Source organism: Talpa europaea (genome assembly GCF_964194135.1).
Source record: "Talpa europaea genome assembly, chromosome: 8".
Lineage (NCBI taxonomy): Eukaryota > Metazoa > Chordata > Mammalia > Eulipotyphla > Talpidae > Talpa > Talpa europaea.
In genome coordinates this window covers 45789355-45895268 of record NC_140075.1, presented here as the reverse complement: position 1 = coordinate 45895268, position 105914 = coordinate 45789355, and the positions used below count along the sequence as shown (strand labels likewise).

The following is a 105914-nucleotide window of genomic DNA, read 5'->3' as shown; positions in this document are numbered from 1 at the left end:
AATAAACGGCTGAGGGGAGCAGCAGTCCACACAGGAGAGTCTGCTGCGCATTGTGGGTGAGCTCCCTGGTAGGGGATCGAACTCGTGCTGCAGTCGCTGTTGCTAACTTCATGGTGCTGCAACTTAACCCCTTGAGCCACTAGGGAGACCCCGGATTTGGGTCTTATTCGGACCTATCCCGACAAGGGCTCCGCTTCCCTCTCTGTCCAGCCCTCTTTTTTCTTCAACACTTTCTAGACCCTGGCTCTAGCCTTATAAATACTTGATACACAGGAATGTTATCTTTTTGTATCTCTTGGTTAGGGAAGGTGGTCAAAATTACAAAGTAGACCAAATTTACAAAGTACCCATTTAACACATTGGAACAAATGCACATTGCTGAATGCTGTGCTTGGCACTAGGGATGCCCTGGTGAATACGGAAAGGGCTTATTCATATCTTCATGAGAGTTATTGCCTGCCTTTTTTTTCCTTGTTGCTATATTTTTAATACTTGCTTGGAAAGTAAGTTTTCCTGAGAATGCAGTAGAGCTCGTTCTAACCTCTCTACACTGACACAATATAGTGACATTCAACTTTTGGAAAAGAGGAAAATTACAAAAGACAATGGAAAGCTTTTTTAGAATGTGGAATTTAGGAGTTTTGTGTATTTTTGGCCTCCATGTCAATCTATAAACAATAAATGCTCTTGTTCAAATTAGAATTCTTCCCTGAAGAAAGAATTGCAGTGATTAAGCATTTTATTGTATCTAAGGTCAAATGAGTGGACATGAGAATATTACAGATTTCATGAAATTCAGAATCTAGCATGATGTCCCAAATTTAAAACTGTGTATTACATGGGGCCTCCCTGGTGGTGCAAGGGGTTAAACACAGCAATGTAAAGCTATCTGTGACTTCTACAGCACAAGTTCGATCCCCTGCCTTCCAGGGAGCTACCCATGGTGCAGCAGACCCTCTCCTGTCTTGCCCGCTGCTCCCCTCAGCTGTGTTTTTCAGTCAGTTTGCTTGTTCTGTTCCCCTCTCTGTCTCTGGTGAATCCTCTCAACCGCTGCCCCCCCCCCACCTCTGGCCTGTGCTCCAGTTCTTGTATGCATAAATAAATAAATCTTTTTTAAAAAAACTAAAAACCCTGTGTATTATATGAATAAATTGAATTAATGAATCATTTACAGACAAAAACCACAGTAGAACCAAAAATCATGAACTGTGCACTTCATATAATGATCTTTCACCATTAAAAAATAAAAAAGCAAACCCTACTTCAATAAACCTATACTTACTCTGGCAGTTTTATAGATATGTTTCAAAGGATCATCTGCATAATTTAATAATTTATAACAGAAATAAATCAAGTTTTATTTTCATGTTTGTCAGCAATTATGTAAGCCAAGATAAACAGCTGTGGGAATGTGGGTGCTTATTTAAATTTGTGAAAATGTACATAGTTATTTTTCAAAGGGAGAAGGAGAGTGAGTGGCATCTAAGGAAAAATGCCAGAAAATAATAAACTGAAAAATGTCTCCTTATTTTGCTGATATGCATATTTAGTTAAACATGAAGTTACACACATGGCGCAACCCATGGTGCAGCAGACCCTCTCCTGTCTTGCCCGCTGCTCCCCTCAGCAGTGTATTTCAGTAGATCTGCCTGTTCTGCTCCCCACTCTGTCTCGGGTGAATCCTCTCATCCCTTGCATCTCTGGACTGTACCCCAGTTCTTGAATGCATAACTAAATCTTTAAAAAAATAAATATTTCATTTTAAAGTAAAATGGTTACTTTTATTTTTCAAAGTTACAGATACAATAGTCTTAAATGTCAAAGTTTACATGAAAACAAAGTAGTACCCTACTCAACATATTTGAGTTCTGTTCTTTAGAAGCAGTCCCATTTAACTCCTAGATATTATTTCTTCCTTATCCTTGTATTTATAAGTAATTTTATTATACTCTGATTTCTTTGAAATTGATTTATTTATGATCAATCAAAAGATTGATTTATTTATGCATACAAGAACTGGGGTACAGTCCAGAGATGTGGGGGGTGAGAGGATTCACCAGAGACAAGAGTGGGGAGCAGAACAGGTAGATTGACTGAAATACACTGCTGAGGGGAGCACCAGGTGAGACAGGAGAGGTCTGCTGTGCCATGTGGATCGCCTCCCTGGCTGGGGATCAAACTTGTGCTGCGGGTAGCTTCATAGTGCTGTGTCTTAACCCCTTGCGCCACCAGGGATACTCTGATTTCTTAATATAAATCATTAAATTATTCAAAAATTGGTCCTCCCTGGCGCAAGGGGTTAAGACGCAGCCTATGAAGCTGTCTGCAGCCTTTGCAGTACGAGTTCGATTCCTGGCAGGCCAAGGAACAACCCACATGGCACAGCAGACCTCTCCTGTCTCGCCTGCTGCTGCTCCCCTCAGCAGTGTATTTCGTCAGTCTGCCTGTTCTGTTCCCCACTCTGTCTCTGGTGAATCCTCTCACCCCCACACTTCTGGCCTGTATCCCAGCTCTTGTATGCATAAATAAATAAATCTTTAAAAAAATAAATTATTCGAAAATTATATTTATTGATTTGCTCCCATGAAAGATGAGGGTTTAGTTATTTTCTCTCATAATATTCTTCCTCCTTTTACTCCAACCTCCCAATTATTTCAATTTTTTTGATTAAATAAAGTACTCTAAAGTGTTAGGGTTATATAAATATCATTCACCACTAAGTCAGGGATTTTCCTGTGACTGTGATTACATTTCTTGTTAAACTTTTTGTTCTTTCTGGAATTAACTATTGCCTCATCACTTTGTTTACATAACTCTTCACCTACCTCTAAATCAGCCTCACACTTACCAATACAGTCAACCATATCAAGTTACCTCTCAAACCTCTCTTAATTTCTTGCTCTAACCTGAACTTGTTTTACAGGCCACTTACACAGCTACCATACTGGGATTTCTCTTTGCTGTTTTCTCAGGAATTCCTTCCTCCTTTTTTCCATGTTGATTGCTTTCATTCTTGAATCCCCTGTTTTCCTCTTTCTTTGATTTGGTGGAACATATTCTTACTAGCTTTCTGAGAAAGAGTACGTGGGAAGCACATTTCTGTGGAACTTGTCTGTCTGCCAAAAGATAGCCCTTTAGTCTACCTTTCCATTTTATAGTTTGACTGAATATAAGATTCAAGACTGGAAATATTTTCCCTTCATTTTTAAGTCTCATTAAGTTATCTAGATAACAGGTGACTGTAGTCTGATACAATTATACTACAGAACCTTTGTGTGTAACCTGTTTCTTCACCCTGAAATTTCTTTTTGGTTTTACACTTTTGTGTTTGGTACTGCCTTTAGTATATGGTTCTTCTTGGTCTTCTTCTTAGTGTTTTGCATTTAGTTTTGGACATACTTTTGGATGGTTCTGGCTTAATTCATTGGGCTAGGCACATTCAACATAGAACTTACATTCTTTATTTTTGGGAAATTTTCTTTTTAAATTTCTTTTGTATTCTTATCCATTCCCTAATTATATTTGGGTTTTTTTTTTGTTGTTGTTGTTGTTCTCTATTCAAAGAGATTTCCTCAACTTTATCTTTTGAATTTTTTTTATTGTTTATGAGTACAATTTGTTTGATTTCTGAGTGTTCTTTATAGTTCCTTTTTACTGTTGAATGGCATCCCAACCTTTCATCTCTTAGTCTATTGATCATAACTTTTAATGTATATCTTTTAAAAATATATTTATTTATTTATGCATAGAAGAACTGGGGTGTAGGCCAAAGATACAGGGGGTAAGAGTATTCACCAGAGACAGAGTAGGGAGCAGAACAGGCAGATTGACTGAAATACACCGCTCACTGGAGCAATGGGTGAGACAAGAGAGGTCTGCTGTGCCATGTGGGTTAGCTCCCTGGCCAGGCATTGAAGTTAGGCTATAGGGATGACAGCGTGATAGTGCTGAGACTTAATCCCTACACCACCAGGGATGCCCTTAATATATATCTTATGTTTTTCAAAGGACATCTGAACCATATGCTATGAAAAAGTGGATTTATTGATGTTGCCAGAAAGTGAGATATATGAGATACAAGTGTAAAACCCAGAATACAAAATCTGTTTTGGTAAATAAGACAGTCACAGGAAATGATCATTGAGAATATGAGTCAGTTAATAACTAACACTAAATAAGTGGTACAAGCAATAACTATTATAAAAATTCAAAGAAGAAAAAATCTTGTAGTGTGAGATAATTATGAGGAATTAAGCTATAGTTTCCTAAGTAAAATCATAGGCTTATTATTACCTCAGACTTAATAAATCCAAAAAGTATTTATTTCACTCTCAAAACTATTCTTCTTTTAAAATTCTCTGTTGTACTCAGTTGGAGCATAACTTTTTAACTACCACTACAGAAAAATTGGTCCTAACTTTGACAATTATCTCACCTATCAACTTTTCCTGATATTATACATTCCTTTATTCATCTGCAGCCACTCCTTAGCTGAGTCCTTGTCATCTTACTACTAGAGTATAGTATTATTCTAATTGCTCCCCAGTCTAAGGCTTTCTGTTCCTCAGATTATCCTTCATAACCTTATAAAAGCTATAATTCAAAAATTTTGCTTATATTGATGGTTTTACTAAGCATAATTTGATGGTTATTTATTTTCAGATGAATCAGAATTGTCTGTGACCAGAAGTTTGTTTTATTCCTCTTAGCTTTCCACTCAAGATAGGGTGATCAAATTCTGAGTTAATATCAAGGGTTTCCATGTTATTCAAATTGCCCTGGCTCTGGCCCTCAACTGCTTATGCAGAAACTCCAGCCTCCTGCAATGTACATTCCCGGTTTAATTATTTCTGAGAGCCCCCATGAGGAGTACCACACCTGTTCAAAAACAGATCCAATCTCATGATATTCTACCAGGTGCTGCTTCTACTCCATGCTGCTTTACCAGATGCTAGTTGGTTCTGATGGTGGTAAAAAGGATGATGGTAAATTCAGGGAAATGACCTTCTTTTCCCTTTTATTGTTGCATTAATAGACTACAGTATTAGTGAAATTTTACTTATTAAGCCTTTTTAAAAATGGGACCTAAGTATGATTCAGATAGGCTAGACAAGGAATGAATTCTAGGGATATTTCCATCACCTTCAATTAAGACTTTTTATTCCCCATTAGGACAATGGTTAAGGTTTGTTATTAGATCAAGTACATCATGCCTCTTTTCTTCTTTCCTTAGAACTTCTCTCCAGTACACTTCTGCATTGCCAACTCGCCAGTTCTCCAGTTATCTTTCAACTCTAGTAATGTTCTCAAAGTGTGGTTTTGGATTAGCAGTATCAACATCACCTGGCAACTTGTTAAAAGTAAAAATTTCTCTACTCCCACTCCATCTACGGACTCAGGAACTCGGTGTAAAACCCAGCAGCACAGAGGACTGTGTTTTAACAAGAGCTCTAGGTGATTGTATACATGATAAAATTTGAGTATTATTACTCTGGTACTAGGGGAAGTTTATTTTAGGAACATTATAAAATATAGATTAGCAAAAAAGAAAATGAAAACACCTTTCATCATGCTATTTAATATGAAGGATTAGTGATAGCACTAATACTTCCCTGTATGCATATCCATCCTAAACTTTCTGAACACATCTGAATACATACATATTTTTTAAAAGGTTTATTTATTTATTTATGCATACAAGAACTGGGTGTATGCCAGAGATATGGGAAAGGTGAGAGGATTTGTCAGAGACAGAGTTGGGGAGCAGAACAGGCAGATCTACTGAAATACACTGCTGAGGGGAGCAGTGGGTGAGACAGGAGAAGTCTGCTGTGCCATGTGGGTTAGCTCGCTGGCCAGGGATCTAACTGGTGCTGCAGTGGCTGACGATAGTGCTGTTTTTAACCCCTGTGCCAACAGGGAGGCCCCTGAATACATACATATTTTGTAAACAAAACACTGAACCATTATGAAAACATTTTTTTCTGTTATATAATGAATATTTTTATGCATTAATATTCATTAACCTGTAACATTTCTAGAGAATTATCTACATTCCATTCTATGGCTGAACCAATCCCTGCTTCTTAGATATTTATGTTGTTTCCATTGTTTAACTATTATGAACTTCACTGCAACCAATATCCTTGTAACTGAAACAATTTATGTAATTATAGTTGTATTCCTTGATTAATTTGCAGAAGTTCAAGTCAAATCAGGATTTGACTCTTCAACATTTTATCTACAGCTTGCTTTCCAGTCTCTCTGATGCTGCATTAGGTCAGTGAGTGTGTTAGAGTAAACCTGCTAACTGAATTCTCTATAGTTTCTTTTCCTTCAGGTAGTACATTGTGTATATTCCCTAATAAGCAGTGATTTCATTCTTTTCAACTACTGCTGAAAACCTTAAAGACACTAAATATCATGAACTGGGCCTGGTATTCAAAGCTTTTCTTAATCTGTCTTTATTCTATTTAGCTAGCCTTGACAACTACTAAAATAACCCCTCTTTCCAAAAGATTTAGTTTGCATGCATCTGCCTTTTCTTTTTTTTTTTTTAAATAGAGGCATTTTTAAAATTTATTTATTTGTTTTTGTTTATACATGCACTGGGTACAGTCAGAAGCGTGGGAGGGTGAGAGAATTCACCAGAGCCAGAGCGGGGAGCAGAGCAGGCAGAAGGACCGAAGTACACTGCTGAGGGGAGCAGCGGGCGGCAGGAGAGGTCTGCGCGCCATGTGGGACCCTCCTCTGGTGGCCGGGGAGCAGCCGGGGATGGAACCGGTGCTGCAGAGGCTGCGGGCAGCTTCGCAACCCAGCGCTCAACCGCTGAGCCACCGGGGAGGCCCGCATCTGCCTTTTCTGCTCCCCATACCTGTCTGTCTCTGGTGAATCCTAGCACCCTCCCATACCTCTGGCCTATGCCTCAGCTCTTGTATGCATAAATAAATAACTCTTTAACAAACAAACAAACAAAAATGATTTAGTTTGCTCACTTGAACTAATTATACCTGTCCAAATTACTGGCTTATTTTGTTTCCCTAATTTGAAATGTCCTTTCTTTTAATTCCATTTGGCTTTCAAAATTTACTCAGATTTTAGGTCTTCCTGGTGGTGCAAGGGGTTAGGCATCAGCACTATGAAGCAATCCACAGCGACTGCACCACTGCACCAGGAGTTCTATCCTGGCCAGGGAGGTGACCCACATGGTACAGCAGTCCTTTCCTGTCTCGCCCGCTGCTCCCCTCAGCAGTGTATTTCAGTCAATCCACCGTTTCTGCTTCCCACTCTGTCTCTGGCGAATCTTCTCACCCACCTACCGCACACCTCTGGCCTGTACTTCGGTTCTTGTATGCATAAATAAATAAATCTTTTTAAAAAATCTGCTCAGATTAGGCCCAACACCTCTGAATACCTCTGTTTTCACTATATCATTTGAAAAATAATTACTGGATTTTCTTAGGTCCATAGTTCACTTTTTTAATATTTAATTTTTCCTAGATTCAGATTTAAACATTTTTTGAACACTTACTGCTCTTTTGTTCAAAAGCTGGTATTAAACAAGGGCCTCCCTGGTGGCACAAGGGGTTAAGTCTCAGCATTAGGAAGCTATCCACAGCCACTGCAGCACCAGTTAGATCCCTGGCCAGGGAGCAGCCCACATGGCATAGCAGACCTCTCCTGTCTCACCCACTGCTTCCCTCAGCAGTGTATTTCAGTTAATCTGCCTGTTCTGTTCTCCTCTGTCTCTCGTGAATCCTCTAACCCACCTACCCCGCACCTCTGGCCTGCACCCCAGTTCTTGTATGCATAAATAAATAACTCATTTTTTTAAAAGCTAGTATTCAACCAATGGTGTATCATATAGCTGAAGGTATCTTAGAATCAAGGAAATATATCCTCTTTTCCAGCATTTTCAAAATAAATTGACATTGACTTTCTAAGAGAACTTAGGTCTTTTATTTTCACTCTACCCCTCATTATGCTTATTTAGGACAGATATTGTCAAACTCTGGCATGTTAACTCTTTGGGAAGCCTGTTAAAAATGCATGTTTCTGGGCTCCATCCCCAGGAATTCTGGTTCACCAGAATTGGAGAAAATCCCAGGAATCTGCAGTTTTGACAAACATCCTTAGTAACTTTGATGCAGGTACTCCAATGGTTACACATTGAGAAACACTCCACTAGAACAATATCAGAAAATAACTACTTATATTGTTGAGAAGGATAGTTGCTAATTGTTGACATGTATATATTAGGAATTATGACTCAGTTGACTCATAATTATAATAACGAATCTCTGTAATTATTTATTAAATATGTACAACGTGGTGCTTGAAGCACAGGAAAGAATATTGAACAAGATCACGTGGAAGCAGCCTAGTATAGCAGAAAATGTGATGAATGGAGACCACAGACCTGGGACCAGAAACTGGTTCTGTTATTGACTTATTTTACAAGCTTGGGTAAGTCAATTCACTTCTCTTAATTTTGGTTTTCACCTTTTGGAAAAGAAAAGAAAAGAAAAAAAAAAAAAAGGACAGGGCCTCCCTGGTGACCAAGGGGTTAAGTCTCAGTGCTATCATCTCTATGGCCAGAGTTCTATCCTTAGCCAGGGAGCTAACCCACTTGGCATAGCAGACCTCTCCTGTCTCACCTGCTGCTCCACTCAGCAGTGTATTTCACTCAATCCGTCTGTTCTGCTACCCACTCTGCCTCTGGTGAATCCTCTTACCCCCACCCCTGTACTTCTGGCTTGTACCCCATTCCTTGTATGCATAAAAATAAATACATCTTTAAAAATAAATAAATAGGGGCCTCCCTGGTGGCACAGCACTGTGAAGCTGTCCACGGCCACTGCAGCAAGATTTTGATCTCCGGCCGGGGAGCTGACCCACATGGCACAGTAGACCTCTCCTCTCTCGCCTGCTGCTCCCCTTAGCAGTGTATTTCAGTCAGTCTGCCTGTTCTGTTTCCCACTCTCTCTCTGGTGGATCCTCTCAATCTCACACCTCTGGCCTGTACCCCAGTTCTTGTATGCATAGATAGATAAATCTTCAAAAATCTAAATAAATAAATAAATAAATAAATAAAAAGGTAGGGGAAAATATTGGCATGAATGACTTTGCTAAGTGGCTTCATGAATGAAATGGGGATAGCAAAGCTTTTCAAATATATTATCACACCATTAGATTGGCTACAATTTTATTGGGAAGATAAAATAAGCATTTATGAAATAAAAATATGACATGTGAGGCAGTGCATTAGGGCTACTACAAAGTGTTTTCCAGAAAGATGAGAGTTAAATAACCAAATCAGTATAAATCAGATTAGTTATTTGCAATAATTTCCTTAGAAAGCAGAATTCTTTTGGGGGCCTCCCTGGTGGTGCAGAGATTAAAGTATCAGCACTATCAAGCTATCTCCAGGCACTGCAGCATGAGTTCCATCCCAAACCAGGGAGCTAAACAACATGGCACAGCAGACCTCTCCTGTATTGCTCTCTGCTCCACTCAGGAGTATATTTCAGTAGATCTACCTGTTCTGCTCCCCACTCTGTCTCTGGTGAATCTTCTCACACGTACCCACCCCCACCCCCACATCTCTGGCCTACACCCCAGTTTGTGTATGCATAAATAAATAAATTTTTTTAAAAAGCTGAATTTTTTCAAATAAGTAAACATAAGGCCTAGAAACTGAATTAAAATGCAATAAATGCAAGAAAGTTATACATAATCAATAATTCCTAAAGAAAGAAAATAAATGGTGGTATGTATGCAGTTTAGAGAGGAACTGAAAACATAATGGTTTATCACAATGTGCTTCTCTCACCAAGTAAGATTGATGTCACCTGAAAAGGTGGATGGTCTGGTACTGACTGGTCCCCTAATAGATTCTAATGTGTCATAGTAAATTGGACAGTGAGATGAACTAGCCATTAAAACCATTCACTTTCTTTTTCTGATGCTTTCCTTATTAAGCAGTTTGTTATTATGATTTAACTTCTCAAGCATTGAAGATAAAAAAGAGAATGTATTTACTTGTTAACATGAATCTCTAACTTGCAAAATGAGGTGACATTTTGATCAAGATGTAATTTCCTAGAGGGTTTAACTCCTGTGAATTAGTCCTTGTTGGTTGACACAGGTTGTATTGACAAAATAAGTCTCTGTATCTTCAAAGCTAAGATTCAGATTCTGAATCACGGCAGAGATAAAGAATGAATTCAGGGGGCCTCCCTGGTGGCGGAGCGGTTGAGCGCTGGGTTGCAAAGCTGCCCGCGGCCTCTGCGGCGCCGGTTCGATCCCCGGCTGCTCCCCAGCCACCAGAGGAGGGTCCCACATGGTGCTCAGACCTCTCCTGCTGCCCGCTGCTCCCCTCAGCAGTGTACTTCAGTCCTTCTGCCTGCTCTGCTGCCCGCTCTGGCTCTGGTGAATTCTCTCACCCTCCCACGCTTCTGACTGTACCCAGTGCATGTATAAACAAACAAACACACAAATAAATAAATAAATAAAACATGCCTCTATTAAAAAAAAAAATGAATTCAGGGCCTCCCTGTGGCACAAGGCTTTAAGTTGCAGCACTCTGAAGCTATTCACAGCCACTGGAGCACAAGTTTGATCCCCGGCCAGGGAGATAACCCACATGGCACAGCAGACCTCTCGTCTCACCTGCTGCTCCCCTCAACAGTGTATTTCAGTCAATCCGCCTGTTCTGTTCCCCATCCTGGCTCTGGTGAATCCTCTCATCCCTCATACCTCTGGCCCCAGTTCTTGTATACATAAATAAATAAATCTTTAAAAAAAAGAATGGGGCCTCCCTGGTGGCACAAAGGGTTGAGCACAGCACTGTGAAGCTGTCCTCAGCCTCTGCAGCACGAGTTTGATCCCCGTCTGGCCAGAGAGCTGCCCACATGTCGCAGCAGACCTCTCCTGTCTTGCCTGCTGTTCCCCTCAGCAGTGTATTTCGGTAGATCCACCTGTTCTACTCCCCGCTCTGTCTCTGGTGAATCCTCTTACCACCTACGCCTCTGGCCTGTACCCCAGTTCTTGTATGCGTAAATAAATAAATCTTTTAAAAAAAAATGAATGAGTTTAGCCAGTAATCCAAGAGACTAGACTACCAGATATGGAGTCAAGGAAACTTGGGTTAGAGGTCTGGTCAGCATCCACTTCCTTTTCTGTAAAGTGGGATATGCCTACTTCATTGCATTAGTGCAAAGAATAATTGAGATCACAAATGTAAACTGCTTATCAAGGTGCCTGGCATCATATCAGGAATAATGCCACACTGTAAGGTCTTTTGGGTCTCTTTCACCTCAAAATTGCCCTATCTCTGCTCTCTGTAGTGTCAGGATAAAACAATAGTTTCCATAAAGCATTGCATGATTAATTGCAGATGAGGGATTAAGATGTGGTTAGTAGGGCCCCACGGGTCTCGGAAAACACAGCAAGGTTATTTGGAAATCGATCTCCTCAAAACACCAACGATAAGTTCAAATACTGACAGTACAGTCTAGGGTGAGATTCAACCAGCACTATCCAAGAACAGCATCCTTTATTCAATATCAGCCAACTGATATCTTACAAGAATTTAGGTCTGCTTAATCTTACAGTTTTCACAGGAAATCTGGAATCTAGGTTTTCACATGAAGATACTCATTATTGAATACTCACATATAATTAAGAAAAAAATTTAATTACAAGTTAAGTCAAACATGCCTGTTAGTTTAATTTGGCTTATGACCAAGTTGTGAGCAGCACTTTTGTAATGCAATACTTAAAACTTTTGCATTTATTTGAACAAAAACTGATTCAAATTAGACAGTATCCAATCTAGCAAATAGAAAGAGGTTTGAGGAACTTTACAAAATAAAAGAAGAAAGCAGAAATAGGAAGTGATACTTGGCAAAAAGGCAGGTTGGCTATTCCCAGTTTACTTTAGAAACTATCAGACAGATTACCTAACAAGTGCTGATCATGCATGTCCTGATTGACTGGTTTCAAATTCCATTTCTAGGAAAGCCAAAACTGTAATTAAATTAAATCTTAGTTTGGTGCTGTGGGGCTTAATGTAACTGATTCTATTTTGAGCTTGTGGTCTTTTATGCATTATTTTGTTTGAATATCAATTTGATCACACATGGTCCAGGAACACTCAAATAATAAGCCAAATATAATCAGATGTTTAAGACTGGTCTTCAAACGTTATAGTCAATGGATGCCACACTTGCCTAAGATTTTTTTTTTAGAAGATTTATTTATTTATGCCTACAAGAACTGGGGTACAGCCCAGAGGGGTGTGTGTGTGGGGGGGGGGTGAGAGGATTCATCAGAGATAGAGTGGGGAACAGAACAGGCTGACTGAAATGCACTGCTGAGGGGAGCAGCAGGCAAGATAGGAAATGTCTGCCACACCATGTGGGATGCTCTGCAGCCGGCGGGTATCAAACCGACACTGCAGAGGCTGCAGACAGCTTCACAGTGCTGTCCTCAACCGCCTGCGCCATCAGGGAGGCCTTTGTCTCGAGCTGGGGTACAGGCCAGAGGTAATGGGGAGGGGGAAGTGAGAGGATTCACAAGAGACAGACTGGGGAACAGAACAGGCAGACCGACTGAAATACACTGCTGAGGGGAGCAGCGGGTAAGACAGGAGAAGTCCGCCACGCCATGTGGGTAGCTCCCTGGCTGGCTGGGGATCAAACTCGTGCTGCAGAGGCTGCGATTGCTTCATAGTGCTGTGTTTAACCCCCTGCACCTCCAGGAAGGCCCCAAACCAACAGAACTTTGATGGTCCCGGTGGAGTAGTTGCTTGAGAATGATGAAATAAAAGAAAATTGCTTCGGATTGAAATGACCAGGAGTGAAAGAGACTGGAGTGAAATGGGTTAGAAGTACTGCAGCAATGTAACCAGGAGAAAGTAATTGTGTAATTTGAAGTGACAATAGGAGAAAGGGAAGGTAAGAGGCACATGAGAGATGTTTTTATGCAAGAATCAATATAGGTATGTGTAAAGCAACCAACCCATTCTGAGCAGGTTTATGAACGGTTCTAGCAGCCACATGCTCTTCGCCATTGTTTGTAGTCGCCGCACTCCTCCGTACACTCCACTCCTCCACCCTTAACACCGCACTACCACCACACCGCACTCTGCTGCACCACCCTTATAAATCAGTCTCTTAGCGCAGGTGTACCCACTCCAGGTGCCCGCCATCAGGCATGTACCCAGGATCACAGGGCTCCCTCATCTATCCTGATGGCGGAAGGGCAGAAAAGCCTGATACCTTTTACCTTACCCTACAGTATGTGACTGGTTATCAGCAGACAAGGGAAGAAGAGTCTGAGATGATGCCACTCTCCAGTCCAGGTAACTGGGAGAATGGTGGTATGATTATCAGACATAAAATATACGTATCACATCTTTACCCATCCATCGGTAGATTAACAACTGGGTTGTTTCCATGACCTGGCTGTTGTGAATAATGCTACAATGAACATGAGAGTGCAGTTATAATTTCCTGATCCTGATTTCATTTTCTTTGGATATATGCTCAGAAGTGGAATGGCTGGATCATATGGTAGTCCTATTTTTTTTTTTTAAAGATTTATTTATTTATGCATACAAGAACTGGGGTACAGGCCAGAGGCATGGTGGGGGGGGGAGGTGAGAGGATCCACCAGAGACAGAGTGGGTAACAGAACAGGCAGATTGAAATACACTGCTGAGGGGAGCAGCAGGCGGTCAGGAGAGGTCTGCTGCGCCATGTGGGTCGCTCGCTGGCTGGGGATAGAACTTGTGCTGCAGTGGCTGGGGAGAGCTTTATAGGTTGCATCTTAACCCCCTGTGCCACCAGGGAGGCCCTGGTAGTCCTATTTTAACCTTCATACTGTTTGCCATAGTATCTGTACCAGTTTACATTCCTACCAAGAGTGCACAATGGTTCTGTTTTTGCCACATACTTGCTAATATTATGTCTTTTCTTTGTGATGACAACAGGTGAAGTGATACTCGTTGTGATTTTGATTTATATTTCCCTGATGATTGGCGATGCTGAGCATCTTTGCATATACCTGTTGCCCATTTGATGTTTTCTATGGAAAAAACCGTCTCTTTAGTTCTTCTGTCCATTTTTCAAATAGTTGGCTATTTTGCTATTGTGGGTATTAACCCCTGCCCTGCAAATATTTTTACTCATTCCAGATGTTTGCCATTTCATTTTGTTGCTTACTTCTTTTTTTCTGTGCAGAAGCTCTTTAGTTTGATGTGCACCCCACTTACTTTTGCTTTTGGTGTCACATGCAAAAAAATAATCAAGATGCAGGTCAAGGCGCTTTCTGCTCAGTTTTCTTCTAGTTTTAGGATTTCAGGTCTTTGGTTTAAGTCTTAACTCCATGAAACACGTGTTTAAATAACCGCAGGGAGGGGCCTCCCCGGTGGCGCAGCGGTTGAGCGCTGGGCTGCGAACCTGCCCGCAGCCTCTGCACCGCCGGTTCGATCCCCAGCCCCCGGCGAAGGTCCCACATGGTGCGCAGACCTCTCCTGCCGCCTGCTGCTCCCCTCAGCAGTGTACTTCGTCAGTCTGCCTGCTCTGCTCTCCGCTCTGGCTCACCCTCCCGCGCTTCAAGACTGTACACAGTGCTTGTATGAATAAATAAATTAAAAAAAAAAAAAAAAGTGGAAAGCGGTCCCTCCACAGCCCTCACAATCCCACTCCAGCCCAAGAATCAGTTCTTAAATTGGGGAGGAGCGAGAGGAAACCCCGCCTCCCCGGCCTACAGGAAGCGGCCGGGGAAGACTGCCTGCGCGCATGCGCGCGCCCCTGAGCTCCTGGGGGAGGGGGCGGGACCGGGGGAAGGGGTGTGGCTCGGCTTCCTGTTGGGCCGCCCGGATCACGTGATGAGGAAGGAGGCGGAGGCAGCGCGGCTCGTTGGGGCGGGGGAAGCGCTAAGCCTGGGAAGCTGAGCCGCACGAGCGAGGGGGGGCAGGTCCTGTTTTGAAGGAGCAGGGAACCTTACCGGCCCTCGAAGTGAAGCGAGAGGGAGGCGCTTCGCCGTTTCTCCTGCCGGGGGAGGTCCGGCTCCCCGCGAAGACTCCGGACCTTGCGCCCCTTCGGCTCGATGTGCTGCTGTTAACCCCCGAGCGGGCGGCGTCGGCGGAAGATGGTGCTGCCGCGAGTGTTAATTCTGCTCCTCTCCTGGGCGGCGGGGCTGGGAGGTGAGGCACGACCCCGAGCGCCGGAGGCGCCGTGATCCCGGCGGACCGCGCGGCGGCAGCGGCGCCCGGGCCGAGGGAGCCCAGTTCCTGCGCGCGGCGGGCGCGGCGGCTCCTCAGCCGGCCGGCGGCGCTACAGCGCTGGCTGCCATTGTCCGAGGCGGGCCGAGGCGGCTCGGGGCCCCCGGCTTGGCCTTGCCCCCCCCGCGGCTCCCCGGCGGCTGGGGAGGAGGCGGTCGCCCCCCGAGAGGCGAAGTCGGGGGCGCCGGGCGGCAGCCGGGGCGCCCAGGCCGGCGGCCGCATCCTCGCCGGGCAGGGCCGGGCTGTGCTCTTCTCCACACGCCCTCAGCCTGCTGCCCCTGCCCGGCGGCGGAACGGGGGTGCGCGCGGAGGTGAGCCGCCGCGCAGGCTCGTGGGAAGTTGGGGTGCCTGCGGGGGGCTGCCGGGGTGCTCTGGACTCGCGCGGTCCCGGCCCGCCGCGGTCAGCGGAGGAGCAGCGTGGCGGGGGCTCGCGGCGTCCCGGGGCTCGCAGCCCCGCGGCTTTGTCCACCTCCCGAGGCTTTTCAGGAGGGTGTGTTTATATTCCGGGGACGCTTTCTGGTGCCCTGGGCAAAGGGCTTTCGGGGTGTTCTTTGGTTTGTGGGGGACTGGGTCTCTTGGAGGGAAGGTCCCGAGGTGACCCCGATGGAAGAGTTGCTTGGTGGACTTTTATGCTCTAGCCACAAAGTATGGGACTCCCCCCAGCCGCCCCCATCGAAGTTAAATTTACTGGAAGCTTATATGAATTCTTGGTTATTCAAAACCGAATTCTTGGTTTTTCGAAACGCGAATTGGAAGACGAATTTTATTTTCACTATGTGCTAGGACTGGCTGCATTGTTTTGTTATAAAGTCTCGATTTTAAAGTTTTGACTTTAAAAAGTATATACTTTGCCCCAAAGTATACTGAAAAGCTGCAGTGTTTTTGATAGCACTGGGGTTAAAAAAAAAAAAAAAAGCATCGGGTTGAAATTTTGACGGAATGCTTTGAATGAGTGTAGTTTCACTTGATGAAGTTGGAAAATACCCGATTAGTGGTTTTTTTCTGCTCGCTTTGACTTAGGACTGCAGAGCCAAGCATATTTTTGTCTTGCATTCAGTATACATTTGTAACTTTTTAACACATTTGTATTAACTTCCCAAATATGACTTTTGACAAATCACTTTCTTTCACTTTTTGTGATTACAGTCAGGAGTTAGAGACTGATTGCTCTAATGTGGTAAAAGGGAAGGCAGAGACGCATAAGGAACTTTAAACTACTGATGAGTAGTGTATAAAATATTCTTTGTTTTTAAAGAATGAAGGAGTAAGAATAAAAACTGGTATAATCTAATGGTAGAAGAAAAAGTGAACCAACAGTTAACTATCTTTTGTGGAGTAAGACAGGTTATAGAAAATTTCTAAATTCAGAGAACTCTGGAGTCATTTACAAAGTATCACTTTGCATTATTTTTTTCTCTTTTATTACTAAAAGAGTAATATTTTTATATTACTTTTGTTATTATCTTTTGTTGTTATTATCACTTTGCCGGGCCTCCCCTGGTTGCGCAGCAGTTGAGCGCTGGGCTTCGAAGCTGCCTGCAGTCTACGCAGCGCCAGTTCGATCCCCGGCCTCTGGTGAGGGTCCCACATGGCGCGAAAGGCCGCGCCCTCTGCTCCCCTCAGCAGTGTATTTCGTCAGTCTGCCTGTTCTGTTCCCTGCTCTGGCTCTGGTGAATTCTCTCACCCTCCCGTGCTTCTGACTGTACCCAGTGCTTGCATGCATGCATAAATAAATAGATCTTTAAAAAAAAAAAAAGTATCACTTTGCATTAAACATTACCTAAAAGTCTTTTTGATGTTGGTTTTACACAGAACTTAAAAGACACAAAAAGCTTCCATTTAAAATTAACACCAATATTGTAATTTTTGGGTACATGGAGATATAAGTAACTTTATTGTAATGTATGCTATTTTCTTCTACTTTTTTTGATCTGTTTATGGTCAAGTTTGTAAGAAGTTTGTGTGATGATTTGTGGAATAGAATACATTCACATTGAATATTTGTTTTAGCGCATGACATAGAAGACAGTGAAAATATGGGTTTAACTTAGATGCAGAAATCATTTTTAAGTACTTTTGCTTCCTCCCCTTTGCAATTTGTCAATCACTGTTTTCTATTAGTTTTTCTTGTTCTTCATCTGAAAGGTGTGAAGTGCTTAGAATAAAAAAAATTAAACATTGCTTATGCTGTCCATTTCTACCTTATATTGTATTTGTAGGAAGATACCATAGCTTTTTTAGAGTTCAGCAAGTGCGTATGTAAATATGTACTCACATACATACATTAAAATGCTTTTCTTCATAATTTATAACTATATTAGAAATCGATGAACTGTTTTGATTAAATGTAGCCCAGAGAATTATGTATGTCAGTACTATTTTTTAATACAAGTATGTTGGAGAGTTAATATCTTCTGTTCTCTTTAAATTAGTTCATGTGTTTGAAAGTCCAAAAGATATTTTAGCTATGGCAGTCAATTCAGTCCCATCATATCTTGGTTTGGTGAAACCATGCTAAAGGAACTTTTGAGTGTGCCATGTTTTTTATATTAAAAAGTCTAGTGTAAATGCTTTGTTTAGAACCTTGCATTCTATAGAAATACTTTTTTCTGGAACTTTGGCTCAAAGTGATAAAATATTAAATCTTAAACTGTTTCTTTCACTGCTACTGGCAAATAAGGGTCTATGAAGTTAATAAAAGAGACAGACTTTTTGTCTTAATAAACTCTGAATTTCATCTTTTTAACTTGAGATTTAGAATCCACTTAGCTCTTTCATCTTCAGAAGACCCATTTTAGGCCATCCCCTACATTAACAGTATCTTTTGTGTGTATATATGAGGCCGCTCTGAGTAGCAGGAATTGAAGGCAATAGGCATGACAGATAACTCTGTTTTATGATGTTCTTTAATGTTTATAACTTGTTTAAGTTCTTCAGTGGTGTTATTATCTTATTATTTTAGACTTTGAAGTTGTATGGTTGACTGAGGAAGGGTAGGGCCACTTTTATGATGTCTGTTGTATAGCTGATAATTTTGTTAGGAGTTTCACTTTTTATTTTATTGTTTTTTAAAGATTTTATTTATTTATGCATGCAAGAACTGGGGTATAGGCCAGAGGTGTAGGGGGTGAAAGGATTCACCAGAGACAGGGTGGGGAGCAGAACAGGTGGATTGACTGAAATACATTGCTGAGGGGAGCAGCAGGCGAGTCAGGAGAGATCTGCTGCGCCATGTGGGTTGCTCCCTGGCCAGTTGGGGGAGCGATCGAACTAGTGCTGCAGAGGCTGTGGACAGCTTCATAGGTTGTGTCTTAACCCCTTGCGCCACCAGGGAGGCCCTATTTTATTAATTTTAAAATATTTTATTTATTTATGCATACAAGAGCTGGAGTGAAGGCCAGAGGTGGGGGAGATTGGTGGGGGGGGTGAGAGGATTCACCAGCGATAGAGTGGGGAGCAGAACAGGTGGATCTACTGAAATACACTGCTGAGGGGAGCAGTGGGCGAGACTGGAGAGGTCTGCTGTGCCATGTGGGTCAGCTCTCTGGCTGGGGATTGAACTCATGTTGCAGTGGCTGGTGATAGTTTGATAGTGCTGTGTCTTTAACCCCTACGCTACCAGGGAGGCCTTGGAATGGCATATCTTAAAATGTAGTCTGTGTGGCACTAAAAATTAGGTTTGTGTGTGTGCGCAGAGATTTGGGGGCAGGGCAAGGGCAGTCATTGGTCAAGCTGCTAACATGGTTTCAATGAGAGACTTATGAAACAGTGGGGGAGACAAATCAGAGATGTGGAAGACTGTGGATAGAGAAACATCAGAATTTCATATTTGAGTCCCAAGTCACTCCAAATAATAGGAAATTATTTGCATCTGGTCTGTTTTCATATGGCAACTTTATGTGATAAGTTTGGGTCAAGAGTCTCAGGTTATGTTTTTTTATCCCCCAGGGGGGAATTGATTAGTTTATGATTGTTAATGATTCTTCCAAGCAATTCTGAAAAGTCTGCATGTTCTGAATAAGAATCTAGTAGTGTTAATTCTAACTTTTAGCTGTCATTTTTTTCACCTAGGCATAGGAAGAGTACATGGGAAAACTCATGATCCTACCAGTTAGATTAGATTCCTGTGAGGGCAGTAACATAGTGTGAAGGTTTTTCCTAGGATGGGGCAGTCCTATCCTGGGTAGATTGCAGGAAAATTGCAGTACTGAGAACAGTTCTCAGGGAATGTGGTAGTGTTGATACTGGATACTGGATGAATGCAGAGGTTACTACAATTGATACTGGATAAATGCAGAGGTTACTACAATTTCAGCTAAACAATTGTACTGTGAAGACATGCTGTTTAGTTACCAGAGTTGGTTGTGAATCTGTGGCTGTTTGGAATGATGAGGCCATAATCTTGAGTGAGGAGAGAAATGAAAAATACTGAGCTTGTCTCTGTAGATAGAAATGCCAAGATTTAAAAATATATTTCCAATTATGCATTTCGGTTGCAGTTGAAATGAGGATTCACTAAATAAGAAGGAATGTGAACTGGGCCATGATAACCAGGACTCTCACAATTCATATTCTAGGTTGTGCTGACTGTGAGGTAGAGTGTTGTGGATTATAGGTTGATGTCGATGTTAAAGAGCTGGGATGTGATACATTAGTAATAAATTCTATGCTTGATGAATTGGGTGACTGAGTCCTGGATTAGGGTAGTGGTTGTAGAAATAAATAAGAATAGGATGAGAAATGACGTGGGAAAAACTGGTAAAATTTGGCAGATGTTTAATGGGCAGCTAGCAAAGTTTATTGAGTGTCCACTCTTGCATTTAGATCTTAGAAGCTATTGCAGTGGAAAATGTGTGGTTTTATAAAACTTTGAGAACCTCAGATTTTGAAATTGAAAATGTCTTAAGATTTTTAATCTAGAGAGGTGTGTGTCTCAGTTTGGAATTTTATCCTACTTGCTAGTTCTTTCATTTGGGATTGGTTAACATTTTGCAAAGATCTTCAGTAATATATGACTAGTCATTTGGGAAGCATTGCTCTAGGTAATTGGGAGATGGAAGTTTGATGAATTTGAAGTAGAGGGGGAGAAGTTAAATTTAGAGATATACTAACAAGTATATTTTTACTTTACAAGTATATTTTTACTCTAAGTTGAAATCAGGCTTAGCTCTTCTGTTTAAGAGTATGCTTGATACTCTTCATTATGAATGAATTGTAAACTTTGTATTTCAGAAACAAATTGGAGAAAAGAATCATCTTTGCATTTAAAGCAATTGAGCTTATATGATTTGGGGAGCAGATTTCCCTTTATCCATCTTTAGCATGACGGCAAGGGAGACATTCATACATGTATTTGAACTTTGGATTTAGCTTTGAAAAGAATATGGATAGAACCTATACTTATGAGTTGAGGGGGATATTAATTTGTTATCTCATTTCCTAAGAAATGAATGGGAGAGTCTGTAAAAATACCAAAGAGACTGTAAACTGCTATGCAGATCTTATTAGATGTTGTTTCCGGGCCTACTTGCATTTGGAATCTATTAGTCACAAAATATAGATGGATAAAATATATTTTTACTAGCCGAACCACTAGAATATCATTATTAAATATTAGAAAATAGAATTTAAGGAAATTCATAACTTATTCTCCAACAGTTTTTCACTTTTATATACTATTAAGTCTTTAGAAATGTCTGTATTATAAATTTCCATCATATTATTTATGTAGCTTTGTGCCCTTTAAAAGATTGACACATAATTAAAATGTATAGGTAAAGCAGACACAGAACTGTTTGTAAGTAATCTAGATATATTTTATAATTAGTGTAGAAGCAACTGGAGGAATGCTACTGGCATCTAGTGGGTAAAAAGGCCTTCATTGCACTGGACAAACCCCCCTCCACAAAGCACTATCTGGCTGAAATGTCAGTAGTACTTAGATTGAGAAACTGCTCTAGAGTAATTTTGAGTCTTCTCACATTTTTTTAGTGATTGTTTCTGGCATCTTACTGTCTTAATTACCCAAGTTCATTCTTTGTGTTCCACCTAAAGTTCCGAAATTCCTATCCTGGTCAAGTCTTCCTCCCCCATGGCTCTGTGCACTGCAGTTTTGAAAAACTGTTTCCATGTATGTCCTGGATATTCCATTCTTTTCTTGATCTTTCGGCTGTGATCGGGACGAGTCAGATTTTGTTAATTTTTAGTAGTGAAATGAATGAATGAATGACTGGTAGTCCATGAGGATTATTTAAAAACCAAACCATACCAGTTGCTTGTTAACCCAGAAGAGCCATGGATTAGTAGGATTTTAGTTTCTGTGGGAAAAGGTATTTTGAAGGAATCTGTCTCTTACTCTGTCAATCTAACTTCAGGATTAGTTCTGCTCAACTTCAACATTCTTCAAAAATTTAACTCATTAAGTCTCAAAAAGCTTCAAGTCTTTTAAATAGACCCCCCACTCCCCATTATTAACATCATTAACATTCTTAGCAGAGATGTTTTATTTGCACCTTCAAATTTCCTGGAAGGAGGCAGAGGCAGATGGTTTGGGGTGATGTGGAAGAAGGTTCAGGTAACAAGAGTGGGTTTAGGATGAAATGCAGGGGCATAGCTGGAGCCATTTTGTATGTGTGTGTGAGTATTACTTAGGTTGAAAGCCACAGTCCCCTATATGTGTTACTGTCTCTACTTGTGTCTGTACTTTTTGAACTGGTATTAAGACATTTCCAGTCAGCGTAGAAATGAAATTACGTATGTTTCCCTTTTTTTTTTTTTTAAAAGATTTATTTATTTATGCATACAAGAGCTGGGGTACAGGTCAGAGATGCAGGGTGGGGGGGTAAGAGGATCCACCAGAGACAGAGTGGGGAACAGAACAGGCAGACTGACTGAAATACACTGCTGAGGGGAGCAGCGGGCAAAACAGGAGAGGTCTGCTGTGCCATGTGGGTTGCTCACTGGCTGGCCAGGGATCGAACTCATGCTGCAGAGGCTGCGCTAGAAAATGTCTCTCTCCCTTTTTCTCTCTCCATCCACCTCCTCTTCCTAAAGTCACTAATCCCATTGTGAGGACCCCACCCGCATGACCCCATCCAATTCTACTTACCTCCCAGAGACCCCATTTCCACATACCATCACATTGAGGGTTAGGATGTCATCATTTGCATGGGGCAGGGGAACCCCACAAAAATTCAGTCCATAGCAAATGCGCAGGAACAAGAGGAAAAATATTATAAGATTCCTGTCATTCAGCAGCACAGAGCCACCAAACATTCGCTGGATATAAGAAAATAATTGTTGGGCCTCCCTGGTGGCGCAAGGAGTTAAGTCTCAGCACTATGAAGCTATGGGTAGTCAAGATCCCTGGCAGGGAAGTGACCCACATGGTGCAGCAGACCTCTCCTGTCTCCCACTGCTCTCCTCAGCAGTGCTTTCCAGTAGATCTGCCTGTTCTGTTCCTCACTCTCTCTGGTGAATCTTCTCAACGCTGCACCTCTGGCCTGCACCCCAGCTCTTGTATGCATAAATAAATAAATATTAAAAAAAATGCTACCTTATCCATGGAATATGGAAAATAATCATAATGGCTAGCATTTATTGGATACTTATTATATACTAGCACTGTTTTTAAGCCATTGTGGATGGGGGAACAGGATCAGGGAGAGTAATATCCAATTTCAGAAAAGTCTATTAGCTGGGGAGGCCAGGGTTTGAATATAGTCAGTCTGGCTCTAGAGTTCATGCTCTTAAACACTATATTGTCTAGTACGAGAAACATACCCCATAGTTTAAAATGTATGGTGGGGTTGGTTGTTAAATTTGCCTTTGTATATAAATCAGGTCATTTTACCACCAGAGTATTATTTAAGTTTTTTGTATTTATAGTATTTGAACCATTTGAGTTTTGGTCAGTCAAGTTTTTTCAGAAGGTGCTTTTTTTAAACTTTAGAAAATGTTTATAATTAAGGGTGGGGGAAGCACCTTGTAGAACGTTTGTGCACAGTACCAGTACAGTTTTGTCATAGATAAATTTATATGTATATTAATTTTTTAAAGCATTTGAGGATACGTGGAATCTGAGTGGTGAGATATATATAGATGGTTGTGTTTCAACAATAATCACTTTTGTAATCAGGAAAAAAATGTTTTTTTTTTTCTTTTTTAGGGCAGATTATCTTTAGTAAATACCAGTATCCCAATGACTTTGAAAGAAGTTGCAGGAAATAAAAATTAAATTATAAAAAGGAGAGATCTCCTAAATTCTCCAGGGTCAAAGAAACCAAATTGGTCCTTTTCTATCTCTTAGAATTGATTGCACATGGATGACATTTTTGTATTTATTTCCCCCCAGTTTTTTTAATATTGAAAATTAGTTGTCTGTTTTCTTCATCTTATAGGTCCAGTCCACTTATTCCTCTACGAATTTTACATAGGCATTTTACATAGGCATTTTACATAGGCATTTGCTTGACACACTGTATTTATTTTTTCCTAATGTTTTACCTTAAAAGTTTTTGCTTCTAGGGGCCTCCCCGGTGGCGCAGCGGTTGAGCGCTGGGTTGCAAGGCTGCCGGCGACCGCTGCGGCGCCGGTTCGATCCCCGGCTGCTCCCCGGCCACCGGAGGAGGGTCCCACATGGCGTGCAGACCTCTCCTGCCGCCCGCTGCTCCCCTCAGCAGTGCACTTCCGTCCTTCTGCCTGCTCTGCTCCCCGCTCTGGCTCTGGTGAATTCTCTCACCCTCCCGCGCTTCTGACTGTACCCAGGGCATGTATAAACAAAACAAACAAACAAACAAACAAATACATAAATAAATAAACATGCCTCTATAAAAAAAAAAAGTTTTTGCTTCTAAAAGGTTGAAAGTATGTATATAGTGCAACTAACACTTGTATACTGTTCACCTACATTTATTAATGATTGTCTTTTGCCATATTTGCTTTATCTGGTATGTATACTTTTTTTCCTTAAACATTTGAGAGTAAGTTGTATCCCTAAATATTTCACTATGTATCTCTTAAGAGTAAGAGCATTGCCCTATGTAACCAAGGAGGTTTTTTTCTCTTAAGTGTGGGGATGTTCAGGTTTCCCATGGAGTGAGTTTGTAAATTCTAGGCAACATGTGAATTCATTTTGTTTTGTGAAGGCCAGAATCCTGGCAACTACAAGTAAGGACCAGAAAGTAAAATGCTATTGCTGTGCAATTATTTGTAGGTAAAACAAAGTAACAGTGGAGAAAAGAGATGTTGACAGAGTAACTACGCTACTACGTGGAGCTATTTTATGTATGGACAGTGCAATAATGTAATGGCCTAGAGGTTATCAGATCGCTATGACCTTTTAGGAAAAAGATGTTGTTAAGGATGAGCCTGGCTAAGAGGCTGTTAAAGTAGAGGAGAAAAAAAATCAATAATGACTCAAGTGGAAAGATATTTGGCACATAGATAAACTTATCTAGAAATTTTCCTCAGTGGAAGCTGTCATTTCCCAGTGATGTCAGATTACTAACATCTTAACTTTACTATAGGTTAAATGTCTTTTATTTTCCTCATTATCAGGTAACAAGTTTGTTTCTCCATTGAAGACATTAAGAATACCTTCAGTGAGTATTCTGTTCTTTATTAGAACAGATAGAAGGAGTTATAAGGTCTGTACTTTGGGCAGTTCATTTTGACCTCCATAGATGGTATATCTCAGAGTGACAAAAGGAACTCCAGGTCCAAATTAGAGAGGACCAGAATAATAGTTTGTTGCTGTTTTGTTTCTAACTCCTGAGTTTATAGGCTATATTTCCTTCTAAACAAATCTATTTCATCTAGTGAAGGATTTAAGTTAGAGGAAGAAAATCATTTATTATGGAGCACCAATCACATGTTAAATGGCAACAGACCTTTGGAAGAAGTAGTTTTGTGAATGCACTTACTAGTTGCTTGAAATAACCTCTAGTGTGGTGATGACCCCATATTTATATCTTTGATCCAGATCTTTCCCTGGAATTTCAGACTGCTGTGTCATAACTGCCTTTTTGACATTATCTGTTAGATGTCTAGTGGGGGCCTACCTGGTGGTGTAAGGGGTTAAGCCACAGTGCTATCACTGCCACACCCAGAGTTCCATTCCCTCCCAGCATTCCATTCTTGGCCAGAGTTCCATTCCTGGCCAGGGAGCCAACCCATGTAAGCCGCCGCAGACTCTCTTGTCTCGCCCGCTGCTCCCCATAGCAGTGTGTTTCAGTCAATCTGCCTGTTCAGGGGTGTTTTTCTATGTATAAATAAATAAATCCTAAAAAAACAAAAAATAGATGTCTAGTGGGCATCTCAAACTTAACATGTCCAAAACCAAACCTTTGATTCCTCTCATGCCTTTTCTCCTATAGTCTTTCCCATCTCAGTATGTAGGAGGTCTGTTGCTCAGACCAAGAACTTTTTGAGTTATCCTTCATTTCTCTCTCTTTCTCACACCCTGCATGCAGCCTACAAGCAAATCCTGGAGCGTTGGTGGTATAGTGGTTAGCATAGCTGACTTCCAAAAGCAAATCCTATCACTTCCTCTTTCAAAGAATACTATGTAGATTTTGACTATTTACTAGTTCCACTAATGATACCCTGATTGATACATACTAATATCCATCTCACTTTAATTACTATGAAATCTGCTAACTGTTCTCTATGCTTTTCTTGTCTCCTTTCAGTCTTTTCTTGATATGTTAGTCAGTGTGATCCTGTTCAGAAACAGGCCCAAACCATCCACTGCCAAATTGTATACCTTAGAAGGCTTAAAAAATGAGTTTTGGGCCTCTCCTGGTGGCGCAGCGGTTGAGCGCTGGGGTGTGAGACTGCCTGCAGAGATCCCCGGCCTGCTGGCGAGGATCCCACATGGTGCGCAGACCTCTCCTGCCGTGCCCGCTGCTCCCCTCAGCAGTGTATTTTGTTGGTCTGCCTATTCTGTTCCCCGCTTTGGCTCTGGTGAATTCTCTCACCCTCCCGCGCTTCTGACTGTACCCAGTGCTTGTATAAATAGATAAATAAATCTTAAAAAAAAAAAAAAATTCCAAGTTTCTAAGACTCTGGTAAAAAGTCTCTAAAAACTTCTAATTAGTCTTTTTACTTTAATTAACTTTAAAATGGATGAAACCATTTTTATATTACTGTATTGGTTTTTGCTTTTTTTTTTTTTGATTTATTTATTTATACAAGCACTGGGTACAGTCAGAAGCATGGGAGGGTGAGAGGATTCACCAGAGTCTGAGAGGGGAACAGAACAGACAGACTGACGAAATACACTGCTGAGGGGAGCAGCGGGCAGGGCAGGAGAGGTCTGTCGTGCCACATGGGACCCTCGCTGGCAGCTGGGTATTGAACCAGCGCTGCAGAGGCTGCGGGCAGCTTTGCAGCCCAGCGCTCAACCGCTGCACCACCAGGGGAGGCCCATTGAGTATTTTTTTTTTTTTAAGATTTACTCATGCATACAAGAGCTGGGGTACAGGCCAGATGTGCGGGAGCATGGGAGGAATTACCAGAGACAGAGTGGGGAACAGAACGGGCAGACTGACCAAAATACACTGCTGAGGGGAGCAGCGGGCGAGACAGCAGAGGTCTGCCGTGCCATGTGGGTATCTCCCTGGCCCGTGGGATCTAACCCATGCTGCAGAGGCTGCAGACAGCTTCACAGTGTTGGACTCAAGTGCCTGCACCACTAGAGAGGCCCTTATTGGGTATTTTTTTGTAGGAGAAGTATTCTTTAGTTTTTTGAAGTTTTAATTTTGGGGGTTACTTTTTGCTCTTCTGTATATGCATATGTTTGCTCTTCTGTATATGCATAAACATATATTTATATGCATAGGTTTTACCGTCTACCAAATCATTTTTATTATGCCCTGCTAATTGAAAAATTAAGCCGGTTAAATGAGTTAGGATTTCATATAAAAACTAAGTTTTCTAATCTATTGATGCTAAGTAGATCTCTGTTTCTCAACTGTGTGTCCCTATTTAAAAAAAAAAAGTTATTTTAAAGCACTTAGCTGTTCACTCACTGCCAAAATTGGACTAAAAAGGAAAATGTAGTGAGTCTTCATAGTTATCTGATTATACACAATAAAAATGTGAAACTTTGTTACTAAGATGAAACATTTAAAAACATTTTCATTTCAGGGTAAATTTAGAATTATGGAATATTAGAGATAGAAGGAAGTCTTGGGTAGGTCACTTAAATTGCTCTGTGCCTCATTTTAAGATTAATTATATTTCTTCCAGTATGGTTGTTATGAACAATAATTGAACTATTAATTTAGCTATAATTTGCTGCATTCTTACCTGTTATATACTATATACTAATCTAAATCTTTGTATATATTAGCTCATTAAATCCCCATAACAATATTATTAGGTACAAGTATTGCAGTTTACCAGTGGGGATGTTGAGTCACAGAGAGGTAACTTGTCCAAAATCACTCAGCTATTAAGTGGCAAAGCTGGGATTTTAACCCATGAAGTTTAGTTCTTATAAAGCTTGCTAGACTGTTGGATTGTAAAGTAAGATCTGTTGGCCATGGTCTTCCTTGACTATTGAAAAACTTAGTTGCAACAAAAATTTGAGAGTTATAACTTCAGAAAGTCATGTAAGATGAGAGCTGCATGGGTAATTGCAGAGACAAATATCTGAACTACACTTGTAGCATGAGTAGATTAAAAAAACTTATCTGATGAATAGATCTATAGTAATTTTATTTTTAATAACTTGCATTCCTGTTACAAATTCTGATATTTCTTGGATGAGTATCACAAGATCATATATTTTTTGGTGGTTGATTTATGTCTCTATCAGCAAGGTATAGGCTGCTTTCTTCATAAATACAAAGGGAGGAAATTTCCATGAAACATTGAGTAGAGTCATTCATTCTTACATCACACATTTAGAGAATATCTATTTTCACTCTGAGGTACGGAGGGTACATCAGTGAACAAAACAAAGTCCTTGTTCTCAGAAACTTGTGTTCTAGAGGAGGAGGGATATTTACCAATAAAAAACTGATATGAAGAAAAATAGAGCAGAATGTTGGAATGAGAATTACTGGCACATATGTTTTTATACAGCATATCAGGGAAAGCTTTTGAAGGAATCGCATGGATATCTAAATGTCCCTGCTTTGGAGCAAGATGTTCCAGGGAGAGGTACAATAGGGAGACTAATGTGGCTGTAACAGTGTAAGCGAAGAGTATTAGAAGATAAGATGAGAGAAATACAGGAGTGGGGGAAAGGGGTTATGCAACTTCTTGTGAAGATCACACGAAGCCTTGTTTATAACTCGTAGTTATGTTATAGGGCGGCCCCGATACAAAACGGGATGCCTGACTGTGGGTCCTCACCCGCACGCTTCAAAGGACTTATCAATGCTCTACTGCAGGCACACGCGAAAGGTTCATAAAAGGTTTATTTACAAGGGAAGGGGAAATGAGGAAATGTACAACTCAGGGAGAAAAGTGGGAGAAAAAGTTTTAAATGAGTCCTACCCGATCCACCGATCTGGAATCCCAAATGGCACTCTGAGAGCTGGCTGCAAGCCAGGAGCCATGAAGCCAGGAGGCGAGTGACAGTGAGCCCCCCCAAGTCCCACGTGTCTGGTTTTAAACCAAACCTGGCTGCTTGACTCCACCCTCAGGTCCCAGCCACCTTCCCTTTGGTGGTGACGGGATTTGTCTTTCCCAATGTCCTGATGGCTTTAGTCTGGAGTGGGGGTGGAGTCCACAAAGCCTATATGGGATTAGCACAGGACATCCTTTCCCCCTAACAGTTAGGACTGTGAGGCAGTTGGGAAATCTTCAGAAGGTTTTTAGCAGAGATGTTCCATGACTTGACTTGAACAACATTATACTTGCTGTGTGAAAAACCAGGGGAGGGGTGGGGAGTAAGAGGGTAAGCAAAAAGCCTGGACGGACCACGTTTGTATGGTTTTTGACTGTCTAGAACTTTTTTTTTTTTTTTTATTTTAACATTGGCTCTTTTTTTTTTTTTTATATATAGAGGCATGTTTTATTTATTTATTTGTTTGTTTGTTTGTTTTGTTTATACATGCACTGGGTACAGTCAGAAGCGCGGGAGGGTGAGAGAATTCACCAGAGCCAGAGCGGGGAGCAGAGCAGGCAGAAGGACCGAAGTACACTGCTGAGGGGAGCAGCGGGCGGCAGGAGAGGTCTGCGCGCCATGTGGGACCCTCCTCCGGTGACCGGGGAGCAGCTGGGGATCAAACCAGGCCGCAGAGGTCGCCGGCAGCTTCTCAACCCAGCGCTCAACCGCTGCGCCACCGGGGAGGCCCTGTCTAGAACTTTTTGAACTTTGCTGTTTTTGACACATTTTCATTGTTATGAATTCTGTCTCATTCAGATTCCCAGCCTTTCATTTGCAAATAGGACACAGGCTTGTAAAATAGTATTCTGAACTAGGCTCCTTTAATTAGAAGCATCACTAGAGATCTGGATTCTGAACTGAGCAGTTACGTTTGTTTGCCTAAGTTTTGTTAATAGTGTACATCTTTCAGAGTTTTGACACATTTTTACTAATAGTTGTAAGGTTGTGTTTCTGGTGCAGGCTGTGTTTCTGGAGAGACAGGGCAGTGTTGGTATTTTTCACATGTTTTTTTGGTATTTTTCATGTTTTTCACATGTTTTCACATGTTGTATTCCCCTGGCTTTTGGTGATATCTGGATAATCTTGAGGAAGATAAGACTGGTGAGGGTTTTAGTAGTATTGTCAAGTAATAGACTTATTTCAAGTGGCAGACTATTGTGTGAATTGAATAAAATCACAATAGATAATACCCTAATGTTTATGGAAAAGCCTATAGGTTCTAGGGTAAGTTTCCTATTGTATAGTGCTTGCATGCTGAGTCTCAAGGAACACAAAATCTAGGATTTCTGTGTGTTCAGTATTACTTTACCTGATTCATGGCTTCTCTTGGTTTAGGCATTGTATTTTAGAAGCAGTGATTTTTTTTTTTTTTTTTTCGGTGGGACCCTCGCCGGAGGCCAGGGAACGAACCGGGGAACAAACCAGCACTGCAAAGGCTGTGGGCAGCCTCGCAGCCCAGCGCTCAACTGCTGCACCACCAGGGGAGGCCCAAAAGCAGTGATATTTTTAGTACTAGGGCATATATAGATTATAGATTGAATTTGGGAGAATCTAGCAAGTAACAAGGATTAGGAATAGAGTAGCTGATTAGGAATTGGGGTAGACAGAGAAGCTTGGGCTAGGGAATCTGGACAATCTGTAATCAATATAAAGGTGAATAGGTCAGAGACCCAGCTCTGTTGAGATAGAGTTGAGGAGATGGGAGAATTTTTATTTTTTAACTGCTCCAGTGATATTTGGATATAGAACTGCATTCTGTCCCTACATTTTGAGCTTTTGACTGGTTGCTAAACTATAGGAACAAATCTCAGTTGAGTAGGTCCATACTCTGCATGTGGGAACAGGCAATTTTGTGGTGTCTGACTGAGGTAAGTAGTGCAAGGGTCGGAGATTGGCATGGATTCCTGTGGAGTAAACTGTGCTAGTTCAATCACTAACTGTGGAAATCAAGGGTATACATATATATTTTTTGGTCTATAAAAAATACATTCTTTTTTAGTATTTTATTACATGTTTTTCCACGTCTTTGAGATAAATGTCAGTTTAGTTTTTTAAAGGTTCTTGCCATGTACTGTAGATTGGTAAGTTTTTCTTTTTAGGTTTTTGTAGTTACATCAGAAATATGAATGGTGACTTGCCTTGTTTCTGGTGATAATGCTAGAAACATTAAAGATAGTAATGCAGTCATAGAAACCAAAATTATCTCTTATTTGCTGCTTTCTACTTGCTTTGTAACCTTGAGGTTGTTACATAGCCCTTAAATCTTAAGTTTCTTTAAAAAGGGCTAGTAGGGCCTCCCTGGTGGCACAAGGGGTTAAGGCGCAACCTAGGAAGCTATTTGTAGCTACTGCAGCACGTTTGATCCCTGGCCAGGGAGCTACCCATATGGTGCAGCAGACCTCTCCTGACTCTCCTGCTGCTCCCCTCAGCAGTGTATTTCAGTCATTCCACCTGTTCTGTTCCCCACTCTGTCTCTGGTGAATCCTCTCACCCCCCCCTCCCGACGCCCCTGGCCTGTACCCCAGTTCTTGTATGCATAAATAAATAAATCTTTTAGAAAAAAAAGGGCTAATAGTTACCACTTTATAGCTTTGTTGGATGGATTAAATGAAAAAGTATAGAATGCTATAGAGTTTGACAGCAACTGCTCAATAAATTTTAGCTATCATAATAATTTATAGATATTGTTTCAACAAGCAGTAAGGGGTCTCCCTGGTGGTGCAGGGGTTAAAGACAGTGCTATCAAGCTATAGCAGCCACTGCAGCATGAGTTCAATTCCCTTGCCTGCTAGGGAGGTGACCCACATGGTGCAGCAGACTTCTTCCATCTTGCCCACTGCTCCCCTCAGCAGTGTATTTCAGTAGATCTGCCTGTTCTGCTCCCCACTCTCACGTTGGTGAATGCTCTCATTCCCCACACCTCTGGCTTATACCCCAGTCCATTTTTTTTTTTTTAAAGATTTATTTATTTATGCATACAAGAGCTGGGGTATAGGCCACCTCCCTGGCCAGGATTGAAGTCCCGCAGTAGCTTCATAGTGCTGATGCTTAACCCCTTGTGCCACTAGGGAGGTCCATACACCCCAGTTCTTGTATGCATAAATAAATAATATCTTAAAAAAATAAGATACTAGACTTCTAAAATAGGAATTGGAAGAAACAAACTTAGTGTAACATTAGGAATATATTATGATGAAAATATAAAGGTATTATTAAAGCCAAGAACAAAATAAAAATGTTCTCACTGTTATTCAGCAGGTTTTACTAGTCCTAGTTAGTATAGTAAGTTCTTAAAAATACTCTTATAAATAGATGAATAAAAGTTGTAAATATGGAAAGCAGAATTAACTAAGTAGCATTAAAGATAATTTCAGAATTTTGCATGCAGAATCAAGGCGTTCATAAATCCCCTGCAGAGGCACATGGATCTTAGGTTAGAAGATTCCTTGTAGAGGCCAAAAAAAATAAAGATGGGTTATAAGCAGTCAACACTAATGAAACTAAAATGACTTCCTACAGATTTGGCATCTATTTTGTAATGCTTTGCCTATTCAATTTTGCCATTATAGTATTAAAGTAATGATGGAAAAATACCATATTCCCATATATCTACCCCCTTGACTCAGCACTTGTCTTTAAAAAAATTTTTAACTTTTAAATTGTAATTTCCATGCAATAAAATTCAACAGTTAATTTTGAGAAATGTATGTATTTGTATTACCACTTACCATAATTATACTAAAACATTTATATCAAGCCATAATGTTCCTTTGTGCGCTTTAAAGTTTATTAAAAATACATTCTGATTTTCCTTTTGATTTCTTCTTTTATTCATTGGCTACTTATAAATATATTAAGTTCCTACTATGTGGGGCTATCTCCAAATATTTGTCACTGATTTTTTTGTACTACAGTCAGAAAACAATCTCACTTCAGCCTTTTAAAATTTATGGAAGCATGCTTCATGGCCTAGATTTAAGTAACATTTTGGTGACTATTCCATGTGTTCTTGAAAAGAATATTCTGTTGGGTGGAATGCTTTGCAGATGTTAATTGGGTCAGATATTTGGTTGTGTTTCTATATCCTTATTTTTGTCTGCTTGTTTAATGAGAACCATTAGGCTATCCAATCATAACTGTACATTTGTTTACTTATAGTTCTTATAGTTCTCTGAACTTTTACTTCAAGTACTTGAAGCTCTGTGATGTCAATACTATATTTAGGATTAGGTTAGGATTGTTATATCCTTTTATTTATAAAATGCCCTTTTTTGATGAAATTAAAAAATTTTCTCTATTGATTAAACTTTTTAATTTTCTTATATCATTGTTCATTTTTGTACAATATTTGATTTCTCCCCTCAAGTGTAGTCTCCGTAAATCTCCCACCACCACATCACCCATGAACTGTCATCTTGTATTCTTCCCTCCCTTGTTTTGACCCCTTTCTTTCCCTGCTGTATGCCTCAGAGCTATAATTCGCCTGCTGAAATGTCCTTCTTTATCCCTCACAATTTTTTTCTTGAAATTTACTTTGGCTGATATTACTATAGTCACTCCATCTTTTATTTTATTTTTTTTGAAGTTCAGATTTTTATTAATCAGTGTAAACCCCACCACTAATACACAAATATGGTTTCATACATTTAGATGGGAAATATTTCCTGATTAAAATTGAGTGGATGGCTTCTGGAAGATGTTCATTTTAAGTTGCTTTATACTGAAATATTTCATTTAGAAGTCTGGACTTTGTTTCTTCGGTTTGCTATAACCTACATTCACTGAGTAGAACTTATATTGATCATTGGTACCCAGTTTGTTGTAAAGTTCTGGGCTATTCTTTCTATCCCAACTGACATTCCAACTAACAAAGCTAGATGCATGACATACAGTTCTGCTCCTGTACCTCTGGTTCCAATACATACAAAGAGGCTAATCGAGTTCTAGGATGCTCCTTTGTTTCATTAAGGGAGAGAAATTTTGTCACACAGTTTCAGTATATTATTTTAACTTCAATGATTACATTGCTGAGATCACATTATAAATTCTGATATTTAAGCATTGCTAACACAGAAACAGATTTTATGTAGAAGATGATAATGAAGTGGACTTGATAATCTCTGGGTGTCCTTGGGTAGCACTTATAACTTTCCCAATTAAACCCCATGAATCTTTTTCTCTCTCAATTATAAAGATTCAGAAAATCATTACTTAGGTCCTTTGCCAGTAAAAATAAACATTATATTGCTTTTTAAAATTTGTGTAAGGAACTAAGAAAAGATGACTGTTTAATAACTCTCCCAGTAGTGTTTCATCAGTGCAAATAATTGAACATTTATCATATTATGCATCATTCACTAGAACAGCATTAATTGTTTTAAGTTATCAGAAGTAGCATAATACTTCATCTGAACTGTGTGATTTAAAAGTTGACTTTTTTAGGAATGGAAGAGTAACTTTGCAATACCAGGTTTGTGCTGTGATTGCTCAGTTCACTTTAATAGAAATTTTATATTTGATTTTTTAATGAAAGAAACTACCCCTAAATTCTCATGCTACAATTTCCCCATTCTTCTTGACATTTTTTTCTTATAAGGGATATTGTTTTAAATCCAAGTATAAACCTGAAAATATTTTAAGGAGTATGGGAAAATGCATTAGAATATTTGATTCCATTATTTAGTATTGATTTTTAAAAGTGCCATACTACCGGACGTTTTTTTGTCTGTCATACTTTGGCTTCACAGTATTTTCTTTGGTTGCAAAGATTGTTTTGAGTTCTTGTTTAGGACTCTGTTCCTATCATGTCTTGAGAGTAGTGCATTCAAAAGAGTATGGTGAAGTGACACAGTAATAGTTTAAATTAAATGTTTCTTTCATGGCAGCCTTTTAATGGTTTAAATGCATTTAAAAAAAAAGATTTATTTATTTATGCAAACAAGAACCGGAGTACAAGCCAGAGGTGTGTGTGTGTTGGGGTGGGGGGAGTGAGAGGATTTACCACAGATGGAGTAGGGAGCCCAACAGGCGGATCTACTGAAATACACTGCTAAGGGGAGCAGTGGGTGAGACAGGAGAGGTCTGCTGCTTCGTGTGGATCACCTCCCTGGCTGGGGGATCGAACTCGTGCTGCCTTGTCTGGGGATTGCTTCATCGTGCTGTGACTTAACCCCTTGCGCCATGAGGGAGGCCCTTAAATGCATTTTAAAATAGTCATTGATATTTCCATCTTTTTTTTTTTAATTCTTTTTTTAAAATATATTTCTTACATCATTTTTCATTTTTGCACAATGTATGCATTTTGATCTTGGTTCTATTCCCCACACAATTGCACCCCCCTTATTTTGACCTCAATCCTCCTCTCCTCCCCATCCCCGTAGTGTGTCTCTGGTTTATAGTTGCTTGTTGATTTTGATTTTTTCTTTATTTTAGTTATTCTTTTTTCCTGGTACCTTATTTAGGTTTTCTAAACTCCTGCTGTGAGTGAGACCATCCGGTACTTTAATTTTTCTTTCTGGCTTATTTCGCTGAGAATGATCCCTTCCAGCTCCATCCATGTTGCTGCAAATTGCATGAGTTTATCTTTTTTTGATTGCTGAGTAATATTCCATTGTGTGTATATAACACATCTTTTCTTGATCCATTCATCTATTTTTGGGCGTTTGGGTTGTTTCCAAAGCTTGGCTATTGTAAATAGTGCTGCTATAAACATAGGGGCGCAGGTGCCCTTTTGAATTAATGTTTCTCTGTCATTTGGGTAAATACCTAGGAGTGGAATTGCTGAATCATGTGGAAGCTCTATCTTTAGTAGGTTGAGGAATTTCCACACAGCTCTCCATAGTGGTTGGACCAGTTTGCACTCCCACCAGCAATGCAGGAGAGTTCCTTTTTCTCCACATCCTCACCAACATTTGTTGCTGCTAGTTTTTTTAATCTGTGCCATTCTCACTGGTGTAAGATGGTATCTCATTGTAGTTTTGATATGCATTTCCCTGATTACAAGTGATGTTGAACATTTTTTCATATGCCTGTTGGACATTTGCATTTCCTCTTTGGAGAAGTTTCTTTTTAACTCTTCTGCCCATTTTTTGACTGGATTATTTTCTTTGTTTAAAAATATATAGCGCTTCACGAATTTGCATGTCATCCTTGTGCAGGGGCCATGCTAATCTTCTCTGTATCTTTCCAATTTTAGTATATGTGCTGCTGAAGCGAGCACTGATATCTTCATCTTATAGATGAAAAATCCTAAGATTTTAAAAAAGTTAAGGAATTTCCAGTTCATGTGGGAATGACTAGAAATATTGGAGTTCAAATTCAATTCTGTCTTTATTCCTAAGTTTATGGCCTAAATTTGTGTATATAGGGGCCTCCCTGGTGGCACAAGGGGTTAAGATACAACCTATGAACCTATCTGCAGCCACTGTAGCACAAGTTTGATCCCTGGCCAGGGAGCTACCCACATGGCACAGCAGACCTCTCTTGTCTCTCCCACTGCTCCCCTCAGCAGTGTATTTCAGTCAGTCTGCCTGTTCTGCTCTCTACTCTGTCTCTGGTGAATCCTCTCACCCCCCACACCTCTGTCCTGTACCCCAGTTCTTGTTTGCGTAAATAAATAAATCTTTAAAAAAAATAAATTTGTGTATATAGATTTCAAAGGCATTTATGGGAGGAGGAGGAAAATGAGGAGGCGGGGTGGGGAAGAGATGATGATGATGATGATAATAAGGAATATTTTATTGAGCTTTTACTATTTGGTAGGTTCTTTGCAAATTGCCACACGTGGTTTAAATAATTCGCTATGGGTAATATCCTCAAAAGAGAATTATTCTACTTCTATGCGTTTTATGGAGGAGAAACTGAAGCTGGGTTTTCCATTTGACCAGGGAAACAAACTGATACAATTTTCATTGTGGTAAAAAAATTAAAAAAACCCATGAAATTTATTATCTTAACCATTTCTATTCAGTTCACTAGTCTTAGCAATCTCTAGAACTTAAGCTCACATGATTTAAGACTTTTTACCCTTCGCCATATAGTGACAAGTTACTTACTACAAAACAGAAAATTTTGTGATGGAACACTTCGACTTTATGCTGTACACTAGGCAAATTGTTACTGCTTTTTGGTTTAGACTTGGTGTTTTGTTTTATTAAAGCACAGTTTTCTCTTGGAAGAAATTTACTTAATTTGTTAAGGCATTACTGTTTTTTATTTTGGCTCATGGTAAAGATAGGGAAATCATGAACAGATTTATTCTCTTGTTAAAACATTCCAAGAAAACTAGAAAAAAGAGAAACCATGGTTTTTAAGACACTAATCATCAACAGATAAGTGGCTAAAAATGTACATATACACAATGGAATACTACTTAGCTATTTAAAACAAGGTGAAATCTTGTCATTTGTGACAACTTGGATGGACCTGGAGGCATTATGCTTAACAAATTAATTTATTAGGAGAAAGACACATATTGGATCATCTCACTGATATGTGGAATATAAAGAAACAAGGGAACAAAACTAAAACAAAGCAAACCCTAGAAAGTTGACTGCAAGTTTGAGGCTACTGGGGGAGGGGAGGGTAGGACGGAGAGCAGAGATAGAGGCTCCAGTACACTATGGTGGAGGTTATTGGTGCTTTAGTGGTGGGTGTGTTATAGTAACATATATGTGAAGCAACGTGAACCTGTACCCCTAAATCATAGACATCGTCGAAAACCAACATTATTTCAAGAGATAATATAATTTAAAATGAATGAAAATAGAATATAGAAAAATATAAAAAAGACACTAGTCTAGGCAGTGAAGGTTAATCATCCTGAGAGAGAGGAAACAGATGAGGTAAGTAAGACCTCTAATTGTTGCAGCTCTCTGCATTGAGAGAATTTAATTGCAGTGCTATGTGAGGGATGCTAGGTGGAGGACAACAGAGTCTCTGAGTTGAAGAGATGGACCTGAGGATCAAGATGGACCAAACTAACTAGTGTTCACAGAAAGAATATCATTGATAAACACTGCAGAGTAGAGAATCCCTGAGATCTGAAAGGTGTTTCCCCGGTGTGTTCAGCAGAATATTTATCAGTGATACACATGAGAAAACTAGCTCAGACTAGGGAAAAGTACCATACCCCGTGTTCACATTGGGATGGAAATAGTTCCTGTTTTCACTGGTCAGGCAGGAAAAACTCATAATTTGTGGAGCAGTGGGTAGAGTTTTGCTTACTGGTCTTATCTCAATAATGGGAAATAATTTGCCTTACATTGAGCACTGCTCCAGACTGGCCTAACATCATGAAAGCAAGACCCAAAGGGATCAGACTGTTTCTAAATAATTTACTTTGTCCTGTTACAAAGCCTGAGAATATTGAGTAAATTCAAAAGATTGTCACAATGTATGTTATCCATTCCCTGAAAGAGCAAGGCATGCAATGAAGCAGTAAAACATAACTCACGTGAGAAGAATAAGAAACCAATTGGGGGCCTCCCCGGTGGCGCAGCGGTTGAGCGCTGGGTTGCGAAGCTGCCCGTGGCCTCTGCGGCGCCGGTTCGATCCCCGGCTGCTTCCCGGCCACCAGAGGAGGGTCCCACATGGCGCGCAGAGGGTCTCTCCTGCCGCCCGCTGCTCCCCTCAGCAGTGTACTTCGGTCCTTCTGCCTGTTCTGCTCCCCGCTCTGGTTCTGGTGAATTCTCTCACCCTCCCGCGCTTCTGACTGTACCCAGTGCATGTATAAAAACAAAACAAACAAATAAAGAAAGAAAGAAAACATGCCTCTATTAAAAAATATATATATAAAAAAAAACAAAAAACAAAAAAAAAACAAAACAAAACAAAAAGAAACCAATTGGAACCAACTTAGAACTGACAGATGTACTAGAAGATAAAACATTAATAGAATTACTGTAACTATTTCCTATGTTTAAGTAGAGATGAGATGTAAAATAGAAACAAATCTACCTTCTAGATGTGAAAATTATGTTTTCAGTAGAAAGTACACTGAAGGGCATTGGCAGAATTAGATATTGCAGAATATTTGTGAAGTTGAAGACAATGCAATAAAAACTATTTAAAATGAAACAGAAAAAGAATTTTAAATAAATATGAAATGACCATCAGTGGACTGTGGAAAAAGTTTGAGTGACTTGGTTTTTTTAATTGGAATTCTTGAGCAGTGTTGGGCAGAGTGAAAATATATTTATTTTTGAGAAATAATGGTTGAAACATTATAAACCCACAGATCCAAGAAGTTCACTGAAACTAAAGCTAAAGAAATATATGGAAACCAGAGCACATCACAATCAAGTTGTGCTAAGCTAATGATAACAAGGGAAATCTTAAAAGCAACCAGGGAATTAAAAAATAGTTAAATTCATGGACACAAAGAAAAATGACAGCTGATTTCTTGTCAGAGGAATACAAATGAAAGCATGGTGGAACAGCAATATTTTTAAAGTATTTAAAGAAAAAATACAATCCTGTTAGCCTTGAATTCGATGCCCAATTAAAATATTTTTCAACTAGAAGACAAAGACTTTCAGACATACAAAAAAGCTGGAAGAGTTCTTAACCAGCAGAAGAAATGTTAAAGGAAGTCATCCAGAGAGAAGGAGTATTATAGCAGTTGGAAATTTGGATCCATGAAAAGGAATGAAGAACCCTGGAAATATTTTTTTTCGTGTTATTTAAATCTCTTTGAAAGATACACTTTTTAAAAAAAGATTTATTTTCATTTATGCATACAAGAACTGGGGTGTAAGAGTTGGGAGGGGGTGTGGGGAGAGGGATGAGAAGTTTCACCAGAGACAGAATGAGGACTGAACTCAACCTGTGTTATCTGATGCTATCTTCTGGTAGATTAGAATTGAGTCACATTCTAGGACAGCAGCTTGTTTCTGGACAGTCACTCAGTGTGGACTGAGAAGTGAAGTGTTCTGTGTAAAATGGAATGCAACACACAGAAAAAAAGTAGGGAAAAACTGGATTTTTCTCAGTATAGGAAGGAAAAACTGGAAGTTTTCTCTTTACAACCATTAACAAAGTTGGCCTGGTTGATATTTATAGACTTCACAACTCAATAAGAGGAGAGATTGACATTTATAGAACACTCATCCATTGATAACAAAATACACATTCAAGTGTTCATGAAACATTTGTAAAGATAGACTTTATTCTTGGTCATATGTTTAAAAGATTTGATGTTATTCAAACTATGTTCTTTGGTGATAGTGGAGTTAAATAAGAAGTATTTTTAACAGGTAACTGAAAATTCTCAGTATTTGTAAACTAAATGGACTTCTGAATAGCATGTGGATCATAGAACAAATCAAGATGGAAATGAGAAAGTACACTGAATGCCATGAAATCTGTGGGATGCGCATAAAAGCAGTGTTAAGACACTTGTAGCACTAAACCACTGGATTAGAAAAGAAGGTCTTCAGTGACTTCACTTATACAGCTTAAAAAATGTAAACTCTAAGCAGAATAGAAGAAATAATAAAAATCAAAGTAAAAGTCAGTAAAGAGAAAACAAAACCAATAAAGGATAATAAAAGGGAAGACAAGTTGTTTCTTAAGGTTATACTTTCAGTGATCATTATTATTATAATTTTTACTAGGGAGCTTCTGCTGAACTTGAACACTGGAAATCACAAAGAGGAGGCACATTGTTCTTGCCTGACTGTGACATGATTCTAGGTGTTCCTTCCATAACCACCTTTTATCATTAATGTTTCTTAATGATCTCCAATAATTCTTTGCTCTCTTTGAGAGAGTAAGAGGTAGAGAACACAGAGGAAAAAAGTTGGTTCTTTGAGAAGATAAATGGATAAATCTCTAGTTATCCTGATCAAGAACCAAAAAGAAAAGATATAGATTACCATTATCAGGAATTAGGTAATATCACTACAGACTCAAAAGATAAAACACATAAATAAGGGACTATATGATGACTTTATCTCCTAGTTGGGTGAAATGGATAAATTCCTACCAAAGTTCACTCAAGAAGTAGATAATACGAATAGTTCTTTGTATGAAACTGAAATTGTAGTTAGCCTTTCCCAGTTACCTGTGAGGAAATAATATAAACGCTACATAGATTTGTCCATAAAATTGAGGAGGTAATAACTTCCCTTACAAAAGTATGGATGACATTCCCATTATAAAACTTTTTTTAAAAAGTGCAAAAATAAAGCTTTGATTAGGGAGCTAATTGTTTCATACGTATTTGTAGATATTTGATTAATCATGAATCATCTTAGAACTAAAGTGGGCGTTAAAGATAATACTAATTTAAACTGTTTATATTTTATAGGTCAATATGGAAATCCTTTAAATAAATACATTAGACATTATGAAGGCTTGTCATATGATGTGAGTTCATTACACCAAAAACACCAGCGTGCCAAAAGAGCAATTTCCCATGAGGACCAGTTTTTACGTCTAGATTTCCATGCCCATGGAAGGTAAGTAAATTTATTGCTGACTGTGTCTGACGTTCACCTGTGTTCAATCTAAGTTAAAAGAAATTTATACCTTTAATTTTCCTTGTCTAGTGGACAAGAATCTTCCCATTTGAATCTTCCCATTCTTCATCAGAATTTGGTGTATACATTTAAATATTTCTTTTTAAAATGAATTGCCTTTTTACATTAAGGAACGGTCATGTTTAAATGTTTTTAAGTTTATGAGTCAGATCCTCTATTGCATTATTGGAAGATATGTCTTTAAAGAAGATTCTATGTTGATAATTGCCTACTATCCCTATGTGCTTTTATGGTCAATATATTTGTGTTCTGTCACAGTGAAAGTCATACTCGTATGTCATTTAATAAATCATTTAATTTCTCATTAGCTCAGTTTAGTCAGCTCAAAATGACAACTTTATAGACAGATTACCTGCTGTAATTCTCAAAAATTGTTAGACAGGAATAAAGGGAAAAAAGTAAAGAAAAGGGGAGTTAAGAGAGAGCTGAAAATTACTTTCATTTGGTCCTTGTTATGGTCCAGGTGCATAGATACTTTATCTGCATTTTCTTATTTAATCTTCTCAATACCCAAAGAAGGTAAATATCTTTTTATATCGGATGAAAATAAGGCTCAGAGAAGTTAACTAACATCTTTAAAGTTACACAGCACAGATTTGACCTAGACCTGGCTGATTCAAACTCCATATTTTTTTCTGTCTATTAAGGGTAATTAGGTATAAAATCTTTGAATATTCTTTATTAGACCTTCTCTCTTGATGGCTGTTAATTAGGAAATCTGTTCCTTTTGTACTCTTTCTGGTGGTGTAATCTTGATTTATTATTCACCACCTATGTTTTCCAGCTTCCACTTTATCATTAAAGCTATCCTATGTACTGCTACAATATGACTCTTCTTTAAATGCTCCTTTTTTCAGGTCAGCGTATTGCTCTTCAATTAAAGATTGTTGGCTAGATTTCTTAATTTGGCTATTAAGATTCTCTGTAAATTAATTCTAACATACTATTCTAAACTTATTTTGTTCCACTTTAAAACATTGTTTCACCCTGTGGGATCTTCTGATTGCTGAATATATCATGTACAGTTTATTCCCTCTGTCATTTATCTTAAATAAGCGCTGATTATCTTTTAATGTATAATTCAAGTTCTGCTTCCTTGAAGGTTTATCTACTACACCCTCCTCTGGACTTTTAAATTACTCATCTGTATCATTTGCATTTGATTTGTTCCCTCTTCCTTTTTATGTGTGAAGTTTGTAAGAGATAAAAAATTAAGGAGTTTAATATTAACATGTGTACTTCCTGTATGACTCCTAGCATGACTGAGTCACTCACGTGGTTTCAGATTCCATCTTAAATGACTTAGCTGAGACTGGGAGGTTGGGGAAAAACGGTAAAGATTATTTAGAGAGTTTATCATTAGACAGAGGTATGCAGATTTAACTTCTGCCTTCTCTAGGGAAGAGATTAAGTGTTTTCAGGAGAGATATCTACATATAAATATCAAAAGCAACTTCCATCCAGCTTTCAGAGTGCCTCGGCTTATGAAACTAAACTTTGCCAAAAAGACATACTTTGTGGGGGCAGATTTTTGTTCCCCTAGAGCCCTGCCTTTGGAACTTCTCAAGAAGTCCCAAAATTCAGAAATTAAGTTCTTCAATTATTTCATAGAACTAATCCCATTCCTGAGAATAGCTAAATTCAATTAAACAGTTGTATTCTAAGTTCTGTTGGCAGTCCTGTGGCCGGGGGTGGTGGTGTTTCAAAGTCAACTACATTGTGCAAAGATTGAGGCATTTCTATGGAAACAAAAGAAAAAGAGGTTAGAAGTGTTGTAGAGCAACCCCGATACAAAACGGGGTGCGTGACTGTGGGTCCTCACCCGCGTGCTTAAAAGGACTTATCAATGCTCTACTGCAGGCACACGTGAAAGGTTAATAAAAGGTTTATTTACAAGGGAAGGGGAAATGAGGAAATGTACAACTCAGGGAGAAAAGTGGGAGACAAAGTTTTAAATGAGTCCTACCCGATCCACCGATCAGGAATCCCAAAATGGCGCTCTCAGAGTTGGCCGCCAGCCAGGAGTGGTGAAGCCAGGAGGGGAGCAATCGTGAGCCAGAGAGAGAGCAAGGCCCACGTGTTTGGTTTTTATATCCAACCTGGCTGCCCAACTCCACCCTCAGGTCCCAGCCACCCTCCCCTTGGTGGTGATGGGATTTGTCTTTCCCAATGTCCTGATGGCTTTAGTCTGGAGTGGGGGTGGAGTCCACAAAGCTTGTATGAGATTATCTCAGGACATCCTTTCCCCCTAACAGAAGCAAATCTCAAGTCCAGTTAGGAGTCTTTTATTTTCTTTTAAGATTTATTTATTCATTTACACAAAAACCGGGGTATAGGCCAGATGTGCAGGAGGGTCAGAGGATTCACCAGAGACAGAGTGGGGAGCAGAACAGGCAAACTGACAGAATACAGTGCTGAGGGGAGCAGTGGGCCAGACAGGAGAGGTCTGCCTTGCCATGTGGGACCCTCATCTGCTGGCTGGGATTGAATTCGGGATTGAATTCGCACTGCAGAGGCTGCGGACACCTTCAAAGCACCGTGCTTAACCGCATGCTCCACCAGGGGAGGCCCCAGTTAGGAGTCTTGAGGGAAAATTTGTAGATGTCAGGGCTGAAGTATCTTCAGAAGGGGTGAAGGCAGGCAGTGGTTTCCCTGTTTGCAGATTGATGTAGTCCACAAACAACAATATTCATTTGAATATTAAAACATTTTGATAATAGATGCTAAGGTAAAAGACACCTTTCCTGAGAAATTAAGAATCTGTTTTCTGGAGTTCAGAAATTGCTTTACTTGCATGAGTTCTGATAAATTGGATGCCTGAATGATAGGCCTCCAGAGAGAGCATTGTTGCTACTTCTAAGTTTATTTAGTAATATATCTTTATTAACTATAGCACTTGTCACATTTTATTATAATGACTTGGCATACATGTATCTGTTCTTTGTGCCCTTTAACCCTGAAGAACAAAGTCTGAGTCATATTCACCTTTTTTTTGCTTAGATGGTGGTGATTTAAATTTTATTGAATGCATGAATGAATGAAGCATTCTGAAGGTATTTCTAAGCTGTTCTATGTTTCTAAACTTAAAGTGCTGACCGGGGAAGCATGTAACTAATATTCTTGTTCAGGTTTGATCCTCACAGTTAGAAAAAGTAAATTACCAATTGTTAATGCATAGTTAATATGATATATGAAAAAGTAAATGAAAAATTAGGAAATAGATTTTTACCTTAAATATTATATAGTCTAGAACATTCTGTTCACTTTAGCAGTAGTTCTTAATCAGTAAGTAATAGGCAGATTTAATGTATTATGGGATAGAGGACTTTTAAAATAATTGTAGAAAAGTTGTTCTTTCTTAATCCTCATGTTCATGTGCAAGTTTGTGATGAACCAGGGGCTCTTTGTTTCTTTTCTTTGATACAAGTAAATAACATCATATTCTATGATTCCTGGTTTAACTGTCAGGTATTTTAGACTTGTATAATACCGGTGTACTTCAATTTCATTAGGAAATTTGCTTATGTGATATTAATAAAATGCAGTTTTTCTATTTAATTCTTGGTTCTGTATAATATGGAATATCATCATCATTGTCCTGTATTTCTCTAGATTAAAATTTAGAATCCATTGTCTTGGATTTATCCAATAGTATTTTTGTATAGTATGAGAAAAATTTCACTGCAAGATTGTATAGTAGTGACCTTTAGTACAGTTTATGGTGAGGTTCTAATGTATATATATTTTAATTTGTACCTTTTGTTGACAGTTGTCATTGAATAGAACTATAGAGGATCATTCCACTATTTCTTCTTAACGTCATGTCTATCAGTAGAAATTTTCTGAAATACTGCTTCATAGTGGTATTAAAAAAATAAGTAGAAATCGTATCTGAGAACCCTGATAAAGTGTAGTTACATTGTTTTATGCATATACTACTATATTATGTACATTTTTCTTGTGTATGAGTATTTTTAACCTTTCATCTTTTATTGTCCAAGTTATGTACTTTAAGCAGTTATATTTAATTAGTTATTTTATGCTTTTTTCAACACTTAGCTAACCTTACTGCCTTTCATAGATTTGGTGGGTCAAATCTGCCACCTTTGAATTTGAGTGGGAAGCCAGTTAGTAAAAAATTTGATTTTATAGAAAGAATAATATATGTATTGAAGTAGTCATAAACTGAAAAGAGAAAGGGGTACTGTGGTAATTTTGAAACTAGCTGGAGTTCTCTTCTGTCTTGACATGAGTTACCTAGAGATTTCTTCTGAGCTTAAGTTTCTTCATTAGTAAAAGCTTAAAGTTTGGATAAGATGTTTTAAGACAGACATACCTTGTTTTAAAATTCTATACAATGATTAGCACTGAAATAAAAATCAAATTATCAAATATCATCTGTGCAGCAATATTTCTGCTACTGTGTTTAATCATTTGTGTAAATAATAAATCAAAAATTGTTGAATGTGTGATTTGATTTGTATACAGTATAGGTGACCCTATGTTATAGTATAGGCACAGTATAGTGTTTAGGAGAACTTGGAATTGTTTTCTGTTTTTTTTTTTTTTAAAGATAATTTGTTCTATAGCCTTACCTCAATAAATTTACTAATTGTTTAAGAAAAATGGTCAGGCATTTGATTGAAAACTTTCATTGTGGCTTGGGGCTCATATTCTCTCTATTCTGACATATGAAGTTATCAAGAATATGGCCTAGATAACATGATAAAGGCATAAATACTCCCTTTGGGTCCTGATGGAGCTGAGTTAGTCTGAAGAATCTTGGGCTTTATCTTTGTCTTAAGTGGAGGATAACTCTGTCATCCACAAACCAGCACACTTTGAGAAACAGTTAAAAATCCAGGGAGACGGGAGGAAGATAAATTTGAATCGTGTAAAAATGTTCTTGTTTCGGATGTGGATAAACAAAAATTTGAAAAATGCTGATTTGACACTTAAATCTTGCTCACTAAAATTTGAGCAAGTTTGAGTAAAAATTCCTGGACGAAAATGTTACTTTTTTTAGTATCTACTTTACTTATATCATGTACAGTGCCCTTTAGAATATATTATTAGTTTATTTATTTATTTTTTAAACCTTTTTTTTTTTTTATAGAGGCATGTTTTATTTGTTTGTTTGTTTTGTTTATGCATGCACTGGGTACAGTCAGAAGCGCGGGAGGGTGAGAGAATTCACCAGAGCCAGAGCGGGGAGCAGAGCAGGCAGAAGGACTGAAGTACACTGCTGAGGGGAGCAGCGGGCGGCAGGAGAGGTCTGCGCGCCATGTGGGACCCTCCTCCAGTGGCCGGGGAGCAGCCGGGGATCGAACGGGCACCGCAGAGGCCAAGGGCAGCTTCGCAACCCAGCGCTCAACCGCTGCGCCACCGGGGAGGCCCTAGAATATATTATTAGTTTAAAGTGCTCTTTAAGCAGTGGATTTTCAAGAATGTGATAATTTTTTGTTGCTTGATTCTGCTTTACACAGAAATTAAAAGCCTAACAAACAAAAGAAGCCTGAAGGAACATTGGCTAATTGAATTACTGAATTATAAGAAAAACCAAGAGCTAAGTTGTGTTCATGTTAATTTTATATTTAAGAAACTAAATTGAGAGCCGATGTTTGCTTTCAGTTTAACTTCTTAGATATGATTTTAATGTGAGCTATTTTATTTTACATATCTTTAAGTAGTAACTAGGGTTTATGTGGAAGAGAGGGCATGAAGGGTTGGAGGGAGCTACTTCCTATATTGAAAAGGAATGGAAGTCAGAGTGTAAAAGTGTTCTATTTTTAATTTTGGATACACGGTTTCCTTTAAAAGTTGATCTAAAACAAGCTTTAATCTGATAGTGCATTTAATGTCAGTTTCTAGAGTTGGTAGCCTAGACAATAAATGTTAGAAATCTATTACTTTCCTCAATGGTAAATTATATTTCCAACTAAAATGTTACATGTGCACTTGGGTCTTTGGTGAGATAAGCTCCCTAGCTCAGATATAATTCAGATTCGTAGTCAACCTATTTTGTTCTGTTCTTCACGTGATAAAGCTCCATGTAAGTGGTTATACTGCTTCTTAAAGCATATCATTTTATATGACTAAAGGTTATTTAAAAGTTTATCCTGTTTGATTATATCTGAAAAATCTTTGTGTAATGCTATTGAATGGATATGTATAGCTTTTGATTTTATAATTTGATGCTTGTTTGGATTGTTTCATTAAGCATCATTGAAATTTTCCTATACAGTAATGTGGTATTTTAAAATTGATATATGTTTAAAAATTTTTGGCAATCACATATCCACTGGCTTTTTGAAATAGCTTCTGAAAACAGATTCCTCATTTAGTTGCATTATAACCTCTTTAATTTCTTAAAGCCTTACTCTACTTCTCTGGGTTGAGAGTTATTTTTGACACTTGTGCACAGTGATAAAACTGAGTTGTATGCATCTCAGAAATCTTAAATTGTAATCACTTGGCACTATTTAGGCTTTGAAACATTATACTCTGAATTAAGAGTATAATGCTGAATCAACTAAATAAAATATAAACAAAAGTCTAGCATGTGAAGGTTCTTAGATACAATAGTATCAGACAAATAGTTTTGTTATATAGCACTATTTTTTTTTTTTAGAAACTCCAAGCCACAAATCCAGTTAAATGGAATTTTGATCTCTGGATTGAATATATTGTGTATTTCCTTTTGTTCAAGTTTGAGCTTCAAGAGATGTTTCTGTAGTTTTAATATACCGTACTTTATTGTTTACTTTCATATTTTAACCCTTTCATTTTCTATATTTATCAGATATCTAATGTATTTCAGGTATGTTAGTAGTCATTAGGAATAGATGATAGGAGCTTTTTGTTGCAGAGCTGATGGACTAATGCAAAAAACAGGTATTGGATAGGAATGACAGCTGTGATAAATGTTAAGAAAGGAATGTTCAGAAGGCTGCTGTGAGAACATAAAGAGGGGATGCCATCTTATCGGAAAGTTAGGGAAAACCAATCTTAGGAAATGGAATGAAAACTGATCCAGTATGGAAGACTTAAAGAAGGAGTTTATTAGGCAGAAAGGGGAGGAAATACATTCTACATAGAGGAAATAACATGTGCAAAGATATTGAAATGAGAAATGTCATGTTCATGGAATTGAAGGTGCTTAAAATGTGAAGGAGAATTAGACTTTTTCCTGGTCCCTTATTTAGGTTTTCTAAATTCCTGCTATGAGTGAGACCATCCATTATTTCTCTTTTTCTTTCTGGCTTATTTCGCTGAGCATGATCCTTTCCAGCTCCATCCATGTTGCTGCAAATTGCATGAGTTTATCTTTTTTGATTGCTGAGTAACCAGAGACACATGGTGGGGGGCAAGGGGAGGACGGAGTAGGATCAAAACAAGGGGGGCTGGGAATTGTATGGGGACTATAACCAAGATGAAAATGCATACATTGTGCAAAAATGAAAAATGATGTGAAAAATGTATAAAATAAAAATAAAAAGATAATAAAAATGTGAAGGAGAATAGTTTCATTGAGACTGTAGATGTCAACAAGAGCCAGATCTTTGAGAGTTTATGTAAATTATGATTTACATAATTTACTTCCAGTTTTGTAGCCATGGAGGGTTTCTAATGGGAAGTAAGTTATGAGGTTTAAAAAGTCTAGTTTGGCAAATGAAGAATAGTTTGGAAGGTAGAAAGACTGAATGCATTGAGTGTAGTTAGGAAGCTATTATATTAATCCTCATGGGAAGTAGTGGTGGGGGTTAAGGTGATGTTAGAGGTGATGAAGAGTGACTACATATGAGAGAAAATTTGAAGATAAAATTTACTAGACTTGTTTGATATGTAGTGAAGTATAAAGAAAATCAAGGATGACTGTTTTCTGGTTTGAGAAACTGATTGACTACTGGATCCTTTTACTGAAATAGAACATACTGGAATAGCTGTATATTTAAGGAGAATTTAGCAGTTCAGTTTTGAACATGTTATGTGAAATTCATGGAGAGAACTTAGTAGAGAATCCTACTAAATGTCAACATTTCAAGGATTAGGCAAAGAAGCAACAACTGAAGAGTGGTAAGGAAAGTAGAAGAAAATTGGGAACATGGGGAAAAGTATTTCAAGGAGGGGAGTGCTGAGTTGCTGGTTTTTGATATTGTCATGCCGAAGATTACCAACATTCTTAGTCCAAGTTACTTATTCTTTTTTGAATTCCTCTGGTTTTGTCTGATTTTACTGTATCTAACTACACAGAATAGCTCAGATTTGGATAAACCGTGATCATACATAAGGTTCAGGAAATAAAATTTTTTGCTTATATTTCTAATGATACATCATAATAACCAGTATATCTTTTAAAAAAATACTAAATTATTTTTTATAGAGGTAATGTTAGTTTGCAACACTGTAGATGACTTAGGGATGTAGGGTCAGACCTCTTCAGATATATGTTAACCACACCATGCTCACCACCAAAGCACCAATAACCCTCCACTGTAGTCCTTGATCCTGTACCCCTCTTGGTCCGTGCTTTCTACTGGCCACTCCACCCCTACCCCCCCCTTCCATTCTACAGTCAAATTTTAGGATTTATTTTGATTTAGTTTTGTCTCTTTCTTTGCTTTATTTCTTTATTCCACATGTAAGTGAAATAATCTGGTATTTGTCCTTTTCCTTCTGACTTATTTTGCATAACATACTCCCCTTCAATTCTATCCTTGTTGCTGCAATTAAGATTTCATTTTTTTTCAAATAGATGTGTAGTATTCCATTGTGTTTACATATCATATATTCTTTATGCACTCATTGTTATTGGGCTCTTAAATTGTTTTCATAGCTTGGCTGTTGTAAATAGTGCTACAGTGAACTTAAGAGTGCATATATCCCTTCAAATTACTGTTTTGTATTCCATGTAGGAGTGGAATTGCAAGAGTATATCGTCAATTCACTTCCATTGACACATTCTTTTTTTAGATATAAGAATACCATGGTATATGCTTTTTTAGTCTTTGATTTTCATTTTTCACTAGGATGATGTCCTGTATTTTGCTATCCTGGTGCTCTGTTACTTGGTGTGGTGAAATATCATTGCTTTGCTGTTGAAGATTTTGGTTCAGATTCAAGCTCTGATTTTATTTGTATGATCTTGCTTAAGTCACACTTCTTTGATTGGTGAGATTAGCAATTTAGGAGATCCTGTACATTTGATTTACATTAACTTGCCAAGTATTTATAATTGAAGTCTCACTTTACTCTTAAATCTTACTGTTTTAGTGTTTTATATTGAATAGCTTTGCTTGCTACTTGTTAAGTTATATAGTGTATAAGGCCAGTCATATATACACAAACCTTTTCCTCTCTCCAATAGATATATTTACTTATTTTATAAACATGTGTAATATGGGGTAATCATGTACTTGTTATCATGCTTCTATGACAGACTATACCTCTTGGTTGATCTGTTTGTCTCCTTATTTAATTAAGATAAGAAAAAAAGGACTTTTCTGTTTCAAAAGTATACTAGCAGAAAATAGGTATTTGACTCATAGTAATAAATGCTAATATTGGCAAGCTGTCTTAAAAATAATTTGGATGGATATTCTCGAGCATCTTTATTAAGAAGAAAGTGAATGTTGAGAACATGTGGAGACTCAAGGGTGTCCTATTAAATATAGTTTTATTTCTAGTAATCACTAATTCAGGCTCACCATTGACTTAAACCACCTAGACATGATAGGCCTCTATTAGTGGAGATAGTCCCTATTTGATCCCTGGCACTTTTGGATTACACTGACATACTTTGAAACAAGGATTTTGCTCTCAGTTGTGAAGTACCTAGGTACTTACTGGTTGAGCCTTTTTGTCCTAATATGACTTCAGTTCAAGGGATGTACCCTTTATCTGTTGATACTTTCTTTTGAGAATCACAGTTATACTATCTTTAGCTAAAATAGTAATCCCATGGGAAAAGGCAACTTCTTTTTACTCTATATTCTTACCGTTCTAATCTATAGAAAGATACCTCTTCATGTAAAAGTAAGAAGGTTCATGGATTGTTTTTCAGAAACTTAAGAGTTATATCCTAACATAATTAATTTTATTAATCTGCACCAGTGATGGTTCTGGTACCTCAATTATTTGTTTGGTTTAGAGGTAGTGTATTTTTCTAAAGCCTAAGAAAGGAAAATCAACATGGTGCTGCTGTATCTTCAAGCCACTGAGGTCAGAGAGAATTGAAATCTAGTGTATTTTTTTCCCTGTTTGCTGTCATTTGTTAACTGATTTTGTCCTCCTGTAATTTTATTCCATTCTTTTTTTTAAAAAAAAGATTTATTTTATTTATACAAGAACTGGGTTACAGGCCAGATGTTCAGGAGGGTGAGAAAATTCACCAGAGACAGAGCGGGGAACATAACAGGCAGACTGATGAAATACGCTGCTGAGGGGAGCAGCAGGCCAGACAGGAGAGGTCTGCCTTGCTGTGTGGGACCCTCGCTGGTTGGCTGGGATCAAACTGGTGCTGCAGAGGCTGTGAACAGCTTCACAGCGCCGTGCTCAACTGCCTGCACCACCAGGGGAGGCCCCAGTTTTATTCCATTCTTTATAATAATGTCACTGAGGAAAGCCGATTTATAATAGAACTACTGTAATCAAGATGGGGACAAAATACTAATGATCCATAGAATCAATGTAATGGTTAAATAGAAGTTAATAAATAGTGGTTAAATAAAAATATTCCTAGTTCAAATGTTCTTTATACAGAGTATCATATCACCTCAAAGGAAATCTAAAGTTTGTCTTTGATGACAGTGTATTTCAGTACAACAAAAAAAAGAAAACTAAGCTTGCTGAAAGAAACATAGTAAAAGGGGGACAGAATTTTTAGCCTTAACTGTCAAAATGACTCAATATTAATAAAGAGAATTTCTTTTTTTTTAAATAAACAGAAGGATTTATTTATTTATGCATATAAGAACTGGGGTACAGGCCAGAGGTGTGGGGGGGGGGGGCGGTGAGAGGAGTCACCAGAGACAGAGTGGGGACCAGAACAGACAGATCCACTGAAGTACACTGCTGAAGGGAGCAGCCTGTGTGACAGCAGTGTTCTGCTGTACCATGTGGGTTGCTCCATGGCTGGCCGGAGATGAAACTTGTACTGCAGAGGCTGCAAATTGCTTCACAGTGAGGTGCTTAATCCCTTGTGCCACCAGAGAGGTCCCCCATAAAAATATTCTTAAAATTGAAAACCTATATAAATTTAAGACGACAGTTTTCCTGTCATCATTATCATAATGTCACTATCAACCAGTTTTGGGAGGCTTTTATCACTGAGGTATTTGGTCACACAATTTTATTTTTTACTCTAGCTTTTGGGAATACAATGATTTAAGAACTTATTACTTTTTATTATGGAAAGTAGCACATAACTTACATTTTTAGCCACTTGTAAATGTCCAATTCACTGCTTCAAGTTATGGTACTATCACTACTGTCCATTTTGTGAACTTTTGATCACCTCAAGCAGAAACAATGCAGGTTAAACAATAACTCCCACCAGTCACTAGTAATCCCTATTCTACTTTCTATCTCTGAATCTGCCTATTCTGGTCACCTTGTAATATATGTCTTTTGTGTCTAACTGATTTCATGTAACATAATGTTTTCAAGGTTCATCCATGTTGTGGTATGTATTCATAGTTTCATTCCTTTTTTTTTTAAGATTTATTTATTTATTTATACAAGCACTGGGTACAGTCAGAAGTGCGGGAGGGTGAGTGAGAGAATTCACCAGAGCCAGAGCGGGGAGCAGAGCAGGCAGAAGGATCGAAGTACATTGCTGAGGGGAGCAGCGGGCGGCAGGAGAGGTCTGCGCGCCATGTGGGATCCTCCTCCAGTGGCTGGGGAGCAGCCGGGGATCGAACCGGCGCTGCAGAAGCTGCTGGCAGCTTTGCAACCCAGCGCTCAACCACTGCGCCACCGGGGAGGCCCAGTTTCATTCCTTTTTAAGGCTGATAACCCATTGTAGGAATATACCACTCAGACATACATGTTTCTTTAATCCATCTTTTGATGAACATGAGTTGCTTTGATCTTTTGGCTATCATGAAAACTATAGCCATATATACTAGTTAACAGAGCGTCTGAATTCCTGATTTAGTTTCTTAGGACATGTATCTAGAACTAGAATTGCTGGATCATTGGTAATTCTGTGTTTAACTTCTTGAGTAACCACCAAACTGTTGTCCCAGAATATAGAATGATTTTTTACAAGATAGGTTCACCTAGTTTTTTTGACCTTTGGGCTAAAAATTTAAACAAAGAATCAAGTTGTGTTTTCACATTTTTTTTTCAGGTCTTGTTGAGACAGACATTGGGAAGGGGAAATATGGTTAGCCAATTTTTATTATTTTATCCAACAGGAATAATAATATATGAGCTATCAAAAGGTGGAAGTGGAGTTAAAATTGGGAAATTAGAATCTATAGTTCAATTAATGGAGTAAATCATATCCAGCTTCTGAATATTCATAGTTTGTAATATCTTTAATTCAATCTGGCTTTATTCTGTTTACCTGCTGTATGGGCTGACTCATTTTGTTTTTTTTTCTGCAATATGTTTTAGATGCAAATTAATTTTAGCATTAATAAAGCAGTGTATTTTGGGGGTGTGATCTAAAATAGATATTTTGTTTTATTATCTATACTTCTACTTGACTCTTATGTGTGAGAAATAACTTTATTGGTATTAATCTAGTTTAAATCATTACTGAGAATTTTTTTATATGAGATAATTTTGTTATGAAATCAGTATTAGGATTAGAAAGGGGCCTACTTTGAATGTCCTTAAATTCTCCCTAACATCCTTCTCAGGTTACTGTCTTCTTGGACTCTTTAAAGTGATATAAAAATATTTTTTGGGGAAAGGAGTGTAGTATAGATTGTTCTTGAACTTATAGGCCTTTCTGAAATTTTGCCGTAGAGAATATTAATGCTCTCACTTACAATGTATCATGTAGGATACAATTTTTCTGAGTATGATATCCTGAAATATAAACACATTAAGTTCTTAGACTTTCAGTGTTTAGTTTAACAAAGGTGCTCTTTTAGAGGTAGTATTAAAATATATATAATGCTAAATTAGTGATTTTTCACAATAATTTGATCCTTTAATTATTTCCACTTACACATATAATCAGGACTTTCCTCTTAGTTGGCAAAAGTAATTTTATGAAAATATAGGATTGCAATAAGAATTGACAGATTTCCTATTTCTTCATGACAGTCTAACTTTGATGGTGGTGTTCCTTCCCAATTAGAGGAAGTGTTTGACTGTGCTGATTACTTGCTGTAGTAGCTTGGAACCTTAGGACTCTAAGCATGTCTTTCCCACTCTATAGTTGTAATTTTTGGGTGAGAGTTTTGGCAAGTAGAAAATGAGTACAACCTCAAAAGAAAAGGGTGCCAAGGTTGACATGAAATTAAGGAAAAGACAGAAATGATAATGTTTAAAAAAGGCTATACTTTCTGAAAGTCTTGACTGTACCTTGTTGACCTGTATTCACTTGAAAAGAGCTTTTTTCTTTAAAATCAACTTTTCTGAAGTATAATTTACATAAAATAAAATATGCACTGTGACCTCTAAAAACATCTTTTCATTTAATGTCATTTTCATTAAAATGTTGATGAGCAAACAAAAAATGATTTCCTGCCCTGCACCATTGCCTCCTGTGCACATTTTCTTGTATCTCTTTTTTTCTGGTTACACTGATATCTTTCCACATTTATATGTTGCGTGTTAGTTTCATTTGTGTGTCTAAATTGTCTCAGTCTGTATGAATGTGGGTATGTGTGCAAGTGTGCCCTGCAATGGAAGGGCCTCCTGTCCAGACTTGGTGCCTGCCTTGTGATGGGCTCCAGGTGCTCGAAACCTAGAACCGGTATAAGTGGGCAGGTAAATGAATCACTGCAAATGATTGCTGATTATTAGGAGTGTTTTAGGTCTTTATTTAGAAGTTTGGTGATAGTTTTGTGCTATATGAACAAAATATGTCTTCAGAACCTAGACTTTTGTTTGCATCATTGAGCCTGTGGTAAAATTGGTTTCACGATATGTCCTTTCATTTAAAGTCTACTGTACTCATTTCTAATGTAAGTTTTGACAAAAACATACACTTGTGTAACCACCATTCAAATCAAGATACTAGAATGTTTCCATCAGAGCAAACCAAGTTCCGCCATTCCTTTTTTTGCTTGTAGTCTCTTTCCATGCAGACAGCCACTGATCTACTTTCCGTCACTATAGTAGGCTTTTGCCTATTCTAGAATTATATATATGGGGTTATACTATATGTATTCTTTTGTGTCTCTGCAAAATCATAAAAGTGCATGTTTTTAAGTAGTTTGATCTTTTTTATTTATTGCTGATGCTTTGCCATTATATGAATAAGCCACACCTTTATTTCTTTCCTTGTTGGCAGACTTTTAGGGTCTTCCAGTTTTTTGCTATTATTGATAAAGCTGCTGTGGACATTTGTGTTTAGTTGTTTGTGTGGTTAGATGTTTCATGTTTCTTTTGAAGTGGAATTGTAAATCATAGGGTTTTTGTATGTTTAGCTTTATAAAAAACAAATGCTAGTTTCCCAAAGTGACTGTAGCATTTTGTGCAGTGCAGTGTGTGAGAGTTTAGTTGCTCCACATACTACTAATTGAAGACTATTTTAGATTCACTGAGTAGAAATTGTGTTATGTACAGGCTCCTATTACAAGACTCCATGTATCTTTTTTTTTTTTAAAGATTTATTTTTTTATTTATTTATACAAGCGCTGGGTACAGTCAGAAGCACGGGAGGGCGAGAGAATTCACCAGAGCCAGAGCGGGGAGCAGAGCAGGCAGAAGGACCGAAGTACACTGCTGAGGGGAGCAGCGGGCGGCAGGAGAGTCTGTGCGCCATGCGGGACCCTCCTCCGGTGGCCAGGGAGCAGCCGGGGATGGAACCGGTGCTGTAGAGGCTGCGGGCAGCTTCGCAACCCAGTGCTCAACCGCTGCGCCACCGGGGAGGCCCTCCATGTATCGTTTAATAGTTTAGTAGTGATAACTGATTTGTTGCCATGTATTTTACATCTCCTTTGTGCCAAGTACTGTGTTAATGACTTTACCTACCTTATACTCTCTAATTCTTAAAACAGTTTTGCAAAATAGAATGTATTATCTTCATTTCACTGACAGGTATCTTGGGCTAATGCATTCTAGGCTTAAGATTTGTTTCCAAGTTTGATTTTTAAACTCTTGATTCTATATTTGATTTTACTTCAATATTTTCATCTTTTTCTCTCCTTTATTGGTGACAGTTAAAATGAGTATCACTCATTTAATATGCTTCCCCCACCTTTTTTTTTTGAATTCCCAAATTGAACTGAGGACATTTATGGACAATTAGAAGGATTATAAGCCCCCGGGAAAAAAATGAAGAAATTGAAAGGTCGGGTGTGTGTGTACATATGTGTGTGTAAAAGAAAGAGCATATATACTTACTTTTCTGAGAACAGACGTTAGTATCTAATAGATGTCACTTTCTTATGTAATGCCTTATTTGAGTTGTGAAAAATAGGGTTAAATGGCAAAGCTGCAGAAGTAATAGACTGAGAAGGCAGGTAGTGTTGAAAAATAGTGTAAGTCAGAAAGTTTGTTTTTATCTCCAGATCATTTAGTTGCTGTTGAAATGATTTTGTTTTATCACGTAGGAATCTGCCTATTTGCTTTTATTTAAAAATATATCCTAGACTGTTACTGTTTAATTGTATGTAATTTAGAATTGTATCATAGCCACTGGGTTGAATTTTATAGCAAAATTTTTATAAGAAGAGACTAGTCATTATATTTCCCAAATAGATAGTATACAAAGTCACTATTTTACAGACTTTTAATTTAGAACAAATAATCTTTTAAAGTTTGGATCTTTTAAATTTCTTTTCCATTTCCATTCCTGTTTTGCAGACATTTCAACCTGCGCATGAAGAGGGACACTTCCCTTTTCAGTGATGAATTTAAAGTAGAAACATCAAATAAAGTACTTGATTATGATACCTCTCATATTTACACTGGACATATTTATGGTAAGTTGAATCTTAAAAGATTTTTTTCCTATACAAGGAAATATAATCTTGATTATGATACTTCTTATATATATACTGGACATATTTATAATAAGTTGAACCTTAAAAGGAGCCCCTTTTTTTTTTCTATACAAGGAAATATATTATTTCAGAAAAGGTGAGATAAATTCTCAGGGAATTTGAATATATCATGAATGAAAGTGGTTTTTGAAGAATGAAGTAACGTTGGACCTATATTTAAATGTATGTTTAAATTTGAATTATGCAGTGTCTGACTTCAAAAAAGTATTAATTTTTACTTTCTCACTACCTCCAAACTGTTAGATTTAAAAAAATTATTAATGACTTCTATAATTTTCTGATCTTCCAAGGAAGAAATTAGCAGTAACTTCACTATATTTAATTTATAAATAAAAGGAAACTGAAAAGATCATCTTAACAGCCAAGAAATTATGTGAGAAAATCATTCATGGGAAAATCCTCCCAGGGCCTGCCTTTCTCAGAAGTGATTTGTTTATGTTCATAATTCTAACTAATTTCTCTTACTACACCAGTTTAAGAAGGTATTGTGGGGATGTGGGGCACACTTGACAGTTTAGTAGTATGGGAAGTATAGAACAATTATAGAACTAACGAGAAAGCTAAAATGTCAAAGTCTTCTGGAGGTATTAGAAAGGGACAATTTTGTACATTAATACATGAACTGATTCTCAGTTACTAAGATAAAATTAAATCATTTGAAGTTTCATTTTTACATATTAAATTTCACTCCATCATGACATTATGAAAAATTATGAGCTAAAGAAATGATTATTTTCTTATTGTACAAGATAAATGGTATATTTCTATACCTAAAATTTATTGCTTATAAATTAAACATACTTGATAAATTAGAAGATTTCTTTGTGTGTTCATAATCCTGTAACAAAAAAAGTTTTTTGTCAGTCTAGTTTTTTTATGTTAAGACTCTAGTTTTCTGTTATTTTCTTGATCTGTCTTGCTGGACAAATAATTTAGTAGTGTCTACCCTTCTTTGCTACATGATGGTCTAGAGAAGTACAAGACTGAATGAGTTTGCATATAAAGATTATGTCATTTAAAATACTGGTGTCACAGGCCCTTAGCTTTAGTCCATGATTAATTCAAAGTCAGGTAGTTAATCTACAACTTAGAGATTGTGGAAAAGCCAATTTTTTTTTTTTTAACTAGATGAGTGTAATTGCACAGTATTACAAATCTTCATCTAATATCTTATAAAGGATTGACGGTATACTTTCGTTTTAATTGCTTACTTATTTTAAAAATGTATTTATAAAACTTAAATTTGGTAAGGAAACTGGAACACTCAAGCAGAATATATGAGGTGGGAAACAAACCTTTTTCTTATGGTAATTAAAGCAAAATTTCAAAAGATACTTTTTATGTCTTTATTTTGAAAGTGTATGTTTTATCAGTGGATCTACTTGCCTTGTTCTATGATTAAATTAACTTAATATTAATTAATGACTGCATGCATGTCAGACACTGTGCTAGACTCTAGGAATGTGATTGTCAATAAGACAGATGTTCTATTTTTCATTGTTCCTGGCCATTGAATATGCTTTAACTAATACTAGTTGTGTCCACATCTCCAGTTCAGCTTGATATATTTTATCTGAAAATTAATTTCCCCAATAAATATGTCTTCAGGTTTTTAAAAAATACATAAAAATAACTTTTAAAAGAAGAATGAATTTAAGATTCATGTGTAAATTACATTTTCAAGAATTTGCTGCTTTCGTTAATAGGTGAAGAAGGAAGTTTTAGCCATGGATCAGTTATTGATGGAATATTTGAAGGATTCATACAAACTCGTGGTGGGACATTTTATGTTGAGCCAGCAGAGAGATATATTAAAGACCGAACTCTGCCGTTTCATTCTGTCATTTATCATGAAGATGATATTAGTAAGTATTTAAATGTTATCGAGTAAATTTTTGCAGAAAGGCAAGTAAATAGTTAAAATCATGTGGAGACAAACTAAATCTAAGCTGCTTTCTCTCTTATGCTATTAATCAGAATGGAAAATAGTTTCAAAAACAAAGTCTCAATTTAATGAATAATAAATCTATATAATGAGGCAATTTTCATGTCCATCCATGCCAGCCCTACTTTGTTGATATGATTTAACCAATTCGATTTGAAGTATGAGTCAAACAATTCTGATTGAACCAGAAATCCTATATTCCAATATTAACTAATTCTTTAATGCTAAAATGCCTTTGTGTGTATGGCCTACTGAAGCATCACTGTCGTCTTATTTAAATTTCAGTGTGGCTATTTCTAGAAATGAAGGGATATTTAGGAATTTTTATAATTTCTGAATTCTTTTAGTATTTTTTTTGTAATCTTAAAATAATGATTTTAGCTTTGTAGGATGTCAGACTTACCATTATGGATTTTGTCCTCTATTATGGTCTTTATGTTTGAAGAGTAGAAAGTGTATTTAGACTTCATCTTTTAATTCTTCCATAGTTTAATCACAAGAATGCTTTAATGAAATACCAAAGAAATACATTTCTCTAATTTATATGCTGCTTTTGAATACTTGTATGTTATTTTTGATTGTAATTAGACCAGTCTCTCAGTTTTTGCCTATTTTCTAGTGTTGGCAACTGCCTCTTGGATTCAGTTTTCTTTCTGTGACCAGAGATTTATTTTTGATGATTTCATTTTCTTCCCAAGTAAATATACTGAAAACCTTAATCATTTTTACTCTTTTATCAGTTCTGACAATTTATGTCAGTCTGTCCAACTAAAGTACTGCATAATTGCTTAGATTACTCTGTACATGTTTGAGTGAATTTTTTGTGTCTGTATTTTCAACAACAACAAATGCCAGGGGAGTCACACCAAGTTGAGGTAGGATTTGATGAAAATTTGGCTACCGTCTTCTTAATACTGTTTCTGCAGATGTAGCCCTAAATGTCTGAAACCGTGGAAAATGATATTGCTGTTTTGGAGAATCTTCGGAAATGGTTTCTGAGGCTATATGAGAAATAGTTTTGGGGAAAAATATTTAATAACTTTTTTAGGTGTTTTGACACCCAGTTAAATGTGATGTAGTTATCAGCTTAAAATTCATGCTTGTTCAATACTGTATTTAGGTAGTTAAAAGCATTCTCCCCTGGGACATAGATGTGTGAACAATTATGACCAAGTAAGAATACCACTTAGTCCTCTGCCCCTTGGCACAGTATAAAGAAACTTGGAAAATCATTGTCTCATAAACTATAGTGTTAATCTTACTAATATGCAATAACAATATTCATGATTATATGATTACTTGGGCTCACTAGTTGCAAATAGTGTATGTACCTATGTACCCTTTTGTGTACTACTTCTTTGAGAGGCAAAGACCTAAGTAAATTTTCCATGGTGTACTTACATAGAGATATTTCATTTCTGAATTAAAAAAAAATATTTAAATATTTATTTTTATTTATTTATGCATACAAGAAACTGGGGTATAGGCCAGAGGGGATGAGAGAATTCGCCAGAGACAGAATGGGGAGCAGAACAGGCAGATCTACTGAAATACACTGCTGAGGGGAGCAGTGGGCAGCTGTGCCATGTGGGTTAGCTCCCTGGCCTAGGATTGAACTCATGCTGCAGTGGCTGGTGATAACTTGGTAGAGCTGACTTTAACCCCTGTGCCACCAGGGAGGCCCTGAATTGAAAAAATATATGAAACTGCAGAATAAGAGTGTTGGTTTAATTCTTTTCTTTTCAAATGTGTTTATTTTCCTGAGTGTGGTATAGCAAAGTCCATATGAGACTTAACTTTGCCATGGTTCAGTGGTAGGGCTACTTTCAGTACATATTTTAACCATAACTATACTTGTTGCTTCTTTCTGTGGTGCTTCAATGGGAAGAACCCTTATTTCTTTTTCTAAAAAATTTAGATGGCTAAACTGTATTTAACCATTTCAAGGTAAAGTTCTCATTCATGTAGAAATCTCCTCATTTGTGGAAACTTTCATGATACTGCTGCTAAAACCTTTAAAAAAATCAGTTCATTCCATAATGTGTTTTTGAAAGAGGGCAGAGAGAATTTAATTCCAAAATGTTAATAATAGCTAAATTGTTAAGTAATATACTTGGAAAAAGAAAAACCAAACAAGTAAAACAAAGAAACATCGTGAGAAAGCATGTAGTTAAACAAACCTGATAACGTCATTTCACAAATAACAGGAAATTCTAAAGACTGTCACAAAAAATGTTCTAGTTTATATAAGGACCGGAGCATTGATGTTTGCTTTTATATATTGAGTTGTAAAAACAACAGACAGGTAGGCAATTGGAAGGACTGAGGAATGGCGTGTTCTGATTGTTAGGCAATTATTTCAGTAACAGTGGTTTAAGACGATTGAAAACATGCTTGAATTTAGAACTCCCCGAACAATACAAATTATTGATTCATCTCTCCACTGTTTTAATTCATATGCTTTATACTTAGTATCGATCTTGAATACTGAATTTTCATAAGCATAATGACAGTATTTGAAAGAAATATAAAAATTTAAATGTGTAGTGGATGCTGTCTTTACTTTTCTCCCTAGTTACTCGCTAGGAAAATACAAATTTGTTGCTCAAAACAATTCATAGGCAGAAATGCAGAAAACTGGAAAGGGCCATGAAAAATGGTAGCTATTTTAAAGATAATATGTAATTATCAGTAGAAGTGTAAGATACTAAATAGGGAACACAGTTTTAGAAATCAGATAAGAGACGTGAGGGGTTTAATTCTTTTTGGGCAGAATTTAGAGAAATACAAAACTTATAGCAGAACTGCCTCTTATAGGTAAACCAATAAATAATTTAAAAGGGGAAGAAAAAACATGCGAAATGGTGGAGTATCTGCATACTGAGCACAGGGAAAGATTGTTCCTCTTTGCAGTGGAGAATCAAGAGTGTTTGTCAGTTTTTGTAAGAAGACTGGTGCCTTCTTTCCAAACACCCCAAATTCAGATGTTTGCTGAGGGTGATATAAATGACTGTAAGTTCAATGTATAAGTTCTACTCTAATAATGGCTTTCTGACTTTAATTTGGCCATTCCTTTTATTAGTTTCATGATTCTTAGTCATCTATACAATGTTAGTGACCTTATGAATCACGATGCCTGAGGATATTAGTATAGGTCTTGAGCCCCTCAAAATGCTGCTTCTGGGCCTCCCCGGTGGCGCAGCGGTTGAGCGCTGGGTTGCGAAGCTGCCCGCGGCCTCTGTGGCGCCGGTTCGATCCCTGGCTGTTCCCCGGCCACCGGAGGAGGGTCCCACATGGCGCGCAGACCTCCCCTGCCGCCCGCTGCTCCCCTCAGCAGTGTACTTTGGTCCTTCTGCCGGCTCTGCTCCCCGCTCTGGCTCTGGTGAATTCTCTCACCCTCCCGCGCTTCTGACTGTACGCAGTGCATGTATAAACAAAAAACAAACAAACAAATAAATAAATAAATAAATGAAACATGCCTCTATTTAAAAAAAATAAAAAAAATATAAAAAAATGCTGCTTCTGAAGAGGCATTGTCCTCTCCGAATTATTACAGAAAATGTTAAATTCATGCTTTAAATGATAAATTGTTTATCATTTGTAAATTTGGAGATTAGATAAATAAACTCCACAAATAATCTTGCTATTTAATTTTCAAATATTACTCTAGGAATTAATGTGGATTTTACTGGTTTCAGCAACCAGAGGGTTTCATGGTTTTAAAGGTGACCTTGTAGATTAACTACTTCCATCTTTTTCAGGGTTTAATCCATGTGTGTAGGTTCATAGAAATTGGCATACATAGTTGGGACAATGCACAAGACGTAATATTTGTTAGAGAACTGAGGCATCACATAAGTATAAGTAAAAAGTGAGAAGGGAAATCAGAATTTTGCACTGTAATTAGAACTTTGTGATCTTATGCTAGTAGCTTACTTTTTCTGGGTCTCATTTTCTTAGTGTAAATTTCATTTATAACATATCTTAGTTTTGTGTCAATGCTGGTAAACATAACTACATTCTTTTAAATGCTTGCTATTTTTTGTGCTTTTTTTCATTGGTAAATGTATTATTTACCAACATATCAACTAAATGCACACTTACATTGTTTCCTTTTTTTTTACTGTTAAAAATAGCTTAATTATACATTACTGTGCATAATTTTCCCCTTCAGCATTTGCATAATTGTTTGCTTAATATTAACTCCTGAAAGTAGTGTTGTCAGACATTTAAATTTTGGTTTATATTATCAGATGACTCTATTAGGAGGTTGTACAAATTTATACTCATATACCTAGAAATTTTATATTGATTTAATAATATCTTAATATATAGTCTGTAGACATATTTCTTCCAACTGCTCCTCCAAAAAATGTCCCATTAAAAAAAATACAGAAGGGGCCTCCCCTGGTGGTGCAGCGCTTGAGCGCTGGGCTGTGAAGTTGCCCGCAGTCCCACATGGCGCTCAGACCTCTCCTGCCACCCACTGCTCCCCTCAGCAGTGTATATCCTCAGTCTGCCTGTTCTGTTCCCCGCCGTGGCTCTGGTGAATTCTCTCACCCTCCCGCGCTTCTTGACCGTACCCAGTGCTTGTATAAATCAATCAATCAATCAATCAATCAATCAATCAATCAATCAATCAATAAATCTTTAAAAAAAATATAGGAGTCAGTCAAGGTTCACCATTGCAGTGATTGTTAAATCTCCTTATTTTGCATTGATTGAATTTGGTGATTCATAGCATGTTATTGGAAGGATTACACCACGTTTTAACATGAGTCATCTGATAGCCAAGGCAAATCTAATCTGCAGTTATACAGAGGGAGAGAGATGCCTTACTGGGAATAGTGAGGATGGGTCTACTCCAATTACTATGTAGTGAGAAGTGGGTGGTTTTTACATGGCTCTGTGGGACAGAGAATACGAACTGCAAATATTCCCCTTTTCTGGAGTGGATGATTGAGAGTTAACTAGAGCTTTTTCCTACTTGAGGTGGTATCACAATATATATAATTTGTATTTGTGCCTTTCCAACAAAAGTAATGGATTGGCATTCAGAAGAACTGGAAGAAAGGCAGTAGATTTAAAACTGCTCTTTGTTTTAAATAGGCTGAATATTCCACACTAATGATTCATTCTTTGTGAAAGAATATGCTGTTTGGCCTTTTCAGGGTAACTACAGTGCATCCTATGATTTAGCATCTCAATGAGGGCTTATTCATTAGTTGAACAAAGACTTTTTCTAGAAATGGGGATTATATTGTCAGTAATTTTAGAGGAAAAATGTCATAGTCCATTTGCATAGTTAATATGGTTAACCTGGGACAGTAGGCACTATTAGGAATTTTGAAAGTATATAAGAAAAATTTTATACTTGATCACTTTTTTTCCTTTCAGGAGAGTTTTGTGCTGACTGAATTTGAAGAATATAAAAATACTTTTTCATTGCTTTGGAAATATATTTTTATCCTAAATATCAAGCTTTTAAAAAAGGATGTATAATTAATTTATGATAAATAAAATAGAATTTACAAAGAAAAAGATTCCTTTAAAATATTGTAATTTTTGAGGTTTCTAATGCTGTAAATTATAATGTACTAAATAAATAGTTTTATTTTTAAATTCTGTACATTTATAAATAGGAGTTTTAGTATTTTGACAACATTTTTTAAAAGACATTAAAGAACTATAATTTCTCCCATTGATTATTAAGATCACTTTGCATGGTTTCAGCTTGCGTGCCAGTTTTATTACCCTTGTAACTAGGCAGTGTGAGCCTGCTGTTAGTTAACTGGGTGAATAGGTTTGGAAATATAGTATCATTGCCAGGCAGTATAAAGAACTGTTTAAGGATACAGATTTTGATTTTTGAGTGAGAATAGTCAGAGCTATCATTTTCTCTCCACCTTCATTCAGCTTCAGGCTGAGTGATAGTGAGTTCAGTTAAATACGATTTGGTTGAGAGTTGGGAGTGGCAAGAGTCTAAGGCAAAGACAATGGAGAAATTATAGTATTAGTTGACTGTGGGATTTAAGGTGAATTAGGAGGAGAAAGAATATTCAGTGGTAGTGAGCACTATAGTGACCTTGGTGGAATCAAGGGTGTTACTGGTATTGAAGGATTGTTGGAGTTTAGAGATAATGTTCTGAAAAGATGAGTGGTAGAAAGTAGGATGTAGAAGTTTACATTATAAAGAGATTTTAGTTATCAGTAGTGATAAGTTCAAAAGTATGACCATAAAAGTGAGAAGTTGAGGTAGGAGAAAATCATTGGAGAATAGGTGATATGAACGTATTGGAATGATCATCGGCTTGAATGTTGGAATCACTGAGTTATTGAGGGATGGTGTTGTGAGTTAGGAGCTAGTAAGGTAGTAGACGGTAGTAGTGACGTGGGGGACAGAAAATATCTACAATAAATTGGAGTAGTTAGTGGTATATAGACTCATGACTGTAAAGGCCAGGTTATGATGAAAATAATCCTGATGGTCCCAAGGCAGAAAGTGGTAAATAGCTGTGTGTGTTTAGTGAAGTGATGGACAGGGGAATGTCTTCCTAGGAATAGGAAGGGTTACTAAAGTCCCCTTGATTCCTGCAGGAATCATCCTGATGAGGGAGGAATGCTGCAGAAAGATGCTTTTGCTTGCTAGGTGATGAACCAGGGAGGTGGTTTTCTGAAGTGTAAGTACACTCTTTTGGGGGGTGGGATAGGAACATGGCAATCTTGCTGCAGAATCTAGGCCATCATTTCACTCTTGGGAGGTCTGTTAGATGGTGATTTTTTTCCCTTAAGTTTCTGCTGGCTTTTTTCCTACTGCTGATTAGTGGCATATAGGTGGTGTACTTTTGTTTCAGGGCAGGAAGAGGGGCAGCCCAAACCCCGCAAACCTGCCTATTCTATATAGGGTTCTGCCATCCGCCGCATTAGCACAAAACATGAGTCTTTAATGGGAAGGAACTTTAATACAATTAGGAAACAATACAGGAAAGGCAAAGAATCTAGTTTCTAAATCAAGCACCCAAAGTTACCCGTCCCCTCGTGGGTAAAACTCCATCCAAATGGGATTGGCCCAGAGCAAGGCCCCAAAGCCTGCTACAAGTCTAAAGCATCTTTCAGTGGGGACCCACAAAATAGGGTCAGAAACAACAAGACAAGCCCGGAAGGAAAAGGGCAAAATCAACATCAAGATAAAAGCTGCCATTATCTCCTCCCCATGGGTCTCACCCACATCTGTGTCACCTAGTCCACGACCAAAAGACAAGCGCAGTTTCTTCACGTGTCTCTAGGCTCCATGGCCTCCTCCAGGTCTCCTTCTGGCTCTCCATCCTGCTTCCTTCCTCAGTTTCCTCTGCAGCTTCTTCTCTCCCTGCTCAGCTCCACCCTCCATTTGGGTGGGGAAGGGAACCTGGAACCTCCCCCTTTCCTGGAGATCACCCTGTTACACTTTTACAGTGGTACTTGTTTAACTTTTGATAGTGTGGAGGAGTGGTAGAAAGAAATCCATTCTAGTATCAACTATAAAGACAATACCACAGATATGTATGTGTGTATATAAATCTCTCAGTTTTATGTATTTTATCAAGTAGGTAAGAAACCCATTAGAAAGTATTTGTTGGATTACTTTAATTACCCATATTACCAGTGCCTATGGATTTATGACAACAGAGGAGCAATATGTTTACTTATTAACATTTAGGAAATATTTTTGTTACTGGGATGCTATATGATAGGGACTGCTGATTATATATTAGACATGTATTTTCTCTTTTGGTTTCCCTTCTCACTACATTAAAGAATTCTAAGATGGTGGCATAAACTTTTAAGTGACTAAAGTAATTTGATAGCTACCTGGAAGTAGAACCAATTGAGTTAAGGATGAATTAATTATTGTTTTATTATAAAGAGAAAGCAAATGATGAAATAATTGTTGGTTTGTAAGACATCACTTGAATTAAAGAGTGAATAAAATTACTATGCAATGGAATGTGTTTCTGTGTCACATTTCCTTGAGGCCAGTTGGTATTCACTCAGGGGCTTCAAGCCAAATATATTATACTAGCCTAACTGTAGTTCATATTGAAGTGACTTTGTACATTTGTAGAAGAGGAAATATAATGTATTTGAAGGGAAAGGTATAAATTACAAAATGAAATAAATTGCTCTCTATATTCAAAGTGGGAAAGTTAACCTCAGAATAAAGAATGATTTTTCTCCATTTTTAGAGTTCACAAATCACATAGATCTTTCTTACGATCAAAAAAAAAAAAAAAAAAACCAAAAAACAAAACCAAAAACTGATTTTTTTTGAGGGAGAACTTAGGAACCTGCCATGCTTTAAAATTAGACTTCTTGCTTAATACCTGTCCCAATAAGTACTCAATAGGCATTGATGGCTTTTGTTAATTATGACAGGAAATTTTTTATTTATGAGATAATTGGTAATACCTAAAACTGTGACATTAATGATGTTTCTTCTTTGTGTTTTAGACTATCCCCATAAATATGGTCCACAGGGGGGCTGTGCAGATCATTCAGTTTTTGAAAGAATGAGAAAATACCAGATAACTGGTACAGAGGAAGTAACACAGGTAAGGATTTTGATACTGGCTTGTATTTTAAAAATGGAAATGTACTTGGGAATATATTCCTGTATTAAAATAGTATGTTTTAGCATTTCAGAAAGATCTATACTACTATGGGGAATTTTTTTTTTTTTATTACTGAAAGAGGTCAGGCAGTTTGCCTATAATAATGATGTGGTGCTGAGATTTGAATACAAATCTGTACAACTCAAAACCATTACTTGTTCAGAATATATTGCCTTACATGTTTTATCCTAAAATTAAAAAGCATTTTAATCTGAACATTTTTTTTTAATAAATGTAAGTATTTATGATTATATGAATATGAGGTTGATCAACTTCCCTGGTTTGTGTGAGATGTCCCCAGTTTTACACAGAAAGTCATGTGTCCCTCAACATACTGATAGGATTAGTCACCCTAATAAAAATTGTAGTACTTTTGATATTTTAATTATAAGATTTTGCCATTTGACTATTGTTCCTTTATTCTTTTTTTCATCTCCTTTTTCTTTAGTCATAGGCAATAGACTGATAATTATTCAAAACACAAGTTTAAAATAAAAAATATTAAGTAATTTTTTTATGATAGAACATTTATCATGTATTTTGGGCATCTTTTGTAAAAGTAGTGTGGTGATGCAATGTTTCTTGAATTTCTTGAGTTACAAATACAGATTTGTGTGTTTCTTCATCTGTAGAATGACATAAACAATTTTATTTCAGGTGACTCTAAGTAGAGACTGCAGTGCTTATTTGATGGCACATATAAAAGATTTAGGACTTTGTCCTTAGAGCAGAAGTAAGTCATTGAAATATGTTATGCAGGAGGGTAATATTTTCAAGTTTGCATTTTGAAAAAGTTGTATTATGGATATCGAACTTATTGCAGTCCTTTGGGTAATAAGTGATGGTATCTTGGAACTGATGTCATGGAGCCAGATGATGGGCAGAGTCCCTAGATGTTTAGGGATAATTTGACAGGGCTTGGTGATAGGTTGGATATCAGAGGTGAGATAATAGAAGATATTAAGGTATTATAAACTACTGTAAAACTTGTTTATTTATTAACTATTTATGCATGCAAGAGCTGGGGTACAGGCCAGAGATGTGGGGGTGAGAGGATTCACCAGAGACAGTGGGGAACAGAACAGGCAGATTGACTGAAGCACACTGCTGAGGGGAGCAGCAGGCGAGTCAGGAGAGGTCTGCTGTGCCATGTGGGTAGCTCTCTTGCTGGCTGGAGATTGAACTTGTGCTGCAGAGGCTGCAGATTGCTTCATAGTGTGGTGCTTAACCCCTTGTGCCACCAGGGTGGCCCAAAACTTGTTTATTTTTTAAAAGATTTATTTTTATATATTTATGCATATAAGAACTGGGGTATAGGCCAGAGCTCCAGGGGGTGAGAAGATTCACCAGAGACACAGTGGGGAGCAGAACAGGCGGATTTATTGAAATACACTGCTGAGGGGAGTAATGGGCGAGATGGGAGAGGTCTGCTGTGCCATGTGGGTTAGCTCCCTGGCTGGGGATCGAACTCATACTGCAATGGCTGGCTATAGCTTGATAACACTGAGACTTTAACCCCTGTGCCACCAGGGAGGCCCTATAAAACTTGTCTAAATGATTATGTAGTGAAAGGTTGGTTTTGAAAATGTTTAAAAATGAAACAATTGCTTGAATTAATAAATCTGTATAGTAGAATTTTCAAAGACTGAAAATTATGTTTATGAAGAATTTTTAACAGTTGGGGAAATGCCTATGTATAATAAAGCAGAATGTGAAGTTATTTATAATGTTTGGTCTTAACTATATACAATTAACAATAGTGAAGTATGATAATTATCAGAAATGACTCTCATTTTGACATATAGACACCTCAAGAAGAACATATTGTTAATGGTCCAGAACTCCTGAGGAAAAAGCGTACAACTTCAGCTGAAAGAAATACTTGTCAGCTTTATATTCAGACTGATCATCTGTTCTTTAAATATTATGGAACACGTGAGGCTGTGATTGCCCAGGTATTTGTAATATTGTTACTATTTTAAGAGTTTTCATTATACCTACATTTTCCTCTAAAAATTAAAGTTAGTGCATATCTGCTTTGGGAAAAAAAAGTATGTATTTTCAATTGTGATATGATAAACTGTGTAAGATAGGTACACAGATAATGAAGGACCTATTAGGATTTTTTAGTGTCATTCAAAAGAGATGTGTAAGAAAATGATTTCATAAAGGACATGACACTGGATGTTAGGGTTGAATTTTCATTTGGACTTTAAAGAGGGTGGAAAAGTAGAGGAATTCTTCCAATAAGAAATAATCTAATTTCTATTCGGTATTGAAAACTTTACTTATCGTTTCTAAGTCACATTACTTGTATTTATACCTTCTCAATGCTCATTCAACTGTAATTTTTTGGGAGATATTCAGAATATTGAAGGTATCCAGTGAGAGTTTGATGATTCGTTTTGACTCCTAGAATTGAGGCCGAGGGGATGATGGTGCCGATACTATAAATGGTGAATTCATTTTGGTGGTGGTGGTGATAAACTTAATTTTAGACATATTTAAAGCCAGATGTCATTCCTTAGGATATTAAAAATATAGAACTTGTGAGCTTACTGCATGGAATTCAGGGGTTTAAAAGAAGGTTAAAATAATGGGAGAGAATGAAATCAAAAGGAGAGACACTAGTGACTGATACTGGTATATGGTAAATAGGACGAGGAGAAACTAGTGGGTAAAACATAGAACAGTTAAAAGAGTTTAGCGATCAAATAGCATTAGCTAAAGGAGAAACAAATTAAAAAAATGCATCACTAATACTGTCACGTTGCAGAGCTATCAAAGAGAATGACTACTATGTGTTAGTTAGATGGGTACCTTTTCACAATATGTATCAAAGCATCATGACGTACATTTTAAATACTTTATCATTTTATTTGCCAGTTATACCTCAATTCTGAATAAAGGTGCAAAGTACCATTCATTTTTATTTGCTAGAACATTACTGATAAACTTTCAGCAAGTTTTTGATAGAGTTGTGAGGGTAAAAGCATTGTGAATAATAAGGAATGGGTTGGCAGAAGCAAAGAGGTTTTCAAATATATGAAAAATAGATAAGTATGAATATTTGGGGGTGAGTGGAGGCTGGTGAATATATGAGCAAATTAGGGAGAGAAAAATGATCTAGTAGAGACGCAGTGTAATATATGAGAGAAAGAAAATTGTATGTGAAACAGTGTTCTTGATGATTCAATAGGGAATTGGGGTCAGGAATTAAGAAAAGTTACCTTTAAGGAAGTGTTTCCCTTTGAGGAAGATATAAATGGATAAATATAGAAAAATTTAAGTGAAAGAGAAGATGAACTCTCCAGAGTATGAAGTGTAATCATCTGTGGGAAAATGTTTGAACTACTGCTGTTGGGAATGGAGTAGAAACAGTGAGAAATGGGTAGGGGCTTGATTACTAAGCCAAACTAACATTGGCATGATTTTATAGTGGACCCTAATGTTTGCTAACCTGGACTACTTTTGAAATTATTGTTCGTGCTTCTCTTTGACTATCATGTTTATATAATTTATTTTAAAATAATTTTGAAAGTTCAAATATATGTTTTCACATAATGGCAGCAAGAGTACTCTTTGTTAATGGAGGTGGCAAGATTATATACAGTAGAGAGTTTAGTTGTGAGTCAGCTAGGTAAACAGGATCTTTTCATGTTCTTTTACAATTTTTATCTCCTTTTAAAATATAGCAAAATCTGAATATATTTTCTTTATATTTATGTAACTTCTTCCTTCTAGAATAAAGCTCTGTAACTTGATAGGAATTTTCTCTATTATCTCACCACTCTATCTCCAGCACCTACACAGTGCCTGGTAGATAGAAAGTGGTCAACAAAATGTACAGAATGTGTACTAGTGCTGCAGTAGAAACACTAAAGTCAGCAAATGACTGATGTCTTCATATTATCAGGAAAGATCTTATAGAAGATGTTTGAGCTGAGTCTGAAGAATAAGTATTCTCTAGGCATAAGAAAACAGCATGTGAGAAGGCATGGAGCTTTGTGAAACAAAGCTTTTTATGACTGAAGCAAGAGTGCATGTTTGTTTTTGGTTAGAGAAGAATCTGGAAAAGGCATAGAATCTTCCTTTAGCTCCAGCTCACTAATCTTTTTTTATCCAGTTTATGTTGTAAACAACATTTTAAAATTTGAATGTGGTGGAACATGAATAATTCTTGATTTGGGAAATTGTAACTCAAATCTTTTCACATTTCAGTATTGCCTCTAAAATGTACTTTTTTTTTTTTAATTGATAGATATCCAGTCATGTTAAAGCAATTGATACAATTTACCAGACCACAGACTTCTCTGGGATCCGTAACATCAGTTTCATGGTGAAACGCATAAGAGTAAGGAATTTCAGTAGCTAAAACATTAAAAAAGAGCAACAATAAATGCCGTGTTTACACAAAGTAAAATGCTTGCTTTTTATTTCATCATTATGCATTAAAGAGTTTGAGTTCTGTGTACTGATGCAGTTTATCTTTACTCTTGGCTTACACACACACACACACACACACAAATATGAGAATACATGGGTTTATGATTTAAAATAAAATTGAAATTTATAGGACTTTAATTTGGACTACAAAAGAAGTATAGTATGAACAGCATGCTAGTTGGAAAGCCTTAACCTCTCCAAATCTATAGATATAATACTTGATATTTTCCATCTTGGTATCATTCCCCTGTTTCTTAAGATTTGACATGTGCAATATTTTTTTCAGCATGTGTTCCATTTGATTCTCCAGGGTTGGGAAGGACAGATACAGTGGTTGATACAATTGAAATTTGGAAAAAACATTTAGCACTATCTTTTCTTAAAATACATAGTGCATACTACCATATCTCAATTTTGGAGAGGTTCTTCAGGAAAGAAACTCATATTTTTCTAAACTAATTTGACCTTGTACCTTTTTTGTATTAACATCAACTGAAACTCCAAAGAGCTATAGAACACATTTTGAGGAGGGTTGATTCAGAGCCACAGAGTTACTGATATTAGTTTTAATGTTTAAATAGTAAGAAAACATTCAATTACTTACAAAATCAGGCTAAATGAAAAATTTTCTAAATATGAATTCTTTCATTGCTTATAGCTTTTAAGAATTTGAATTTATAAACTAGATAATCTGAGTTTAAAAATTTAATTTAACAGAAGTCTTACCGTAGGGTTTCTTTGTATTTGTGCTTCTATTTTTCTTAAAATATGATTGAGTAGATTATAATTTTAGTGCACAGATGTTACATATGTAATAATATAGCTAAAGGTAGTCCTTACTTTTAGATGTGGTATGATTAAATTTTAAATTGTGTGTTTTAAGGTGAAATATAATATATATTATAAGAACTATTCATAATCAATTGCTTTCGTGTATTTTGAGAGTAATGTGAACCTTTAAATGAGCAAGTAAAAGTGAGAAGTGGTATAAGTATTGGTGTTTAGTAGGTAGAGCAATAAAGTGCCAAGTAGTAAAAAATAGGGAACCCCTGGAAAAATTTAAGTGAAGCACATTTTTTGAGTAAAATTATTTGCATTGCAAAGAATTGCATGTGTATAAATGTGACAGTTGTTTCCAGGCTTTTAACTGAGATTGAAATTTTAGTTTAGATCTCCTCTAGTAAATGAATTGAAATTTGTATTAGCAAATATTTAAATATTAATCATCTCATTTTTAATAGAGGTAACTAAAATATAAGGTTCAATTTTTACTTGTAGCCTATATTATAGAATTACATTTCTATGTTTAATGGTAAAAAACTATCTACAACATGTTACTAAGCATAGGCTGTTTATAATATATAGTGTACTTGCTTTTGGATTTTTGGGTATGTGTATTAGATGACCATTACTGGTTGCTTTTGGTTTATTGTTAATGGATAAACCACGTATTTTAAAATCTCTACTTAGGCAGTTGCTCCTCAGTGGTGGTTTTGCCATTCTGCTTCTAAGCTCTTGGTTTTATTGAAGGGTCTGGATCCTAAAAGGATCATACTTTTCATTTAATCCTTTTCTTACAACTGACATTTTCAGTAGACTGAGGTTTGCCTTTTAAAAAATGTTTACTTTCATACTTATCCCTTTTAATCTCTGTCAACAATCTTGAATATAATTCTCTGAACTTACTTGCTGAAAGCCAAATTGTTTTAGGATTTCAAAGGGTAGGCAGTTGTTTCGGAAAGGAGACAGCAACTAATAAATGAAAGCTTTTGTTTAGAAGTTTGGAATCAAAACCCACTATTCTTCAGATTGTGAAGGAGGAACTTGCGCCAGGAGTATAATAGCTAAGTATTAGAAGAAACATTCTTCTGATGAACAGTAAGAAAAAGGAATTGTCAGTTAAAAGAAAATAAACTTCTTGTCCACATTTTCAGGGTAAAAAACTGATCTTGCAGTTAGTTGGGTTTGACTCATATGACTCTCTAGGCAAGGAGAACCAAGATAAAAATTTGTCTGTTTTATGTTGTAGTAATTAGCTAAAACACAGGGTTTTATGTCCTTATACCACATCACCATATATATGTAGGAGATCAGCACTAAAAGACTTGCTCAGAAAATTAAATTTGAGAACCATACTTACTTTATTAGAAGTTTGGAATAAAACTTGTTTTTCCATCACAAGTGTTCAGAAGTCTGGTGAATACTTGCTCAGAAATTTAACATATTCAGTTTTAATTCCCTTACCTGCATTCTTGATGTCTAAGATCAGCTCAGGGATGGGGGCAGTGGGCACAACTGTAGAAGGCTTAATTCTAGCCTGATTGAATCATTTCGTCCAGGAGGATGCAGGAGATTAGTAGAAACTTAACACTAAGGTCCTGCTAATATTAATTGCCTATTTATGATTGTTTGCATTTTAGATCAACACAACTGCTGATGAAAAGGACCCAACAAATCCCTTCCGTTTCCCAAATATTGGTGTGGAGAAGTTTCTGGAATTGAATTCAGAACAGAATCATGATGACTACTGTTTGGCCTATGTCTTCACAGACCGAGATTTTGATGATGGTGTTCTTGGTCTGGCTTGGGTTGGAGCACCTTCAGGTAGTCTGTCTCTGTCTTGACTTAACACTTGAAACAAAAGCAATTTTTTGGGCAGTTTGAATTTTATAGAATACAGGAGAAAAGGATGCCTATACAATATCTTAATTTACACTACTTGGGATAGGTGAGATTCATAAACATAATATAATTTTAAAAAAGATGAGTCTGTTTTTTATTTTGAAAATGATTACTTACAGGGAGATATTCCAATATTTGGTACAGTTAGTAGCTGAAATGAATAATTTTATGATGGAAAGGTAATTCTTAGTTTTGAAACCAAAAGCAAAAGGAATATTGGGAACAATTATTTTTTGTATCTTATTTTAATGATATCTCAACCATCATTTGTAATGTTGTTCATTTTATTGAAGCAGCCAGCATTTGGCTCTTACTTGTATATGAAAATGTTGGGGCATATTATTGGGGATCTTTGTCTAAGACTTTCCTTTCTCTGTTTAAATCTCCAACTCCAGCTCCTTTTTCTAAAACTTCTGAAAAGGGGCTAGCTAGGGATAGAAGAAAGGGGTGCCAGAGTGGGAAAGAGAGATCTTTGTTCCTTTAACTCAACTTTTTCTAGTATAAAGCATCTGCCTGGATATAACATCAACAGCTAGCTTTCTTCTTCAATCCTTTGCCTGCAGACTAGCTAAATTGAGTTTTATATTTAACCTACATTTTATTTTTTTTAATAAGGAACTTTATATATTTGGTCTTATTGATCATTACAATACCCTTCTGAAGGTGAAGTATTATTACCTGCTTTCTACAGATGAGGAAACTTGGTTTCAGAGACTTTGTGACCAACTTACTATCACACAAAACCTCGAATCTGGACCTTTTGACTCCAGGATCAGTGCATTTGGTAGTTATTTTACTAGGTAATATATATTATAACATCCTAGCTTTCTCTTTCTAAGACATTTCTAATAAATTAAAATGTTTTCTGCATCTTAGTAGATGTTTTATGGACTCCATTTCCTTTTTTCCTAGGAAAGAGGACTTATAAAATAATATTACTCTATAATATGTAGATATCATTTTGGGTTATTATGACATAATGGGAAGAGCATTAGATTGGGAGCTAAGAGACAGGGTTCTTGTCTGTTTTGTCTCTATAAATTCAGATACAGCCTTTTGCTTGATCTTGTTTATTTTTCCATAGTAATTTCTTCTGTCTTTACCCTTCCTTTGAGACTTCATATTTCTGCCTAGATCGCAGTAATGCTTACTTGTTATCTTGTTTTTATTTTAAATAATTTTTTATAGCTGATCTATTCATTCAGTTTGTCATCTGTTAGTGTTTTTTAATCTTTGTTTTATTTTGATTTGGCTTAATTTATTTAGATTCTTATTTATTTAACTTAATTTCATTTAAATCTGTAGGTATGGTGGTGGGAAGGATTTTGTCATTTTGTTAATTTTCACAGAATAGTTACTCAAATCATAGCTATAGTTTTTCTCACTGACTCAGCTACTCTGGGAAAAGCAATTGAATAGTAGGTTTCCTATTTCTAAGTCTTTCTTTATACTACTTTTTATTCTCATTTAATGTGATATTATAGTTGGACCCAGCCTTGAGTTTCCTTAATGAGGAAAATAATACCTCCTACCCAACTCCATAATAAGTAGAAACGTGTGTGAACTGGGCTAGCTGGGGGCTCCTACTTAAAATTATTGATATATAGGACCTAGAAGAGACCCAAAAAGGGTCGTCTGGTCTCCAGAACAAAGTTAATCTTGTATATGAATCTAAAAAGATTGAACTTTTTTTTCCCCTAGTATAAAGAAAGTTCTGTGGTAAATAGGTAGCTTCAGCATTTAGAAACTGAAACATTGGTTCCTTAACAAAGTAAATGTTGTATTTTTGATAATCCTTTGGTTCTGCTTCATTTGCTGCACCCTTTTAACTCATCATTTGAGGGGCCATTTTTTTTTTGGTTTGTTTATTAAGATACATTCTGCTCATATATTGTTCATATGAATGTTAATCAGTTAATGAATGGGCCTCAGTTTGGTTAGGTCATTGGATAAGGCTGGCTCTGGAATTCATCTCTTTAATTAAATTCTGAACCTCTGACCTCAGTATTCCTCTATGAAGATTATTTTGTCAAAGTTGTCTTCTTTTATTTTTTTTTTTAGTTCAGAAATTTTTGCGTACTAGTACTTCAAGACATATACAGAGCTCAACATGGAGTTCTGAAGATAACCTAGAGCCTATTGATCTTAATCTGTTACAGTGTGTAAGTCTAATTACAAGGCTAGAAGAATTATATCATTAGAATATTTAACAAGACAGTTAATATTGGCATTTTGTGCAGGTTTGGATTGTCCCTTGCAGGAAGTTTGACATCTCTGTTCCCTACCCATTACATTTGACTACTGCTTCTCAGGCATGAAAGACAAGAGTGTTCTTCACATTTCCTAATAACCTCTCTGGGAGTGCTGCTACTATCTGGTTCAGAATTACTGCCCAGATAAATATTGTGTGGTCACACTACTATTTAGGTGTTTAGGTCTGTTCACATCAAAACTGTATTTATGGAGTCTTTCAAGGTATTTTATTAGCCATGGAGTTTTCTTTTCTTTGATGGGTTGTCTATTTTAAAGTTTAGGACTGATATTCTGTGACTTTAGCTCTCAGACAATCCTGGAGAAAGAAAATGTTATGTTTCTTTGCTGATCATTGAGTCATCCATTCATCAACAATTGCTTTTTGACTTAAATAGAAAACATTTTACCCTTCTCATTGTTAATTCACAATTTGTATTTTTTAAGGATGACTGTAGTAAAATCTTAAATTTATTATATAAATCAATTACTGAACAAGTAATGGTTTAGGTAGAGGTATATGTGATATTGTATCACTTAACTAAGTTTCAGGCATATCGAAATTAGTATCTTTTTTTTTAAAGGTTTATTTATTTATTTATTCATTCATTTATTTATTTATTTATACAAGAACTGGAGTACAGGCCAGATGTGCGGGAGGGTGAGAGAATTCACCAGAGACAGAGCTGGGAACAGAACAGGCAGACTGATGAAATATACTGCTGAGGGGAGCAGCGGGCGCGACAGGAGAGGTCTGCCGCACCATGTGGGCAGACCTTGCTGGTTGGCTGGGATCAAACTGGTGCTGCAGAGGCTGCGGACAGCTTCACAGCACGGTGCTCAACCACCTGCGCCACCAGGGGAGGCCCTTGAAATTAGTTTTTTTTAACAAATTGAAGCCTAGTTTATAAAATTAGATACAGCATTTTACTTCTTCCTGTATAATTGAGTTATCCCATATGCTATTAGTCTGTAAGAAATATTAAACTTTCCTATAAGCAATAGTCACTAAAATCAAAAGCACTTGTTTAAGTTAGGTAATGTATGAATCACGAAGATTTCATTTCAGCAAATTTATATATGATCTTTTGTTTAGATACATCTTAAAAATACAGAAGACTATATTATCAGAGTTTGTAATACACTATTCACTTTTTTTTAACTGATAAGGATTTGCAGTGTGGAGTCTGCTTAATTCAAGTTTGACAGTACCGAAATGGAACAATTTGCATATGGCAAATCTTCACTAAGGCAGGATATTAATTTACTATTTTTTTAAAATTATAATATATAGAATATAATTATTATACATATACTGCTTCTTCATATCTTTTCTAGTATCTAGAAATACTGATAAGAGTCGTTAGAACTTATCTCCAAAAGTAGAAGTAGCTTAAGAAAATTTATTAAATATTAATAAATCTTTGTTTTCTTTCTATTCAGTTCTGTGTAGAAAAGATACTAAGTTTTGAATATCATAAGGTTTTCAAACCTTTGCTGCTTACAGTCTGCATTTGGCTTAGTCTTTCAGTTTTTCTGTGAAGTACATTATTTCAGCTTCCTTCCTAAGTTATAATAGTAATTCAAATTTATATTTTGCTGCCATATATTTTGTAACATAAAAAGGAATAAGGCAGCAGTTTTACTGCATGTCATTCTTTCAGATCTGTTTTAAATTGCTTTCTATTATCTGTTTTCTCAGGGATTATGCATATTAACATTTTTAATGGTTTAATGACTTGTTTGTTAACTTTGCATAGAGAAAGCTAATGTGAAATAATATGACTGTTCATCAGAATATCCCAAGCCATTTGATTATATTTTAGTAAAAATTGAAACCTTTTCAATATGAATGTAAACTAAATAACTGCTCACCAAAATCTTACAGATTTTTAAGAGACTATATGGTCTTGTTAGTATAGTGTGTACATAGGCATGGATTGACCAGTGGTTTCATGTTTTGCAATTTTTGATATTAACTCTCTTTAAATATGAGAGCACTTTCATTTTGGTATTAAGTTCTTAAGTTTCTGTTAATGGAAACATAAACTAAAAAATGATTTCATATACATAAATGGAAATCTGGGTTTTCTTTTATTTGTTTATTTTATGTATATTTTACATTATTGTTCATTTTTGTACAATTTTGCTTTCTTCTCTCAGGTGTGGTCCTTATAGAATTCCCACCACTAATTCACCCATGCGCCATCGCCATAGTCCCTTGTGGTCTTCCCTTTCCAGTTTTGATCCCTCTCCTTCTTGCTCCCCTGCAGAATATCTCTGATTTATAGCTGCCTGCTTATTTTTTTTTTCTATTTATTGTTATTATTTTTCACCCCTGGTCCCTTATTTGGTTCCCCTATATTCCTCCTGTAAGTGGAACCATTCGATATTTTTCTTTTTTCTTCTGGCTTGTTTCACTGAGCATAATCCCTTCTAGCTCCATCCATGTTGCTGTGAATGTCATGAGTATATCTTTTTTGATTGCTGAACAGTATTCCATTGTGTATATATACCACCTCTTCTTGATTCAGTCATGTGTTTTTGGGTATTTGGGTTGTTTCCAAGTCTTACCTATTATGAATAGTGCTGCAGTAAACATAGGGGTGCAGGTATCCTTTTGAATGAGTGTTTTTTTGTCCTTTGGGTAGATCCCTAGGAGTGGAATTGCTGGGTAGCTCCATTTTTAGTAGTTTGAGGAACTTCCACACAGCTCTCCATAGTGTTTGGACCAGTTTGCATTCCTACCAGCAGTGCAGGAGAGTTCCTTTTTCTCCAGATCCTCACCAACATTTGTTTTTGTTAGTGTTTTTGATATGTGCCATTCTCACTGGCATAAGGTGGTATCTCATTGTGGTTTTGATTTGCATTTCCCTGAATATAAAGGATATTGAACATTTTTTCATTTGCTTATTGGCCATTTGCATTTCCTCTCTGCAGAAGTTTCTTTTTTAGCTCTTCTGCTCATTTTTTGACTGGATTGTTGGGTTTTCTTTTAAAAACTGAAAGTATTCTCAAAACACATTGGAAAATAATTCAATTATTTGAGCTTATTTTTGAAAAAAGTCCAAACCTATCAAAACTTTGAGAGTTAAAGAGTGAACTCCTGATAATCAGTTAAGATTTTGCCACATTTATTCTCTTTCTTTCTACCCCTTCTCTTTCCTTACCCTTCCTTTTTTTAATATCTGTGTGACATAATTCTTTTCCCCAGCTTTTTTGAGGCATAACTGTCAGTTAAAATTGTTGGATATTAAAAGTGCACATAGTGATGATTTAACATTAGTATAGATTGTGACAGGATCCCCCTTCCAGTTAACTGTGTATCATCACTCCACATATTTACCTTTTTTTCATGGGTGAGAATGTTTAAGTTATATTCGGCCAATTTAATTAATACAATATAGTGTTTTTAACTATTGTCAACATGTTATGCATTAGATGCTCAGATCTTATTCATTTAATAACTGAAAATTGATACCCTTTACTCCCTATTTCTCTATCCATCCCCCTCCCCAAACAACCACCATTAATATTTTTTATGAAAATATGTAATTAATCCTGGGAATTTCTTTAAATATGTGCCATTAAAACTTTTATTTCAAATACTTTCTGAATGTTAGACTAAACAAACTTTGAGTATTTGATATATATGGGTGCCAATGAAAATATGACATATTTTTAATTTAATGTAGTGTATATTAGAGAATCTTTTTTGATGGGAAATAGAGGCTAACGTAGCCATATTTTGTTCTGAATTAGGAAGCTCTGGAGGAATATGTGAAAAAAGTAAGCTCTATTCAGATGGTAAGAGGAAGTCCTTAAACACTGGAATTATTACTGTTCAGAACTATGGGTCTCATGTGCCCCCCAAAGTCTCTCACATTACTTTTGCTCATGAAGTTGGACATAACTTTGGATCTCCAGTAAGTATTGCCTAATTACTAGAATTTAAAAAAGTTATTAACCTAACTTTTATGTTGAGTGATTTTTGTTCTTGTTGCTTATAGTGAAAACAAGTACATATGAATATTTAGGGTTTTAAAACAAATTTTATTGATGTGACATTGATTTATAATATGTTTCAAGTATATGTTTTCTGACTCTAGAACAGTATCTAGTACATGATTTATTCAAATATTTGTTGAATTAGAATCACATTTCATTGTTTAAAGTTCACTTTGAATTTTTGTTTTTAGCTTGGTTTCTGTTAAAGTGTTATTGCAATTTATACTAGATTTGTCTTTTTCCACTATGGAATGGTATTGCTATTTTAAATTTTGCAATATGAAATTATTTTTTTGGTGATTTTAGTAGGGCTTATTGAAAAACAACGGGAAAATTTTATTTGAAAACAATATGTAAGTTTATTTATTTTTTAATTTTTTAAAGATTTATTTATTTATATATATGAACCCAGGGTACAGGCCAGCTGCACGGGAGGGTGAGAGTAAGTTTATTTTAAATGTGCCTTATAACTTATAACTTGTTGTTCATGGTTAATTTGCAGTATTAAATGCCCTTTTCTCCCAGTTCTCCCTGTTCTCCCAGTTCTCTGGGTTCCAACCCTAACTAGGGGAGTTGTAGTAAGCACTCTTCCAAATACTCTTTCTTTATTCTGGGGCCTCTCAAATTTTAATGTACAGACAAATCACAGAGAATGTGAAGATACAGATTCTGTTTCAATGCACCTTTGGTGGGGCTTGAGTTTCTACCGTTGTAAGACATTCCGAGGTGATGCTACTGCTGGTAATTTCTGGACCACACTTGGAGTAGGGAAGCTTATCTATTCTCTTCATTTTCTGTTTAATGGTCCCTACTCAGCTGCCAGAGATGTGTTTTCAGTACATCAATGCTATATTATTACTTAATGGATTAATTAGTTCAGTCTTTACCTACTTGCTATCTTTTCCTATTATAGCAGACTACTTTTAATGACAGCCATGCTCACTCTCACCCATTCCTTTGTGCATGTGGTGTACTGTACTGTACATATGCTTAGAAATAGTTGCTTAGTAATTTAATAGTAGGATCGTTCAGAGCCATACATTCCTGAGCTTGTATCCCTTGATATCTTTATTTGACATCTGTCTTTCTTCTTTTATATATTTGTACTGTGTCAATATTACTTTCTCCCTGAGTGGTTCATACTATCCCTTGTGTTTGTTTATCCTACTTCAAATATTTATATTGTACACCTAATGTTCACTACTTTATAAGTTTTCTTGTGGAAAGTTGTAATCATGAATGAGAAAAGTTCCCTGTCTCGATGTAAAAATTCTAATATAGTTCCATTTTTGCAACATTGATTTATTCTTTGTCCAGGTGTAGTTCTGATCATGTCACTTCTATTTTTGACTTTACTTCCAGTGCCTGCTAGTAAAAATTCCTTATCTTAGCATTTAGCGGTTTTCATAATTTGGATCCAAATATATTTTCAAGTGTTATCTCCCACTCTAGTCAAATAGATATGTATAGTCCATTAAAACTTTCCTTCTGCTAGAAGTCATTCTTTCCCATTTCTCCTTATTGAAATATCTTGATCCATGTTGTTATATAATGTAAATTAATATGGTCCCTTTGTCAGGTAGTTTGACAGTATGTATCAAGACACTTAAAATGTTCAACATTTAACTTGGTAACACTATCTCTGGAAATCCTCCTAAAGGAAATAAATGGAGAATCTGTCAAACATTATGTATGTTTTGAAAATAAAAATAAGTGTATTGCAATTTCATTTATAATAGTAAAAAATTTTAAATAGCCAAATTGGAATATTGGATAGGAAGTGGAATAGCTTATAGTTATTTTAAAATCAAGTTTTTCTGTGCTTACCCTACACTATTAAGCTACACATGGTATAGTTCAAATATTATATGAAAAAATATATGTGATTAAATACAAATCAGATAGAAAATAGACCAAATAGTTGTAAAAATTTTCTGTTTTTCTGTCAAATCAAGATTATAGTTTTATTGTGAAGCCATTCTCTTTATTTGAACTCTCACAACACTTTTTTGGAGTACAAATCAAGATGACCTTTATTTTACTATTTCATGGTTTGCTTATTGTGTGCTTATTAATTCCATTTTCTGAGGATGACAAATAGCTGGCATGCTTGTTTACAACCTGTTCCTCCTTCCCTGGCCGTTGATGATTACCAGTTACAATATCCTCTGGACCAGTAAAGTGATAACTGTTAGCAATCTGTAATGGATTTATGAGACAGATTATTTATGAGTCAGATTAGGCAGGCACATCACAATTTGCTACCCATTTAAAATAGAATATAAGTCTTTTGAGGGCTAGGGACAGTGCTTAACTCATTTTTTTTTAATGTTATAATTTAATTCCTTCTTGTATAATATTGAACAACTCTAATATTTACTGAAGGGTGATAAGATATTTTGTAATGACATTAAGAGACTCTTTTGGGGACTTCTTTTTCTAAAAGAGTAATGTTGAGAATAGTTCTAGTTCTAAACATTATTATAAGAAATCAAACTGAATTCTATAACTGAAAACAAAAGGCAAGATTATATATATTGGCGAATGAAGAGTTGTTAAATTCGAAATTATTTCTGGGGGAAAGGCAAAAGGTATCAGAAAGAATAAAGGTGAAACTAAAGGCCATACTTTAAATAACTGCTTCAGATTCTGAAGTAGAAAATCAAAGTGACACAGATTACTCTCTGGGAAGAAACTGAATACCCCTGGGCATTCCTTTTCTTTCTGGATAGGGTTATTAGGCATTCAAAATGATAATTTAACTGAATTACTCTAGGACCCAATGTTTGCCACCATTTCTTTCTTTCTTTTTTTTTTTTTTTAAAGATTTACTTTATTTATTTATGTATACAAGAGCTGGTGTAGGCCAGAGGTGTGGGGTAGGGGAGGAGGGGTAAGAGGATTCACCAGAGACAGAGTGGGGACCAGAAAGGGCAGATTGACTGAAGTACACTGCTGAGGGGAGCAGCGGGTGAGACAGGAGAGGTCTGCTGTGCCATGTGGGTAGCTCCTGGCCGGAAATCGAACTCATGCTGCAGTGGCTGTGGATAGTTTGATAGTGCTGAGACTTAACCTCTTGTGCCACCAGGGAGGCCCACCACCATTTCTGATGTGTTCTGAATTGTTGTTTGAGGAGATTTGTGAGGCATATTTTTTAAATGCATATTCTGGGACGGGTGTTGGGAGATGGTGAAATGGCACTGCTGTCATCAGTTAGTGCTCTGTTTCTTGGTCCCAGTTCTAGTCACATAAGTGTATTTACTTTGAGGAAATTCATAGAGCTGTGGCTTGGTACTTTTCTGTTAAAAAATCTGATACTTCATTAATGTTTATTAGCAAGCAAAGCTACTTCTGCACACATTACCACATACATTTTATTCTGCGAAATGGTGTTTTGGTTTTACCTCCTGATTTCTCAAAATTTTCTTTAAAAAATAGATTATTGTGTTTCATTCATATCTGTTTCTATTTATCATTAACTCTCTTACATGCCTATTTTGTATGTACTTCCCTTTATGCCATTCTCTCTTGTTTCCATACTCCTGTTTTTCTACACCTGTGTCTTCTCTGAACTGACCATAGCAAGTCTTTTAGCATGTATTTAAAGGACTTCTTAGTTTTTAAAAGTAGTTTATATACCTATTACTTGTTTTTAAAGTAGGTGAACTTATTTTTTAATAGACTTTTTTTAACGGTTTGTCCTCCATTTTACTCTTTATTTGCAAAGCTATCAAGTGTTGTAGCTGGACCTCCACTGATTTTTCCATTCGTAAGAACAAACTGTTTTCCTACTCACGGTATAAAACAATTGTAAGATCTTTTCTACAAGCGCATCCACAAACTTGCTCTTTTGATGAGAAAATTATATTTAATCAGATGACCTGAAAACCTTATTTTATTTTCTGTTTATGTAATTCTGTATTCTGTTTGACAGCATGATTCTGGAACAGAGTGCACTCCAGGAGAATCTAAGAATTTAGGACAGAAAGAAAATGGCAATTACATCATGTATGCAAGAGCAACATCTGGGGACAAACTTAACAACAATAAATTCTCACTCTGTAGTATTAGAAATATAAGCCAAGTTCTTGAGAAGAAGAGAAACAACTGTTTTGTTGGTATGTATGTATATTTTTCCAACATTTCATTATGAATATTTTGTAATTATTAACTTTGTAATTATTAACTGCCCATTTTGTAATTACTAACTTTTTACCACATGTCTAGGTTTCAGTATTCACTACCACAGTCAAGATACAAAACAGTTCCATCACCACAAGGAACTCTCATTGCTGCCCTTTTATAACCATTCCCAGCTCCCTCCTGCTGTCCATTTATCTGCCCTACTAGACAGTTCTCCATTTCTAAAATTTTGTCACTTTAAAATGTTAAATTAATGGAGTCATACAGTATGTGGCCTTTGGAGTAGGCCTTATTTGCTGAACATAATTTCCTGGAGATCATCCAGTTCGTTGTGTATATCAGTGGTTTTTTTTCTTTCCATTGCTGAGTAGCATTCCATGATATGGGTAGACTACAGTTGTTTAAGCATTATCCTGTTGAAAGACATCTGGGCTATTTCCATCCAGTTTTTGGCATTTATAAATGCAGGTGCCGTAACCTGTACATTTTTTTTTCTGTGAGTGTAAGTTTGTATTTCTATGGGACAAATGCCCCATATCTGATGCACGGATCATACAGTAAATTTTTTTTTTTTAAATTTAAAAAAAACTGCCAAAATATTTTTGGGACTGAATGTATATTTCGTATTTCCACCAGCAATGTATGAGCAATCAAATTTCTTTATATACTTGCTGGGTTTTGGTATTTTCATTATTTGTGTTCATTCTGATAGGTGTATGGTGATATCTCATTGTGCTTTTAATTTGTATTTCTGTGATGACTATTGATATTGAACATCAACATTTGCCATCCCTGTATCTTCCTTGGTGAATTGTCCATGTTTCCTGGACATTTCTAATTAGATGTTTTTCTGTTTTGAAATTCTTTGTATAATATAGATACTAGTCATTTGTCAGATACTGGTTTGCAAAGTTTCTCTGCAGGTCTGTAGCTTGTCTTGTCTTCCTTTTCGTAGAATGTTCCCTAGAACAAAAGTTACATTCTGATGAAGTCCAAATTACCATTTTTAAAATTATATTGATTTGTTAACTGTATTTTCACAGTAAGCTTTCTAATAGAAGTTGGCTTTTAAAAATGAGCATACTGCTTTGTAGGTTTTATGGGAAGAAAATTTGTTTCTTAAATTATGGCAAAGATACATTCTTACTGTAACTTGCATTTAAATAGACCTTTGTAGTTAAGCTCTTACTAAATAACTGGCTTGAAGTAATATTTCTATAGGAGATGAAAAATGCGTAGGAAATAGTGCTTCAAAGGTTTTCCAACTTTACATTTTCCCTTTTCTCCTATAAAAATGATTTTCACTAGACTTTAGAAAAATCATTATAATTTACTTAGGATATATGTACATGCTCCTAGTTTTGGAGAACAAAAGAGATGGTATAATATGAAAGATAGGACTGGAACTTTAGTTACCTCTAAGATTTCCTTTAATAATTGATATGGCTAGGGATAAGAAGGAACTTTCTGACTATAAGGCTAGAATGTATTTGATGCAGATCTGCCTCTTTTTGGTTCCCTGTGCTTGAGATGTATTTCCTTGTACTTAGTTCTCAATTTAAGGTCTGTACTATGACTATATTCTACATAATTTGCTGTAATAGAAAAGAGCACTGGATTTTAGGTTTAGATTTAGGAAACCTGAGTTTAGTCTATGTTTTGCCTGTACTATAGCATATGATTTCTAGCAAGTAACAAACTCTGTGACAGCATTTTATTCTTATTTGCTACACTTAAAGTTCAGTGATTTTTATGATTTACAAATTGTAGCATTCCTCTTCTAGTTTTATTTTATGATTTTTATTTTTATTATTTTATTTTATTTTTAAAGATTTATTTATTTATGCATACAAGAACTGGGTTATGGGCCAGAGGTGCCGAAAGGGGTGAGAGGATTCACCAGCGACAGAGTGGGGAACAGAACAGGCGGATTGGTTGAAATACACTGCTGAGGGGAGCAGCGGGCACAACAGGAGAGGTCTGCTATGCCACGTTGGTAACTCCCTGGCTGTATTGAACTTGTGCTGCTGAGGCTGCAGATAGCTTCACAGTGCTGTGCTTAACCCCTTGTGCCAGCAGGGAGGCCCTCCTCTTCTAATTTTAAAGTTCATTGACAAAAATCACAGAACTTGAAAGCCTAAAAACTTTTGTGAAATTATTTGCTGTCTTTAGATCATAGTCAAAACTTAATGAACCAAGATTTGGCCTAATACTGCTAGGTTCTGTGGGACTACAAGTGATATAAATAATACATGGTTCTTCCTGAAGGAGTTTGGTCTAACGGAGGAGCAAAACTAATTTACATTTGTAAAAAATTGCTTATTGACTTTGTTATAGTCAATTCTACAGAAAAAATGACCCAATTTCTTTAACAAATAAATAATGTAAAAATAAAAAAGAAAGGAATAAAATCTGTTGCATATTAAAAGAACATGAAGACACAAGTCAGTTGAAAGCAACCACTTGGGAAGGGATTGGGGTAACTTTGTTTGGAACTTGGCTCAAATAAACCAATTGTAAAGAGATAATTGAAGAAAATTAAACATGGATTCACTGATGTTGTTAAGCATATTGTTCATTTTGTTAGATGTGACAATGGTATTGTGGTTAGACTTTAAGAAGAAAAATCACCTTATCTCTGATTTGTCCTGGAGTATTTGTAAGAACAAATTAACATATAAGGTGTAGTTGTTTACAACATATTGCTGATAGTTATTAAAGCTAAGTGATTGGTTTATGACATCATTGTAATTATTCTTTTACTTCTATGTATGTTTGAAATTTTCTATTATAGAAAGGTTTATTTTTGGCTAATAAGGCACTGATCTTTATATACTATAAATAGTGCAGTCATTGTACACTAAAGTTCAGTATGGGATAGCCTAAATACAATGTTAATACTTATAGAAGGAACCATCAGATCAAATCCTCTCACTTACAGATTAAGAAACTGGGACCCCCAAATGATTTCCAGATTTCTAGTTTGTTTTATTTTTCTTACTCATTAAAGTTTTCCTTTCTCCTTTTGTGATGAAACTCTAAAAAGAGTTTTTTTGTTGTTAATGTTATTGTTTAGGTGACATTGGTTTATAACATTGATAGGATTTAGAAGCATAGGATATCCACTTTCAAGTGTTGTTAACCACACTATACCTACCAAGATAGCCTAGCCCTCCACACACCACTCTGAATGTGCCCATCTCATCTAAAAGTGTTTATAAATTTTAAATAAAATTAATGTGTGCATACATGTTTATCATATGTTATTTATTTTCCTCAGAATCTGGCCAACCTATTTGTGGAAATGGGATGGTAGAACAAGGTGAAGAATGTGATTGTGGCTATAGTGACCAGTGTAAAGATGAGTGTTGCTATGATGCAAACCAACCAGAGGGGAAAAAATGCAAGCTGAAACCTGGAAAACAGTGCAGGTACCTTGCTAATTCCAGTAATGTTAATGTTCCTATAAAGTTAGGTGAAGGCAGGTATGACAAACCTAAAACTTAGATAAAGAGATGCATTTGGTTTTGAAACTTTGCCTTTGTTTTATTTATTATTTTTGTGTGTGTATAGCATTGTTTAGTGCTCTGTTCTTGGCAGATTGAACAACTTCTAACTTGAGCAGTAGGTGTTAAAAAAGTACATGCAAAGGATACTCAATAAAATTTAAATATTGAGGTATTGTATATGTGCTGCCGAAGCGAGCACTAAATATTGAGGTATTGTAAAATCCATACACTCTTGGAACTTAGATATATAATTATTTCCCTTTTCATATTACTTTGGTGGAAATAGATATAACACACTAGAATGTTGTTTAGGTAATATTTTTAAATGATTGGTCTGTGTATCTTAGTTTGATTTTAGCATATGAATACATTTGATAAATTAACTAGTTATGTAATACAACTATGAAAAACAGAGATAACTTACTAAATTAAATGCATTTCCATTGCCTTTCTCTAAAGACAAATAGACTGAGAATGCTGAATATAGTGTGCCTTGATTATAAGAATGAGATACTTAATCACTTTTCTGTACTTATTAAATGTTGAAATTAAATAGCCTCTTATTCCCATATTGAAAGTGTATACCAGTAACATACTTACCATTTAAAAGATCATGTAAAAATTAGGACCATATCTAAGTTAAGTAGAAAATATCTTGCTGTTTTACTTTAATCACTTAATTTTTCTTCTAGTCCAAGTCAAGGTCCTTGCTGTACAGCAGGCTGTGCATTCAAGTCAAAAACTGAGAAGTGTCGGGATGATTCAGATTGTGCAAAAGAAGGAATATGTAATGGTGTCACAGCTCTCTGTCCTGCATCTGACCCTAAGCCAAACTTTACAGACTGTAATAGGCATACACAAGTGTGCATTAATGGGGTAAGTATTTTATTTATATTTCTTATTTTATTTTATTAAACCGTATAAAACTACTTTTCAGAGTAATGTTGACACTTATAGCTACAGAGTGAAAGTAATTAATCTTGGTCCCTATTTTAATAATATCCCTTTCTATTACCCACAAAGCTTTGAATGTAGTATAAGTGCCTGGAGGCATTATTTCATACTTTTCTTTCATCTGTCCGGCTACCATGTGTTTGATATTCTCTAGAGAAAAAACAGTTATACAAAGAGGCATGTGACTTTGTATTGATTTTAAGTCTTACAAGTTAATATTTTAATAACTTAAAGAGGTCTTTTGGTTATTTTCTCGGAATGCTGAGCCTTAAAACTTTCTTGGCTAAATATTACTTTCCTCTACCTGAGGGGTAGATGCTCAATCTACTCTTTCTTTCTGTTTATGTTTTGTTTAGATATTTTTTTAAGTTGCCATTTCTTTAAAAGATTTACTATCTTATTTGCACACACTCTTTCTCAAATGTAATTATATGGCCCATTTCTGATACTTATCTATGCCTTTTCTCCCCCTCTTAGATTTCTTCTTAACTATTTTGGCATTGGAAGCTCATACCTGCCTTTCTATTACTATGAGTAATAGATTTGACTGCATAGGGATTAAATAATTGCTCTTGGATTTTTTTCCTTCAGCAATGTGCAGGCTCTATCTGTGAGAAATACGGCTTGGAGGAGTGTACCTGTGCAAGTTCTGATGGCAAAGATGATAAAGAATTATGCCATGTCTGCTGTATGAAGAAGAGTAAGGCTTTTAAAATGCAAGACTGTAAAGTCTGTTTCAAAAACCATTATTTTTCTCCTAAATTTTAAGTGTAAACTTTGACATGTAGTTTGGATAGATAGTTCCCAATTAGACTAATTCTCTTGAGAACTCTTTAAAAAGTGGCAAAGCATTATACTTCTGTTATGGTTCTAACAGTGTTTTTCAAAATGATAAACTAGACTGAAATCTGTCATCTTTATGGCAATAATTAATATAAACAGTGTTAGGGGGATTTAAACAATTGTAGGCACTCAGTCTAGGGTTACTGGTTGTCTGTTTATATTGTATTTATGGTGTCATCTAGCCTAACTAATGAAAGTTTATAGGAAGTATCATCCCCTCCCTCTTTCCCCAACTGGTCTGTTAGAGAACTTGATTTTCAACTTCTTTTGCCACTTCTTTTCCAGTGGATCCATCAACTTGTGCCAGTACAGGGTCTGCGCAGTGGAAGATGTTCTTTGTTGGTCGCACCATCACTCTCCAACCTGGATCCCCTTGCAATGATTTTAGAGGCTACTGTGATGTTTTCATGCGGTGCAGATTAGTAGATGCTGATGGCCCTTTAGCAAGACTGAAAAAAGCAATTTTTAGTCCAGAGCTCTATGAAAACATTGCTGAATGGATTGTGGTAAGTATAGATTCATTTACAAAGAAAACTTATCTTTATAAATACCTATTTCTGATCATAATTTTACCTGCTAAAGGTCACCAGTATTATGAGAAAATCACCCATTTCTTGTTTATACTGGAATTGCTTTATTTGAAAACTGATTTTTAAAGTTCAGATAGCCCTGGGTATTTTTTTTCTTCTGAAGTGATCAGAGTCTCTTCATGTGTATCATTCATGGGTTGGTTAGTAGATGATGGGAGTCATTCTGTTTCACTCTGCTCCCTGGTTTATGTCCTGAGTGGGTTGCTTCCTCCCTTGATCCGTATGATTAGGGCATTTTCTTTTTCTTTCTTTTTTTTTAAAGATTTATTTATTTACACAAGAACCAGGGTACAGGCCAGGTGTGCGGGAGGGTGAGAGGATTCACCAGAGACAGAGCGGGGAACAGAACAGGCAGACTGATGAAATACACTGTTGAGGGGCGCAGCAGGCGTGACAGGAGAGGTCTTCCGCGCCATGTGGGACCCTCGCCGGCCGGGATTGAACTGGTGCTGCAGAGGCTGTGGACAGCCTCACAGTGCTGCGCTCAACGGCCTGCGCCACCAAGGGAGGCCCATGATTAGGGCATTTTCATGGGACTCTTTTTTTCAAGTTGTTCGAAAAGCCCTGCCTGCCTTTTTTTTTTTTTTTTTTTTGGTGGTACTTATCCCTCATCTCAGTATTACATAGTCACCTGTGGGTTCAACTTTGCTCAGCAGGAGAGATGAAAGAGAAATTGGTGATTTTCTGAAGGTTTTTTTCTGATGTTTCAATATAATTTCTGAGTCTTCATCTTAACCAGTGATAGGAAATGCTGACCAGAGTAAGATTGGAGACAGAGCATTTTGCAAACTTGTTAATGATTTTGTTCATCCAACAAAAATCCACTGAACTGTATTTTTTTTAAGCCCACATTTCCCCAAGATGTACAGATATTGAATTACCCGAAAATTTCTTAAAAGGTTGTTAAGGATGACTATATCTCAGTCACTTAAATATTCCTGTCTCTAATGATTACATTAAAATAACAGCGGGAAACTTGCAGGTGAGCTATCTGAGACTGTGCTATATTGAACTAAATGAGTTTACCTTGGAAATTGACTTAGAATTCAGCTCCTCCCTCCTCCTCCCTCTCCACATTATTTCCTTACATTTTAATGTGTGCATTTAGAACTGGGGATTCCTTAAAAGCACAAATAAAATGTGGGTTTTCTGTGTGGGTTTAACATTTTCTAGGCAGTGTTTATCAACCTCTAATCCAGAGTAGTGGATTTCAAAGTGTAATCCCCTGAACCCGGAGTATCCGAATCACCTGGGAACCTTATGGAAATGCACATTATCAGGCCCAACCCTGGATGCACTGAGTTTGTAGTTGATAGTGTATGTGAAAGTTTGGGAGCATTTTTTTTTCAGTCTTTGCTATCTGATGATTCCTTTTTTTTTTTTTTTAATAAATTTTATTGTTATATTCCCCATACAATTGCAGACCCCCCATTCTGACCCCAATCCCTCCCCTCCCGCCCCCGCCCCCCTAAAAGTGTCTCTGGTTCATAGTTTTTTGTTGATTTTGATTTTCACTTTCTTATAGTTATTCATTTTCCTGGTCCCTTATTTAAGTTTTCTAGATTCCTGCTATGAGTGAGACCATCCGGTATTTTTCTTTTTCTTTCTGGCTTATTTCGCTGAGCATGATCCCTTCCAGCGCCATCCATGTTGCTGCAAATTGCATGTGTTTATCTTTTTTGAATGCTGAGTAATATTCCATGGTATATATGTACTACATCTTCTTGATCCAGTCATCTATTTTTGGGCATTTGGGTTGTTTCCAAAGCTTAGCTATTGTAAACAGTGCTGCTATAAACATAGGGGTGCAGGTGTTCTTTGGAATTGATGTTTCTGTGTCCTTTGGGTAAATACCTAGGAGTGGAATTGCTGGATCATATGGAAGCTCTATGTTTAGTAGGTCCAGAAATCTCCACACAGCTCTCCACAGTGGTTGGACCAGTTTGCACTCCCACCAACAGTGCAGAAGAGTTCCTTTTTCTCCACACCCTCGCCAACATTTGTTGTTGCTAGTTTTTTTAATATGTGCCATTCTCACTGGTGGGAGATGGTATCTCATGGTAGTTTTGATTTGCGTTTCCCTGATGACAAGTGATGTTGAACATTTTTTCATATGCCTGTTGGCCATTTGCATTTCCTCTTCAGAGAAGTTTCTTTTTAGCTCTTCTGCCCATTTTTTGACTGGATAATTTTCTTTGTTGTTGTTGAGTCTCATCAGCTCTTTGCAGATTTTTGTGATCAGTCCTTTATCATTAGTGTTGGGTGCAAAAATGTTCTCCCAGTTGGTGGGGTTTCTCTTTGTTTTTGTTATTGTCTCTTTTGCTGTGCAAAAGCTCTTTAATTTGATGTAGTCCCAGCTGTTTATCTTTTCCTTCACTATCACTGCTTTGGGTGATGTGTCTGTAAAGATGTCTTTGATGTGCAAATCACGTGGTGTTTCGCCTATATTTCCTTCTATATATTTTATGGTTTCAGGTCTTATGTCTAGTTCTTTAATCCATTTTGAGTTGATTTTTGTGTATGGTGTGAGGTGGTGGTCAAGCTTCATTCTTTTGCATGTAGCGACCCAGTTTTCCCAGCACCATTTATTGAACAAACTTTCTTTGCTCCAATGCATATTCTTTGCTCCTTTGTCAAAGATTAGTTGACCATAAATCTGTGGGTTTATTTCTGGATTTTCTATTCGATTCCATTGGTCTGTATGTCTGTTCTTGTTCCAATACCATGCAGTTTTGATGATTATGGCTTTGTAGTATAGTTTGAAGTCTGGGAGTGTGATGCCTCCATTCCCTTCTTTTTTTTTCAGGAGAGCTTTGGCTATTCGGGGTTTTTTGTGATTCCATATGAATTTCATCAATAATTGTTCTATTTCTTTGAAGAATGACATTGAAATTTTGATTGGAATAGCATTGAATCTGTATATTGCTTTTGGAAGGATGGCCATTTTAATAATGTTTATTCTTCCAATCCATGAGCAGGGGATGTCTCTCCATTTCTTTGTGTCTTCTTCTATTTCTTTTAACAGTGTTTTATAGTTTTCTTTGTATAGGTCCTTTACCTCTTTTGTTAGATTTATTCCCAAATATTTGATTTTTTTTGTTTCAATAACAAAAGGGGTGGTTTTTTTGATTTCTTCTTCTTCAGATTTATTGTTTGTGTATAGGAAGGCTACTGACTTTTGCGTGTTGATTTTGTATCCTGCCACTTTACTGAACTGATTGATGAGTTGAATTAGCTTTTCTGTGGAGTTTTTGGGGTTCTCTATGTATAATATCATATCGTCTGCAAATAGTGATAGTTTGACTTCTTCTTTTCCTATTTGGATTCCTTGGATGTCTTTCTCTTGTCTTATAGCCCAGAAACTTTCTATTTTATCATTCTGACAATGCCGAAAATGGAAGGTGGTCATGGACCTCTAGAGTTCTTCATTGCTTAAGCTATAACTTAAGAACTTTAATAACAAAGATGCAATTGTCATTATAGGACTTAGCTTACAGTCAGGATTTAGTATATATGCTAGATGAAGGAAGCAGATTTCTTAAATGTCATAACTTAAATGAAAAAAAGGTTGTGCATGGTATCTTAACGTTGAAGCTGTGATATTTTCAAGTTTCCTTTCATGGTGTTTTATCCTGAATGCTCAGGCTGACCTTAACTAAAAGACAATAGCCACTTGCTTTCTGCTTGACAGATTGGTGTGAAGGGTGGCACATGGGCTGGTGAAGGACAGAACAGTATTCAAAGTCTAGATTGTAGTGTCTTCTGAAAGATAAAAAGGAAGCCTTCTGTCCTGCGGGATGGCATAAGCAGTATCATGAGAAGAAAATGTGGGCCCCACGTGGTCTTGTGATCCACAGGAAATCTAGAGTGCATTTGCTGAGAGTAAGAATTGTTAAACCTTGGAACATCCACTGAAAAGATGATATGTGATTGACCTTTTCTGGAATTCTTCTTTAAAAAACAGTAAAGACTATTTTATGTCTGAAGAGACTTGAATGCTTGTCTTGCCCTTCATCTCTTATTGGGGGAATGGGGTTGGAATATTTGTTTTATCATTTTTTTAATCCTATAAGTCCTTTTTGTTTAAATTATTACAACTTATAATCAGTATATAATAAATTAGTAAATTTAGACATTTGGTCATTTTTGCCCCTATTTTCAACTTTGCTTACTTTTGGCCATTTAAATGACTGTATTTAACAACATCTCTCTGTTTCTAAATGTAAAATTATTTTATCGGACTTGATTTAATGATTGTTAACTTCTGGGCTTTAAAAAAATTTTTGAATGACTTCTTTTTGTCTCTTTAAGTTATACTTAACACCCTGTATCTATGAAAGATAATAAGCACTTGGTGTGTAATTTATACTCATTAAAGTTTGTTGAATGAATGATAGCTCTCCTTTCTTTCAGACTCTAACAAGTGGACAAATTGTGATGTTTTCTTTTGAGATGAAACACTTATTTTGCATTTATTAGCCTGGTTGGTATTCTTCTCCCTGATTTTACTATGTATTTGGGAAAACATGCAATTTAACTTTCAATCTACTCTCTGATAATTCTCTTTTAAAGAGAGCATTAAAAAAATACTCTCTACCAAAGATGGCCATATTAACTAACAGTATCCAACACACCATTATTTAGTTTTTCTCACTAGCTTCTTTACACTGTATTGTTCTATTTCCTTCGATACTAAACTCTGGGCAGGTACTATGATTGTCGCTAGATCATCTCAAGTTTTGGGTTTTTGAGCTATGTAGTTACCTAGAAAAATTTGGAGGAGAACCAGGAATACTGCTAGAAGGAACTAGAAGTTCTGAAGGACCTGTGTATCAGAACTGTGACTTAGTACTTTTAACCTTTGTTTTCTACTAAGTTATAGCCACTATGAAATATCCAGGTTTTCTCTTTCCAGTCTGCTTCTCTTGCTGTCATACTACTTGTATCTCTCCTTATTTAAAGACTGCATAGATCTGAAGAACTAGTATTAGAATTATCAAAACCACAGTATTTTTTTTTAATTGAGGTAGCTTTACAACACTGTATGTGATTCAAAGGCATAAGATCATACCTCTCAGGTGCATGTCACCACACCACACCCATCACCAGGGTGCCCACAGCCCATTGTGCCCCCTCCCTACTGTTTTTTCCCCTCTTCCTCTCTTGTAGCCTCAGTTCCACAGATTTCTAGGGTTACTGGTTTGGTTTTGTCTGACCTTTTGTTTTTTTGTTACATATTCCACTTATAAGTAAAGCTATCTGGTGTTTGTCTTTTTCCTTCTCACTTATTTAACATTATCCCCTCTGGTTCCATCCATGATGTTGCAAATGGCAAGATCTCATCTTTTTTTTTTAATAGTTGAGTAGTGTTCTGCTGTATAGACCACATTTCCCGACCTACTCATCTGTCTTTGGGCATTTGGGTTGTTTCTGTAATTTGGCTATTGTAAATAGTGCTGCATTAATATAGGAGTGCATATATCCTTTTGAATTAGTCTTTTTTGCATTCTTTGGGTAAATAATTAGCAATGAGAAGTATCTATACTGTTTCCTGTTGGGGCTGGACCAAAATCTATAGTCCCACCTACAGTGTACGAGGGTTCCTTTTTCTCTATATCCTTGCCTGCACTAGTTTCTGATCTTTTGGATATCAGCCATTCTTGCAGGTGTGAGATAGTATCTCATTGTGGCAGTACTGCAATTTTATGTCTCTGTTAGAAGAACCATGTCCCATTGTTTATTTGTGGGAGCAACCTAGAAATAATAAATGAACTGTTAGGAGTGTTTAAAAGTCAGCATTTAGGGCCTCCCCCGGTGGCACAGTGGTTGAGTGCTGGGCTGCGAAGCTGCCCGCAGCCTCTGCAGCGCCGGTTCGATCCCCGGCTGCCGGGCGATGGTCCCACATGGCGCGCAGACCTTTCCTGCTGCCCGCTGCTCCCCTCAGCAGTGTATTTCGTCACTCTGCCTTTTCTGCCCCCCCTCTGGCTCTGGTGAATTCTCTCACTCTCCTGCGCTTCTGTCTGTACCCAGTGCTTGTATGTATAACTAACTAACTAACTAACTAACTAACTAAATCTTTAAAAGAAAAAAAATAAAAGTCAGCATTTGGAATAATAGTACCCATAATAACTAGCCCAGCAGTGCATTTTGGGGGGGTAAATACTGAGTTTGAGAACATAAATTCAAAGAGTTTGTGGTCCATTTTGGGATAGAGAAGACAGGCATATAGAACTATATTTTTAGTTCTCTATGGTGTTTTCACTGAAAATTGAAGAACCTTCTTGGACAAGGCCTCTTTAAAGATATGATACCAGAGCAAAGTTCTTAAGGACTTAAATAGAAGTAGAGGGTATAGGTGGGTGTTCTATAAAGAGGGATTTCTTGAAAAAGTCACAGAATATGAATTAAAAAAAAAAAGCTTTCCTACTTTTTTCTTTTTGAAAGTTATGATTATTATTATTTTTTTAATTGTGAAAAGTAGAATGTTGAAAAGTAAGTTTTCTTTTTACCCGGGACTCCCAGTATTCCCAAGACGAGTTTCTTCTGTATTCTTCAGAAACTGTCTATACTATTACAAGAATATTTATTTTAAAAAGTGGAATCATACTTTACTTGCTGCATGTTATGTCCTTAACTTTGTTTTTTTTTTTCTTTTTTCCTCTCTCCCACTTAATGATAGAACTTTGAGATTTTTGTGGGGGAGAAGCTTTTGGAGAAGGGTTTTACATAGAGGAATGACATAGTTCTATATATTCGGTTGTCATACATTGATAGCCATATGGAAGATGGTTTTGAGCAGGGAAGATTTGAAGGAAAGAAATGTATCAGATAATGTAATGAACATTAGAACAGTCTTGTAACCAAACTAGCTTAGCCTGAAAGTAGTAGGAAGACCCTTGACCCTTTTTGCTGATGGATAGGATCACATTAGAAGTGATAATGCCTCCACAGGTATATTTGGAAATGTACAGTAGTCAGAGTAATTGAGGGTCCGTCTTGGCTTTTTGTGGGTGAGGGCCAGGGTTTACTAATTTTCTGCATGCTCAAAATGGTCCTGTACCACAAATTCCAACTTATCAACACTACATAAGATGCACTCACCTGCATTTTTGTCATCATTGTACTTACTTAAAATGTAATAATCTGTCACCCTCTCCCTCCCATACCCCAGCAGCTGAATTGGAATTTGTAGGGTTGTGGCCTAAGAATCTGCCTTCATACTCTTTCCAGAGGATTCTTAGATGTACTCAGGCATGGAAACCATTTCTTTAGCATGTGAATGCTGATTATTTGATTATTTGAGCAGCCTTTTCCAGTCTAAGATTCTACATCCGTTCACTTACCCCCAAAACTCTTACGCAGGATAGAGAAACAGCTAAAGAGTTTTAGTGTTAAGTGGTATGCATCTGGGTATAGCATCCCAAACTAATGGAATATATTTGGGTCAAATCTGTTCTGATCCCTGTTTTTGTAAATAGTGTTTTATTGGCATTATTATTAGGCTGCAAAGTCTAAAATATTATCTATTTTTAAATGAATCCGTTTATTGTCAACCCTTTAAAGAAAAGTTTGCTAACCCCTGGTAGAGACCTAGTACATAGTCCTCAGTCTTGGTGGATTAATGGAATCATCTGAGCAGCTTTAATAAAATCACTGATGTTAGGATCCCATCAACCCTCCTTTTAACTGGTCTGGATGTCAGTTCTAAAAAGTCTCCATGCAAGTGATTGTAATATGCAACCAAGGTTGAGAACCACTGGTGTGAAGCAGAAAGAGCACTTAAAGAAGTGCATACTGGTGATTTTGATTCTTTATATATTTTACTAGGTCAGCATGTCAAATATCCCCACTGTGGAGGTGGAAGAAGGTCCTATTTAATCATTATCATATTTAAAAGATTTCTGGCTGCTGGAAAGACAACAGAAGCTATGCCTACAGGTCTTTCGTCTGATAGTAGTCAGAAATGAAAAGAGAAGTCAACCAGCATTTGAGTTGGCAGATTGAAGGGCAGGCCTTAAAAATTTTCTTTTGATCTGTTATTTGAGAATAAATAAAATAAAAAAACAACTGGGGTCTGTGGAAAATTTATACAACAAGGGGAAGGGAAATCATCCTAAAGATTCATAGGAACAGCAGAGCTCCGAAAGTTATTTTCTCTAAAACCTAAAGACAATAAATTAAAAAAGTGACTTCTGAAAAGTAGATCATAAACATGTGGTTTCATAGTCAAATTCAACTTTATAAACATACTGTTTTTAGAAAGCATTGTTTTTAGAAAATCTGAATGAGTTGCAAGCATTTAAAAAATAGATTTCATGTAAAAGTTCAGATTTGTAGCTTCTCTTGAAAAACAGTCTTTCAGGAATGAAGCTAAAGTGCATTACATTACACTTTATCTGCCTTATAGACATTTGAAGCTGCAGTTCCTGCAGTAATGAGTGAGTGAGGTACAAACGTGAGAAACGTTCAAAGACTGAAGAATAAAATGAAAATGGAGAGAAAGATGACAATGGAGCTTTCTTACTCAGAGGTATAATCTGGGAAATGTATAGGAGTTTTGAGCAGTCATAGTTTGTGTAAATCATTCTAAGTTTGCTTTAAAGGTTGAATACATAATAAAATATATAGATTTTCCCTTTTCTGTTCCCTCCCCTTTCTTGAACAGTTCATTTCTTAAGCCACTAGGTGAGACCAAGCAAGTTAGGCATCATGCCAGGTGGGGATCTTTGTAGTGCAAGTGTAGGATGTTGGAGCCTGACCAGAGTGGGGAGCAGGAGGAATCTGGAAGAAAACTAATAGGTGGTATCACAGCTCCAGCAGGGTGAGAAGGGCGCCCCCAGAGGGATATCAGTACAGGTGTTATAAGGATTGTGTCTACATAGGAGTTCTAAAAGGAAGTAGCACTCTTTGGGGAAATGGCTGATTCCAGAGTTGAGGCAGGGAAGAAATACGATGAGCCTGGAACTTGTTGTCCGAAAAATAAATGCTCAGAGAATGATGTGAACATGTCCAAAAGACACAGTACTGATAGTAATGAATTAGAACCTGTTGTAACAAATAGGAAACTATGAGGTAATAAATAAATTGAAAATTTGATAAAGAATAGGATATTTACATAATTCCAAATTGTCCCTTTAAAATATTCACTGGCTTAAAAAGAAAAAAGGGTATCTTTATGGTAAACTTTGACAGATTGCATCTTAGTTTAGTGATCTAGTTACCATCATCTGCAATGAGATCAAAATCACGTGTGCCCTGACAGCCTGAACTGTGATATTCTTACCAAAGATATATGTTCTTTTTTAAAAAATATTTTATTTATATATTTTTTACATCATTGTTCATTTTTAAACAATGTTTGCTTCCCCCCATCCCCGCCCCGCCCAGGTGTAGTCCCCATAGAATTCCCCTCACCAATGTACCCGTGCACCATCACCTCAGTTCCCTGTGCTTCTCCCTCCCTCCCTCTGATCCTCTCCCTCCTCCTCCCCTGCAGAATGTCTCTGGTTTATGTCTGTCTGTTTTGTGCTGTTACTATGTTTTTCCCCTGATGTCTTATTTGGTTCTCCTATATTCCTGCTATAAGTGAAACCATCCAATATTTTTATTTTTCCTTCTGACTTATTTCACTGAGCATAATTCCTTCTAGCTCCATCTATATTGCTGCAAATGGCATGAGTTTATCTTTTTTGATTGCAGAATAGTATTCCATTGTGTATATATGCGATATCTTCTTGATCCAGTCATCTATTTTGGGGCATTTGGGTTGTTTCCAGGTTTTACCTATTGTAAATAGTGCTGCAGTAAACATAGGGGTACAGGTGTTCTTTTGAATCAATGTTTTTGTGTCCTTTGGGTAGATCCCTAGGAGTGGAATTGCCAGGTCGTATCCGGTAGCTCCATTTTTAGTAGACTGTGGAACCTCCTGACAGCTTTCCATAGTTGTTGGACCAGTTTGTACTCCCACCAGCAATGTAGGAGAGTTCCTTTTCATCATATCCTTGCCAACATTTTTGTTGCTTGTTTTTTTGATATGTGCCATTCTTACTGGTGTAAGTTGGTATCTCATTGTGGTTTCGATTTGCATTTCCCTGATGATAAGGGATGTTGAACATTTTTTCATATGCCTGTTGGCCATTTGCATTTCCTCAAAGATATATGTTCTGAACCTAATTATAAACCCAAATAGAGAGGCATTTATGTCAGGGTTATGAAAGTCAAGGAAAGACTGGAACTGGAATTGCAGGAGACTAAAGAAATACATTAGCTAAATGCAACAATATAATCTGAATTGGATCGTATTAGGAACAATGGAAAAACTTGGATGGGGCCTGAGGAGTAAACGGCAGTAATGTATCAGTGTTAATTTCCTGATTTTGATTATTGTGTTTTGGTTATCTATGTAAACACCCTTATGTTGTAGAAATCATATGCTAAAATGGTCAGGTACAGGACATCATGCTAGTTCCAGATTTTAAGAAGTTATTTGTACTGTACTATCAGTTTTTCTATAAGTTTGAGAGTTTTTCAAAATTAATCAGATCTTAAAAATATGTGACCAGCTTTATGTACACATGGGGAAAATGGCTTTGTTTTTATTTTAGTGTCTATTACTATAATTATGTTGTCACTGCTGAATAAGAAAACTGTATAGAAGTGGTAGACTATTATTAGACTTCCAGTTCATAAAACACCTTCCTGAATGGAAGTTTTATTATAATAAGCAATAACTGTGTACTATGCCAATATGAAGGTTCATAGTTTAAAGTTGTAACTGTTTTGCATAATTTTAAGTTGTAATTGTTTGAATATTTTGAATTGCAGAATAGATTTAGAATATATTAAGAATGGAAACATTTTTTCTATATATATTACTATATTAATCATTTTTTAAGGCCCTTTTGTTTGGCTAATTGATTTGCTTAATATGATTTAAGTTAGAAGTGAAATTTTTAGTTTCTTAGATTGAATAAACTTTGCCTGCTACCTAGAATGTATATATCCTTCCACTTTTCATATTAAAAAAGACATTTAACTTTGAAATTTATTTATGTATCCATGTATCTTTCTACCTGTTACCATATGTCATATAAAAATAATTTCATAACAGTATTGTCTCAAATTCCAGATGAAATATAGGAGTAGGAAAAAGGAAGCCATGAGGAAGACAGGTTTTCAGTCTTAACTTTAATAATTAGGAAAGAAAATAGGTCAAAGAGTATTTGATAAAGTCTATCCAGTTCTAAGTTGTCATGTTATAAGCCATTGGAGACTATAAAAGCAAACAAAACATAGTTTAAGAATAACAGGCAAAAAAGGGCAGGGAAGAATACTCAAATCAGAAAATATTCAATCACATGAGAAAATACAATGTAAACTACATGCAGGGTGACCTTGGTGTGCATGTGCATTTCTCGTTGTTTATGATGTACAATTACATATATCGAAAAGAGACTAACAGAAAAATAAGAGTATTTTTTACTAGGAAGTGATATTGTGAGTGATTTTTTGTTTTCTTTATGTTTTTCTTCTATTTAAGGAAATTATTATCTATGTAGTCATATATGACTAATATAATTCCTAACCTTGTTCTTTAAAAATAAAAATTTTATTATATATTTTATACAACATAAAATATTCGAAGATATCTTATGATTTTTTTCAGTGGAGACATCTGTTTCTTTCTAGGCTCATTGGTGGGCCGTGTTACTCATGGGAATTGCCCTCATCATGTTAATGGCTGGATTTATTAAGATATGCAGTGTTCATACTCCAAGTAGTAATCCAAAGTTGCCTCCTCCTAAACCTCTTCCAGGTAAGACCATTTAAACAAGGCATAGGTTTTTATAACTCAGAACCATTCAGCAGATAGGATTGAATTATAAATGAGGTTTTAGTAACTAACTTTATAGTACTTTGTCTTTGAGGATAAGATTACTAGCTGAATTATTTAGTTGATTTTTAAGTGTATGTCTTATCAACCCAATCTAGCTAATGGCTGCCAATATGATGCTAATCTATCCAGAATGTCTAAAACTAATTAGACCTAGACATTTTATATTTGCTTGGTACTTGCTTTCTCATTTTTGTTTCATGTTCCATAGGTCCCCTTTTTTGCTTTTATCATGAGAGGATTCTTTTAAATGATTGGTCTTTCTAGCTAGTAGCTGTGTTCTGTAATTTATAATCTTGATATACTTTCTGGCACATACAATCACTTTTCCTAGGGGTGATGATGGGGAAATGCAAATTCCAGTCTGTGAGAGAGTCTTCAGGTAGAGGCTTCAAGTGCCAAATAATTAGCTTTTCTTCATTTCTGTAAACAACTCCAGGTTTGTTCTCCATCCATCACCTCTCAGGGAGACACAGGGCATTGGGAAGAGGACCCTTTTTAGATTAGCTCCAGAGATTTAGACAAGAAAAGAGTTAGAAGCAATTGCTCTAGATTATTTAGACCCCATTTTTCCCCATCCCTCTTCCTCCCCAAGGTATTTGTGGTTTCTCTGCTGCCCTCAGGATTCCTGGACCAGAACTGTTTTCATTCCCATTGTGGGCTAGACATTATTCCAAGGTGATGCGGAGGAGATCTGAGCTAAAAGACAGCACTTCCTCTGCCTCCCATGGTCTTCTAGAGAAGCCTCTTGTCTCAGGCAAAATCCACTACTCTACACAAAGTAGTTTAGAACTAGGGTTGTTGTTTTTATTTTTAATAAATTTTCTCTGTTTTCCTTTGGCTGTTCCCCTGCATTTACCTATTGGGACAAGAGAGCCCGATAATCATGCTGGTAGAGTATATTGGTGTGAATCAGAAGAATTTGATTTTGACATGATTGCTTTTCATAAATTCATGATGTTAGAACTCTGGGATTTATACCAAATTTTTTTTTTTTGGCATTTCAAGCCCACATAACTTTATAGACATGTTTTTTTGTCAATTATGGCCTCATTCACCGCAAGAATTCTTTTACTTGATTTCACTTTAAGCAAATTCCACATTTAAAAAATTTAGCTGTCATTTATTGAACCCTCGCAAGGAAGTGTTAACCACCTTTACATAAATGATCATATACACCTCACCAGAGTGTATGAATGAGTTATCGTTCCTGTTTTACGGATTAGACATCGAGATTCAGAGAGGTTAAGTCATTTGCTAAAAGATACTCAGTAAATGCTTCATCATGAATTCTGTCCCCAGAGTCCATATTAATCTAATAGTTGTGACTGTTGAACACTTGAGATGTGACTAGTTTTTATTAAGATGTTTGGTAAATACAAAATTATACCAGAATTTGAAGACTTAGTATTTAAAAAAAGGATGAAATGTTTCACTAATAATTTTTATGTTAATTACATCTTAAGATAATATTTTGGCTATATTGGATTAGGTGAAATAAAAAATACTTTAAAATTATTTTCCCTGTTTCTTTTTCACTTTTTTTCATTATAGCTACCAGAAAATTTAAAGTTATAGGTGTTGCTCATGTTATATTTCTGTTGGACAGCACCAGTATCTTAGAGCCTTTCTTACTGAAATGACATCCTTGTTTTTTAAGGCTAAAAAGGTCATGTTAAATCTCTGTTGCTTTCGTCTGTGACTCATAGGCACTTTAAAGAGGAGGAGACCGCCACAGCCCATTCATCAGCCACCCCAGCGTCAGAGGCCCCGGGAGAGTTATCAGATGGGACACATGAGACGTTAACTGCAGCTTTTGCCTTGGTTCTTCCTAGTGCCTACAATGGGAAAACTTCACTCCAAAGAGAAAACTATTAAATCATCATCCCCAAACTAAACCCTCAAGTACAAGAAACAAGTTGAAGGAAAAATATGGCAAGAAATCATGTCCTCAGACCAGGTGGAATTACTTAAATTTTAAAGCCTGAAAATTCCGATTTGGGGGTGGGAGGTGGAAAAGGAACCCAATTTTCTTATGGACAGATATTTTTAACCTAATGGCACAAAGTCTTAGAATATTATTATGTGCCCCATGTTCCCTGTTCTTCGTTGCTGCATTTTCTTCACTTGCAGGCAAACTTGGCTCTCGATAAACTTTTATCACAAATTGAAATATATATATTTTTTTCAACTGCCAATCAAGGCTAGGAGGCTTGACCACCTCAACATTGGAGACATCACTTGCCAATGTACATACCTTGTTATATGCAGACATGTATTTCTTACGTACACTGTACTTCTGTGTGCAATTGTAAACAGAAATTGCAATATGGATGGTTCTTTGTATTATAA

At 36.7% G+C, this 105914-nt stretch overlaps 1 protein-coding gene across 2 annotated transcripts; it reads left to right on the top strand.

Annotated features, from left to right (window-relative positions):
- Positions 1-15159: 15159 nt before the first annotated feature.
- ADAM10 (ADAM metallopeptidase domain 10) lies at positions 15160-105369 on the top strand (the record flags this gene model as incomplete). 2 transcript variants are annotated; one of them, XM_084240834.1, is made up of 16 exons in its annotated part: positions 15160-15214; positions 41227-41377; positions 57452-57570; positions 59358-59516; positions 68084-68184; positions 70050-70199; positions 72506-72598; positions 75111-75294; positions 81385-81548; positions 85565-85748; positions 89054-89204; positions 89975-90158; positions 90828-90936; positions 91365-91585; positions 103358-103484; positions 105272-105369. In XM_084240834.1, 16 exons carry the CDS (start codon positions 15160-15162, stop codon positions 105367-105369), a joined length of 2250 nt encoding a protein of 749 aa, XP_084096960.1. The 2 variants fall into 2 exon arrangements, with proteins under 2 accessions (XP_084096960.1, XP_084096961.1); XM_084240835.1 differs by lacking the exon at positions 72506-72598.
- Positions 105370-105914: the final 545 nt, after the last annotated feature.